Below are 144,179 nucleotides of genomic sequence, written 5' to 3' on the forward strand. Positions count from 1 at the left end.
TAAAGGTCTTTCAAAACGTCAATATACGGCATTTTGAAAAAAAAATTGGGAGAACAAAATGGCCGCCAGCAAGTCATATATGAAAACATAAACATTTCTCCATGTCTTGTCTTTGTACAAAATTATTGGACATGGCCAAAAACAATATACTATTAACTAAAATGATGGCAAAAAATTGCATAATTACTGTAAATGTCAGTATTTCTGAAGTTGTTATTGCCTTAGGAACATTACAGAATATGATAGTCATTCACCAGACACTTTGCTATTGTGATATTTCGGGTGACTTTTCTGGTAGCATTATAGATTTTTTCATATAATAAAAAAAAATTCTCTGACCTAGTTACATTAAATAAAATGAGATTTTTATTGACATTATAAACACAGATAGTACTTCACAATAAAGTAAAGTAAATTATACATTTTGTTAAAACTAGAACTTTGGCAGCTAGAATTTGAATGATGGAAATTACAGATTTATATTTCCATGGCAACTAAAGAAAGTATGACACAGTGCAACTACACATATATTTGGTTTAAAAAATTGCAATTTAGGATTGAATAAATGTATGCAACCCAAATTAACGGTACTGGTAGTTACTCTCCAAAACTTGGCTTGCTTTATTATGTTTCTAATCATTATGCATGTCAGCTAAAAATATTGAAATTTAAAAAATATGACGGCAAACTTTTATGAAAAATTTTAATAAAATACCAAATTTGTAAATACCATTTATCGATATGGTAAAATTAATTGACCCAGTTTAAAATTTCTAGCCATGAAAATAAAAAATGATTTCTGTCCTTTCACCAATAATTTACCAGAAGTAGTGATATTAAATAGAAAACATTAGGAATCAAAATGCTTCAACATATCGTAATGTTGGGAAAAAAAGTTGGTACACAAAATTATTTATAGTCAAGCAACAAAATTAAAACATCATGAAATTACTGCTTTGTCCTTGGTTGAAAATGGTGAGGGATCACTGCACTGTGGTTTATTTAAAGTACTGCACTATAACATCTACAAAACTACAAAATATAACTATACATTATATATAAAATATACATATTTATATATCAATATATCATCCAATCATTTTTTCATTAGGTAGCAAATACAGTACAATTGCTTCAAAACAGAAATCAGAAACATTCAAGGCAATATTTGTATCAGCATATCACTTGATCAAAAGTAAGTTGGAATGGACAAAACAGTTGAATAAAAATCATAGGACTTTTCTGATACCTTGCGCAAAAATTTGCTTGTCAACTCAAAAATCAAAGGGTGTACATGGTCACATAATATTTTGATCAATGATAATTACACATTCAGATATCGAACAATATTCACAGTATCACCAATTCATTTCAGTAAGATTGCTCTGATATAACTATATTGTAGGATAGTATTATTTTGGCAGTGCTGTAAATATTAATATATAAATATTACTATGAGGTTATTATGAGGATACCTCAAAGTACTCGAAGACAAGACAGCGGGAGTATCGGCCGATGTGAAGTGGACTGTCTTGAGGTATCCTCGTAATAACCTTATATCTTTTTCTTCCAAGGATACATCATGGGAATGCCGAAATCCAAAGAGTTTAGAACAGAATCAGCGAACTTCTTTGTGTGAAGTCTGACCAAACCCTGGTGGCAGTCATGTTTGTTTTTATTATTAGAGGACGCTTATGTGCGTATCATTCCATATTTGGAGTTCGCATTTCCTTATATGGTAGGATGAAAATACCCGGTAATATACGCCAAAATTATGATACGCTGTAACTTATGGTAACAGATGTATAATAATAATAAATAGGTATACAACATATTGTAACCATAGAAACACCTCTTGTAATTTACATGAGTATATGCGCTACTGATAAAACAAATATACAGTACTGTGAGGATAATGCAAAGAATGTACTCAGGCAGTATGCCATCGCATCAACCTCTGCTGCGCGTTGGTTGATACTCCCATTGTTCTGTCTTCGTGCACTATTTTCGGTAACCTCCTAATAACCTCATATTATACATCTGTCACCGTAATGCTACGGGTTACAGTATGCTGTAATTTTGCGGTATTGCACTGGGTATTTTCTGCACTCAGACAGTACGCGGTCGCATCAACCTCCGCTGTGCATCGGTCGATCGATACTCCCGCTGTACTGTCTTTAAGCACACTTTTCGGTATCCTCATAATAACCTCATAGTATATAACAAATGTAATTTTTATTCTAAATGCGCTTCTAATATATAGAATAAATACGATACTATATAATTAAAAGGTTAAGTTACATATATGTAAATACTGCTTTCAAAGAATAACACAGACTTTGGAATTTTTTTGATTTTTTGACAGATCTATTCGCAGCTGGGCTTCAACCTCTTTCTGTTTTTCAATTTCTGCTTCAAGTAACTTTTCTCGCTTCTTCAATGTGTCCACCTCTTTACTAAATGTCTGGAATTAAAGAACAGTAACAAATCATTAACAAGTTATGTCATGACATAGTCCCTGTTAGTTCAAAGGTTATCCAAACTGAACGAGTCAGATTATAAAACAAATGACATGATGCATAATGTAGTTTGATTGTGATCAGTCAATGTATATCTAAATAATATAAAAGACATAGAACAGCATTTACATTCAGCAATTTTGAAACTGATCTCATCTGTTATAAATATGTTCAATGTACGTACCAAGTTGGACAATAGCTGTCAATGTATAACAAAGATCTGGGTTCGGAATGACAGAAATGCTTGATTTTGATGCATTTTAATGATAAAATGGCCCAGAATTAAGGTGCATATGTGTGACATGATATATGATGTATTTCTAAAATTTTAACATGATTGGTCAAGGATACCAGAGATATGGCGCCGCCATTTTGTTTTAGATGACACGCCAAAGAGGGATTTGTAACACACAAACTGATTGGACAATGATTAGCCGCAACTGACTACTGGGGTGCTGTTAGAATACGCATATTTGATGGTCGTTCTGCCAAGCTCTGTTTAGAGGCTTGGCCGAATATACTTAGACCCTGGCTAGCAAAGATGGATCTTACCATTCTACACCATTCCTTAATTTCATGAGCTTTAAGTGGTCCCTGTATACTGCCATCTCTTCTTATATACACCTCGCCTTTACCGTTCTCATACAATGTGTTGGATATGCCTTCTTTCACTGTTATCTTGACAACCTTTAGAGATCCTGAAACAGACCGCAAAACAGTGTATTATGATTATGTTATTGTCAGTTATAATGCTTTACTGTACTGGACCATTACAGAAAACCACTCCCACTAAAGGAAGCATTGTAAAAACTAAGTTGTACAATCTGTATACGAAGCTGCAGCTCCTATAAAAATGGTACAATGCAACATAGAGAATATGGCTTCTATTAGAGCATCTATACAAAATGTACATGTGAGAAATGATGAATTTTTGTTCTCAATTGTTCAAGAAAGAAAGGGTGCGGCTACTATCAGGGATTCGGCTTCTAATACAGATTTTACGATATTTTGGACTTGCAACTTAAGAGTTGTTGAATACATTATACTGTATGGTCTTGTACAAAGCATTTTGCTAACTTCTATTACTGCTTCTGCATTTTATTCCTACTACTTCCTCTACACAGGGTAGTGAAGTACAATGTGGTTTCAAAACTGTATATGTATGTACCGTGTTTGCTTTATTAGTAGTGCATGTACAGTGCATGTCTAGATCTCTTGTGTAATTTTAGGTGTTTTTTAAAATATCATAGGAGTGTATAAATGTTAACACACAAAATAAACAAGGGACTTGTGTTCCTTGCAAGGATTCCCTTGTTAGTGATATTAATGAGCATTTCAATGATGTCATTAGTCTACTTTTTATTAGTAGTGCATGTGTGTCTATGGTCAATATAAATCATTTAATGGTTCTACATACATTAAATACAGGTTTTAACTTATCACTTTTAGCAGAACAAATATAGTATGTATTTAGTTCTGGTGTGCCTTGTTGGCTGTGCTCGCAATGGAATTGACGATGTTTTACAGAATTAATCATGAATGGATGAATGAGACAATATAACTGCATAATGATGGTTACTGCAAAATAGGGACGGAAGCCTGGCGCTACGGATGTGAAGTCAGAGTTTGACGCTTTAATTTGTGATCTCCAGTTTCTGGCTACTTAAAATTTTTCTGATAGAATTTGACGCATGTCAGGAAATGTCAGATACTGAACATTCCTACATACACACTAGTTAGTCCTACACTTTGAGGTATTATTGGCGATCTTCACGTATTAACTCTTCTGTGATTTTTTTGGCTGGGCCGATTTCATTCAAACTTGGCAGACAGATCACACCTGCACTCTAGTAAGGTGGTAAAATCCTGGCCCACTGTTGCCATGGTAACAGCCCAAAAAATTATACCTTTGCACTAAATGTATCACCTCCTACAAAGTGTAGGCCCAAGTTACTATTTTTTTTTTATATCTTTTTTCATTGTTGAAAAATTTAACCTCAAATTTGGGAATTTTTTTTGCCAGGAATGGCTTTTTAATTTTTCTGTTATTTTTTTTCGGGGGGGGGGGGGGGGCTGGGCTAATATTGGTCAAACTTGACAGGCAGGTCACCTCTGCACTCTAGGAAAGTGAACAAATTAGAAAAAAAATAGTTTTGTCCTACTTTTGCCATGACAACAGCCAAAACCTTTATTTTGATTTACATACGGCTTTGAGCAAAATGTATCCTTGTACAAATGGATCGATAACTAGGTTGTATTATTTTCTGTTCGAAATGGTTAGCATTGTATTCAATCATATCATACATGTATATTCAGATGTTGCTGCAATAGCAGTGTTCAAATGATCACCAACAAGAGACCAATGGCACAGACATTGTTACAATGTATCAATGCATACATTGGAGCAGCTGCAGGTGCAGATCTTGGTGGTAATAGCAAATATTCAAATGCAACATTGAATGGACTGTAAATGCTGCGTACAATTAAAGACTCTAGAAAGCAGTCACACACGCAATATTTGTAATATGTCAAACTAAAACCCAGGGGTGGAATATTTGGTACAATGAACCAGACAAACTAGTTATCATGAGCTGTGTAGTAGAGAATTTACTCAATATGCATGTAGTACTGTAAAATCTGTATTAGAAGCTGCATCCCTAATAGAAGCCGCATCCATTCTTTTTAAACAACCAGACACCATTTCTCATATGTGTAGATGCTTTAATAGAAGCCACATCCCATCTGTTGCATTGTACCATTTTAATAGAAGCTGCGGCTTCTAATACAGATTTTTCAGTAGTTAATAAATGCATTGTATGCCACAAATTACGTCTATGCATTGGATACAAGTCAAGTTGAAAGTTTCAAAAACACTCTAAACATTTCTCACAACAAGCAAATCGCATTTCATTCTATGCACTACGAGATGAGAACAAATTTAGCTGTGTTACATTGGAGCCGATAGTCTGTAGATAAGTATTTGGAACTTGCTAAATTATGACAGCAGCATGAAAATTTCAGAGAAAAATTATGTGGAACGTAATACAACTGTTGACAGAGTGCCAGAGGTAGGTTGATCAATGTAATATAATAGACGTGGCCTGTGGATAATTATTATAGAAAACCAAACACAACATACCAGGGATGGACATCACTGTAACTAAAATTTAGTAACCATGTCATGGTAGGAAAAAAGAATGAAAATATATTCAATGCAAACAGAATATTGTGGAAAAAAATGTTAGTTATCTTATCAAGATCTAGGTCAAAGGGTCAACTTATGTGAATATAATATAACAGAAAAATTTGTGCTAGTAATAAAGTCAAGTGACTTCTGAAGACTAAATGTTCTTTCCGAACTGCATATATGGGGCGCCAGTTTTAGTTATAAACCAACTTTAGCTTCCTGTTCATGTCCTACCAGAGGAACATCCGAAAAAATATTGTTTTTTTTTAGTGTGGCCAGTAGCAGTGTGATAGTTGAATCAGCTTTATTTTTAGAACTTTTAGCTCCTGATGATATAATAACACATGTTTGTGAGGGCAATATCATGATTTGTTGCCTGGCCAAGGGATGGTGATCATGACCATAACATTGATGATGCCAGAGCTAAAGGCAGGGGTATTTGGTATACTACTAGCAACAACAACTTCTCTATTAATAATTATGGGTTTCAAACTTACCCAATCGTTGATTTCTAACAGGAATAAAATTAATAGAGTACAATTCAGGGAAAATATGGGGTTTGAACATCTTGATAACAAAATCCACATCTCGTCTGACTCGGTCTTCTTTCATCTGATCACAATGCACCCCATGTACAGTACCTGTTGAAATTATTTATGTGACATTTTGTAAACAGTTGATGATTGCCCCAAACTCTCTCAACCAGAAATAAGAAGGGTCCAATCTCGAATATAAATGTCCAGTTCAAGAAATTTACAATTTCTTCCTTGAAATTAGACTTGGTAATGTAAATGTATTTATTATTTCTTGGTTTCACTTGTTGATTGACATTCAGACATTGTAGCACCATGGGGTGAGTTATCAGCAAAACCAAAGGTAAAAGTAGATGATGATGTAAGTGATATTGGGAAATAATCTTACACTATCATTTATAAAGACTGTGAGGTTATTAAGAGTTATGCACATAAAGTATGCACAAAACAGTGATCGACTGACACATAGTGGAAAACGATATGTTCCCAAATGTGGTATTCTAGTAAATTGTTTCATACTTGCATACATGTAGTCACAGTTCAGTGAAAGACACCAGCTTGAAATAAGATAGATGTTTATAACACATCTGTAAAACATTCATACAGATTTTTACGAACAGCTTAATTCGATTGTTTTGGTGTATAATGTATTATATTGAGAATTATTGAAATCTTAACATAAACTCACCATCATCTCCAACTCCAATTAGCAAGGAACCACCTTCACTATTAAGAAACCCACACACGTATTTACTGATATGTTCTTTTAAAATTTTTCGCAAGTACTCGCCACCGCCAGTTTTAAACTCTAAATGTCTATTTTCATTTCCTAATTTCTGGCCCAATGAGTATGATAGACCCTCAGTGGTTTTTGATTTGGATGTTAGCTGTTTTGGTGGTGACTGAGATCGTTTCTGTGGTGACTGTGACCGTTTCTGTGGTAACTGTGCCTGTTTTGGAGGTGACTGCGATGGCTTTGGTGGTGACTGCGATGGCTTTGGTGGTGACTGTATTGGCTTCGAAAGAATATGTGGAGCGGTCTTCGGGATTATGCCCACACTTTGATGTGGCTTTGCACTTGCTTCTGTAGTGGGTCCCAGTTTCTTCAGCCTTCCAAGCTGTTCAGTAGTTTTAAGAGGTCGGTTTTTCAATTGTGGGAGTCGACTAGGTGGTCTTGAGTTGTTTCTTCTATCTGCACTGGTTGTAGCTAACACTGCCTCGTTGTCGTCCAGTGTATATGTATTGTTGAGAGATATTTGTTGATCCTCAACCGTAAAAGTTCCTGTACTAACACGATCATCGTCTGTGTCAGAATCCGATGTCGGTAATTGCCTATTTCTACTTCTGTTTCTTCGTTTTCGTCTCCTCTTTTTAAATGTTCGTGCAGACACGCATGGTTCAACAATACTTGAGTCTGGAGGTGGGGCATTCCTAAAACCGTTTGCACCAGTCCTGTCAGAATTCTCTGAAGTAGCAATATCTCTTGAGACTATTGCTTCAGCTTGCTCTTGATTACCATTTTGACTTTCAGGATGAGGACGAGGGCCATAATCATCTCTGAGTGGTATTGGTGTCACTCTAATCTGGTCATGCTGCATGCTATAATTACCAAGTTCATCATTTCTGACCGACTCTGCGACCAATGAGTGTCTGGTAACAGACCTTCTTTCTTGAAACTGGTAACTATGGCCGTGCACTTCAAGTTGATCTTCCTCTTGAGCAAAAAGCTGGCCTTGACCCTGACTAAGGGTAGTTGCTGTAGAAGATGAGGGAGCGGTGCTGGGACGAACGATACTTACATGTTCCTCTATAACAGCACTGGAGGGCAATGTCTCATTAAGCTTTCTATAGTAATCAACTTTGAGATTACGCCCATCTTGCACCAAAGTATCGACAACAAGTCTCCCCGAATCTTTTGATAGATTCTCATAAACGTATTTCTGCTCATCACTGCTGCTAAGGTTTACAAATGCAATGTAAGCTGCACTGTTCTTTGAATACTTAACTTGAAGACTATCATTGCTAAGACTAACACCAAAGAACAGCAGTAGCTGAAGAACTTGGTCTTGCACATCAAGGGGTTCCAACTCTCTATTGATGTTTCCAAGAAAAATAGCATTGTCCCAGTCAGGGGCGGGAGTTACCGCCGCCATGTTGGAACCTCACCTACATACATCCATATGTGAAGCTACATCTGCAACACAAATGAAGAAATTTTACTAGATATGTCTATTGTATTTACTCCATTAGAAGCATACATGCATCTCAAATAAATGTGCAAGGTATTAAATTTTGTTTGAAGCGAGAGGGTTGCCACCTGCGTCTGCGCGGGAATTTAATCCCAATCGACGATAACAACACACGCTAAAAATGCAAAGGCTCATGAGTGGACGCTAGTTTGTAAACAATGCAACGCTATGGCCATCTGACACATGTGCAGGTGACGACTCCCCACTTTAAGTACATTTGTAGAGCACAGAACTTTCTACTTATGCAACTGTTCTAATTCTTTGAATGTCATGATTTTTCTGTCAAAATGTTTTGCATCTTTTTATGAATTAATCTATAATTTGTTTGTCAATTTTGGACCAAACAAACATAGTTTTTCTTTGCCGACAGGTTAAGATTTTAAATGTAAACAACAAATGTTGTGTGTATGTGACTCTGAGAACTTAATGAAAACTAATGTAGGCAATATTGATGACACATACTTAAAGCAAGGGAGTCGTCATCTGCATATGTGTCAGATGGCCATTTACGTTTTTAGCATGTATTGTTATTGCCGCACATGCGCAGGTGACGACCCTCCTGCTTTAAAATTCAGAGATATAATGTTTCTTTTTAAAAATATAATAAGAAATATTTCTTTTATGTCGTTTTTAGCAAAGTGTTGATTGTACAGTGAACCGAGACCTACATTATCGAAATAAATTTATTTACTAATACTATACTGACATTGATATCGCGAGCCTGTAATGCACACTGGGTAAATGCATGACAAGGGTTGCCTACTTATTCATTCACCACTACAATCACACACAAACTGTGACATACAGACATGGTTAGGATAACGAGACAATTGCTTCTAGGCGACATCAAGAAAACATAGATTCTGCAATTGAACAAAATACGTACAGTTGCCTTGGACACGTGAAATCCACAATACAAATTTCAATGAGACGGTGATGAAAATCTGATTCTACACCGGGATTCTACTACTGCCCATATTTCATAAATCAAATAATATCATACCTTCTTGAGCTACTGTCACAGAAAATGGCAATGTCCTTCAGAAGTTCATTATCGTGACAGAAATATCCAAATATTACAATAACAAAAAATGACTCTCTCGTCTTGATCAAATGTTACTCGACAAAACAGCAACCAAATGTTTACGACGGCGCCACCAGCCGTCGCCAATTGATTCGAGAATTTGCGAGTCTCGCTAGCCACGTGATTTGATGTGATCTTCGAGATATCCAACATGGCGGATCTCCGAAGTTAGTATCTATTGGGAAGGCTTTTCATCTTGTTTTTCAGCGAAAATGGGAGTAAATACGCTGATTCAACGTCAGGTAATATACTTAACATTGCCCTAAACCAATATATTGTAAAATTCCTACTTACGTTGAAATAGTGTACATTTTAGAAAAATAAAACGAAGCGTTACTTTGAAAAAAACGTCGCAGTGGCTTGTACGCTATACGTGTACCTTTGCAGTTGCTATTTGCCGTGATACCGATGCAGTTGCTATTTGCCGTGATACCGATGCAGTTGCTATTTGCCGTGATACCGATGCAACCATTTCGTAGTTTAATAGGAAGCTCGAACAAAAAAACCACGCCGTTAGTAAAGCAGAGCAAAGTGGTCGACAAGTTCACAATAATTTAATAGTGCGTTGCGTTGTTACTCAGTTTCCGCGGAGTGGCTACACTTCAGTTCTACAAATATGACTGCCACTAAAATTTAAATAATTACCTGATATTTATTTCTTCACTCATGTTTTTCCAATTAAAATATTGATTCCATACTCCTATGACGTACATAAACTGTTAAGGAGTGTCAGTGATATGTCACGTAAGGCAGGGACATCGCTATACAGTCATAATAACCATACTTGGTATATACGACTATTAATCACTGGCATGAGTATTATGACATACATAATGCATTTAATGTAAATAAACATTGCTGGTGGTGGTGGTGGATCCTATTAGATCTGTCCCCTTACTTGATCTATTGGGGTTCCAACTTATAGTTTTGTGAAATATAATATTTTGTGATGAGTTTTCATTTTACTTCTGTCTGTCCATGAATGCACTTAAGGAAGTTAACCCAATCAGGGATTGAAATAGAATTTTTTCCCTGCACTAACTTATTGTTTTAAAGTTTTAATAAAATTTACGGGTTCTCGATTGATGTGATCACGCAAGAATTTGCTTTTTTTTAGTTGTCTTACAATATTGGTTGAATTAATTTAGGCTGAGTGAATATAATGAGAAAATGTGTTAATTTCTACATGCACAGTGTGCATGATCACAATATGGAAAATCGGAATCAAATACTAAAAAAAGTAAAACTCAGACTATCTGAGATTTATATTCAAAGATGGAGAGAAGAACTAAATTTCAGTGAAACCAATGAAAATAGGGGAACAAAACTGAGAACATACAAACTATTCAAAGTAAGCTATAATATGGAAAATTATTTGCAAAACATTTCAAATTTCAGCCTCAGGAAAATGCTTTCAAAATTCCGTCTGAGTGACCACAACTTAAAAATAGAATTAGGTAGAAGAACAAAGCCCAAAATAGAATTAGAAAATAGACACTGTAATAAATGTAACACTAAAGCATTAGGAGATGAAAAACATTTCCTGATATTTTGTACTGGCTCTATAGAACAAAGAAAAAAACTGTTTGATGAGTGTGCAATAAATATTTACACAATGGATGTGAATTCCATATTTAAAAAGATTATGGAGAATAACATAGCTTTAGCAAAATACTTAAAGAGCACAATTTTTAAAACCACAGAAAGTAATTAATTTATTTTTTTCTTTTATTTTACTAACATTTTATTTTTATCTCTTATGTATTGTATGTATTTATGTTCCTTACCATACAAAAACCCTCTGAAGGTTTTTAGTAGTGTAATAAAGTTATTATTATTATTATTATTATATTTTGAGTTTACTTGCACTAGGTAATAATCTATGTGCCTAGTGCAGTATGCACAAGGGTATTTCGACCCCTGCCAATGCAACTTTCACAAAATATTGTTCTCATGAACAACATTAATTTCAGAAAAAGAGAAAATTTCTGTCAGTTAAAACTCAAACTTTTGTGCTTGATCAATTATAAACTAAATAGCATTAGGTCATCACCTCTTAGATGATGAAATCATTGATGTGAACAAACTAATAAGTAAACAAATCACATTTCTATAAATTTCTGCATTTTTTACAAATATTTGATTTTTCATTTCGATTAATATTGTTTTAACAAAGACACAACAAATAATAAAGTCATACTCTTTTGAATACAATACAATACAATTGCATGGCCATCTGAATAAATTCTTATGAATAACATTCTATGAATGGGATTTATGTTATTTTTGAGTAGATATAATAGGGATAATGACAATGCCTTAATTAAAATTAGGAGTTATCGCTTGTATTACTTTTTTTTGGCACTCTACACTTGATAACCAAAAGATACAGATGTTTCAACAATTTTGAATGAAGTAAAAATAATAAAGTTTACTGCATAATGGAGAATAGAAAAATTATATTTATTGTTCTATTAAAGCGCTACTGTTGTCTCACAGGTCATGTTTGAATTACGGGTAAACAAAAAATGTATCTGACATACCGGTACATTGTATACATTGCTACATGTATGAGTCCCATATCAAACACAACGTGGGGTAATGACTTTAGAACTTTAATTAAGTGCTAAAGAGATATGGTTTTAATCCTTAGAGCTTGCGTAATTACATTGGAACAGCAATGGTCGCCTGGCCTGACAGACTTTTGAATTTTCATTGCACAGTGTACGCCCCAGGGCATTTCTAGTATAGTGGCACTTTTCTTGGATATTTTGGAAACTGGAGAATATATTAATAAGTTGTATGAATAACTTAACATCTCTTTCATATGGGAATTGGCCACAAAATTTAAGGTTTATACTGGGGAGCACGATGTTTATATATTTTGTAGTGTGTTTTAATTGTTCGTAATGTCATCAAAAATGACCTTGTCGTCTGTCAGCTCTGTGTCAACTTTTTACTTTTTCAACTTCTTCTTGAAAACTACAAATTCACTACGTTCAATTACCCACCATAGACTCCGGTCAGTCAAAATGACTATTTTGAACTGTAGGCATTAATCAGCGATTCTGCCGGTGACGGAGAGATAGAATCCAGGTCAGGGGAAGCCCCATGACCTCAAGATTCTTTTACCCCTTACGTCACGAACCCACGTGACCGAGGCCACCTGGCAGCGCCACAGGTAGCCGTCCTTCACTCTTAATTTCTCTCCGCCTCGAGTGGAGATGAAATCTAGCAAGCTCTGCTGGATCGCCTGCTTTTTTTCCTGTCCGGATTTATAGCTTGGGTTGTTGCCGCTGCTCGGCATCCGACATGGTAGCTGGTAGGATAAGTTTTCCTTGTCTTTTTTTACCCTCGTGTCGTTTTCCCCTTTGTGTGTAGTATTTTTCACAGCAAAGAAATCAAAATCCGGCGCCACTACGTAGTCGCATGTTGATTTCATGGCGGCACCTTTTACAACTGTAATTCGTCTCCCTCATGCATGTCGTCTTTTATTTTTAATGTATTTAGCAATATATCGATGTAATGACAGATCCAAGGCTCGCTGCCTTTTTCTTCCGGTCTCCTCGTCTTTCGAGCCGACCGTACAGTGGTTTATTCAGAATCTACCAGCATAGAACCCGCATCTGAGATGCTTTGTCGTGGCTACGTGTGGGTTTCGTGGTTTTTTGCGTGAAAGCGTGTTTTTTTCACTGGAGTTCTGAGGCCTGAGATTTTCTTTCAGAGCCATCAAAATCGCTGACACTGACCGCGTCACAGCAAGGTCGCGCGTCCAGTAAACAAATCGGTTAAAGTGAGTTGCGTGTTTTGCATGAGTGGAAAGTCCTCACGCTCGGCTACCGGTACTTCATGTACCGGGACGTCGAGTAAGAGGCCCGACGGCGGAGGTACCGATATTTTCTCGGTCTCCCCCGCTGATCGGAGGGCATCCTCACAGTCTGTTTTTTCAGGCGGTGTTTTTTACCCGATTTTACCGGCTGCAGCGAGGCTGTGCCCCTGGAGGCTTTCCTCCTATGGGGCCCGTTGCGGGTCTCTTCGTGGACCCTTCCTCGCACGGCGCCGAGTTTGCCTCCGAGTTGAGGGCTTTGGTCGAAGGACTGTCGGGGCAATTGCGTCCCTGGCAGGCCGGGTAGATCAGACGCAGTCGGAGCGAGCTGTCTCCACTGTGTCCCCTCGGTGGGCAAGCAGGAAAAGACACGAAAGCATGTTTGCATTCAAACACGTCTCTTCCGGGGAACCTCCGTTCCCAGTCACGGCTCTCCCACTATTTTGGGGGATGGCCGAGGCTCAGGCTAATTGCACCGGTCCTTCTCTGGATCCGCGGGCACTGAATGCCAACGGGGTGCTGGCAGCCAAGTCTCCGATCTCGGGGCAGGGCTTTCAGGGCAGGGCACGCGTTGAACCCCCCCCCCCACTTTCAGTCAGCTAGGGTTCGTCACGCGGTAACTGTACAACGGTAACGAATTTATCCTTGTGTCCGGTCCCCGCTGTGGGTTTTGACTCCTTTCTTACCGTCCCACGGGCGTCCCCAGAGGGAACCGACCCTGTCATGAGACGCACAGTCGAACACGCTCCCTCTCACATATTTTAAGTTAAAGGAGACGCGTTCGCTCGCGTTGGATACAGCCGGTACTCCGGGCAGTCCCTCAGAGTCTTCCATCTGTATGACTCGGTGAGCCACGCTTTTGGGGTGAGGCGGAGTATCATCGATCCCAGTGATACGATGTATATACCCCCACCCTTGATCCTAAAGCGACCACCTAAGGTTGCTTCAACGCTTATGGGATCACGGGCATCGGGATCCAAAGCAACCCCGTCGGCACATCTCTCCCCTGTCCGTCTGAGTGCGGAGTGGGGCGCAGAGCACGCAAACTGTGTTGATGGGCGGCGTTGGTCAGCCGCGGAGGATGTAATGCTTAAGGCCCCCGGGTGGGGATAATGTTAGGCAACACTTCCCACTGGACCAAATGCTACCCGGTTGGTGTGTTTCGGGATCAGACCCCATAGCATGGGATGAGACCAAAACGCCCCCAACCGGATTCCAAGGCTCCTTCCCCAGACCCCGGTACCACGAATTTGGCAAACCGGGCAAAGGGGGATAGCCGCGTTCCATGGGTGTCTTTGCCAATTGAGGACGACCCATCTAGCCCTGAGGGCAGAGTTGCTTGAGCGCATTATTATGCGTGCCCAGCACTCTGGTGACCTTGGAGGCAGAACGCACCAGCCTCCTCGACCAGGCGACATTTTTACTGGTGGGCCACCGCACATCTACGTGCGACACCCCCTAGTGTTGCCTGGCTCGCTTGGCCAGGGCCACTACTGTGCTACGAGACGCGGCCTTAGACACAGTGTTCTCCCCAGGCCTTTCAAGCACTGCGGGCCCGCGTCGCTTAGACAAACAGCCGCGTCGCTTTTGTTTCGCCCGCGATCCTTGAAATCCTGCCCGCGATGCTTATTCACGTTGTATTGTTTACAAGTGTCAGCCTCGTCTAGCACATCTTTAAAACAATAACATGTATTGATCGAAAGGTAATCTCGCCTTTGTACATAGTTAGCCTTACAAAAACAGTGATTAATTAAAGCTGCAAGCAGCGTCACAGGGGCCCAAGTATACATGCCATAAATAATGAGGTCAAATGATACACAATTAGTTTGAATGATTAGTACCATGAGGTCGAAATGCAGTTGGTTCCATACATGTATATTTATTTGAGATATAAATGTTATGAATATTAATGAGTTCACATGACCATATATGGTCATCTGTTATTTTAATCAAATCTCTTGTTCACTGTTGTCATAATGACACAGGATTCATCTTCCTAAATGCAACAGTGTTTGAGATATAACGATTACGCATATTAATGAGCTCATGTGACTATATATGGTCATCTGTTATTTTAATCAAATCTTTTGTTCAATGTTGTCATAATAACACAGGATTCCACTTCCTAACTGCAACAGTGTTTGAGATATGACAGTTATGCATATTAATGAGCTCACATGACCATATATGGTCATTTGTTATTTTAATCGAATCTCTTGTTCAAGGTTGTCATAATAACACAGGATTCATCATCCTAACTACAACAGTGCTTGAGTTATAACAGTTATGCATATTAATGAGGTTAGAAGCCCCCACCCCATGGGTGCCCAGCCACGTGGCCTAACAGTGTGCTATTGGGGCAAAATGATGCATCTGATGACACAAATGCACATACAAAATTTGAAAGAAATCAGACTAATACAAAACATGTAGTTGCATATTTTCTATTTTCACAAAATCCAAGATGGCGGCCAAACGACGTGACTGATCAAAATAATATTATTTTTCTCATATGGAGCTAAGGCCAGGCATGGTAAATATAAAAACATCTAGTAGATTGGTTGACTCACCTCTGAGAAACAAATGCCCAAACTTTTGATCAATTTTGCTTAAAATCCAAGATGGCGGCAAAACCATGTGACTGATCTGAAATTTTTTTTAGGTTTCTGAAAGGGTTAGATAGGGACATGCCATGACGCAATATTTGAGATTAACACTCAAGTGTGGCATGAGTAAAAAACTACTTCCTGTTGAGAACAAACCCAAAATGGCGGCCAAACCACGTGACCAATCATAATGAATTTCTCAAATCTAAATCTGCTCCATATGTAGAAGCTAAGTACTGAATATGAGAACATTTTACTTGGCGGTTCTGAAGAAGAAGATTTTAAAGTGTTTTTTGCCGTTTTTAGGAAAAACAAAATGGCGGGAAAAGTCACATGACCGCTAAAGTTTTTATTTCTGATATTTATTACACATGAGTTGTACTATATACCATAAAATTATTATTTTTCTCATATGCAGCTAAGGCCACGCATAGTAAATATAAAAACATCTAGTAGATTGGTTGAATCACCTCTGAGAAACAAATGCCCAAACTTTTGGTCAATTTTGCTTAAAATCCAAGATGGCGGCCAAACCATGTGACTGATCTGAAATCTTTCTTAGGTTTCTGAAAGCGTTTGATACACAGATGCCATGAAGCAAAATTGAAAATAATCCCTCAAGTGTTGCCAGAGTAAAAAACTACTTCCTGTTTAGAAGAAATCCAAAATGGTGGCCAAACCACGTGACCAATCGTAAACATTTTTTCAAACCTAAATGGGATTCATATATAGAAGCTAAATACTACATATGAGAGCATTCTGCTTGGTGGTTCTGAAGAAGAAGATTTTCAAGTGTTTTTTGCCGTTTTTAGGAAAAACAAAATGGCGGGAAAAGTCACATGACCGCTAAAGTTTTTATTGCTGATATTTATTACACATGAGTTGTACTATATACCATAAAAAAATCTAGACGCCTAGACCCTCAGAAAGTGGTCAAACAGCCACTTCCGGTTTTATTTCAATCCAATATGGCTGCCAAACTAATTGGCCAATCAAAATTCTGAAAGCATGTTGCACCAGTTCACATTAGGGACTATCAGTATAGAGCATTATCAGACCATTCCATTCAGCGGTTTTCTCAAACGGCTTGACGAAAAAAGTTACGGAAGAAAGAAGAAAGAAGAAGAAATTAAAGCCGCAAGCGGCGTCACCGGGGCCCAAGCTGACAAGATTCTGTTTCATAATTAATGTGGTCACATGTTAGACAATCAGGTAGCTTAAATTATCGGTAACATGAGGTCAAAATGAAGTTGATACCATGTGTTTACCTGGTTTGGTGGTTTTCATGATATATAATGAGCCATGTTCTTGTGCACAATAATGAGATTACATAATCATATATAGCCATTTCTAATGTCAGTTACATCTTTCATTCAATGTCTTCATAATGACACTAGTTACATGTCCTGCTCTGCGACAGTGTTTCAGATATGACTGCTATGCATATTAATGAGTTCACATGACCATATATGGTCATCTGTTATTTTAATCAAATCTCTTGTTCACTGTTGTCATAATAACACAGGATTCATCTTCCTAACTGCAACAGTGTTTAAGATATAATGGTTATGCATATTAATTAGCTCACATGACCATAAATGGTCATTTGTTATTTTAATCAAATCTCTTGTTCAACATTGTCATAATAACACAGGATTCATCTTCCTAACTGCAACAGTGTTTGAGATATAACGATTACGCATATTAATGAGCTCACATGACTATATATGGTCATCTGTTATTTTAATCAAATCTTTTGTTCAATGTTGTCATAATAACACAGGATTCATCTTCCTAACTGCAACAGTGTTTAAGATATAATGGTTATGCATATTAATGAGTTCACATGACCATATATGGTTATCTGTTATTTTAATCAAATCTCTTGTTCACTGTTGTCATAATGACACAGGATTCATCTTCCTAAATGCAACAGTGTTTGAGATATAACGATTACGCATATTAATGAGCTCATGTGACTATATATGGTCATCTGTTATTTTATCTGTAGTTGCATAATTTCTATTTTCACAAAATCCAAAATGGCGGCCAAACCACGTGACTGATCAAAATAATATTATTTTTCTCGTATGCAGCTAAGGCCAGGCATGGTAAATATACAAACATCTAGTAGATTGGTTGAATCGTCTCTGAGAAACAAATACCCAAACTTTTGGTCAATTTTGCTTAAAATCCAAAATGGCGGCCAAACCATGTGACTGATCTGAAATTTTTTTTAGGTTTCTGAAAGGGCATGATACACAGATGCCATGAAGCAAAATTGAAAATATTCCCTCAAGTGTTGCCAGAGTAAAAAACTACTTCCTGTTTAGAAGAAATCCAAAATGGTGGCCAAACCACGTGACCAATCGTAAACATTTTTTCAAACATAAATGGGATTCATATATAGAAGCTAAATACTACATATGAGAGCATTCTGCTTGGTGGTTCTGAAGAAGAAGATTTTCAAGTGTTTTTTGCCGTTTTTAGGAAAAACAAAATGGCGGGAAAAGTCACATGACCGCTAAAGATTTTATTGCTGATATTTATTACACATGAGTTGTACTATATACCATAAAAAAATCTAGACGCCTAGACCCTCAGAAAGTGGTCAAACAGCCACTTCCGGTTTTATTTCAATCCAATATGGCTGCCAAACTAATTGTCCAATCGAAATTCTGAAAGCATGTTGCACCAGTTCACATTATGGACTATCAGCATAGAGCATTATCAGACCATTCTGGTCAGCGGTTTTCTCAAACGGCTTGACGAAAAAAGTTACGGAAGAAAGAAGATGAAGAAGATTAAAGCCGCAAGCGGCGTCACCGGGGCCCAAGCTGATAAGATTCTGTTACATAATTAATGAGGTCACATGTTAGACAATCAGGTAGCTTGAATTATCAGTAACATGAGGTCGAAATGAAGTTGGTACCATGTATTTACCTGGTTTGGTTATCGAAATATGGTTTTCAGGATATATAATGAGCCATGTTCTTATGCACAATAATGAGATTACATAATCATATAGAGCCATTTCTAATGTCAGTTACATCTTTCATTCAATGTCTTCATAATGACACTAGTTACACGTCCTGCTCTGCGACAGTGTTTCAGATATGACTGCTATGCATATTAATGAGTTCACATGACCATGTATGGTCATCTGTTATATTAATCAAATCTCTTGTTCACTGTTGTCATAATAACACAGGATTCATCTTCCTAACTGCTACAGTGTATAAGATATAATGGTTATGCATATTAATGAGTTCACATGACCATATATGGTCATCTGTTATTTTCATCAAATCTCTTGTTCACTGTTGTCATAATAACACAGGATTCATCTTCCTAACTGCAACAGTGTTTAAGATTTAACGGTTATGCATATTAATGAGCTCACATGACCATATATGGTCATCTGTTATTTTAATCAAATCTCTTGTTCAACGTTGTCATAATAACACTGGATTCATCATCCTAACTACAACAGTGCTTGAGTTATAACAGTTATACATATTAATGAGGTTAGAAGCCCCCACCCCATGGGTGCCCAGCCACGTGGCCTAGCAGTGTGCTATTGGGGAAAAATGATGCATCTGATGACACAAATGCACATACAAAATTTGAAAGAAATCAGACAAATACAAAACATGTAGTTGCATAATTTCTATTTTCACAAAATCCAAGATGGCGGCCAAACCACGTGACTGATCAAAATAATATTATTTTTCTCATATGGAGCTAAGGCCGGGCATGGTAAATATAAAAACATCTAGTAGATTGGTTGAATCATCTCTGAGAATCAAATGCCCAAACTTTTGGTCAATTTTGCCTAAAATCCAAAATGGCGGCCAAACCATGTGACTGATCTGAAATCTGTTTTAGGTTTCTGAAAGGGTTTGATATACAGATGCCATGAAGCAAAATTGAAAATAATCCCTCAAGTGTTGCTAGAGTAAAAAACTACTTCCTGTTTAGAAGAAATCCAAAATGGTGGCCAAACCACGTGACCAATCGTAATAATTTTTTCAAACCTAAATGGGATTCATATATAGAAGCTAAATACTACATATGAGAGCATTCTGCTTGGTGGTTCTAAAGAAGAAGATTTTTAAGTGTTTTTTGCCGTTTTTAGGAAAAACAAAATGGCGGGAAAAGTCACATGACCGCTAAAGTTTTTATTGCTGATATCTATTACACATGAGTTGTACTATATACCATAAAAAAAACCTAGAGGCCTAGACCCTCAGAAAGTGGTCAAACAGCCACTTCCGGTTTTATTTCAATCCAATATGACTGCCAAACTAATTGACCAATCAAAATTCTGAAAGCATGTTGCACCAGTTCACATTAGGGACTATCAGTATAGAGCATTATCAGACCATTCCGTTCAACGGTTTTCTCAAACGGCTTGACGAAAAAAGTTACGGAAGAAAGAAAGAAAGAAAGAAGAAATTAAAGCCGCAAGCGGCGTCACCGGGGCCCAAGCTGACAAGATTCTGTTTCATAATTAATGTGGTCACATGTTAGACAATCAGGTAGCTTGAATTATCAGTAACATGAGGTCAAAATTAACTTGGTACCATGTATTTACCTGGTTTGGTTATCGAAATAGGGTTTTCAGGATATATAATGAGCTATGTTCTTATGCACAATAATGAGATTACATAATCATATATAGCCATTTCTAATGTCAGTTACATCTTTCATTCAATGTCTTCATAATGACACAAGTTACATGTCCTGCTCTCCGACAGTGTTTCAGATATGACTGCTATACATATTAATGAGTTCACATGACCATATATGGTCATCTGTTATTTTAATCAAATCTCTTGTTCACTGTTGTCATAATAACACAGGATTCATCTTCCTAATTGCAACAGTGTTTAAGATATAATGGTTATGCATATTAATGAGTTCACATGACCATATATGGTCATCTGTTATTTTAATCAAATCTCTTGTTCACTGTTGTCATGATAACACAGGATTCATCTTCCTAACTGCGACAGTGTTTTAGATATGACTGCTATGCATATTAATGAGTTCACATGACCATATATGGTTATCTGTTATTTTAATCAAATCTCTTGTTCACTGTTGTCATAATGACACAGGATTTATCTTCCTAACTGCGACAGTGTTTAAGATATAATGGTTATGCATATCAATGAGTTCACATGACCATATATGGTTATCTGTTATTTTAATCAAATCTCTTGTTCACTGTTGTCATAATGACACAGGATTCATCTTCCTAACTGCAACAGTGTTTGAGATATAACGATTACGCATATTAATGAGCTCACGTGACTATATATGGTCATCTGTTATTTTAATCAAATCTTTTGTTCAATGTTGTCATAATAACACAGGATTCCACTTCCTAACTGCAACAGTGTTTGAGATATGACAGTTATGCATATTAATGAGCTCACATGACCATATATGGTCATTTGTTATTTTAATCGAATCTCTTGTTCAAGGTTGTCATAATAACACAGGATTCATCATCCTAACTACAACAGTGCTTGAGTTATAACAGTTATGCATATTAATGAGGTTAGAAGCCCCCACCCCATGGGTGCCCAGCCACGTGGCCTAACAGTGTGCTATTGGGGCAAAATGATGCATCTGATGACACAAATGCACATACAAAATTTGAAAGAAATCAGACTAATACAAAACATGTAGTTGCATAATTTCTATTTTCACAAAATCCAAGATGGCGGCCAAACCACGTGACTGATCAAAATAACATTATTTTTCTCGTATGCAGCTAAGGCCACGCATAGTAAATATAAAAACATCTAGTAGATTGGTTGAATCACCTCTGAGAAACAAATGCCCAAACTTTTGGTCAATTTTGCTTAAAATCCAAGATGGCGGCCAAACCATGTGACTGATCTGAAATCTTTCTTAGGTTTCTGAAAGCGTTTGATACACAGATGCCATGAAGCAAAATTGAAAATAATCCCTCAAGTGTTGCCAGAGTAAAAAACTACTTCCTGTTTAGAAGAAATCCAAAATGGTGGCCAAACCACGTGACCAATCGTAAACATTTTTTCAAACCTAAATGGGATTCATATATAGAAGCTAAATACTACATATGAGAGCATTCTGCTTGGTGGTTCTGAAGAAGAAGATTTTCAAGTGTTTTTTGCCGTTTTTAGGAAAAACAAAATGGCGGGAAAAGTCACATGACCGCTAAAGTTTTTATTGCTGATATTTATTACACATGAGTTGTACTATATACCATAAAAAAATCTAGACGCCTAGACCCTCAGAAAGTGGTCAAACAGCCACTTCCGGTTTTATTTCAATCCAATATGGCTGCCAAACTAATTGACCAATCGAAATTCTGAAAGCATGTTGCACCAGTTCACATTAGGGACTATCAGTATAGAGCATTATCAGACCATTCCGTTCAGCGGTTTTCTCAAACGGCTTGACAAAAAAAGTTACGGAAGAAAGAAAGAAAGAAAGAAAGAAGAAAAAACCGGACAATAAGAATAGGGGCCTCGCCCTTCGGGCTTGGGCCCCTAAAAACCGGACAATAAGAATAGGGGCCTCGCCCTTCGGGCTTGGGCCCCTAAAAAAACCGGACAATAAGAATAGGGGCCTCGCCCTTCAGGCTTGGGCCCCTAAAAACCGAACAATAAGAATAGGGGCCACGCCCTACAGGCTTGGGCCCCTAAAAACGGAAGTCTACAAGAAGTTACCAAGTCTATCAAGGGTGCGGAGCAGGCAAACCCAAAATACTAGGGTAGTAATAATTTGCCCATTGCGTCGGGATGGTCTATCCCGAGTTGCTGCACTGCGATTAATTGCGTTTTTACTACTTCATCGCCAGTGACACTAATTACCAAGAATTAAAAAAAACAAGTGAAATTAAGTCGCATCGGGGAAAAAAAACTGTAAATAAATCGAAGTAAAAATTATTCAACTGCAGACGAGACGGACAAGGAAAAAACGAACCCTGACCTCTAGAAATACCTCATTCATAGTGCGTCATTACCGAGGAACGCCACCCTAAGGCGACGTAACGCATGTAGTGACATCACAACCGATGCATGCTGGGTTACAACGGAGATTTTGACTGAGGTAACAAAGATGGCGGCGCAGAGTGCATGTTTTTCCGCGATGTTTAAAAACAACATTTCGTTGCCGATTTTGATGTAATTTCTTAGTTAATCATCAATGAATCGTTTTAATTAATAATGCAAACATTCTAAATTTGTGTATTTTTAAACAAAAAAGTCAGGGACCGATGATCGCAACAGCAGCGGTGAATACCCGTTCAACGCAATGCCGTCAGCTGACAATGTTACGGTGAACGTAGCGTTACACAAATAATAGATAGATCAATGAAAAATCGCTGACTTTAGTTTTGAAATGCCGTTGTAGAAAAAAATGTCATTATTGATTTATTAATTTCTTCATACAGACTTTACAAATTTAACAAACAAATCCCCCCCCCCCCCCCAGTCTCGAAGCTTCGGAGTGCAATGAATCAGAGGGTTCAGATCGAATCCGCTAGCCAGTTGGTCCTGCCATGGGCAAGCGGAGGGCACCCCAAGCACAGAAAACACAGGCACGCGTTCGGTGAGTGGCCAGGTCACAACTTAGTGACTACTTCAGGCCTTGGGGAACTCGCCTCATGGGGGAAGGGAGCACACCCCCCCCCCCCCCTGCAACTGCCGAACACTTGGCCACACATCCCTGTCGTACACAGATTGCGCCGGTGTAGTCCAGTTTGGAGACGGCGGGTGACTGATACCTGGACCTTTCCAGGTGGTGACATCTGTTTACGGCATACCGCTGAAATCTCCACTTCCCCTCGTCAGTGTCTCCCCTGTTGGGCACTGCCAGCCGGAACTAAGTCCAGGCTTCTACCCAAATGTGTTCGTAGTACCAAATCTACAAGTGGCAGGCGTCCAGTTTTGAACCTAGACAGACTGAATCAGTACGTGCCCCTCGATCGGTTCCACATGGAGACACCATTCAGGGTTCTTCTCTCCATCCACCGTTTTGACTGGCTAGCCCCGCTAGACTTAAGCGGGTCCTACCTGCACGTACCGATGCACCTAGCGAGTTGCCATCTCTTTTGAATCGCCCAGCTGGGCCAAGTATTCGAGCTTCGGTGCCCCCCCCCCCGTTCGGGTTAGGCACAGCGCCCTACGTGTTCACCAGAGGGATGAAACAGGTAGTGTTGCTGCTTCACCAGATGTCGGTACACCTCAATCCGTACCCAGACTACTGGTTACCAACAACCCGGGCAAGGGGTAATAGCCAAACGCATCAGGCTAACACATGATTTACTTCACCAGTTGGGCTCGTTAGTAAATCGACAAGTCCCACCTCAAGCCAACGCGCAGTTGGTGTCCCTGGGCATGGAGTTTTGACACAGAGGTAAGCTTGGCTTAGCTATTTCAAGCATATTGCTTAGCGCTAAGCAGCCTAGCCGAATGCCTAGTCAGCGTTCCCTTGGTGTCCCTCCGTGAACTAATGCGGATCATCGGAATGATAACCTCGGTTCGAAGGGTCGTTCCCCAGGCCGCACTACGCAGCCGCCCGGTATAACGCTTGTTATAACGCCGAGCTCTCCTATGGGAACTAGATAAGCGGGTTCCGATCTCGGACCAAATGAAGGAAGCCCTGCCCTGGTGGTCGTCACTGACCAACCTCGGGCAGAGAGGCCCCCTTGGACCCGCTCGCCGCAGGTATGACTCTGGTAACAAATGCCTCCCCCCAGGGTTGGGGAGCGCATCTATTGGACGAACAAGCCCAAGGATATGGCTCCCGCATAGTTTTGGGACCACCATATTAACCGGCTCGAACTGTGAGCAGTGTACCTAGCACTACCACGCTTTCTACCCGTAGTTCGAGACCACAAGTCCTGCTCCGCACAGACAATGCAGTGGTGGTCTCCTTCAAGAAGGAGGGGGGACGCATTCCCCATCGTTGTCAGTCCTAGCGGAGCAAAATCCTCCTTTGGTGCCTGGAATACAATGTGGAGCTAACCGCACACCACCTTCCAGGGGTGAGGAACAGTCTGGCGACACCCTTTCAGGGCGACTCCGTCTCCAGAACACGGAGTGGCTGATACCCCAGTGGGTAGCCTCCAGGCTGTTTCGGCTGTGGACGGTCCAAGGTTAGACCGTTTGCCGCATCCCGGAACACCAAGCTCCCGACGTACGCAACACTCCTGCTGACTCCAGGAGCCTGGGCCAGGGTCGCTTTGCTACCCCGCGGATCCACTTAGTTGTGTACGCTTTTCCTCCCTTCCCGCTAGTCCACCGGGCACCGGAGAAGACTTCGACAGGTGCACACCTGCATATTATCATTGGTCGCACCCAATTGGCCAAACAGGGCCTAGTTTCCACTTCTGTCGGAAATGATAGTCGAAACACCGGTAGTGCTTCCGGACTTACCGGACATGCCGTCCCAACCAGACGGCGCACTACCACGAGCCCAGCGGGTATCACTTACCCGCATAGAGGCTCTCATTAGACCCGCACATACGAAAGCTTTATCTGAGCGGGCTGCCAACGTCCTGGCCAGGGCGAACTGGGATTCCACCAATGCAGCCTACATTTCTAGGCTGCGAGCATACACTGGTTAGTGTAGAGGGAGGGAGATTGATCGATACCATCCCTCTATTGGCCAGGTAGCAGGCTCCTTCGTCCACCGGTTTGACGCAGTGGGTTTGTCCTACGCAACGATCGTTGGCTACAGGTCGGCCTTGTGCCCCACCATTCAAACGTACGGGAACAAGACTAACCGATTGTCCTACTATTAGGAGACTATTTACTGCTCTTCAGACGCTGAGACCCCATGCAAGGGAACTGCCCAACTGGGACTTGTCGGCTGTGTTGTCCGCTCTAAGCAGACCGCCTTTTGAGCCTCTCCAATCAGCACCACTCAATTTTTTGATGTGGAAAATAGTCTTCCTACTGGCCCTCGCCTCAGGTAGGCGCCGGTCAAAGCTAGGCGCGCACTATCCTTTGCGGACGGTTGTGCCGCTTTTATTGGTGATCAAGTTGTACTAAGACACGAATCGGGTTCTCGCCAAGAACCAAATCCCAGGACACGATCCTCAACCGATCGTCATCCCCTGGCTGGCAAATATTGTCAGTCCGGAAGATCAGGAGGAATTGCTTCTCTGCCCGGTCCGAGCACTGAGTTACTACGAGAACTGTACCAGGTTTTCTAGACGGGGAACCAAACACATGTTTTTGTGTTACGGCCCTGACAAGCGGGATAAGCCGGTTTCCCCGACTTCCATCCCCAGGTGGATTACTGCGACTGTACTGGAGGTCTATAATACACTATCCTCCTCAACACAGACCTTGCAGAGACACCAAGTACAAGAACATGAGGTCCGTGCGATTGCTAACTCACTAGCGCTAGCGTCAGGTGCCCCCCTCAAACACATTCTGAGGACAGGCTTCTGGAGAACGCAGAACGTCTTCATCAACTACTACCTAGGAGACACCCAATCTATTGAGCAGGGTCTCTTCAGGTTAGGCCCCATCGTAGCGGCTCAGGCCTTGTTTGCTGACCCAGCCCGAAAGACTGCAGGGGCCTCTGCGCATAGGCGATAAGTCAGTCTCTGCATTTTTGCAGGCAGATTGTCTGTTCCACTAGCACTTCCTGGAAGCTCCCAGGTTTCGCTTCTGTCGACCTACGCCCTCATGCGAACTGTTTCGGTCCTACTTCAAGCTTATCACCCCCGAGTTCGGCTTGGGTCTAGCTTTCTCGGGCACACCGAACCCTGTCACCACAGCAGCATTGGCTTCTTGCTTCTGGGACAGCACAGGCAAGGTAAGACACCACCCTTCTTGGGTCTTAACTTAGGTTTTTGGGTTTGTTTTTCATCCCGGACTGGGGGAAAGTCTTTCATCATTCTCCTTTTTTTTCTGTTTGCTCGAAAAAACCCGCCACCTATCGGTGTCTGACTCTGCCTACAGTTCAAAATAGTCATTTTGACTGACCGGAGTCTATGGTGGGTAATTGAACGTAGTGAATTTAGGCGAGGGTTCTCCGAACCCGCCTATTCACATAATTCATACCCACCATAGACTCCGGGTCCCCCCAACCTCCCCACTCTTTCCGTCGCGTTGGTCTAAGTCCTCGAGGTGGAGCGAAAGGAACCAGAGTGAAGGACGGCCAGGTGGCCTCGGTCACGTGGGTTCGTGACGTAAGGGGTAAAAGAATCTTGAGGTCATGGGGCTTCCCCTGACCTGGATTCTATCTCTCCGTCACCGGCAGAATCGCTGATTAATGCCTACAGTTCAAAATAGTCATTTTGACTGACCGGAGTCTATTGTGGGTATGAACTATGTGAATAGGCGGGTTCGGAGAACCCTCGCCTACATTTGTAATTCTTATTGATTTGATACTTGGTATATATGTACTTTGGGCAAACCTCTCTTAGATTTGTGATGATATCTTTAATTCTCTAATTTTGGTGAATATTTTCGTCATTTTTGGTAAAAAGTCATATTTTTGATTCTTATTGAAAACTGCAAGTCTGATTACTTTGATATAAGGATAATCGTAGAGTGCTCGACAAGTGTATTACACTCCTTATATATAAGGATATATATACATGTATATATAGGTACTACAGGTTGACCTCTCTCAGATTTGTTCATTTCATGATGATATCTTCAATTATCTAATTTTGATGAATAATTTTTGATAAAAAGGGATATTTTTGACTGATTGCGTTGATACTATACATATTGTTTTTTTTCTATTGATATCTTTAGTTTGTTCTTTGAAATGTGCATTGCTAACAGCGGAGCTATCTCAGCCAATAGGCTGCTTGTTGTTTTATTATGTTTTATATGTTTCAGTTCAGGCCTATTCAAAAATTATTAGGTAACTGTTTGAGTGCCAAAGTCAACTGTTGTCATCGTTAATTATCAAAAAATAATAGAAAAGTACATAAAGCATGCAAAATGTTGGACCTAAATGTTTTCAAATGAGTTAATTATGCTCACTGTGTGACCTGCTGGAACATGCACAAATTTGCAGCAAGCGTAAGTTTTCACTTTTGGTACATCATATCTAATGTTTATGTCCTACCAAGTCATTGTATTGGTAGTTGTTTTTGAAGACTATTTTAGTGATTATAACACTTACACTGTACAAACTAGGAATGAACAAAATGGCTGAGTTGATGAAGTACTCAGTCAGAAATGTGGCACCAAGACTGCATAAAACTCACTTTAGTATGTAGTTAAATTTTTTGTCCTGATTTGGAGACTTTACTAAAAATAGAACTGACGTCACTATAAAACATTGTTCAATGAGTGATCAAATATTGATAACACGTGCAGATTTCAACCACAATTGTATATTCATTGTGGCCTTTAGTGATTTGTTGCAAAATTGCTAAATTTATTTTACTGCCAATACAAGTCAAAGTGGTAACCAAACTATCTTTGCCAGATTTCATTAGCAGCTATGTCAAAAATCAATGTCGTGAAGCAGTTGGGAGTCTGATCAACTCTCTCGACTAAACCCAAATACCGATGTTTTCTTGCGTGTGAAAAATCACAAAAAAACATAAAACACACTGTATCTCAGATTTACTTAAAATTTATTATCCACTAAAACTATTGCTACAATTGTTTTTTTCTAGTTGAATGCATGCTTTATATAAGAGAATGTGGGGAAAAAAGTAAATTTGATATTTTCAAAAAAAAAAAACCTCTACTACATCCTTAAATATGCCTGTCACTATCGTAATTAGTAGTGTACCGGTATGCACTTACATTTATTACAGAGGTGGTAAATATGCCTGTCACTATTGTAATTAGTAGTGTACCGGTATGCACTTACCCAGGTACATTTATTACAGAGGTGGTAAATATGCCTGTCACTATCGTAATTAGTAGTGTACCGGTATGCGCTTACATTTATTACAGAGGTGGTAAATATGTCTGTCACTATCGTAATTAGTAGTGTACCGGTATGCACTTACATTTATTACAGAGGTGGTAAATATGCCTGTCACTATCGTAATTAGTAGTGTACCGGTATGCACTTACCCAGGTACATTTATTACAGAGGTGGTAAATATGCCTGTCACTATCGTAATTAGTAGTGTACCGGTATGTACTTACATTTATTACAGAGGTGGTAAATATGCCTGTCTCTATCGTAATTAGTAGTATACCGGTATGCACTTACATTTATTACAGAGATGGTAAATATGCCTGTCACTATCGTAATTAGTAGTGTACTGGTATGCGCTTACATTTATTACAGAGGTGTTTATATGGCTAGAAGTAATATTTCAATGATTCAATATGCAACAAATACTGTAGTTTTTGTTCACTTGTTTGTTTGTCAGATCGGATGTCTTCACAAACAATTGATCAGTTATTGAGACACACTGTCATATGCATTTCATTTGTTTTTGTCTTGTTAGGTGTGAATGGCAGTGCTCATTTTAAAAGTATAAACTCAAAGGCTTGTAGGTTTTAGCAATTGCTGTGTAACTAGAAGATGAATTAAGAGTTGTTTGGTCTCCACAAATATGATGGCTGCAAATATAATAGAGGTTCCGCATATAATAACAGATGAAGACACCAAAAGGCTGGGAGATATTGTCATGCCAAATGGTGGGAATGATATTACAGTGGTGAACGGAGGTGGCAGACGCTCATCTGCAGTGCAAACGTCAATGCAAAGTTCTGATGATGACGATGACGATGATGATAATTCAATTGTGACAGATAGTCAGACATCATCTGTGTGTAATAACGATGATCTTATAGTCAATTCACATGATGCAGTGCAAATAAAAACATGTCATGAAAAAGTTTTGGTTCCTCAGCAATGTCCTCCGTCTGAAAATAATTCTCCCAGGGTACGACTCAGCCGAGACGAAATTGATCTGTCTTTGTCGCTGAGAAAAATACACGTCAGTGAAAATGGAACAGATGATTCCAAAAATGCTGTGACAAAAAAGCCACCATCAGGCAGAGCAATAGGAAAATTCACAGATGCGACTCCACAAGCAAGGCAGTCATGGCTATTACGATTATTTGAGTCTAAGTTATTTGACATTTCTATGGCTATTATATATCTGTATAAATCTAAAGAGCAAGGAGTTCAAAGCTATATTGGTAAGTTATATTTTAATTTTCAGCATATCATTTTGTCACCTTGACAAAATTCACCTTGTCAGTTTTTGACATTTAATCACAGTATGTACCTACATGTTGCTATTTGTACACCCTTGCTATTACAAGAGGTGATTTAAAGCATAGCAACATAAATGGTCAAACACCAACACACCCGAGTTATCTTGTGGTGTAACCTTAGTGTACCTTCAGTGCATTGCTAAAATAACCTTGACATTTGATTTTCAACTTTGTGCTACACAGAGACACTATCAGTTTCCGGGCTCATTAGCATTTTTTCTTGGAGCCTAAGTCGGGCTGCCAATTGCAAAAATTGGTAGCCAGACAATATGTTAAATTGTTCATCAGTGGTTTGGAGCTTACAATTGTGAATACATGGAAAATAGCTAACTCACTACATGTATGTGTAGAACAACTCATACTTTATTGTAGTATATGTGTATCAATGAAAGCCATTTTTAATTACAAAAATGTATTTGAAAATATTTTGGAAAATGGTAGCATTAGCACAAGAATTGGTAGTCTCTGTGGATTGTGTTACTGCTAACTTTTAGCCTCAATTATGGTGTTTGTGGTGCTCTGTACATCTTGAATTATCTTTAAAAAACAAATTCATAAAAATTGTTTTAGTAACATTTCACATCGTCAGGTATACAGACATTATTTTCCTTTCCATGAAGTTCTGTTGTAGGAGGAACATGAATAAGCTGTTCTTCTGAGTCAAGCATACTGCTTTTTTTCTCTTCCCACAGGAAATAAACTTTTTAGTTTTAGTGATACCGAGTTTGATTTTTACCTGCCTCAAGTTTTAAATATGTACATACACATGACAGATGTAGCAGAAGCAGTTCATCCTTACTTAGTGGCAAGGTAAGGCTATTTATATTATTACTTTATATGTTGTTGTATTTCTATAAATTGTTCTCATAAGATATGGGACATGGTGTATATTGTCTTAATCAAAATAAAAAAGAAACGTGTTATTTTATGAATGTATAATTAATATTCAATAAAATTATTTTCATCTGAAACATTTGGTATTAAGTCATTTTACATGAGACAGTCAAAACAATTCATGTAATTGTTCATTTGATGCTATCTCTCGTCTCACTTTCTAAAGCGAGTGAATGTTCCACTTGCCTAACACTCGCCTCAATTAACATCCAGAAGAGATAATTACCGATACCATTCTTTCAATCCATATCATTTTGAGGAGATTTCAACAGCACCGTTCTGATCACTCGCATTACTTGGTTCAAGAGACATTTTTAGTTCCAGCCAAGGCCTGCATGATGATCTCTACTTTACAGATAACAAAATACTGCCTCAGTTTCACATAGACGAGTAATTTTCTTATTGTCTCTGATGGAACAATTCTGCCTTGTATATTCACCCTTATCTTTAAAGGGTCAACAAACTTTATTGTCATATCATTGTATGATATTAGTGCCATGTGACATGTACAACATGTGTAAGATATATTGTTTGTGTATACTAAATTCTCTGCACAAAGATCACTACCCTTTATAGACTGGATAGTGGTTATTTTATAACAAAATCTAGGACATACCCAGTATATTACATTTTGTAAACTGAATATCTAAATTGAATACAACTCCAGCAAAATAAATTACTGTAGAATTATTTTCGCTGGAGGGATGATTCCGTGAAAATAAAATCCGGCGAATATACTTTTTTTCCTATATTTCACATTAAACTCATCAAAAATCAGTGAAAATAAATTCCATACAAAACGCCCAAAAACGCCTTTTCAGTGAAAATTAATTCCAGCGAAAATAAAGTATTCCACAGTATTATTATACCTGAAAGTGCCATAGTTATTAACCATGTTTTCAATATTACCACAGTATCTCGGTTGTTTTTCTCGGTTATTCACAAATGTGTTCAAACAAAAAATTATTTAATCTTTAGGGAGAGTTCCCTGGGTGCTAATTTGTCTAAATCTTTGCCAACTTTTTCTTGTCAAGCACAAAGTTTGAAACTTTTACAATTATGTAAAATGTTTGTGCCAGTTCATGTGCTCTAATCTTTAATCAATAAAGTACTGTTCAATGTCAGACTCACAAAAACTATCACAATCATGTTATTTTAGTGTTGTGGTTCGTCATATGATTGACATTTCAAGTTGTATTTCATTGTCAATGTGCTATGAAATGTGTACTTTTAAAGGTTTGATAGCAAAGAAAGAAAGAAAGAAAGAAAGAAAGAAAGAAAGAAAGAAAGAAAGAAAGAAAGAAAGAAAGAAAGAAAGAAAAATATTTCTGTGACAGAACCTAGTTTTATAATTCGTCAATAGCATTAATCTCAAAATTCAGAAAATTTAAAAAAAAAAACAGAATTTTTTATAATTTCAAAAGAAATTTTACCAAAAAATTATTGACCTTTTTCTGAGAAAAGCTGTAACATACATGTACATTAATAAGTGGAAATTGTTAAGTCCATTGTCTTGTGAGCTGTGACCGTGTTGATGTGAAGTTAGTTCTCTGTACAGTAAATATTCATTCAAACCTTTGGAATAACTCCTGGAAAGAAAACTGCCTGCTTTACTCCATTTTATAACCTGTATTATTTTGTTTAGGTGTATTTTACCAATTGTCGTTACCTATTTTATACAAGTAACCATACCATGCCTCTCAGAGCCATGCATCATTACTAGGAAGTAATATAACCTGTTAGGCAGACTTTAATGAAAGAACTGTATAATGATGAACCACCAATTATTTTTTACTCTGCGCAATACAGACATCAGATTGTCAAAAGATTAAATTGAGAGATAGCAATTGTACCTGAATACACTATAATCGCTATCATTCAACAATGAAAATGCTGTGATGACTCATTGTCATTTGCATTGTTGACTTGTTCTGCTAACTTCCGTAAAAACTTAAAGTTTGTCCACTGGGTATTCTAATAATTCAACCACTCAATTATTTAACAGATTTTCACAATTTTATTTTCTCCAATTAGCAGATATTCCCATGGTGATTAAAAATTGTCATTTGGATAATTGAGGGGAGTACTAAGGGGGGCTTGAGAAAATACCCACCTCCTAAAAAAACAAAAATTGTCATTTGGATAATTGAGGGGAGTACTAAGGGGGGCTTGAGAAAATACCCACCTCCTAAAAAAACAAAAATTGTCATTTGGATAATTGAGAGGAGTACTAAGGGGGGCTTGAGAAAATACCCACCTCCTAAAAAAACACTAATTTTATAGCTGAGTGCATTGAGTGCTTAGTCGGATATTATAAAGTATGGTATATGTCCCTGCAATATTTATTAATTACAAACTAAATTTCAGTTAACACTGCAAGGCAGAGAGACAATAGTTGTTAGTTTGTTGTTTAATAATAATTCATAACACCAGCTTTTTGTGATTGGTTCAAGGCTACAGACATTAAAAACAAAAAACAAATAAATATTGACCAAATCTTACCTTCCATGAACACTGCTTGCCTCTACTATATAGTATAGAATGTAATGTACGGTTTAAGCTTAAATTGACATTTAGTTGGCTTTAATCTTGCCTATACTGTAGCTAGCCTACTTTCTCACTTTTTAATCTTTAATTTTAATCTAAATTAAGCAGTAGTATGCCTAAATATGTCTCATATTAAATACTTCAAAAAATAAGTTAAAATTATTGATGACAATTTCATGAAAAAGCAAAGCTAGCTGATGCCCAGCTTGAAAGTAAAATTATGCCAAGATTGTACTATCGTGCATAATGTTAATATTTATTTATTATTAACCTTTGAAACGTCATAAAAAATAAAAAACATGCAAGTCAACAAGAAAAAAAAACACAAACTATAAATGCACATACATGTAAATAATTATTTCTAGTTTCTGAATTTCCATAGGCAAGTGCGAAAATTTAAAATTGTTGTTAATGTTTTATTTCCCAATTGTCATTGATTGCTAATAAAGCATTATTGAAGAGAAAATTAAATTTGAAATTAATTTCCACTGAAAAAAAATCTACAATAGTTGGTTCTCCACCACTTTCCACTACTGCATTGGTCAGTGCTGAATAAAATTTACTTCTCAAGTGGTTAGTTGATTTGCAAAAAAAGATAAATGTGATAAATATCCTCATTACAAAGCTTACATATCCCGTCACCCTTATAATTTTCCAATCCTGTCATATTAGTCCCCGTTAGGACGCAGTCCGTAAACGGGGACTTATGTTTGGACCTCCGTGCTTCTGTCCATGCGTCCTTGCGGGTGTTCGGACCTGTATCTTAGAAATGCCTGGACCAATCACAATCAATCTCCACACATACATCATACATGATATTATACATATGCACATCAATTTGTTTCACAGTCAGATTCAAAATAGCCAAATGGCTGCCATTTTGTTTTAAAGATCATCAAAATCAAGCATTTCTTGGCTGTTTACGGATGGATTTTGTTCAAACTTGGTATATACGTTAGACATTAATAGGACCTGATGCACATCATTTTGTTTTCAGATAAGATACAAAATGACTAAATGGCGGCCATTTTATTTTAATAAATGTGGTTCTAGTGCCATATCTCTGACTTGCTGTGACTGATTATGTTCAAATTTTAAATATTCATTATACATCATGCATTAGACATCACAGGTTCCTGATGCACCTTATTTTATTTTTTAGATCAGATTCAGAATGGCTGACTAGTGGTCATCTTGTTTTAATGAATGGGCTTCTAGAGCCATATCTCTGACATGCTTTGACTGACTAAGTTCAGATTTTATATATTCACTATACATGTATTCAAAATAGCTGATTTTGTTTTAATTAATGCTGTTTCAGAGCAATATCTCTCAATACTTGTTCCCTTTAAAGTCTATTGCGTTTGACTGGGGTAAACTGTAGTTTTGATGGCATACATGTATGCCAATAGAAATAACATTATCACTTAAAGTTAATAAAATGTTGTCAGCCTGAACAATGTATTGGTAAAGTACAACTATTTCCTTCTTTGCTGTGATGCAACCATGTTTCATGTAGGTATTGTTCTGAATTGTGGGTTGGATATATAAGAAACACTCACCCTGATAAGAAAGCTATGTGGTATCACAAAAGGTTACATGTACTCATTGGGTTCATGATCTGATCAACATGTTTAATATCCATATGTGTTCATGTGACTTCATTAAAAATGTATAGTTATCATATCTTGAGTACTACTGTAAAGTTGGACATTTAACCAGTGCTTTATTGAAGACATTAGGCTCAGGATCTGCTGAACTTGTTTGATAAATGATAACAATGCATGGTCATGTGACTCTAAAAAAATGCATAACCATCATACATGTATCTGTAACACCGTCCCTTTTACCATCGCTAACAAATTTTAGCCCATTGCAATGCATAAAATTGTTTGTCATTTTGTCATTTCTTTTGTTCTGAGCAAAGTATTTGTCTCTCTACTCCAATGCACCATGGGAATACCCCACTGCACCATGGGAATACCCCCACTGCACCATGGGAATACCCCCACTGCACCATGGGAATACCCCCACTGCACCATGGAATACCCCCACTGCACCATAGGAATACCCCCACTGCACCATGGGAATACCCCCACTGCACCATGGGAATACCCCCACTGCATCATGGGAATACCTCCACTGCACCATGGGAATACCCCCACTGCACCATGGGAATACCTCCACTGCACCATGGGAATACCCCCACTGCACCATGGGAATACCCCCACTGCACCATAGGAATACCCCCACTGCACCATGGGAATACCCCCACTGCACCATAGGAATACCCCCACTGCACCATGGGAATGCCTCCACTGCACCATGGGAATACCCCCACTGCACCATGGGAATACCCTCACTGCACCATGGGAATACCCCCACTGCACCATGGGAATACCCCCACTGCACCAAGGGAATACACCCACTGCACCATGGGAATATCCTCACTGCACCATGGGAATGCCTCCACTGCACCATGGGAATACCCCCACTGCACCATGGGAATACCCTCACTGCACCATGGGAATATCCCCACTGCACCATGGGAATACCCCCACTGCACCAAGGGAATACCCCACTGCACCAAGGGAATACCTCCACTGCACCATGGGAATGCCTCCACTGCACCATGGGAATGCCTCCACTGCACCATGGGAATGCCTCCACTGCACCATGGGAATGCCTCCACTGCACCATGGGAATGCCTCCACTGCACCATGGGAATGCCCCCACTGCACCATGGGAATGCCCCCACTGCACCATGGGAATGCCTCCACTGCACCATGGGAATGCCTCCACTGCACCATGGGAATGCCCCCACTGCACCATGGGAATGCCCCCACTGCACCATGGGAATGCCCCCACTGCACCATGGGAATGCCCCCACTGCACCATGGGAATGCCCCCACTGCACCAAGGGAATACCCCCACTGCACCAAGGGAATACACCCACTGCACCATGGGAATACCTCCACTGCACCATGGGAATGCCCCCACTGCACCATGGGAATGCCCCCACTGCACCAAGGGAATACCCCCACTGCACCATGGGAATACCCCCACTGCACCATGGGAATACCTCCACTGCACCATGGGAATGCCCCCACTGCACCATGGGAATGCCTCCACTGCACCATGGGAATGCCTCCACTGCACCATGGGAATGCCTCCACTGCACCATGGGAATGCCTCCACTGCACCATGGGAATGCCTCCACTGCACCATGGGAATGCCTCCACTGCAGCATGGGAATACTCCCACTGCACCATGGGAATCCCTCCACTGCACCATGGGAATCCCTCCACTGCACCATGGGAATCCCTCCACTGCACCATGGGAATATCCCCACTGCACCAAGGGAATACAATCGACAGCCTGATTAATTTTGGGTTAAAATCTGTTCATATTAATTCTCTAATTACCATAATAATTAATATTTTTTGTTTCTAATCACATTTCAATGAAATTGGTACATTGTGCAGACCTTATTAGTTTTACACTTAAATCTATTCATATTAGTTACCTTATTTGCATAATTAGTTTTCTGCGTTTCCATCAATATCTCAAATTCAAGTAATTTTGAATTAATTTTTAATGTGTCTCCAATACTCTCAGCACACGGGAGTTCTATCTAAGCTTTCTTTGATTAAGCCATGTTCTTCCTCTTCTTCTCAGTGAATTCTCATATCAGGATACAATGTACGTACTGTAGGCGGTTTTCATTGCCCTGTAGTGATGTTACGGGTTGTAAGTTTGTTTGTTTCGATGAGTAAAGGTGTAAAAGCTATCAATACATGTTGTGTAATCTAATCAGAGATGTAATACTGTAATCGTTTTCAAGGTCATCCTAATAAATGCTTTTTTAATCCGGAAAAAGGATGTAATCCTAGAAATTATTTTGCAAGACATGCTTATGGGTACTGTTTCAAGTTGTATCCTGTTTTAGCTTTCTTGACACACTACATGTTTCAATGGGTGAGACTAATTGTTGAATACTTGATGTAGATCAGTCTAGACAACCTAGATGGAAATAAAAGATGCATATATCAGTACTGTAATACATTTTAAAGCAGTACCATAACGTTTTTGCAAATATCTCTCTTAAAAAATGCAAGCAATCATTGAAATGTTATCATGCACCTTGAAATAGTGAAATTACAGAGATACATGTAGTTAAATTAAATTTGTAACTGAAATAAAATGCTAGGTACAGTAAATTTCATGAAGACATGAATGTTTTTTTATGGAAGTTTATAAATTATTTGGAAGAGACCCTCTTTCTTCATTGAAATTCCAAAGATGTTTCTTTCATTGCCTGTAGAATTTGTTTGGTAACTCCCATTACCTATGAGTTCCCTTCAAACATTGGTAGATTGCATCTATATATTTGTCAAATACAGCTTTTGTTTAGTTATTTTTGTTACTGGGTTTCAACAATTTTAAATGTCTGAGTTTTTTTGTTTGTATTAACTTAGAATTTCAGTAATTAGAATTCTAATTAAGTTTCTCAATAACTAAGTACATTTTATCTTTGTAGTTTTGATAATATCTTGTGTTAAATGTACTACATGTACATCTCTCAGGATTTTCTAAAAATGCTTTGGAATTATTGAAATTCGCAGCAAATATTTGATTGTTTTGAAATGAATTATAATTTTAAGCACTAAGCCGTTCTCATTACTTTTCTTCAGGAATATGAAGCATCATGTTGGATGACATTTAACCTGAGTAGTGACTCTGTTCTGATAATTATCTTGTCTTGTTTTTCACATGACATTTTAAACATACAGTGTACGTCACTTGAATTGTGACTTTATGATTGTCATGTCTATCTCTTATCACCTATCGCTTCGTTGCCATCTATTGTCAAAACCTTTAACCAACTAGCAAAATCTAGATTTGGTTTTCAATGGTACCCGGTACATGGATGAGAATTCTTTTACAGCACTACAGTTGTTGCGTTGTATGCATTCAAATTGTGGGTCAACAAACTTTTATATGTGTTGTATATGTAGCGTGCAGGGTGTTAGCCAGCCACAAGTCTACCCATGAAACAGACTGGTAACTTTGATTTTGGACTTGCATCTTTTTCCCATCTTTCTGTTTTTGACTCCCATGTGTGAAGCACAAAATGGGAGTCTTTGCAGTTAGTGTGTGTGTGTGTGTATGTGTGTATGTGTGTCCGACTGTTCCACTGCTATCTCAAGAACCATACATCGGTTTTTGGTGAAACTTGGTATATAGATGCTCTGGGCCAATGCGCAGATTTGATTAGGTTTTGGTAAAAATCCATGCTCGTTAATTACCTAATTTGCATGATAATTAGCTAATTTTTAGCTGTTCTATGACTGTTCCACTGATATCTAAAGAACCACTCATTGGATTTTGATGAAACTTGGTACATAGATGCTCTGAACATATGCGCAGATTTGATTAGTTTTTGGTAAAACTCTGTGCATATTAATTACCTAATTTGCATGATAATTAGCTATTTGTTAGTGGTTCCACTGATATCTAAACAATCACTCATTGGATTTTGATGAAACTTGGTACATAGATGCTCTGAACTAATGCTAGGTTTTGATTAGTTTTTGGTAATAATCCGTGGATACTAATTACCTAATTTGCATAATGATTAGTCAATTTTCGGTTTTTCCACTGATATCTCAAGTACTAATCATCACATTTCAATGAAACTTGGTACCTAGATGTCATACGACACTGCCAAGACCTGATAGTTTTTATGGTAATATCAGTACATATAATTACCTAATTTGATAATTAATTAATTTTCAGCTTTTGATACAAGTAGTGAGCATTACATTTCAATGAAACTTGGTACATACATACTCAAGGACTATGCAGAGATCGATTGTTTCGAATAAATATTTGAGCATATTAATCACCTAATTTGCATAATTAGTTAATTTTCAGCTTTTCCACGGGTATCGCAAGTAATAATCATCGCATTTCAATGATACTTGATACATAGATCCTTTAGGACTATGCAGAGACCTGATTAGTTTCAGGGTAAATATTTGTGCATATTAATTACCTAATTTGCATAATTAATTTTCAGCTTTTCTACTTATATCTAAAGTACTAATCATCACATTTCAATGAATCTAGAATTATGCAGAGACCCAATTAGTTTTTGGTAAATATTTGTGCATATTAATCACCTAATTTGCATAATTAACCAATTTCCAACTTTCACACTGATATCTCAGGTACTAATCATCACATATCAATGAATGTTTATACATGGATGCTGTAGGACAATAGACAGACCTGGATAATTGTGGGTTAAAATCTGTACATACTAATTACCCAATTTGCATAATTAACCAATTTTAAGCTTTCACACTGATATCTAAAGTACTAATTTCCATTTTAATGAAACTTAGTACAAAGATGGTCTAGGACAATGTACAAACCTAATTAGTTTGGGGTAAAACTCTGTTCATATTATTTCCTTAATTAGCATAATAATTCATAATTTTTTTGGTTCTAATCACATTTCAATTAAACTTGGTACATAGAGTTTTTGTTACATTGCGCAGACCTCATTAGTTTTATAATCAAATCTGTTCATGTTAATTTTCTGATTTGCATAATTAGTTTTCAGCTAAGTAATTTCAAATTATATTTAATGTGTCTCCAATACTCTCAGCACATGGGAGTTCTTTCTAAGCTTTTTTTGATTTCCTATTGTTCTTTGATAATTTTACCAAAATATATAAAAAAAAAACCATCTACATTCTTCTTGAAGTTGAATTGTTTTGGACTGGCAGTTCCTGGCTAATAGCCTGTAAGCGAGAGACCCATATCAAGCACTGCATGGTACAACAAAATGGTTTTGTCACTGGAGTACATCTTGAAATGTTAATCATGTGATGATAATGATAGCAAGATTACAATAGAAGTTGAACAGTGAACAGTATCTCTATTTAAAATAGATTTTAGATAATGACAGAAATCATGCAGTGTACTGCAAGTCCCAGTGTGGTGTTGCACACAAAGTCTATGCTTACTGCTAGACTAGTATAAATCTGGTTATGTAACTACCGGGGTAGTTATGCTTATGTGTCATTGACACAGCAGAAAATCATTCATTGATATACAGTGTAGTGATCTCAGATTCAATTGTTTTAAAATTAGCATAGGACAATTAACCAAAATTGCAACTAGCGTCATTGGACATTTCCAATTATTTGCCATATTTTGGTGTAAAATAGTAAATTAAACTGAAACTACTTAGGCCTTAAGACCTCCCGAACAAGTCAAGAAGCTATCCCAGCTATTGGTATTCCATTTTAACTTTTGTGTACAAAACCAGTCATGTTAAAGGGAACACTTGCTGGTTTTTGTTGATACATGTACCGATAATCATTCACCTCTTTGGACATTGGTGGCATTATTATGATAATTGGCTTATGTACATAACTGTGATTCTGGTTTCAATGCTTGAATGCTGCTTATATGCAAATGTCTCCAGTATCGTTCTGTGGCTGACAATAATATGTTGTGTTTAAATTCACAGATGCCGTGCCAGCGTTGACTTCTCATTAAACTCAGCATGGTTGATTGATTCGTACATGGGGAATGGACCACTGACTAAATCGCGTAAGCAAAGTAGGGCAGCCAAGCTTCGGAAGATGATCATTTCAGAAGAACTCAGGCCGAAAATTCCAAAGAAAGACACCAATTTACCCAGTCCAACTAGTCCCCTATCTCCGACAAAGAAAACTCATCGGAGGTCATGCTCTGATGCCTCAGCAGGTATGATATACATGGTCAAAACCGACTTTCTAATCAACATTCACTTTTGTTCTATTTTGGTTATTTCCATTCACTGTCAGTGGGCTCAGAAATTACCTTTTAAGGGGAGCAATTCACTCATGCAAAATGGAACACATGCACTGTGTAGCAAAATTATGAAATCACTCCTATAACTCGTCTCATTGCTTTTAAGAGAGCTATTTGTCACTCTCTCAGCCAAAATGCAAGGCCTATGAACTTGAACTTTTGGAATTTAGAGTGCACTCATTTTCTAGGTAAAAATGTATAAAATGACGTTAGCATATATATGAATACATGAAACAGAGAATATCAAAGGGAACCAAGGTGGGCATCATGGCAATGACCTTTGATACATGTACCTCCATGAGATTCAAATTCTTTTGATACAGGTTAGAGACACAAAATCTACACATGATTACATTTCAATCAGTACACCCATGTTTTTGAGCTTGTGTATTGTTTTCAGCATTTCCCTCACTGAACTCTAGGTGGTGCTATATAATGTAGATTCTGTTTGCATAAATCCATTCCATTACCATCAATGTTTAGCTAGACTTTATTTGTAATGGTAAATGTTGATCTGGGAAGAGGAATGGGGTGGGGGGGGGGGGTGTGTTGGCTTGCTTATTGGTTGTCTATTGGCAAAAATGTATTTAGGGAAGAGTAGGAAATCAAACGGGCGGTGCACCGCGGTCATTACCGCGGTGTACCGCAGAACGCCGGGGAGAGCCGCGGACTGCTTATAATTAGGGGTCTCTACCGCGGTCCTCGGTAATGTGTGAAATACGTACTTAACAGTTTCTTTGTGATTCCACGAGTCATTGTTTTAAAATCCGATGCTGTAAATGAATACGATATGTGCGCTTGTTTAGTATTTAGTACATGTATTTAGCGTAAATTTCCAAAGTGATGCGATACAATTTTTCATGGTACATGTAGGTATACCTTTATTACACTGGAATAAAGTCTACAATTGAAAAGAGGACGATTTACAAAGTTTCAGCGTATCCAAGCCGTATCCTGGTTCTTGATTGATTTGGCAGTATCATGTTCACCATTTGTGTCACACTACAGAAAAAATGGCCAGCAAACGAGAAACGGGCGAACTAATCAAAACAGGTCAGGCTGTCTGCATTGCACTGACAATGACATGATTATTTTCTGTTTCCAGGGTTCGTACGCAGCCTTGAATTCCTGGAATATACTGGAATTTCGAAAATCACTTTTCCAGGCCTTAAAAAGCCTTGAAATTTTGCTTTTTTATTTAAAATCCTGGAAAAACCTTGAATTTCACTATTTTTCATTTATTATTGGCCACTCTCCAATTTTTCCTCTCCGTCTTTTGATTATAAATTGACGATTGTCGATCTGTGGTGAAGTCTGCCGGTTTAGGGGTCATGTTGGTTGTCACAGCAACGTAAGGTCATGAGCTGCGTGAATTCGGCTTGTTGATTGGCTGTTGTAGAAACGCGTTCAGTGCCTACTTAGGCAAGCCCAGGAAATGTTGTATGGTTTTTTTTTCATGGACCGTGACTGACTTCATTGTTTCAACCAGCTGGTCCAAAACGGCATTGTTTCTAATCCTATTCATTTGTTTCGACGACGTGCCTGAAAATATTCACACCTATTTATTGTTCGGCGGTGATAAGATGTCAGACACGCAATGAAACTACTTTTGTTCTGGCGGCAACCTCTGTCAATACTCTTTCTGATGAATGCGTCAGTGTTTCGCAAGTTTTCGACAATGAGCTGTTATCACCGTAAAAGTGTTAAATTCTTCTTCAATGCTCAGTTTATCTTTCGAAAACAAATAATTTCTTGATTTAAAAAAAAATCATGCCGTTTTCCCATGGAAATCAAAGCCAAAAGATCGCACTGCATTATCGGTAAATCTCTTCCGTGTTCACCATGAGGTCGCTGAACTGTCATTAACATATTTAAATGAGCTATGTAATTTAGACACGTGGGCACCATCCAGCATTTTGATTGGTTAATTAGCGACATGACCTATCCGGTCAATAAAACGTCACGTGTGCATTCAAAAACATGGTGGATATTGTATCGTATCGTATCGTATCGTATCGACCGTTTACATGTGACTGAAATCATTCACTTACGGCGAAACTAAGTTTAATTTTACTTGCATTTCATAACAATTCAACGGATTTATTTTTCGTGCGTTATTGTAATCACTACTGAATAATAACCACACTTCGAAAATAAGTAAGTTATTTACTTGTGAACCGCAGCATGGCCGGATTGCGCTACCGTTCCGTGATCATTTGCTACTAGGCAGTGCATTTGTGTTTGTTTTTATTTGAAACTTATGTTAGAATATACTTTTCGTTACCAAGAAAATTTAAAAGATAAATGCATATTATATTAAATATACTGAGTATTTTTTTATCATGTGGACAGTTTTTTTGATTGACTGTAATATTTCAACATTTCGTAACGCCTATTTTAGAACCAAAGTAAGGCCTTTCACTCTTCCCTGACGCCTATTCAAGAGATTGTACGGTGTATTGTTTGTTTTGTGCAAGTGTTGTAGGGAAAAAATGACCACGCCCATTTAGTGATTGCAATATGTACGTAATAGAAACCGCACCCCGAACTTTTGATCCGAATTTTTTAATTGATACATTGTAATATAAACCGCGGTTTATATTAGGACTTTAACGGTATGCTTGATTTTGTGAAAGCTGTGCCTTCAACATCGACTGGAAAATTAGCTGACGTTGCAACAGTTAAAGCGTGGTGTTCGAATTTCATGTAAATAAACAATGTATTTTACACGCATTGTATACGTCGCTATGAGTCCCATATCGAACAGGACGCGGCACGATGACTGTCGCCCTTTAAGGTTAATAGACCCGAAGTAACGAGCAACACACTCACTGCTCACTGTGGTATGGACACAGCAAGTCTTACAGCAGAAGTTTTGTGGGCAATGAAATGCGTTAATTCGCACTACAGTTATAAAAGTTGTGATGATTTGGACAGTTATTTCGAAGGATGTTTCCAGATAGTGATATAGCAAAGAAATTCACCTGATAGAAACTGACTGAGTTTTTGTCAAATTGGCTGATGTAATAGTAACATGGTTGACACACCAAACTGTCCAGTTACATTCACTACTATGATATTAATTGGGAATGTCAAAACTTGCAGTTTGTTTCGCACATTATTCATGTTTCCTGGTCATAAATAAATTTCATAAAGTTTATATTGTAGTATTTACTCTGTGTGTATATAATAAAGAATGTCGGTATTGACTTTGGGTTAAACTTAAACGAGTATTCCACTGAAATGCTTTATATCGACTATATTTCCCTACAAAATTGGCCTGGAATAGCCTGGATTTTCATCAATATTGGGCCTGGAATAGCATGGAATTTTATCATCTCTGGGGTGTACGAACCCTGGTTTTGTTTCATAAATCTTGCCTTGCGCATGTATTCTTGGTTGACAGAATCTTTTTTAAACAAAAGACGTTATTTTTCTGTTACATGTTCGTGTTCCATGATACTCGTGAGTGTGAAAGGCATTTTGAATGAATAATTATTGAGTTTATGATACCATACGATAACGCTAGCTGGCTCGATTAGAATTTCATTGCGTGTGAACCGCTGAGGTCATTGCCCGTTACTGTGCCAACCGCACGTAGTTCAAAACCACCTGACGTTGTTTTGTTTTTTTTCACTCGAAATGTAAGCGATCGAATACTCTGCGTTCAAAGTACGCTGCCCCGAGTTTGAAATTACAGTAAATTGTAACGCATGGATTTTATTTACATGAAATTTAGTTTATTTAAAAATGATATAGATGTCAAACCATAATTATTATTATTTGAAATGTTGTTTCTTGACTTGACTTTTCTGGCTTTAATGTTTTGTGTGTGCGTGTTTGTTTACAATATCATTATCAACAACAGTTATTCAGTGGCCCCGTCTCTGAGGCAGTAAGTCGAGGTTTCGATGGCTCCGTACGATTGTATTGTGTTTTGCCGTCAGTTTTAAAGTAGAAAAACTAAGTCTGGTATTATCGCGTATTTAATTGCCCGCTCAATCAGTTGGAGGTGAGAACTTAACACCTACAGACCGTCAATTACTGAAATAGAAAGGGTGATAGCAGCCTGACTCGAGGTGTCGACAGGGGTATAAAAAATAAGTTTGCGTAATTATTGCAAAGGCAACACATTATCAAGTCGGCAAAGTTGAAATATTCACAACCAGTACGTAAACAATGGAAAACAAGTTTGCGCAATTATTATGAAGCCAACGCATTATCAAGTCGGCAAAGTTGAAATATTCACAGCCGTACGTAAACAATGAAAAACAAGTTTGCGTAATTATTACGAAGGCAACGCATTATCACGTCGGCAATGTTGAAATATTCACAACCAGAACGGTAAAAAATTTTACGTAGGCAACGCAGAGCCAGTAAAAATTTGCGTAATGGGATGTGCATGATAAAAAGGTCAACGCGCGGAGCGCGTATGGTCACCAAGGTAACAACCCACTTGTTCAGCGCGTGACTTGGGGTTAAACTTGGGCCAAGGTTTAATAGATTAGTCAGTTTCGCCAAGAAGTGCGCTATTTTTTTCGCTGATCACCCAGTTGTTGTAGTATATATTGTAGCACCAAGTGTGTGACACTCCCTCTTCGACTTCGGCTTGCTTTTCCTACTTAGTGCATGGTCTCGAGGTAACGTAAACTGCGGCCTCTCATCGAGTGTTTTACACTTGGAATTTATACTTCGCCCGATTATATTGGTATACGCGAAACATTAATCTTTTAAAATAAATCCTGAGACTATACATGATGTAAATTCAAAATAATGTGATAATATTTTACATTATGTGGGGTCTACATTATTCTGGGTTGCTTTGCGATGTTATACTAAGACTCGTGAAAATAAAATAGTGTTCTTCTGCGAACTAATAGAGACGATTTTTCCAATCTTCTGGTACCACTCGATTTTTATTATTTGAACTTGGCGGCAAGTAACCTTTAGTTTCCCAGTCTATTGTGTCCATTCATAGTCTTAACAATAGGGTGTAAATTGCCATGCGAGCCTACCGCACACGACCGCGGTAAACCGGGGTCATGGAATCTATGCATAAATTTGCATAAAATGCGGTCGACCGGCGAGCACCCACCACCACCGCGGTAATGACCGCGGTAAACCGCGAGTTTGATTTCCTAATCTTCCCTTACACACAATTGACCAATAAATGCTGGTGTACAGTTATGTATTTGTTTGAAATATAACTTTTTTTTGCAGCCATCACAACTAATAACAGTATTACTGCTGCTGTGACGTTAAAACGAGCTGCCAGTACATCTAAGTTAGCCATCGGTGACTTGACATCAGGCAGAGCATTCCATTCGGGCTGTGAATGTTTTGACAGCTCAGCCAGTGTGTTGAAAGATTTAGCTGGAAGACCTCAGCAAGAGTGCATTTGTAATGTAAGTCAAACCCTCATTGATCATTGTTATTTTTTTTTACTTCCCAAATTGTTTCCAACTCAACAGGGTACATGTATATATTTGTTTAAACAAAATGAGCATGTTGTATTAAATGAATGAAGAAGGAAATGAACTACAATACTGGAGGAATGTAACTTTGCTAGGAATGTACTGGGCTATGCTCGTGCATAGTCAGTAGCTTGGAAACATGTCATTATACAGATGACACGCAATAGACCATTTTCTGTTCACTGTGAGATCCCGCGTGATGCGTGAAATTGAACGTAGAAACAGAACAAACAAAGGTCATAGTGGTGTCTAGCTTCACATGGGATTCAACAAATACGAAAGTATTTTGGGGGGATAATTCCACACTTATTAATATGCTGTACACATTTGATGATGGTCAATTTCGATAAAGTAAAGGTATTCAAATGCAATATTCCCCTGTCAAAGATTGGCCTTTCGATGTGAGCTATGAAATAAAGAAATTCGAGTTCAAAATCAAATCGTTTGATTTTTGCATCACCTATTTGTCCCACTCAAGTTGGATACAAAAACATTCTCATGTAGTTTTAATTATCTTTCACCAGTTATTGCATTAACCTTTTATTTTGCTGTGTATTAGCAACATTTTGCATGTCAGGAGAATATGGTGGACTAAATACCTGTACCTGGATAATAATATAAGGTTGTTTTTTAATTGTACGTGTAGGCTCCCAGACTACAATCTGAGTCGGAATTTATCAAGTCTCTAATGGCAATTGGCATGAGACTTCAAGGATTACCAACCAGAGAAGCAAGAAGTAAGTCACCCAATCAAAGAGCAGCTTAAATATCAAATTACCAATCAGAGTGCAGCTTACTATGGTGACTTGCTAGTCAATCAATCAAAAAACCTCATAGATCAGCTTACTACAGTATGATCTGCATCATTTGCAGTGTTTCACATTGAAATTAAAGTTGTTGTGTTCTTTTACTATACAGCCAACAGACTGTTTGCTGAGTTAGCTATGTTAAATTTGAATCTACCTGCCCGTATATGGTTACCATTTGATTGTATCCCAGCAAACCATCACATAGTGCGTTTAACACCAAATGCTGCTGTGGTTCTCAACTCAAAAGATAAGGTGAGCTTGCATTAGATAGTTAATTCTGTGTCTCCTGATATTTTTGTCAGGTTACATCATGGACATATCTGCCTTTCTGTGTGTCTGTGTTTACAATTAGTATAAAATTTTTTTTTTTATTCATTGCCTAAGAAATTTATAGGAAAATTATAACTGACACAAATTCAATTGAAGATCATTTTCTTTTGAAATGCCCAAAATATAACACACACAGGGAAAACTTCATCCTTAAATTTATGATACTACTTTCATCCAAAAATAAACATGTACAATTCACATTATACTCTCAAGCAAAGATTCTAACATAATTAAAGAACTTGCCAATTATATTTACACAACACAAAGATTTATTTAACATTTAAACTAGTTACACTCTTTTGTTTTTGTTTTTTATAATATTTTTACATATATTTTTGTTATTATTTTAAATCTTTTTTGCTGTACATATCTTATATAAATCTTTTTACACGGAGGTAATAAAGTATTATATTAAAGGTGCATGCACTAATGTAAATGACTAGAAGTCGATGGTCAAAATTCAGCATATAAAATATGCAATTATTGATGTCAATGGAAATGTATTTTGAATAGTGAATATTGTATTCATCACATGCGGCTATATTGAACACAATGTGTAGTGATGACTGTGATGCTTCATGACTTGAATCATTTACTAATTAGTGAAATGTCACTGAAGAGATTTGTATGTGTTAAGGGAATGACTTTTTAATCAGCTTTTAAGCTGCACACCTGAAACACGCAAAGTGTCTAATAACTTTTTTTTTTACCAAGCTACACATGAAATGACAATAGTAAGCAAAATTGTTGTTGTACATGTTACAGCGAACATGATTTGCATTATTGAAAAACTGACTTTTTTTATTTTATTTTTCCAGTGTCAGTATCAGAGTGACTACAGTGAAATGTCTCCCGACAATCAACATCAAATTTTCAAATCATGACAGCTTAATGTAACATTTTTCAAATTTATTTTTATCTATTTATTGTTATGTATGCAATTTTTATCTGTCTACGCAGGCGCCGTACTTAATGTATGTTGAAGTATTAGAATGCGAGAACAAGAATACATCACCGCTGCCAACAAAATTATTAGAGAATACCCTACGATTTACCCGATCAGAAGAAAATCTGTCTGACTGTCATCTAAGTGATACACCACCTGGTAGTTTTACTGTCCATCCTAAGTTTGATCCGGAAGAAGACTGTTGGTCTCAGGATGATGACATGATATTACAGGTATGTTGTAGATAACTGTACAGTGTATGTCAACTGAATTTGTTGTTACATTCAATTTTTTTACTTTGTTTACATGATTGCAGCTGCACTTTATCACATGATTTCATCTCAGAATGTAAATGACAGTTTGGAATCACCACGGTTGATATTATCACAGTACTGCTACCGTGCATCCTTTGCGGTATTCTCATGATAACCTCTCAATCAAGCTGTTATCTGTTGTTCTATTCTTCAGCAATATCCTTCCTATCAGAAGTCCATATCTAGTGATAGCGTTTCCATGATTTCACATGATAGCTCTACTAGTGATAAAGAACCTGTGTATATCGCCGCTGGTGATATCAGAAGACGATTGTCTGAACATCTAACAGAGCCAAGTAAATCATTCAAGGTAACTTAGGGCAGCTGTCACGTCACGTCATGGGGTTTTTCTTTAGTTCCTAAGAGATTGGAAAAACATATTGGAAATGTTTTTTTTTTTCAGCTATCTAATTGAAAGACTAAGTTTCATCCAGTGCCATTCTGTGTTGAAATGTTTGTCATGGTAAAAATTGTATGGTATTATTAGAGTGTGGGTTTTACTTCCGAGTTTATTCTCATTGTATTGAATACTTGTTCTTTGTGACTTGAAATTTCTATGGGTAATACAATATAAAAGTTACTTTGTTTTGATATAACATGATTTTATAAATACTAGGAAGACAATTGATTCTGTACTTTGTGTTGTCATGAAGAACTATGGCCCAATTGAATCTTTAAAGTTTGTTATATTCTGTTTTTGTTTCAATGCGAATGTCTTTTCTTAGAACCTTTTCTCATGAGATAATTTACATATTAAGAAACTGTAGAATTGACAGATAAAATGTCAAAATATTATTCCAAATAAGCAGTACCCAGGAATGAATGTGTGACAAAGTTCTAATTTGAGAGTTTTTAAAGCAGGGGAGTCGTCACCTGCGCATGCGTCAGATAGCCATAGCATGTCATTGTTTACAAACAAGTGTCTACCCATGAGCCTTTGCATTTTTAGCATGTGGTGTTAACATTGCTTGGGACTCAATTCCCGAGTGTGCACAGGTGATGACCCTCCTGCTTTAAGTCATTTGTTTTGAATTCAGAGGGACCCTGATGATCCCTCGGCTGCAGCATTAAAAGAGCCATTTGAGGAAAAGAAGCGGCGGATCCAGGAACAGTCACCATATGGACATCTTCCAAACTGGCATTTATTGGCCGTAATCATTAAATGTGGTGATGATCTACGACAAGAATTATTAGCTTTCCAAATTCTCAAGCAATTACAAGTGAGTGTATTTCTAGTTTCTCCTTGACTAATTTGAACTCCATAGCAACAACAACAGGTTACAAAGATCAAAATATTGTTTTAATTCGGTGAAACCGCATGTATGTTATAGAATTCTGGCCAGAAAAAACACATGTTGGCCAGCTCAAACTCCTACAAAATGGATGTAAATAAAACACAGATTTGTCTGGCTTTCTACCTTCTCATAAAAGCAGCCAGTTTGAAAGTGTCTGAAATTTGTCAATAAACAAAGCTACACACACAAGTCTATTGCGTTTCAAGTAAAAGAAAACCCAGTGACTAACAACATGAAGTTGCATGTAAAATATAGGGGGGGGGGGGATATATTCGCTTGATTCTATTTTCACTGAAAAGAGCAAAAATTAATTCCAAGCGAAAATAAAGTATTTTACAGTATGTTATGAACAATGTCTGATTTTGGATCAACCAAGACAAATCCTTATTTGCATCAGATATCAAATTCACAATAACTGACATTTACAGATGCTTGTACATAACACATGTATGTGACAGCATGTACTGATAAAGAAAATAAACAGTTTCCTGCTTTTTTCTGGTTACAGTCAATATGGGCACAGGAACACATCCCGCTGTGGGTACGACCTTTTCATATCGTTGTGACATCAAACGACAGTGGTATGATTGAACCCATTATAAACACAGTATCACTACACCAAGTTAAGAAACACTGCCAAATGTCTCTGTTGCACTATTTTCACAAAGAATTTGGTGGTGAGAATACAGAAGAGTTTTTGACTGCACAGAGGAACTTTGTTCAAAGTTGTGCTGCTTACTGTTTGGTGTGCTATTTTATGCAGGTTAAAGATAGGTGAGTTATGTAACTTACAAACACTTCTGTCTTACCATTCATTCATCTATCATGACTTTCAAGTTATGTCAATGTAAAACCATTTAATTTCACTACTTTGATATACTATAGACCTACCATAGTAGGTCCATGGATATACTGAGAATATTTACCAGTTTTAAGTTCATGAATTAGCTATTAAAGCAATGATCTCTATTGTTACTTTATTTATTCACCTGGATTTAGATTTCTCCTATCAGTGAAAATAGCGAAATTAAAACTTTGTGAATAGTTAATGCATTTTCAGTAATATGTTTTTAGTGTGTCTGTGTCTGTTTAAATTTCATTAAAGTGCCTGTGAAATGGCTATTTTCATGTCTAAAATTATCCATTGATACATAAATATTATTAATTTTTATGTTTCTAAGCATGAATTATTTTTTTAAGTGAAAAAATGTGTTTTAAACTCAATCTACGGCAACTTTATTTTTGTGTATTTTAAAACGAGGCTCCTCATTAGCTTCTTATTTGCATACAGAAATTCCCCTTGTGACGTCAGATGGGGAAGTCGCATGGCAGCTTGCATTGCCGATACGTGTAAATAAGGCAAATTTCTTGTGCAGTTTTCTCCTCTTTGACTAAATTTTCACTTATGTACTTGTTCGTCGAGGAGGAATGGACCATAATGAACATATGGTATCAATTTTTGTTGCATGGGGTTGAGTTAGATGCGAAATATGTCCGTTCTGGTGTAGCTGGTCATCGTGATCGTCACAGGCACACGTTTGTACAAAATAGGTTACTAGGCACGTCACTACACTGTTTTATTTCATCGATCGTCTGAGTAAAACTTTTAAAATTAAAATAAAAGAGAACATATTTTGACATTCTAAACATTAGACTATAGTGATCACTATAAAATAATTAAGAAATGACAAATCAGTTACTAAATAAATGACAGCCGCGTGGAAATAAAGTGAAATTTTGTTGAAATAGGTGAACACGTCGGGTCACGACGAGGGCAAGTGCGTTAAGTGGCGTTTAATTGGATAACAAAAATAAACGAGATCGACACACATACAGATAAATTCAGAGTGGATTCGAGTTAGCGTGATCCATGGAGTGATTGTCATAATTATAACATCATATCAAAACTTTACTTAGTGGAAACACATTGACCAAGCCCGGATTCTTATTTCATGAATTATTACACAGATCAAGCTGCAAGCATGGAGGTAAAAAAAGAACAGAGGTCTGAATTCGACATTCAACACCAATCACCAAACAATTCAGAAACTTTTTAGCCTTCGAAAATGAAAACAATTAGCAGTGTGTAAGGGCTGTGTAATTTCCTGTTTGTCCGACGCTTCGTTTTCATGTCACTGTCAAAATTATTGTTACTCTTTACTTAACAGGGACTAAATCTCTCTTGAAACACTTGCCGTCTCTCTCTTTCTTCTGAAATCCGCCTCGCTGATCATGGTCCGGAATCTTTTTCTTTCAAAAGTGTTGCGCCAGGTTTAAGTTGTCTGCGTTTAAACCTAGTTGTTTTTTCCATGGACGAGGACAGTTTTTCCAAAAAAAAAGAAGCTGAGGTTAAGTGGCTTTCGTCCACTGATGTCGCACTTTCGGATCGATTAGAAACGTGTGAATACTTACACTATGACTATACGTTTCACTGCAACTGCCCGTAACACAACATCTAAAAACTCTCTCTCAAAAAAAAAAAAAAAAAATAGATAAAAAAAAAGGGAAAAAAAAAAACGCCGACCGAAAAATGTATATCGTTTAAAAGTATACTGAATGACCAGTGTTATTACGGCTCAGGGTATGACTTCCTCTCACATTTTGGCATTTGGTCGCGCACTTTCGGCGAGAGTCAGAAATCCGGAAATCGTCGACCGTTTCAGGATAGGTGGGCGTGGCTACAACACGAGAAATATCCCAAATTTACTTGGATACGAGTAATCATTTTCAGCAAAAAAATCAATAACTGCCCATTTCAGTGGGACACAGATCTAAAATGGGAAACGCGAGGGTGGGCATTGCACAGGCACTTTAAGTTGGAAGCCTACTCATAATTTTTGAGAAAGTTTGTAATAAATCCCATAACAGTGTTCATTGGTTCATTGTGTAAAATCGTGAAGCTAGTGTCTCATGAAACCATGAAATAGCATTTTTTCGTGTGTGTCAGCATATCTGCATGTCGCAACCAAATTCCCTTTGTTCATAACATATTTGTTGTTTTGCAGACATAATGGTAATATCCTGTTGGATTCAGAAGGTCATATTATACACATAGACTTTGGTTTTATTTTATCAAATTCACCTCGCAATTTAGGATTTGAGAGCTCTCATTTTAAGCTAACTCATGAATTTGTTGAGGTAGGTTTTAAAACATCTGGAAACTTATGAATTGATCTTCATGCGTGCATCTGTGCTTGCGTCCATTCAGCCGAATCTCACACATGCTTGAATCGATTAATTCACACATACATATGAACATGCATTTCCTTCGTAATCTCAAGGTAGCCAAATGACAGCCATTTTAAGGCCAAAAAAATGACCAAGCTTGGTACATATGTTGAACATGATGGGATCTTGATGCACATCATTATATTTTTGAATCTTGTCAAAGTGGCCATTTTGTGTTGGAGAATGCAGTTCCAGATCTATATATCCAACATGACTGGTCCGATCAAGTTCAAACTTCACACATACATTAGACATTACATCAGTCATATATACAAGCTTTTGTTTTAAAATCCAATTTAAAATAACCAAATGGTAAGTCATTTTAAGGCCAAAAATTGCACATTTTCACTCTTCCAAAATAAATTTCAGTTGTGCAGCGCATGGACAGGTTTTGTTCAAACTTGGTGCACACATTGAACATAAATAGACGTCATTTTTTTTGCGGATCAGGTTCAAAATGGCCAACTGGCCACCATTTTGGTTTAAAGAATGCACTTTTGGGTCCATATATCTGATATGCCTGAACCAGTCATGTTCAAAATTCACACATACAACAGAAATCCTATCAGACAAACGCGTGTGCATTTTTGTCACCATCAATTAAAAAATGGCTGCTGGTTGTCATCCTGTTCAAATGAATGCAGTCCCAGTGAGAGTCGTATCTCATACATGCCTTAACCAATCAAGTTTAAATTCCACAAATACATCACGTATTAGGCCATGTACATATTTTGTGTCTGTAATACAAACAGAAACAATGCCATTTGTGTCTGTAATACAAACAGGAACAATGCCATTTGTGTCTGTAATACAAACAGGTTTAATGATTTGTAATTCATTGCTGTCCACGTTACCAAATGCAGATCATGGGTGAGTGATCATGGCATTCACCCATAGACCCTCTAAAAGGGTCTATGATTCACCTAAGTTGCCAAAATCATTTTGCAAAAGTTATAACTACCACTCTCCCAAGCGATATCTTTTTTAAATATTTCTGATTGCTTGCATTACTGTGTTCAGGAGAGTTTTTAGCTCCAGCAAGGCATGGTTTAAAATGCTGCTTTCTTATCCTGAGAGTTTCTACAGTACGTAGCATACTCAACTCGACATAATTGCCAATAATCATCTGTAAATTAATTACTATTCATACCTCTATAGAAAACTTTATGAACTTGATGCTTGTGTTGTGTGGAAATTAGTTATATGGCCAGCATGATCCAGCATTGTGTAAAGTCTCGTTGACTAACTGTTGAATTTATTTTTTAATAGGTTATGGGTGGGCTTGGTAGTGATATGTTTGAATATTTCAAAATCCTGATGTTACAAGGTTTCATTGCTGCCAGAAAACACATGGATAAAGTGATTACAGTTGTAGAAATCATGCAAACAGGTAATTTTTAAAATAATTGATATAATTTACTGTATTGACAATTAATATTGTTGCTGCCAGCAATGAGAGTAAACTATTGAATAACTAGTAAAAATAAGACTTTCACCACAAAACTTTCTAGCCCAAATTTTTCAGCACTTTCTTCAGTATTTCTGGAAATGAGCCTTAATTTTAGAGCCAACAGACAAAATTTTAGTAAATTGTTTGTTTTTGTCACAATCTTCTGAAGAAAAGTAAACTATAATTGAGCTATTTTGTGAATCTGTGATAAAAAGGGGAACTGGTGGTGAAAGGGGGAACTGGTGGTGAAAGGGGGAACTGGTGGTGAAAGGGGGAACTGGTGGTGAAAGGGGGAACTGGTGGTGAAAGGGGGAACTGGTGGTGAAAGGGGGAACTGGTGGTGAAAGGGGGAACTGGTGGTGAAAGGGGGAACTGGTGGTGAAAGGGGGAACTGGTGGTGAAAGGGGGAACTGGTGGTGAAAGGGGGAACTGGTGGTGAAAGGGGGAACTGGTGGTGAAAGGGGGAACTGGTGGTGAAAGGGGGAACTGGTGATGAAAGGGGGAACTGGTGATGAAAGGGGGAACTGGTGGTGAAAGGGGGAACTGGTGATGAAAGGGGGAACTGGTGGTGAAAGGGGGAACTGGTGGTGAAAGGGGGAACTGGTGGTGAAAGGGGGAACTGGTGGTGAAAGGGGGAACTGGTGGTGAAAGGGGGAACTGGTGGTGAAAAGGGGAACTGGTGGTGAAAGGGGGAACTGGTGATGAAAGGGGGAACTGGTGGTGAAAGGGGGAACTGGTGGTGAAAGGGGGAACTGGTGGTGAAAGGGGGAACTGGTGATGAAAGGGGGAACTGGTGGTGAAAGGGGGAACTGGTGGTGAAAGGGGGAACTGGTGATGAAAGGGGGAACTGGTGGTGAAAGGGGGAACTGGTGGTGAAAGGGGGAACTGGTGGTGAAAGGGGGAACTGGTGGTGAAAGGGGGAACTGGTGGTGAAAGGGGGAACTGGTGGTGAAAGGGGGAACTGGTGGTGAAAGGGGGAACTGGTGGTGAAAGGGGGAACTGGTGGTGAAAGGGGGAACTGGTGGTGAAAGGGGGAACTGGTGGTGAAAGGGGGAACTGGTGATGAAAGGGGGAACTGGTGGTGAAAGGGGGAACTGGTGATGAAAGGGGGAACTGGTGGTGAAAGGGGGAACTGGTGGTGAAAGGGGGAACTGGTGGTGAAAGGGGGAACTGGTGATGAAAGGGGGAACTGGTGGTGAAAGGGGGAACTGGTGATGGAAGGGGGAACTGGTGATGAAAGGGGGAACTGGTGGTGAAAGGTGATGATCAGTACTGTGATAAAAAGGGGGAACTGGTGATGAAAGGTGATGATCAGTACTGTGATAAAAAGGGGGAACTGGTGATGAAAGGTGATGATCAGTACTGTGATAAAAAGGGGGAACTGGTGATGAAAGGTGATGATCAGTACTGTGATAAAAAGGGGGAACTGGTGATGAAAGGTGATGATCAGTACTGTGATAAAAAGGGGGAACTGGTGATGAAAGGTGATGATCAGTACTGTGATAAAAAGGGGGAACTGGTGATGAAAGGTGATGATCAGTACTGTGATAAAAAGGGGGAACTGGTGATGAAAGGTGATGATCAGTACTGTGATAAAAAGGGGGAACTGGTGATGAAAGGTGATGATCAGTACTGTGATAAAAAGGGGGAACTGGTGATGAAAGGTGATGATCAGTACTGTGATAAAAAGGGGGAACTGGTGGTGAAAGGTGATGATCAGTACTGTGATAAAAAGGGGGAACTGGTGGTGAAAGGTGATGATCAGTACTGTGATAAAAAGGGGGAACTGGTGGTGAAAGGTGATGATCAGTACTGTTTCAAAACACACTGCGAATTTTCTATCTTTTGGAATATTAGGAGATAAAACACCAAAAGTCATTGACATTTGTTTTTGAAAAACAACACATGTTTATATTTACTCACTTAATATGCAGGGTCTTTTGGAAAAGATAAAATATTACAATTTAAAAACTTTGTAATTGTAAACATTTTTAAAACTTGGGTTTTAATAAGGGAACAGTATTTTCTACAAATAAAAATAATTGGTCACTATCCTTTAATAAAATGGTATAGTTAGCACCACACTATTGGTGATACATGCGAAATAGAATTAAATCATTTCTACGTTCTCTTTGAAGATCTTGTGACATAGCAACTGTAACAATCATCAGGTATATTTGAATGTGTACTGAAAACAGATTTTCTATCATTTTGTGCAAATTCATAAAAAGAAATCTCAAAAAAATAAAACATTTTTATATTATGCTCACCCTGGTAAAAGCCTAAATTCAAAATACAGGGAATTCTGCGACATATTCATCACACATGACAAAAATGAAACTGTACTGAACGTCCTTAATTACATTGTATTCATGATTTATATCTTGAAAGTATCATGGCATGATTTGTTGTATATTTGTTGCAGCCCAACTGCCTTGTTTCAAACAAGGTGCTAGTACCGTACGTGTATTGAAGGAAAGATTCCACATGAGCATGCCGGAAGAACAGCTCCAGTTACTTGTAGAAAACATGGTAGAATCCAGCATGCATTCTCTAACTACCAAAATATACGACGGGTTTCAGTACCTCACAAACGGGATTCTCTGAAAATACTTCTTCATGAGTGGTGTCATCTGGACTCAATGCAAGGCATTCAAATAGAAGCTTTGGAGATAGATGCAAATAACTGAACAGTGACTTATTGTGCAAAAGATCAAGAAATGGTTTAAACAATAGAAAGATATATGATAATTTAAATATAAGGTTTAAGTAGGCCATTCCCAGGTGCTTACAAGCATTAGCCAAAAAATATCTATTATATAATTTTATTATTAATGTGGCAGGTGAGAGTTTGATATTTGAGCACCTCCTATGGAGTTGATGAATCGCCTCGATTACTGATTTAACCAACATTGGTGGATAATGTCTGTTTAAAATTGTAGTGTCACATTCTGCATAATTGTTAAGGTACTGTTGATTGCTTAATTTTTGCTGATAAAAAGATTTAGCAATATCTGCTAAGTCACGAAATGAGAGTGATTAACAATATGTTAAAGCATCACTTTCATTGTGCAGCGAACCAGTACTTCCAAATTTTGAGTAATCAATATATTTTACACGTGTTGTGGGATCCATTTCGAACTTTAACTCATTGGCTGCTAAAAGACTCCATCGATAGCGAAACTGAAGTGGTGTCAGCAAGCAATGTTAAAGTGCCAAGTTACAATGCTGCCTAATGCTTGATTTGGGTCACGTGCAACATACACAATGCATGTAAAAATACTCACAATTCTAACAGGTATTAGAATTTAAAGAAACATCATGAGTACCTTGTAATTTGATAATTTTGGGGGCATTTTTTGTAACTTCATCTTGATTAAAATTTATTTTGAAGGCAGATGTTGCTGGATTCATACAAACACTAAAATGTGACATTACATTTTTAAACATAAGCATATAATTCTGAATAAGTCTACCCGTTTTACACCTTTTTTTCTGATATTCCACAATTTGTTATTTCCGTCCTAATCACTCACAAAATAACCTGTTGCATCGTTATTACCGACATCCTTATTACATCCAGTATAAATCAAATGCATTCTGGGATGACAGAAAAAACTTTCTTTCAAATTTAGACAAATGCAACAATGTTTTTAGACAGAGGCATTAAACATTATCAGTGATAGTTTTTTCAGACATGTTTCATGGGTGTGACCATTTCTTGCATTTCTTTACCTAGAAAAAGAAGTAATACCATTAACGCTAATTATTACACATACAACTGAAGTGGATTTGTACAGCATATTGTAGAATAGACTTGCCTCTTCAATCTAACCCCAGATATGGAAACAAGTTATTTTTATCCTGACTGGGTGATATGCCAGAATTTTACTTTTATTATCATTTACATAATAATATATTAGTAATTGTTAGATTAGTGTGCGGGAAAGGCTGTCGTGCTTGGAATGCATTGTCTGAATCCTGGCACATTACATGGATATGTTTGATGGCACAGACATTTTGTTTTCAGATGTACAGTTACTTTTTAATTTCAGTGCCCAAAACATGCAAGTTTTTTATGATGTCAGTTAGATGTGTATTCAGGATTGGTGGAGACAATAAATTGTGAGCATTACATGCATCTCCCATATTTCAACTGCTCAGGTCATGTCCACTAATGGGTTATCGAATAAAAACTGGTAGTGTGTTCTACATTTAGTTGAAACAAATGACTGATGTGACCAGTAAAACTATGACTGATGTGACCAGTAGAACTATGACTGATGTGACCAGTAGAACTATGACTGATGTGACCAGTAGAACTATGACTGATGTGACCAGTAGAACTATGACTGATGTGACCAGTAGAACTATGACTGATGTGACCAGTAGAACTATGACTGATGTGACCAGTAGAACTATGACTGATGTGACCAGTAGAACTATGACTGATGTGACCAGTAGAACTATGACTGATGTGACCAGTAAAACTATGACTGATGTGACCAGTAGAACTATGACTGATGTGACCAGTAGAACTATGACTGATGTGACCAGTAGAACTATGACTGATGTGACCAGTAGAACTATGACTGATGTGACCAGTAGAACTATGACTGATGTGACCAGTAGAACTATGACTGATGTGACCAGTAGAACTATGACTGATGTGACCAGTAGAACTATGACTGATGTGACCAGTAGAACTATGACTGATGTGACCAGTAGAACTATGACTGATGTGACCAGTAGAACTATGACTGATGTGACCAGTAGAACTATGACTGATGTGACCAGTAGAACTATGACTGATGTGACCAGCATAAATGCTTGGTATATTTACATCTTGAGGTGCAGATTACTTCTGTTGTCAAGAGATCACTGAAATACATCAGTGTAATTTATTGAGAGATTTGATCATTAAGACAGTTTGTCAATTGTATTGAATCTCTTTAGTACTCGTCAATCAATTTTGCTGGGTTTGAAATATTCTCAGCTTGTTATTTTCACTCTTTAGCTACAAAAAACTAAGTAAATTTAAAATCTACTAAAACTGAGTAAATGAAAAATTGATGAACAACTTTTTTAGGAGGGAGGGAGAGTATTTTTATGGCAATGCACGCAATGCAGAACAAATTGTATTTTGAATTTACTCGCTTATATTATTCATATGCTCTTGTTATTGGATGAATTTTATTGGAAAATTTACAAAAACATTGAATGATTCCAATTTTAGTCTTGAAAAGCAGAAAACAAGCAGGTATACTTTTTATTCACATAATAGGTTGAAATTAGCTTTGCCTGGTTGGCCTATTTGACAATGCTGCATGATTTTTTTTTTAGAATATTCTATTCTATAGGTTTGTCAGTCAATGAATGAACCAAATTGGTTTCAAATACTTTGAATGCCAAGTGAGTTTTGTCACATTTCACAAAATAAACCTGCAGAATTATTTATGTATTTTTTCTAAAAATGTTGAACAAGACCTGTAGTCGATGGGGGAGTGACTACTTGGCCTAAAGTTAAGAAAGGAATTAATAATGCAATATGGATGGCAACATGTAATTTTTGATATTGTATATTGATAAATACAACTATGATTTCTCATAAACTGAAAATGTTGTTGCTGCAGCATTCATCAGAGTATTTGTTTGAATCTATAATAGACATGTATACTGGTGGTTTTGATTTTTCATCTAATGAATACAATATTTATAGATTATGACAATATCATACTCTGATTTGGTCTACAGTATCAAACAACAACATTAATGATTTAATATGGATGAAAACATTTTTAAAGAAAAATACTTAAAATGTGTGAAATTTTCCACCTAAATTATGGCAGGATTGAGCCAATCTGTTAAAATTTTAATCTTTGCCACAGCGATGTACCTTCAACACTGGAACTGTGTTGTGGTAAGTAAGACTACTAGACAGGAGGTGACATTTTTTATTCTCGGTATCTCTAATACAAATGTGCGACTTCGGAATGATTTTACGCTGTTTCACGCATTGTATTATTGGAAAAAAACAAATACAGACTGCAGATGGGAACAAAGTTAAAAATGTTGGTGTACAAAAAGTCCTGTGAATACAAATTGCTGTTTTACATGCACAGCTATTTGATTAGTGCTTCTACTGACAATAAATCAAATACAGTAATCCCATATGTTTGCTTTTCTCCTTCAGTCAGTGACATAATTCTAGATCAAGTGTCCTTCCTACCTTATTAGAATGCATGATGGGGGATTGCTGCAGAATGTAAGTTGTAATTTCTTGAATTGTGTAGATTTAAATGTATACATGACATTTTGCTTTCATTTCTATAAATTCCACTGGATTTTTATGACTGAATGAAACTCTGCTGCTATTCATCTACATGGTTCTTAAGAAAATCTCAAATTGTTACATATTTATAAAATTTAAGAAATATTTTTGTTAAACTTCCATTAACATCCCCATGTTACAGAAAATGAGCCATATATTATTTACTTTATTTTACAAAGAATTTACTAGAATAGATTTTAGTTCTGTAGTATAAACCACTATCCAACATTCCTATTAGACTTGTGTAGGTAGCACTTAGTGCTGAATTATACTATTGGTAAATTTTAGAAAGTTAAGTTAGAATGTTGTATTTACACAGTATGTAACATAGGTATTTGATAGACCTTTGTAATGTGAGTTTTAATGTCAAAATCAGTTTGTAGAAAGTCAAATAAAATTGTAAATAGACAAATGCTGTTGTGTTTACTACCATAGACAAAGCATGACCTAATAAAGTTGTATATAGACTAGGTCTTTGTCTAACAATGATTACCATTTAAGTAATCATTGTCTGACCCTCTGTTTTTTCTGTTCAGTCTGATCACAATTCGCATTAAAAATACATTTATATAACCTCCCCCTTTTTGCCACGTGTGTATGCTGGTTCGTAAATACCCACAGTTTATACAAAAGAATCTTGTTATTTTCAATCCACTCTTAATCATTGGAGGCAATATCCTGGCCCTGTGTTGTGTCAACAATTGGTCTTTTCTCTTCGCCACATTTATTTTCATATGCATAATACAGCCACAGTTTTGGAGCTGTTAGCCAAGCCAAAAAAAATCTCAGAGGAATTAAAAACCATTACGTTGCTGGTGAAAAGTTACCTTAACGTTGGGGTAAATTTTCTCAGTAGTGAAAATAGACGTAAATCAAAGAAAGCTTAGAAAGAACTCCCCATGTGCAGAGAGTATTGAAGACACATTAAAAATTATGTAAATCAGGTAACTAATATGAACGGAACAAAAAAATTATGAATTATTATGCTAATTAGAGAATTAATATTAATTAGGCCTGTCTATTGTCCTAGAGCATTTATGTACCAAATTTTATTCAAATGTGATGATCAGTAATTGAGATATCAGTGTTAATTAATTATGTTAAGTGATTAATAAGCATAAATATTTACCAAAAACTAATTGGGTTTCTGCATAGTTCTCTTTAAAAGTTTCATTAAAATCCAATTTGTGGTTCTTTATACATCAGTGGAACATTATGCAAATTAGGTAATTAATATCCAATTAAAACTAATCAGGTGTCTGCATAATCCTAGATCTATGTAGCAAGTCTCATTGAAATATGATGATTACTACTTGATATATCAAAAGCTGAAAATTAATTATGCTAATTAGGTAATTAATATGTACTCGTATTACCCTAAAAACTATCAGGTCTGTGCAGTGTCCTATGACATCTATGTACCAAATTTCATTGAAATGGGATTACTACTTGAAATATCAAAAGCTGAAAATTAATATGTACTCATATTACCCTAAAAACTATCAGGTCTGTGCAATGTCCTATGACATCTATGTTCCAAGTGTCATTGAAATGTGATGATTACTACTTGAAATATCAAAAGCTGAAAATTAATTAATTATGCAAATTAGGTAATTAATATGTACTCGTATTACCCTAGAAACTATCAGGTCTGTGCAGTGTCCTATGACATCTATGTACCAAGTGTCATTGAAATGTGATGATTACTACTTGAAATATCAAAAGCTGAAAATTAATTAATTATGCAAATTAGCTAATTAATATATACTGATATTACCCTAAAAACTATCAGGTTTGTGCAGTGTCCTATGACATCTATGTAACAAGTTTTATTGAAATGTGATGATTAGTACTTGAGATATCAGCGGAAAAGCCGAAAATTGATTAATCATTATGCAAATTAGGTAATTAATATTGCACAGATTTTTACCCAAAACTAATCAAATCTGCGCATTAGTTTGGAGCATCTGTGTGCCAAGTTTCATCAAAATCCAAAGAGTGGTTCTTTAGATATCAGTAGAACAGTCATGGAACAGCTAAAAATCAGCTAATTATCATGCAAATTAGGTAATTAATATGCATAGATTTTTACCAAAACCTAATCAAATCTGCGCATTGGCCCAGAGCATCTATGCACCAAGTTTCATCAAAAACTGATGTATGGTTCTTGAGATATCAGCAGAACAGACGGACACACACACACACACACACACGCCAAGCCAAAAAAAAACAACAGAAGAATTTATACGTGAAAACACTGGAAATCACACACAGACACACAAAAGTGATTTTAAGGGCAATCGTAATGAAGCGGATCGCCAATACCATGTTCATTTGCATATTGACCTTGAAAATACAAAAAACACTATTGCATTGGTGATATGCAAATTAGATTTAGTCAAAATAAGTGACTGCTTAGAACTTTCTATTTCATTTCACTCGGCAAGTATATTCATGTACGATAGAGTTGACTTTTCAGAACTCAGAACCCAGAACCTCAGAACTTAGAATCTGGAGTGCGCCCTCAAACAAAGAAATTAAGGTTTATGAATTAGCTCTTGTTTTTTATGGGAACAGAAAACATTCTCAACTTAAATGTAATATTTTTTAGACCAAACTACGGCACTTAATTAGCTAATTTGTATATGAAATAGCTACAAAATCATTTACATCTTGTAGTTCAATGTTAGATTTCAATGATATTTGATTGAGATGTGCGAGTTTATTCAGAGACCTGATATTTTTTTGGATCAATTATTTTTAAAATAATTTGCTTATTAATTCCACTGATTGTTATCATGTTCATGGCTGTTTTTCTGTATACCTGAAGTTATTTCAATAAAATATTATTGACATACTTTTGCTTCGATCAATCTGCTTCAATAGAATAGTGTTAGAATGGTGACAGAATTAGCAGTCTTGGCTAATCTGCAGCGCCCTCTATCATCGTTATGGTGCCCTCATGCCGATTTTTTTACATTTATAAGATTTGTTGCAGTCTTGGCTAATTTGCAGCACCCTCTATCATCATTATGATTCCCTCATACCGATTTTTTGCAGTCTCGGCTAATTTGCAGAGCCCTCTATCATCGTTATGGTTCCCTCATACTGATTCAGTGTTCTCCCCAGACTTCATGTCAAGCATCACGGTCAATTTGCATAACAATACATCTAATTTGCATAATTATATTTGCATAATACTAGTAATCAGTTTTTCCCAACCAATTTGGTCAATCTACTAATACAATTAATTAATACAATTAAGACAAGATATTTTTATATTTGATAAATTTTATATCATTTTACTGCATTGTATTTTATGTTTTTGTATCAAGTCAAATAAAGTTTGAAATAGAACAGCATAAAAAGGAAAACAAATTGAAAAACTTGTGTTATAGCTAGTCAGTGAATATAATGTTATCCATGGATGTAACTGGTTCATCATTGTGTACAAGTTTTAGTGCCCATGTCACTGTCAGTTCATATAACGTCGGGGGGAAACATCTTTTGGTTAAATTTATAAAGTCGGCGAGATATCGAAATATGTTGAAATAAATCAATAATTAGAAAAAAATTCTACAATGGCAGTTCGGCACTAATAGTCGGCGATTTTTCATTGCTATATACCTTGTGAGTAACGCTACGATCACCGTAACATTGTCAGCTGTCGGCATTGCGTTGGACAGGTATTCACTGCTGCTATTCCGATCATCGGTATCTGACTTTTTGGTGTAAAATACACAAATTGTTTATTAAAACGGTTCATTGACTGTTATCATAGGCAATACATCAACATCGCCAACGAGATGTTGTTTTTAAACATCGCGGAAAAACATGCACTCTGCGCCGCCATCTTTGTTACCTCGATCAGAGCCCCCCTGTAACCCAGCATGCATCGGTCACAAGGTTGCAACGTGCATTATGTCGCCTTAGGGCGGCGTTCTTCGCTACTAAGGCATCCTATGAATGGGGTATTTCCAGAGGTCAGGGTTCGTTTTTTCTTAACCCGTCTCGTCTGCTGTTGAATTATTCACACTTTTCTTTCCAATGCGACTTAATTTCACTTGTTTTTTTTTTAATTTTGGGGTAATTAATGTCACCGGCGATTGAGTGATAAAAAATCAGAGTGCAGCAAATCGGGGTTGATCTTCCCGACGTACGCCGTGACTTGTTTTGTCACATTGTTGCCGTTGCGTGCAATGGGCAAATTATTGCTACTCTAGTATTTTTGTTTGGATTTGGAGGCTCTGCACCCCGGCTCTGCATCCTTGAAAGACTTCGCAACTTATTGCAGACTTCCGTTTTTATCACTGTCTTTGTATGGCTAACAAAAGCGGGATTACCTTTCGATCAATACATGTTATTGTTTTAAATTCGTGCAAGACGAGACTGACACTTGTAAACAAAGCAATAAGCATCACGGGCCAGTGACCAAGCGTCACGGACAAAGGGCAAGCATCACGGCCGAGTGTCCAAGCGTCACGGTACCGTGTCGCTTCAGAGGCCTGGGGAGAACACTGCTGATTTTTTTCACATTTCTAAGATTTTTTTCAGTCTTGGCTAATCTGCAGCACCCTCTATCATCGTTATGGTTCCCTCATACCGATTTTTTTCACAATTCTAAGATTTTTTTTAGTCTTGGCTAATTTGCAGCACCCTCTATCATCGTTATGGTTCCCTCATACCGATTTTTTTCACAATTCTAAGATTTTTTTCAGTCTTGGCTAATCTGCAGCACCCTCTATCATCGTTATGGTTCCCTCATACCGATTTTTTTCACAATTTTAAGATTTTTTTCAGTCTTGGCTAATCTGCAGCACCCTCTATCATCGTTATGGTTCCCTCATACCGATTTTTTTCACATTTCTAAGATTTTTTGCAGTCTTGGCTAATCTGCAGCGCCCTCTATCATCGTTATGGTTCATTCATACCGATTTTTTTCACAATTCTAAGATTTTTTTCAGTCTTGGCTAATCTGCAGCACCCTCTATCATCGTTATGGTTCCCTCATACCGATTTTTTTCACAATTCTAAGATTTTTTTCAGTCTTGACTAATCTGCAGCACCCTCTATCATCGTTATGGTTCATTCATACCGATTTTTTTCACAATTCTAAAATTTTTTTCAGTCTTGGCTAATCTGCAGCGCCCTCTATCATCGTTATGGTTCCCTCATACCGATTTTTTTCACAATTCTAAGATTTTTTTCAGTCTTGGCTAATTTGCAGCACCCTCTATCATCATTATGATTCCCTCATACCGATTTTTTGCAGTCTCGGCTAATTTGCAGCGCCCTCTATCATCGTTATGGTTCCCTCATACCGATTTTTTTCACAATTTTAAGATTTTTTTCAGTCTTGGCTAATCTGCAGCACCCTCTATCATCGTTATGGTTCCCTCATACCGATTTTTTTCACATTTCTAAGATTTTTTGCAGTCTTGGCTAATCTGCAGCACCCTCTATCATCGTTATGGTTCCCTCATACCGATTTTTTTCACAATTCTAAGATTTTTTTCAGTCTTGACTAATCTGCAGCGTCCTCTATCATCGTTATGGTTCCCTCATACCGATTTTTTTCACAATTCTAAGATTTTTTTCAGTCTTGGCTAATCTGCAGCACCCTCTATCATCGTTATGGTTCCCTCATACCGATTTTTTTCACAATTCTAAGATTTTTTTCAGTCTTGACTAATCTGCAGCACCCTCTATCATCGTTATGGTTCATTCATACCGATTTTTTTCACAATTCTAAAATTTTTTTCAGTCTTGGCTAATCTGCAGCACCCTCTATCATCGTTATGGTTCCCTCATACCGATTTTTTTCACAATTCTAAGATTTTTTTCAGTCTTGGCTAATCTGCAGCACCCTCTATCATCGTTATGGTTCCCTCATACCGATTTTTTTCACATTTCTAAGATTTTTTTCAGTCTTGACTAATCTGCAGCACCCTCTATCATCGTTATGGTTCCCTCATACTGATTTTTTTCACATTTCTAAGATTTTTTGCAGTCTTGGCTAATCTGCAGCGCCCTCTATCATCGTTATGGTTCATTCATACCAATTTTTTTCACAATTCGAAGATTTTTTTCAGTCTTGGCTAATCTGCAGCACCCTCTATCATCGTTATGGTTCCCTCATACCAATTTTTTTCACATTTCTAAGATTTTTTTCAGTCTTGGCTAATTTGCAGCACCCTCTATCATCGTTATGGTTCCCTCATACTGATTTTTTTCACATTTCTAAGATTTTTTTCAGTCTTGGCTAATCTGCAGCGCCCTCTATCATCGTTATGGTTCCCTCATACCAATTTTTTTCACATTTCTAAGATTTTTTTCAGTCTTGGCTAATTTGCAGCACCCTCTATCATCGTTATGGTTCCCTCATACTGATTTTTTTCACATTTCTAAGATTTTTTTCAGTCTTGGCTAATCTGCAGCGCCCTCTATCATCGTTATGGTTCCCTCATACTGATTTTTTTCACATTTCTAAGATTTTTTTCAGTCTTGGCTAATCTGCAGCACCCTCTATCATTGTTATGGTTCCCTCATACCGATTTTTTTCACATTTCTAAGATTTTTTTCAGTCTTGGCTAATCTGCAGCACCCTCTATCATCGTTATGGTTCCCTCATACCGATTTTTTTCACAATTCTAAGATTTTTTTTAGTCTTGGCTAATTTGCAGCACCCTCTATCATCGTTATGGTTCCCTCATACCGATTTTTTTCACAATTCTAAGATTTTTTTCAGTCTTGACTAATCTGCAGCACCCTCTATCATCGTTATGGTTCATTCATACCGATTTTTTTCACAATTCTAAAATTTTTTTCAGTCTTGGCTAATCTGCAGCACCCTCTATCATCGTTATGGTTCCCTCATACCGATTTTTTTCACAATTCTAAGATTTTTTTCAGTCTTGGCTAATTTGCAGCACCCTCTATCATCATTATGATTCCCTCATACCGATTTTTTGCAGTCTCGGCTAATTTGCAGGGCCCTCTATCATCGTTATGGTTCCCTCATACCGATTTTATTCACATTTCTAAGATTTTTTGCAGTCTTGGCTAATCTGCAGCGCCCTCTATCATCGTTATGGTTCCCTCATACCGATTTTTTTCACAATTCTAAGATTTTTTTTAGTCTTGGCTAATTTGCAGCACCCTCTATCATCGTTATGGTTCCCTCATACCGATTTTTTTCACATTTCTAAGATTTTTTTCAGTCTTGGCTAATCTGCAGCACCCTCTATCATCGTTATGGTTCCCTCATACCGATTTTTTTCACAATTCTAAGATTTTTTTCAGTCTTGACTAATCTGCAGCGTCCTCTATCATCGTTATGGTTCCCTCATACCGATTTTTTTCACAATTCTAAGATTTTTTTCAGTCTTGGCTAATCTGCAGCACCCTCATCTATCATCGTTATGGTTCCCTCATACCAATTTTTTTCACATTTCTAAGATTTTTTTCAGTCTTGGCTAATCTGCAGCACCCTCTATCATCGTTATGGTTCCCTCATACCGATTTTTTTCACAATTCTAAGATTTTTTTCAGTCTTGGCTAATCTGCAGCACCCTCTATCATCGTTATGGTTCCCTCATACCGATTTTTTTCACAATTCTAAGATTTTTTTCAGTCTTGGCTAATCTGCAGCACCCTCTATCATCATTATGGTTCCCTCATACCGATTTTTTTCACAATTCTAAGATTTTTTTCAGTCTTGACTAATCTGCAGCACCCTCTATCATCGTTATGATTCATTCATACCGATTTTTTTCACAATTCTAAAATTTTTTTCAGTCTTGGCTAATCTGCAGCACCCTCTATCATCGTTATGGTTCCCTCATACCGATTTTTTTCACAATTCTAAGATTTTTTTCAGTCTTGGCTAATCTGCAGCACCCTCTATCATCGTTATGGTTCCCTCATACCGATTTTTTTCACATTTCTAAGATTTTTTTCAGTCTTGACTAATCTGCAGCACCCTCTATCATCGTTATGGTTCCCTCATACTGATTTTTTTCACATTTCTAAGATTTTTTGCAGTCTTGGCTAATCTGCAGCGCCCTCTATCATCGTTATGGTTCATTCATACCGATTTTTTTCACAATTCTAAGATTTTTTTCAGTCTTGGCTAATCTGCAGCGCCCTCTATCATCGTTATGGTTCCCTCATACCGATTTTTTTCACAATTCTAAGATTTTTTTCAGTCTTGACTAATCTGCAGCACCCTCTATCATCGTTATGATTCATTCATACCGATTTTTTTCACAATTCTAAAATTTTTTTCAGTCTTGGCTAATCTGCAGCACCCTCTATCATCGTTATGGTTCCCTCATACCGATTTTTTTCACAATTCTAAGATTTTTTTCAGTCTTGGCTAATCTGCAGCACCCTCTATCATCGTTATGGTTCCCTCATACCGATTTTTTTCACATTTCTAAGATTTTTTTCAGTCTTGACTAATCTGCAGCACCCTCTATCATCGTTATGGTTCCCTCATACTGATTTTTTTCACATTTCTAAGATTTTTTGCAGTCTTGGCTAATCTGCAGCGCCCTCTATCATCGTTATGGTTCATTCATACCAATTTTTTTCACAATTCGAAGATTTTTTTCAGTCTTGGCTAATCTGCAGCGCCCTTTATCATCGTTATGGTTCCCTCATACCAATTTTTTTCACATTTCTAAGATTTTTTTCAGTCTTGGCTAATTTGCAGCACCCTCTATCATCGTTATGGTTCCCTCATACTGATTTTTTTCACATTTCTAAGATTTTTTTCAGTCTTGGCTAATCTGCAGCGCCCTCTATCATCGTTATGGTTCCCTCATACCAATTTTTTTCACATTTCTAAGATTTTTTTCAGTCTTGGCTAATTTGCAGCACCCTCTATCATCGTTATGGTTCCCTCATACTGATTTTTTTCACATTTCTAAGATTTTTTTCAGTCTTGGCTAATCTGCAGCGCCCTCTATCATCGTTATGGTTCCCTCATACTGATTTTTTTCACATTTCTAAGATTTTTTGCAGTCTTGGCTAATCTGCAGCGCCCTCTATCATCGTTATGGTTCATTCATACCAATTTTTTTCACAATTCGAAGATTTTTTTCAGTCTTGGCTAATCTGCAGCACCCTTTATCATCGTTATGGTTCCCTCATACCAATTTTTTTCACATTTCTAAGATTTTTTTCAGTCTTGGCTAATTTGCAGCACCCTCTATCATCGTTATGGTTCCCTCATACTGATTTTTTTCACATTTCTAAGATTTTTTTCAGTCTTGGCTAATCTGCAGCGCCCTCTATCATCGTTATGGTTCCCTCATACCAATTTTTTTCACATTTCTAAGATTTTTTTCAGTCTTGGCTAATTTGCAGCACCCTCTATCATCGTTATGGTTCCCTCATACTGATTTTTTTCACATTTCTAAGATTTTTTTCAGTCTTGGCTAATCTGCAGCGCCCTCTATCATCGTTATGGTTCCCTCATACTGATTTTTTTCACATTTCTAAGATTTTTTTCAGTCTTGGCTAATCTGCAGCACCCTCTATCATTGTTATGGTTCCCTCATACCGATTTTTTTCACATTTCTAAGATTTTTTTCAGTCTTGGCTAATCTGCAGCACCCTCTATCATTGTTATGGTTCCCTCATAACGATTATTTTCACACTTCTAAAATTTTTTTCAGTCTTGGCTAATTTGCAGCGCCCTCTATCATCGTTATGGTTCCCTCATACCAATTTTTTTCACAATTCTAAGATTTTTTTCAGTCTTGGCTAATCTGCAGCACCCTCATCTATCATCGTTATAGTTCCCTCATACCAATTATTTTCACACTTCTAAAATTTTTTTCAGTCTTGGCTAATTTGCAGCGCCCTCTATCATCGTTATGGTTCCCTCATACCAATTTTTTTCACATTTCTAAGATTTTTTTCAGTCTTGGCTAATTTGCAGCGCCCTCTATCATCGTTATGGTTCCCTCATACCAATTTTTTTCACAATTCTAAGATTTTTTTCAGTCTTGGCTAATCTGCAGCACCCTCATCTATCATCGTTATAGTTCCCTCATACCAATTATTTTCACACTTCTAAAATTTTTTTCAGTCTTGGCTAATTTGCAGCGCCCTCTATCATCGTTATGGTTCCCTCATACCAATTTTTTTCACATTTCTAAGATTTTTTTCAGTCTTGGCTAATTTGCAGCGCCCTCTATCATCGTTATGGTTCCCTCATGCCGATTTTTTTCACATTTCTAAGATTTTTTGCAGTCTTGGCTAATCTGCAGCGCCCTCTATCATCGTTATGGTTCATTCATACCGATTTTTTTCACAATTCTAAGATTTTTTTCAGTCTTGGCTAATCTGCAGCACCCTCTATCATCGTTATGGTTCCCTCATACTGATTTTTTTCACAATTCTAAGATTTTTTTCAGTCTTGACTAATCTACAGCACCCTCATCTATCATCGTTATGGTTCCCTCATACCAATTTTTTTCACATTTCTAAGATTTTTTTCAGTCTTGGCTAATCTGCAGCACCCTCTATCATCGTTATGGTTCCCTCATACCGATTTTTTTCACAATTCTAAGATTTTTTTCAGTCTTGGCTAATCTGCAGCGCCCTCTATCATCGTTATGGTTCCCTCATACCGATTTTTTTCACATTTCTAAGATTTTTTGCAGTCTTGGCTAATCTGCAGCACCCTCTATCATCGTTATGGTTCCCTCATACCGATTTTTTTCACAATTCTAAGATTTTTTTCAGTCTTACTAATCTGCAGCACCCTCTATCATCGTTATGGTTCCCTCATACCGATTTTTTTCACAATTCTAAGATTTTTTTCAGTCTTGGCTAATCTGCAGCGCGCTCTATCATCGTTATGGTTCCCTCATACCGATTTTTTTCACATTTCTAAGATTTTTTGCAGTCTTGGCTAATCTGCAGCGCCCTCTATCATCGTTATGGTTCATTCATACCGATTTTTTTCACAATTCTAAGATTTTTTTCAGTCTTGGCTAATCTGCAGCACCCTCTATCATCGTTATGGTTCCCTCATACCGATTTTTTTCAGTCTTGACTAATCTGCAGCGCCCTCTATCATCGTTATGGTTCCCTCATACCGATTTTTTTCACATTTCTAAGATTTTTTTCAGTCTTGACTAATCTGCAGCGCCCTCTATCATCGTTATGGTTCCCTCATACCGATTTTTTTCACAATTCTAAGATTTTTTTCAGTCTTGACTAATCTGCAGCGACCTCTATCATCGTTATGGTTCATTCATACCGATTTTTTTCACAATTCTAAAATTTTTTTCAGTCTTGGCTAATCTGCAGCGCCCTCTATCATCGTTATGGTTTCCTCATACCGATTTTTTTCACATTTCTAAGATTTTTTGCAGTCTTGGCTAATCTGCAGCGCTCTCTATCATCGTTATGGTTCATTCATACCGATTTTTTTCACAATTCGAAGATTTTTTTCAGTCTTGGCTAATCTGCAGCACCCTCTATCATCGTTATGGTTCCCTCATACCGATTTTTTTCACATTTCTAAGATTTTTTTCAGTCTTGGCTAATCTGCAGCACCCTCTATCATCGTTATGGTTCCCTCATACTGATTTTTTTCACATTTCTAAGATTTTTTTCAGTCTTGGCTAATCTGCAGCGACCTCTATCATCGTTATGGTTCACTCATACCAATTTTTTTCACATTTCTAAGATTTTTTTCAGTCTTGGCTAATCTGCAGCGCCCTCTATCATCGTTATGGTTCCCTCATACTGATTTTTTTCACATTTCTAAGATTTTTTTCAGTCTTGGCTAATCTGCAGCACCCTCTATCATCGTTATGGTTCCCTCATACCGATTTTTTTCACATTTCTAAGATTTTTTTCAGTCTTGGCTAATCTGCAGCGCCCTCTATCATCGTTATGGTTCCCTCATACTGATTTTTTTCACATTTCTAAGATTTTTTTCAGTCTTGGCTAATCTGCAGCGCCCTCTATCATTGTTATGGTTCCCTCATACCGATTATTTTCACACTTCTAAAATTGTTTTCAGTCTTGGCTAATTTGCAGCGCCCTCTATCATCGTTATGGTTCCCTCATACCAATTTTTTTCACATTTCTAAGATTTTTTTCAGTCTTGGCTAATCTGCAGCGCCCTCTATCATCGTTATGGTGCCGTCATACCGATTTTTTTCACATTTCTAAGATTTTTTTTCAGTCTTGGCTAATTTGCAGCGCCCTCTATCATCGTTATGGTTCCCTCATACCGATTTGTTTACAATTCTAAAACTTTTTGCAGTCTTGGCTAATTTGCAGCGCCCTCTATCATCGTTATGGTTCCCTCATACCGATTCTTTTTACATTTCTGACATGATATCGTCATCTTAAACGTTTGAGGAATCTATTTTTTTTTGTAAAGAAATCCAACATTATAGCATCCTCATACTTAATTTTTAGAAACTTCTACATATTACCAGTCTACATATTACATGTTACCAGTCTACACATGTTACCAGTCCACATGTTACCAAGTCTACATGTAACCAATTCTACACATGTTACCAAGTCCACATGTAACCAAGTCTACATATTACCAGTCTACATGTTACCAAGTCTACATGTAACCAAGTCTACATGTTACACCAAGTCTACATGTTACCAGTCTACATGTTACCAAGTCTACATGTTACCAAGTCTACATGTTACCAAGTCTACATGTTACACAAAGTCTACATTTTACCAGTCTACATGTTACCAGTCTACATGTTACCAGTCTACATGTTACCAAGTCTACATGTTACCAAGTCTACATGTTACCAAGTCTACATGGTACCTAGCCTACATGTTACCAAGTCTACATTTTAGCAGTCTACATGTTACCAAGTCTACATGTTACCAAGTCTACATGGTACCAAGCCTACATGTTACCAAGTCTACATGGTACCAAGTCTACATGTAACCAAGTCTACATGGTACCAAGTCTACATGTTACCAGGGTCTACATGTTACCAAGTCTACATGTTACAAAGTCTACATGTTACCAAGTCTACATGGTACCAAGCCTACATGTTACCAAGTCTACATGGTATCTAGTCTACATGGTACCTAGCCTACATGTTACCAAGTCTACATGTTACCAAGCCTACATGTTACCAAGTCTACATGCTATCTAGTCTACATGTAACCAGTCTACATGTAACCAAGTCTACATGTTACACCAAGTCTACATGTTACCAGTCTACATGTTACCAAGTCTACATGTTACCAAGTCTACATGTTACCAAGTCTACATGTTACCAAGTCTACATTTTACCAGTCTACATGTTACCAGTCTACATGTTACCAGTCTACATGTTACCAAGTCTACATGTTACCAAGTCTACATGTTACCAAGTCTACATGGTACCTAGCCTACATGTTACCAAGTCTACATTTTAGCAGTCTACATGTTACCAAGTCTACATGTTACCAAGTCTACATGGTACCAAGCCTACATGTTACCAAGTCTACATGGTACCAAGTCTACATGTAACCAAGTCTACATGGTACCAAGTCTACATGTTACCAGGGTCTACATGTTACCAAGTCTACATGTTACAAAGTCTACATGTTACCAAGTCTACATGGTACCAAGCCTACATGTTACCAAGTCTACATGGTATCTAGTCTACATGTTACCAAGTCTACATGGTACCTAGCCTACATGTTACCAAGCCTACATGTTACCAAGTCTACATGCTATCTAGTCTACATGTAACCAGTCTACATGTAACCAAGTCTACATGTTACCAAGTCTACATGTAACCAAGTCTACATGTTACCAAGTCTACATGTAACCAAGTCTACATGTTAACCAAGTCTACATGTTACCAAGTCTATATGTAACCAAGTCTACATGTTAACCAAGTCTACATGTAACCAAGTCTACATGTTACCAAGTCTACATGTAACCAAGTCTACATGTTAACCAAGTCTACATGTAACCAAGTCTACATGGTATCTAGTCCACATGTTACCAAGTCTACATGGTATCTAGTCTACATGTAACCAGTCTACATGTTACCAAGTCTACATGTTACCAAGTCTACATGGTATCTAGTCTACATGTAACCAAGTCTACATGTAACCAAGTCTACATGTTACCAAGTCTACATGGTACCAAGTCTACATGTAACCAGTCTACATGTTACCAAGTCTACATGTTACCAAGTCTACATGTAACCAGTCTACATGTTACCAAGTCTACATGGTATCTAGTCTACATGTAACCAGTCTACATGTTACCAAGTCTACATGTTACCAAGTCTACATGGTATCTAGTCTACATGTTACCAAGTCTACATGTAACCAAGTCTATATGTAACCAAGTCTACATGTTAACCAAGTCTACATGTTACCAAGTTTACATATAACCAAGTCTACATGTTACCAAGTCTACATGTAACCAAGTCTACATGTTAACCAAGTCTACATGTTACCAGTCTACATGTTACCAAGTCTACATGTTACCAAGTCTACATGTTAACCAAGTCTACATGTTACCAAGTCCACATGGAACCAGTCTGTTACAAATCTTTTATGTGATGGCACTTGCATGTATATGGTTCTTATCTCAATAATGCAAATGATTCGTCATAATAAAATGAAACCTCAGTTGAGCTCTTCAGATTTTTGTATGTGATGGCATTTTTGGAGTAAAATTCAATTTGATATTTGCCATCTGTCGAAATTCATTGAGATTTTGTTTGTACTTGATAGGATTTGACAAATTAAAAAAAACTGTGCCTCAACTGCTTTTTCTGATTGGCTTATACTAACATTGTATGGACATGTGTGTCAGTTCAAAAGGAATATCAATTGTGAGAATGTCATTAGCAATAATTGACCACAGTATATGGGATAACATATACATTAGTGGTATAAAGTACCCCCAAATCTTTACAAAGTTTAAAAAGGGTGGGTCATGCATGCATGCATAATTAATTGGATACGGCAGATGATGTTTGTAAAATATTGCACAACCCTGTTATCAGAATACTGCTTTTTTTAGGAGTGGGATAACTTGTGATTTTGTAATCTGGTTTTTATTTCATTACAAATTGTGGTTAAGCTGTAATATATTAACTGTATTTAAGACAGACTAGTGTGCTTTGTTGGATGTTTCCCCAGATACCTTTAATTTTTTGCTGTGATCAAAATACTTAATTAAATATCAAAACAAGAGCAACATATATAATAAAAAAAACTAATTTCTTCGTCTGAGGGCGCACTCCAGGTTCTGAGTTCTGAAAAGTTAACCATTCATATACCTGTAACACGTGATTACGTCAACGTAATGAAATCGCGCGGATTTTAGTAACCAAATAAATTCTGGAAATTTCACCAGAACAGTTTTAGAATTCAGAACCCTTGATACAACACATTAACCACGAAACTGAGTTCGGTTGACAACGTGACAGAGTAATATTTACGAGGGGCTCGGCTGATGGCCTTAAAGTAATGACAATCATACAAGTAAATTAAGTAAATCGATATCTAATAAAAAATAAAATTCGAATAAATCCCTGACTATCGATCGATCGATTCACTGTAAATTCAACATCAACACCAACAACATGAGTATATTAAACAATAACAATTACAAATGCCTATTACGTTGCATAAATTGCGTGATCGCACATGAGAATAGTTCAATGTCAATGGTTCAATGTTACATAAAAGTACTTATCAGTAAATCAGAATGTTATCGTCTTATATAAGCAACCGATAGTCCGTAGAACGTATTCGTTGTTCTCAGTTGATCGCTGTGAAGTCTGTCACCACAAGTCAGCTCGCTGCGTAGATTTCACGGTAGACGCTGTGCTCGATCGCTGTTAAACATCTGATGCGTTGTGCATGTTGAGTTCGACGGAATATTGTCCGGATTTGCACAAATTCAGGATGGCAATCGATACTCACAGACCGTGAAGGAATCCGTTGAGCGTTGCTGCAGTTTATGCAGCTCTCTTAGTCGTGGTATACGCAACATAATATCAAAATAACTTAAGCGGCCATTAAGAGCTGCTAAACTGCAGCAACGTTGAGCGTAGATCGGCGAACTTCTAACTCAGTAGTCACACGATAAAGTAAGAACAGCACGGACGTGGACAATTCGCCGTTAAAATAATAGTTCGCAGATTCGCACAAGTTCGTGATGATTTCACGTCATGAACCAGCCACAAAGTAATCAGTGTTCACTGACCAAACGTCACGTAGACTTCGGCAAAGTTCAGGGTAGTTCAAACTGCGGCGCGTCGGAAAATAGTTGCTGTCAGTCCGACATCTTGAAAAAGGCGCTCTCCCAGACCTCATGGTCCCATCATGCATTTCAACTTTTGGTTGTTTTGTCACGCAATTGCGCTAATGCAAAATCTCCTAAAACTATCAAAATACATTTCAATCGTAATGCAACTCGGAAACAAGAACAAGTAAATAAATATCAAGCAAAAAAAGTACATATCGATACACTAAAAAAATAATAAAAAGTAGTAAAATTGAATACTGTTTCATACCCAAGGGTAAAATATCGTACTTCTAAATATTGTTTATTTCTGCCATGTTTCGTAAAACGCTACTCTTGAAAGGACTACTTTGTTTGCTTCCAGACCTCATTTGCATATGAGGTGTGGTAATACCGATTTTGATTTCAGGGTCGAATCGAAATAAACTGCAGCACATAGGTAATAATGTGGAATACATTTTCAATGTAAACATTTTTCTGCTAAAATAAATTCCACTGAAAATTTCACTCATACTCTATTGAGACTTGACACAGCACAGTGAAAATTGGATTCACAAGTAATACTTTTCATCGATATAAATTAAGTGAAATTCTATGTGACTTCATGAGAATTGGAAATAAACAAATTATATGAAACCCAACCCTACCACTCCATACACACTCCATACAGTGTATACTACACCCCAAAAACATGTATTCTATTTGACTTTAGGAGAAATTGAAATAAACAAATTATATGACAACGTACTTAATTTTAATTTCAGCCTCTAGTTCAGCACTGATTAAATAAACTACCTCGTCTTTATGCCAACTTGAAGTTATTCAATGCTATTAATTGCATGGGAGTGCCAGTCTTTTATGTTCTATTGTCATGTCAATTTCTTGCAATTACTAGGAACATGAAGCTAGGTAAAACCTGGTGTGAGCACCGGTTAGGCAGTCTTGAACTATGCATGTGAAGCCAGTTGAGAAATATATCCAATCTTATTGATTTCTCATTGTTTGGTAACTATTTGCTGCAAATGCAACAAAAATCATGTATAAATATTACCCACACAGCATTCTACAGGTTACTTGTTTTAAATAAGATTGTTGGTATACACACAGGTTATAAAACTGTGCATGCTATATATGGGAATATACACACAGGTTATAAAACAGTGCATGCTATATATGGGGTATACACACAGGTTATACAAAATATGCATGCTATATATGGGGTATACACACAGGTTATACAAACAGTGCATGCTATATATGGGGTATACACACAGGTTATACAAACTACATGCTATATGTGGGGGTATACACACAGGTTATAAAACAGTGCATGCTATATATGGGGTATACACACAGGTTATACAAAATATGCATGCTATATATGGGGTATACACACAGGTTATACAAACTACATGCTATATGTGGGGTATACACACAGGTTATACAAACTGTACATGCTATATATGGGGATATACACACAGGTTATAAAACTGTGCATGCTATATATGGGGTATACACACAGGTTATACAAACTGTGCATGCTATATATGGGGATATACACACAGGTTATACAAACTGTGCATGCTATATATGGGGTATACACACAGGTTATACAAACTGTGCATGCTATATATGGGGATATACACACAGGTTATAAAACTGTGCATGCTATATATGGGGATATACACACAGGTTATAAAACTGTGCATGCTATATATGGGATATACACACAGGTTATACAAACTGTGCATGCTATATATGGGGGTATACACACAGGTTATACAAACTGTGCATGCTATATATGGGGATATACACACAGGTTATACAAAATATGCATGCTATATATGGGGTATACACACAGGTTATACAAACTGTGCATGCTATATATGGGGATATACACACAGGTTATACAAAATATGCATGCTATATATGGGGTATACACACAGGTTATACAAACTGTGCATACTATATATGGGGATATACACACAGGTTATACAAAATATGCATGCTATATATGGGGTATACACACAGGTTATACAAACTGTGCATGCTATATATGGGGGTATACACACAGGTTATACAAACTGTGCATGCTATATATGGGGATATACACACAGGTTATAAAACTGTGCATGCTATATATGGGATATACACACAGGTTATACAAAATATGCATGCTATATATGGGGTATACACACAGGTTATACAAACTGTGCATGCTATATATGGGGTATACACACAGGTTATACAAACTGTGCATGCTATATATGGGGATATACACACAGGTTATAAAACAGTGCATGCTATATATGGGGTATACACACAGGTTATACAAAATATGCATGCTATATATGGGGTATACACACAGGTTATACAAACTGTGCATGCTATATATGGGGTATACACACAGGTTATACAAACTGTGCATGCTATATATGGGGATATACACACAGGTTATAAAACAGTGCATGCTATATATGGGGTATACACACAGGTTATACAAAATATGCATGCTATATATGGGGTATACACACAGGTTATACAAACTACATGCTATATATGGGGGTATACACACAGGTTATACAAACTGTACATGCTATATATGGGGTATACACACAGGTTATAAAACAGTGCATGCTATATATGGGATATACACACATGTTATAAAACAGTGCATGCTATATATGGGGTATACACACAGGTTATACAAACTGTACATGCTATATATGGGGTATACACACAGGTTATAAAACAGTGCATGCTATATATGGGGTATACACACAGGTTATAAAACAGTGCATGCTATATATGGGGTATACACACAGGTTATACAAACAGTGCATGCTATATATGGGGTATACACACAGGTTATACAAACAGTGCATGCTATATATGGGGTATACACACAGGTTATACAAAATATGCATGCTATATATGGGAATATACACACAGGTTATAAAACAGTGCATGCTATATATGGGGTATACACACAGGTTATACAAACTGTGCATGCTATATATGGGGTATACACACAGGTTATACAAACTACATGCTATATATGGGGGTATACACACAGGTTATACAAAATATGCATGCTATATATGGGGTATACACACAGGTTATACAAACTACATGCTATATATGGGGATATACACACAGGTTATACAAAATATGCATGCTATATATGGGGTATACACACAGGTTATACAAACTACATGCTATATATGGGGGTATACACACAGGTTATACAAACTACATGCTATATATGGGGTATACACACAGGTTATACAAACTACATGCTATATATGGGGTATACACACAGGTTATACAAACTGTGTATGCTATATATGGGGTATACACACAGGTTATACAAACTGTGCATGCTATATATGGGGTATACACACAGGTTATACAAACTGTGCATGCTATATATGGGATATACACACAGGTTATAAAACAGTGCATGCTATATATGGGGTATACACACAGGTTATACAAACTGTGCATGCTATATATGGGGTATACACACAGGTTATACAAACTGTGCATGCTATATATGGGGATATACACACAGGTTATACAAAATATGCATGCTATATATGGGGATATACACACAGGTTATACAAACTGTGCATGCTATATATGGGGATATACACACAGGTTATACAAACTGTACATGCTATATATGGGGATATACACACAGGTTATACAAACTGTGCATGCTATATATGGGGTATACACACAGGTTATACAAAATATGCATGCTATATATGGGGTATACACACAGGTTATACAAACTGTGCATGCTATATATGGGGTATACACACAGGTTATAACACTGTGCATGCTATATATGGGGTATACACACAGGTTATACAAACTGTGCATGCTATATATGGGGATATACACACAGGTTATACAAACTGTGCATGCTATATATGGGGTATACACACAGGTTATACAAACTGTGCATGCTATATATGGGGTATACACACAGGTTATACAAACTACATGCTATATATGGGGGTATACACACAGGTTATACAAACTGTGCATGCTATATATGGGGTATACACACAGGTTATACAAACAGTGCATGCTATATATGGGGTATACACACAGGTTATACAAAATATGCATGCTATATATGGGGTATACACACAGGTTATACAATCTGTGCATGCTATATATGGGGTATACACACAGGTTATACAAACTACATGCTATATATGGGGGTATACACACAGGTTATACAAACTGTGCATGCTATATATGGGGTATACACACAGGTTATACAAACTGGGCATGCTATATATGGGGTATACACACAGGTTATAAAACAGTGCATGCTATATATGGGGTATACACACAGGTTATACAAACTGTGCATGCTATATATGGGGTATACACACAGGTTATACAAACTGTGCATGCTATATATGGGGATATACACACAGATTATAAAACAGTGCATGCTATATATGGGGTATACACACAGGTTATACAAAATATGCATGCTATATATGGGGTATACACACAGGTTATACAAACTACATGCTATATATGGGGGTATACACACAGGTTATACAAACTGTGCATGCTATATATGGGGTATACACACAGGTTATACAAACTGTGCATGCTATATATGGGGTATACACACAGGTTATAAAACAGTGCATGCTATATATGGGGTATACACACAGGTTATACAAACTGTGCATGCTATATATGGGGTATACACACAGGTTATACAAACTGTGCATGCTATATATGGGGATATACACACAGATTATAAAACAGTGCATGCTATATATGGGGTATACACACAGGTTATACAAAATATGCATGCTATATATGGGGTATACACACAGGTTATACAAACTGTGCATGCTATATATGGGGATATACACACAGGTTATACAAACAGTGCATGCTATATATGGGGTATACACACAGGTTATACAAACTGTGCATGCTATATATGGGGATATACACACAGGTTATACAAACAGTGCATGCTATATATGGGGTATACACACAGGTTATACAAACTGTGCATGCTATATATGGGGATATACACACAGGTTATACAAACAGTGCATGCTATATATGGGGTATACACACAGGTTATACAAACTGTGCATGCTATATATGGGGATATACACACAGGTTATACAAACAGTGCATGCTATATATGGGGTATACACACAGGTTATACAAACTGTGCATGCTATATATGGGGATATACACACAGGTTATACAAACAGTGCATGCTATATATGGGGTATACACACAGGTTATACAAAATATGCATGCTATATATGGGGTATACACACAGGTTATACAAACTGTGCATGCTATATATGGGGTATACACACAGGTTATAAAACTGTGCATGCTATATATGGGGTATACACACAGGTTATACAAACTGTGCATGCTATATATGGGGATATACACACAGGTTATACAAACTGTGCATGCTATATATGGGGTATACACACAGGTTATACAAACTGTGCATGCTATATATGGGGTATACACACAGGTTATACATAATATGCATGCTATATATGGGGTATACACACAGGTTATAAAACTGTGCATGCTATATATGGGGATATACACACAGGTTATAAAACTGTGCATGCTATATATGGGGTATACACACAGGTTATACAAAATATGCATGCTATATATGGGGTATACACACAGGTTATACAAACTGTGCATGCTATATATGGGGTATACACACAGGTTATACATAATATGCATGCTATATATGGGCTATACACACAGGTTATACAAACTGTGCATGCTATATGTGGGGTATACACACAGGTTATACATAATATGCATGCTATATATGGGGTATACACACAGGTTATACAAACTGTACATGCTATATATGGGGTATACACACAGGTTATACATAATATGCATGCTATATATGGGCTATACACACAGGTTATACAAACTGTGCATGCTATATGTGGGGTATACACACAGGTTATACATAATATGCATGCTATATATGGGGTATACACACAGGTTATACAAACTGTGCATGCTATATATGGGAATATACACAGGTTATACAAACTGTGCATGCTATATATGGGAATATACACACAGGTTATACAAACTGTGCATGCTATATATGGGAATATACACAGGTTATACAAACTGTGCATGCTATATATGGGAATATACACACAGGTTATACAAACTGGGTATGCTATATATGGGGGTATACATACAGGTTATAAAACAGTGCATGCTATATATGGAAATATACACACAGGTTATACAACTGTGCATGCTATATATGGGGTATATACACACAGGTTATACAAACTGTGCATGCTATATATGGGTATACACACACGTTATAAAACTGTGCATGCTATATATGGGGTATACACAGGTTATACAAACTGTGCATGCTATATATGGGTATACACACAGGTTATACAAACTGTGCATGCTATATATGGGTATACACACAGGCTATACAAACTGTGCATGCTATATATGGGGATATACACACAGGTTATACAAACTGTGCATGCTATATATGGGTATACACACACGTTATAAAACTGTGCATGCTATATATGGGGTATACACAGGTTATACAATCTGTGCATGCTATATGTGGGGTATACACACAGGTTATACAAACTGTACATGCTATATATGGGAATATACACACAGGTTATACAAACTGTACATGCTATATGTGGGGTATACACACAGGTTATACAATCTGTGCATACTATGCTATATATGGGTATCCACACAGGTTATACAATCTGTGCATGCTATATGTGGGGTATACACACAGGTTATGCAAACTGTGCATGCTATATATGGGGTATACACACAGGTTATACAAACTGTACATGCTATATGTGGGAATATAAACACAGGTTATACAAACTGTGCATGCTATATATGGGGATATACACACAGGTTATACAAACTGGGCATGCTATATATGGGGATATACACACAAGTTATACAATCTGTGCATGCTATATGTGGGGGTATACACACAGGTTATACAAACTGTGTATGCTATATATGGGGATATGCACACAGGTTATACAATCTGTGCATGCTATATGTGGGGTATACACACAGGTTATACAAACTGTGCATGCTATATATGGGGTATACACACAGGTTATACAAACTGTACATGCTATATGTGGGAATATAAACACAGGTTATACAAACTGTGCATGCTATATATGGGGATATACACACAGGTTATACAATCTGTGCATGCTAAATATGGGGATATACACACAGGTTATACAATCTGTGCATGCTATATATGGGGATATACACACAGGTTATACAATCTGTGCATGCTATATGTGGGGGTATACACACAGGTTATACAAACTGTGCATGCTATATATGGGGATATACACACAGGTTATACAATCTGTGCATGCTATATGTGGGGTATACACACAGGTTATACAAACTGTGCATGCTATATATGGGGATATACACACAGGTTATACAATCTGTGCATGCTAAATATGGGTATATACGCACAGGTTATACAATCTGTGCATGCTATATATGGGGATATACACACAGGTTATACAATCTGTGCATGCTATATATGGGGATATACACACAGGTTATACAAACTGTGCATGCTATATATGGGGATATACACACAGGTTATAGAATTTGTGCATCCTATATGTGGGGTATACACACAGGTTATACAATCTGTGCATGCTATGCTATATATGGGTATACACACAGGTTATACAATCTGTGCATGCTATATGTGGGGTATACACACAGGTTATACAAACTGTGCATGCTATATATGGGTATACACACATGTTATACAAACTGTGCATGCTATATATGGGTATACACACAGGTTATACAAACTGTGCATGCTATATATGGGTATACACACATGTTATACAAACTGTGTATGCTATATATGGGTATACACACATGTTATACAAACTGCATGTTATATATGGGTATATACACACAGGTTATACAAACTGTTCATGCTATATATGGGGGTATACACACAGGTTATACAAACTGTGCATGCTATATATGGGGATATACACACAGGTTATACAAACTGTGCATGCTATATATGGGTATACACACATGTTATACAAACTGTGCATGCTATATATGGGTATACACACATGTTATACAAACTGCATGTTATATATGGGTATATACACACAGGTTATACAAACTGTTCATGCTATATATGGGGGTATACACACAGGTTTTAAAACTGTGCATGATATATATGGGGATATACACACCGGTTATACAAACTGTGTATGCTATATATGGGGGTATACACACAGGTTATACAAACTGTGCATGCTATATATGGGGTATACACACAGGTTATACAAACTGTGCATGCTATATATGGGGATATACACACAGGTTATAAAACAGTGCATGCTATATATGGTAATATACACACAGGTTATACAAACTGTGCATGCTATATATGGGGTATACACACAGGTTATACAGGTTATAGGCGCAGATAAAATTACCAATGAAATGATCAAGGCCAGCAGGAACCCACTAATAAAACCACTACAAAAACTATTCAATTTAATCCTGCAGAGTGGATACATCCCTAATCGCTGGAATTTAGGTATGATCACTCCTATTTTCAAAAAAGGGGACAAAACAAATCCAAACAATTACAGAGGCATCACACTTCTTAATAGTGTCAGTAAACGTTTCACCTCCATTCTTAAGCAACGGTTTTTGAATCATCTAAAGGAAAACAACACAATTATCAGAGAACAAATAGGATTCATGCCAAACTGTAACACCAAAGACCATTTATTTGTCCTCAAACAACTAACCACAAAATACCTGAGCAACAAAAAGACTTTGTTTGCTTGTTTCATTGACTTCCAGAAAGCCTTTGATTCCATCTGGCATCTAGGTCTCTTCTGGAAACTTATCCAAAGTGGTATTACAGGTAAATTCTACAACATCATAAAATCCATTTATCTGAACTCAACAGGATGTGTTAAACTTAAACAGTGTGTAACAGACAGCTTCACAATTAATAGAGGAATTAGACAAGGGGATGTACTCAGCCCACTCCTTTTCAATATCTATGTAAATGACATTAAAACATATATGCAGACGACCTTGTAGTATTATCCCAATCACATACTGGCTTACAAAATGCCATAAATTCTCTTGAAACTTACTGTCAGAAATGGAAACTCAATATTAATATCTCTAAGTCAAAAATCATCATGTTTAGTAGGTCAAAAAAATCACAGGACAAATTAAAATTCTATGTTGATGGAAAGGAACTTGAAAATACAAAAACCTACACATACCTCGGCATTAAACTACACAAATCAGGTAAATTCATCGGAGCACAAGAAGACCTCAGAGCTAGAGCAATGAAGGCATGTTTCAAAATGAAACAAATGCTATTCTCAGAAAAACTAACTCCAATCAAAACATACTTAAAAATGTTCGATGCAATTGTAAAACCAATTATGCTTTACTGCAGTGAAATTTGGACGAGCAAGAACATCAATAAATCGCATCTAATGGCAAATCTGTCAACACCAATGGAAAAAGTACAAATACATTTCTGCAAATACCTTCTAAAAGTAAATAACAAAGCAAGTAATTTGGCAAGCCTACTAGAGTTGGGAAGATATCCTCTCCTAGCAACAAGCTTAAAATATATGATCAAATATTGGATCAAAATTAATAATTCTAACCCAAATTCGCTAGTACATGAAGCTTACAATCTTGGGATACATCTTGATAAAAAAGGAAAAGACAACTGGGTAACAGACATAAAACAAATTTTAGAAAATTTAAATATGGGAAATATTTGGGAAAACCATAAATCTCTTGATGAAAAACAAATCACTGAAACAGTAACGCGCAAACTAGAACAATCCTTTGAAATACATAGTACAGAAACATTACACGATGACAATAAAGGTAAAAACCATAAAAACAAGTTACGAACCTATAGGAAAATTAAAACAGAATTTGCATATGAAAAATATCTCACCACAATCAAAAATCCAAATCATAGAGCAGCTATGACAAAACTCAGAATAAGTGCTCATACCCTTCAAATCGAAAGGGGCAGATATAATAACATTTTAGCGGAGGACCGAATTTGCCCAGTTTGTGACAAACAGGAAATTGAAAACGAAAAACATTTTCTTCTCAATTGTGATTTATACAAGAAGGAACGAGAAATCATGATCAAGAATATTAAATACAATATAAGCAACTTGGGGACGGATGACGAAAAACTTACAAATATACTAAAAATTAAAAATGACAAAACAATCATTGAACTAGGAAAATTCATCCACACTTGTTTCAAATTACGACAAGAAAAAATCTTAAAATGCCAGTTGCCTCAACCAACCGCCAAATAATTTAATTTTTTTTTATTTTCTATTGTCTTTGAATGTCTTGTGTTTTTTTTTTGTTTGCTATCTTTTTTGTATAACTTTATTGTATTTTCAACTAAGATCCCACTCCGGGATACGGTTTCAATAAAGATTATTATTATTATTATTATTATTACAATCTGTGCATGCTATATATGGGGTATACACACAGGTTATACAACTGCATGCTATATATGGGGTATACACACAGGTTATACAATCTGTGCATGCTATATGTGGGGTATGCACACAGGTTATACAATCTGTGCATGCTATATGTGGGGTATGCACACAGGTTATACAATCTGTGCATGCTATATGTGGGGTATACACACAGGTTATACAATCTGTGCATGCTATATGTGGGGTATACACACAGGTTATACAAACTGTACATGCTATATATGGGAATATACACACAGGTTATACAAACTGTACATGCTATATGTGGGGTATACACACAGGTTATACAATCTGTGCATACTATGCTATATATGGGTATCCACACAGGTTATACAATCTGTGCATGCTATATGTGGGGTATACACACAGGTTATGCAAACTGTGCATGCTATATATGGGGTATACACACAGGTTATACAAACTGTGCATGCTATATATGGGGATATACACACAGGTTATACAAACTGGGCATGCTATATATGGGGATATACACACAAGTTATACAATATGTGCATGCTATATGTGGGGGTATACACACAGGTTATACAAACTGTGTATGCTATATATGGGGATATGCACACAGGTTATACAATCTGTGCATGCTATATGTGGGGTATACACACAGGTTATACAAACTGTGCATGCTATATATGGGGTATACACACAGGTTATACAAACTGTACATGCTATATGTGGGAATATAAACACAGGTTATACAAACTGTGCATGCTATATATGGGGATATACACACAGGTTATACAATCTGTGCATGCTAAATATGGGGATATACACACAGGTTATACAATCTGTGCATGCTATATATGGGGATATACACACAGGTTATACAATCTGTGCATGCTATATGTGGGGGTATACACACAGGTTATACAAACTGTGCATGCTATATATGGGGATATACACACAGGTTATACTATCTATGCATGCTATATGTGGGGTATACACACAGGTTATACAAACTGTGCATGCTATATATGGGGATATACACACAGGTTATACAATCTGTGCATGCTAAATATGGGTATATACGCACAGGTTATACAATCTGTGCATGGTATATATGGGGATATACACACAGGTTATACAATCTGTGCATGCTATATATGGGGATATACACACAGGTTATACAAACTGTGCATGCTATATATGGGGATATACACACAGGTTATAGAATCTGTGCATCCTATATGTGGGGTATACACACAGGTTATACAATCTGTGCATGCTATGCTATATATGGGTATACACACAGGTTATACAATCTGTGCATGCTATATATGGGGATATACACACAGGTTATACAATCTGTGCATGCTATATGTGGGGTATACACACAGGTTATACAAACTGTGCATGCTATATGTGGGGTATACACACAGGTTATACAAACTGTACATGTTATATATGGGGATATACACACAGGTTATACAAACTATGCATGCTATATATGGGGATATACACACAGGTTATACAAACTGTACATGCTATATGTGGGGTATACACACAGGTTATACAAACTGTACATGCTATATATGGGGATATACACACAGGTTATACAAACTATGCATGCTATATATGGGGGATATACACACATATACAAACTGTGCATGCTATATATGGGGGTATACACACAGGTTATACAAACTGTACATGCTATATATGGGGATATACACACAGGTTATACAAACTATGCATGCTATATATGGGGGATATACACACATATTATACAAACTGTGCATGCTATATATGGGGATATACACACAGGTTATACAATCTGTGCATGCTAAATATGGGTATATACGCACAGGTTATACAATCTGTGCATGGTATATATGGGGATATACACACAGGTTATACAATCTGTGCATGCTATATATGGGGATATACACACAGGTTATACAAACTGTGCATGCTATATATGGGGATATACACACAGGTTATAGAATCTGTGCATCCTATATGTGGGGTATACACACAGGTTATACAAACTGTGCATGCTATATATGGGGTATACACACAGGTTATACAAACTGTGCATGCTATATATGGGATATACACACAGGTTATTCAAACTGTGCATGCTATATATGGGGATATACACACTGGTTATACAAACTGTGCATGCTATATATGGGGGATATACACACATATTATACAAACTGTGCATGCTATATATGGGGGTATACACACAGGTTATACAAACTGTGCATTCTATATATGGGGATATACACACAGGTTATACAAACTGTACATGCTATATGTGGGGTATACACACAGGTTATACAAACTGTACATGCTATATATGGGGATATACACACAGGTTATACAAACTATGTATGCTATATATATGGGGATATACACACAGGTTATAAACTGTGCATGCTATATATGGGTATACACACAGGTTATACAATATGTGCATGCTATATATGGGTATACACACATGTTATACAAACTGTGCATGCTATATATGGGTATACACACATGTTATACAAACTGCATGTTATATATGGGTATATACACACAGGTTATACAAACTGTTCATGCTATATATGGGGGTATACACACAGGTTTTAAAACTGTGCATGATATATATGGGGATATACACACCGGTTATACAAACTGTGTATGCTATATATGGGGGTATACACACAGGTTATACAAACTGTGCATGCTATATATGGGGTATACACACAGGTTATACAAACTGTGCATGCTATATATGGGGTTATACACAGGTTATACAAACTGTGCATGTTATATATGGGGGTATACACACAGGTTATAAAACTATGCATGCTATATATGGGGTATACACACAGGTTATACAAACTGTGTATGCTATATATGGGGGTATACACACAGGTTATACAAACTGTGCATGCTATGTATGGGGTATACACACAGGTTATAAAACTATGCATGCTATATATGGGGTATACACACAGGTTATACAAACTGTGCATGCTATATATGGGGATATACACACAGGTTATACAAACTGTGCATGCTATATATGGGGATATACACACAGGTTATACAAACTGTGCATGCTGTATATGGGGATATACACACAGGTTATACAAACTGTACATGCTATATATGGGGGTATACACACAGGTTATACAATCTGTGCATGCTATGCTATGCTATATATGGAGATATACACACAGGTTATACAAACTGTGCATGCTATATATGGGGGTATACACACAGGTTATACAAACTGTGCATGCTATATATGGGGGTATACACAGGTTATACAAACTGTGCATGCTATATATGGGGGATATACACACATATTATACAAACTGTGCATGCTATATATGGGGGTATACACACAGGTTATACAAACTGTGCATTCTATATATGGGGATATACACACAGGTTATACAAACTGTGCATGCTATATATGGGGTATACACACAGGTTATACAAACTGTGCATGCTATATATGGGATATACACACAGGTTATTCAAACTGTGCATGCTATATATGGGGATATACACACTGGTTATACAAACAGTGCATGCTATATATGGGGGTATACACACAGGTTATACAAACTGTGCATGCTATATATGGGGGTATACACACAGGTTATACAAACTGTGCATGCTATGTATAAGAATAAATACTGGATAAATACAATCCTTTTAATACAGACTAGATTCCATTTTTTTCTTCACAAGTTGTTTTTCACTATTTTCTTCACGAGCTGTTTCCCTTCATTCTTATGCTTGAATAACGTTTTTTTTTATTTTTAATTGTCAGCTGCAGATGCTGAATATAGACACACTTCCAGACTGGACACTAAACAAGCATGCCAATTTTGCGGCCAAGAAGACACACTTTATTGTTTGGCCCACTCCTACATGGCCTAACAAAGCATTCGGATATTTAAACGATCTACAGATGCCGCACCCAGCAACCGTGATCAAACACCTGTTGCTGAGCTGAGAATTTGGCCCTCCGAAATCAACAACACTCGTTCTGCAAGTTTCAAAAAAATCAAATTACAACTGTACCGAAAAAGCAAAACTATTAAAAAACTACATTTGATGTAAAAAGCACACACACATACACAAACTTAAACGGTGTTTGATTCATATTATCATCAATCAACTTTCTATTTTAAATGTATACACTTTTCTCCTTCTTGAGGGCACCATTTTTCATGTTTAATGGGTGTTGAATTGGAGAAGGCTAGTGCCACACAATAAAGACCTTCTAGTCGCCAACACTAAAGCAAATTGTGAATTTACATATAACAAATGTGAACTTCTGGTGGCGCTGTTCATGCCTTTTGTCGATTCATTTCAGCTAGAACTAAACTATTTTACACCGTATACGTGCTTTTATTTCGTGATAAAACATTCCCTAAGTCGGAGTGGACTGAGAGATAAGGTGGTAATAAGGGTCCATCTCGGTGCGAATCTCCAGGAAGTAATGAATTTATTACAGCTATTTATACACCCGTCGCATCTCCTCTTATTCTGCACCCCGGTTCTGCACATGCGCACTGCGCACATTGATTGTCAGAATCATCTTGCCTTCTAAGTTTTCCGGTGTAAGTCAAAAAGTCTTTTTGTACGCCTAGAAATTACGTCTTGAACCATTCATACGTTTTAATATCGAGCTGGAACTGTGCCAACAATTGTGCAGTTGCTCGATCTGCAGCAGTGTTAATTTATAAAGTGTCGTTCACTTTACTGAAAACGGCATTCTGCATCTGACGCCAACTGTCTTGAAACGAGGTACGGGAGGTATGTACAATACTCGTTGTAAAACATCGATGGCACGTACGTTTTTTTCAAAGTTCCTTGCTCATAATGTACGGTAGAATAGCGTACTTGTTGAGCTGGAATTTTTTATGACACACAGTTGTACGATCGAAAAGTGGGCGTGATAACCTTTATATTTCAACTTCTAATGACTAACCTGTGATTGGCCCCTATGCTGTGTTTTGAGGTGACCCATTTGAAATCCGGGGAGGAGGTGGGGTAAATTTGTCAATTGTATACTTTTTTTCACACTACTGTGGCATGGATTCAGCCTGTGTATTTTTCATTCTTTGATTTCATCTCAACCCCCCCCCCCCACCTTCCAGCTCCCCCAGATTTCTAATCTGTTAATGTCAATAATAAATGCTTAATAAATCATATTTATAATCAAATAATAATTATATATGTGAAGCCCATCAACTACCTAGCTGGTACACAGGTCATATACACAGACAAGTGCCTCAGTTTTTGCTCACCCCTCGCAAATATATGGAACATAATGTGTGCTTGAGTATTATGTACATGTACATCGGTATCGTTACACCATCTCATGAGTGTTTTCAAACCATCAAAGCAGATGTTATTGGCAACATATGGCATTGTATTCCTGCCAAAATTAGAATATGCCATTTAATGGTATGCTATGCCATTTGATGCCACAACATGCCATTCTACGATGCGAGATTTGAGTATTTGTATTGCAATTCCACAATGCGTCATGCCATTCCACAATGTGAGATTCGAGTATTTGTATTGCAATTCCACAATGGGATATTCAAGTATTTGTATTGCAAAATTTCACAACGTGAGATTCGAGTATTTGTATTTTAATTCCACAATGCGACATTCGAGTATTTGTATTGTAATTCCACGATGCGTCATGTCATTCCACAATGCTTTGTGCCATTTGACGTCAAAACATGCCATTTGATGCCTCGAAGTGCCATTCCAGTATGCAAAATGTCATTTGAAGGGACCTCATTCGATGCCTTCGCATTCTGCGTCCTGCTATTTGAAGCAAGCTCATTTCATTTCTTCGCATTATGCATCACACCATTTGAAGGAACCCCATTTGAAGGCTTCGCATTCAACGTCACCTCATTTGAAGGAAGCTCATTCATCGAATGCACCCTCTGTCGGCAAATTGACAAAAATATTATCGAGGAAAATTGCGCAAATTGTTATTTGTGGGATGGTCGTCTCTGGATCGGGAGATATATTAAATGTAAATTTTACATTAAATTTACTACATATATTTTCCTTTTGAAGGTTGTCATTTAGTGCATGATTATAACCTCAGTCGGGGTCAAATGTAAAACAAAATGGCAGATGGTGTGTGTCCCTGTTGTGTTGTCACAGGAAGCGTTTTCCTAGCGCAGACCTGTGTCATATGCCTTACTAGCCGATTTTGGCTAAAATAGTGCTCCACCGCCTCTTTACACTAGTGTTTATACACAGAACTTGGTACTTCTTTTTACAATTTACCGGTAAGTTGCTTTTTAATCACGTATTTTAGTGAAATATTGTTTAGTGAGTGCAATATTAATGTCATACATAATTCAATCTTTGAAACAACAGAAACATGATAACGATAATCAAATTTGTGTATGAAGTTCAAAAGTACTTGCGCAATTCCCGGTTTCAACTAGTTTGAAAATAGAACGTCCTTGAAGGCGATAAAATCACGCGTAGAACTCCTTCCGAACCAGACACTAGCAGCGTAAACTTATTGCAAATTTGGGCAGTTTGGACCCAGTTTGTTCTTACAAGTTTACTAAGTTTCATTTATCATTATGTAGTATACAGGTCCCTGAAACGATGTAATATCGCCGTAAAATACGTGACTTCGAAGCGTTCGAAATTTCGAACAAACTCCCGACACACCTTGCGTGATATGCGTTAGATCAGTGTAGAAGACGCCGACATGCACATCAATGCCTAACACCCTGCACCTAACAAACTTTCCTAGTTCTGGAAGTTTTGCACCATTTTACTTAACATTTGTCGATAGAGAGCGCATTCAACGAATGAGCTTCCTTCAAATGGAGTGATGTAGAATGCGAAGCCTTCAAATGGGGTTCCTCCAAATGGTGTGATGCATAATGCGAAGGCGTGAAATGAGCTTGCTTCAAATAGCAGGACGCAGAATGCGAAGGCATCGAATGAGGTCCCTTCAAATGACATTTTGCATAGTGGATTGGCACTTCGAGGCATCAATGACATGTTTTGGCGTCAAATGGCACGAAGCATTGTGGAATGACATGATGCATTGTGGAATTACAATACAAATACTCGAATGTTGCATTGTGAAATATTGCAATACAAATACTCAAATCTCGTGTTGTGAAATATTGCAATACAAATACTCAAATCTCGTGTTGTGAAATTTTGCAATACAAGTACTCAAATCTCGTGTTGTGAAATATTGCAATACAAATACTCAAATCTCGTGTTGCGAAATATTGCAATACAAATACTTAAATCTCGTGTTGTGAAATTTTGCAATACAAGTACTCAAATCTCGTGTTGTGAAATATTGCAATACAAATACTCAAATCTCGTGTTGCGAAATATTGCAATACAAATACTCAAATCTCGTGTTGTGAAATTTTGCAATACAAGTACTCAAATCTCGTGTTGTGAAATATTGCAATACAAATACTCAAATCTCGTGTTGTGAAATTTTGCAATACAAGTACTCAAATCTCGTGTTGTGAAATATTGCAATACAAATACTCAAATCTCGTGTTGCGAAATATTGCAATACAAATACTTAAATCTCGCATTCTGGAATTGCAATACAAATACTCGAATCTCACATTCTGGAATTGCAATACAAATACTCAAATCTCGCGTCGTAGAATGGCATGTTGTGGCGTCAAACGGCATAGCATAGCATTAAATAGCATATTCTAATTTTGGCAGGAATACAACGCCATAGGCAACTATCCTATTTATGTAATAGTTATTTTCAAATGCTACGAGAGGCTGGTGATTTGGTGAGTACTTTGAAGTCATCAAGAAATTAAATTTCTGGAGATCATTCTGTATTTCTTGTGGAAATGTAATGTATTACTTTATATTGAGAGCATATCATAACAAAGTGCAGTTCATCTTCTATTTTTGACTCCCATGTGCGAAGCACAAAATGGGAGTCTTTGCAGTTAGTGTGTCTGTATGTGTGTGTGTATGTGTGTCCGACTGTTCCACTGCTATCTCAAGAACCATACATCGGTTTTTGATGAAACTTGGTTCATAGATGCTCTGGGCCAATGCGCAGATTTGATTAGGTTTTGGTAAAAATCCATGCTCGTTAATTACCTAATTTGCATGATAATTAGCTAATTTTTAGCTGTTCTATGACTGTTCCACTGATATCTAAAGAACCACTCATTGGATTTTGATGAAACTTGGTAAATAGATGCTCTGAACATATGCGCAGATTTGATTAGTTTTTGTAAAAAATCTTGCATATTAATTACCTAATTTGCATGATAATTAGCTATTTTTTAGTGGTTCCATGACTTTTCCACTGATATCTAAACAACCACTCATTGGATTTTGATGAAACTTAGTACATAGATGCTCTGAACTAATGCTAGGTTTTGATTAGTTTTTGGTAATAATCCGTGGATACTAATTACCTAATTTGCATAATGAATAGTCAATTTTCGGTTTTTCCACTGATATCTCAAGTACTAATCATCACATTTCAATGAAACTTGGTACATAGATGTCATATGACACTGCACAGACCTGATAGTTTTTATGGTAATATATAATTACCTAATTTGCATAATTAATTAATTTTCAGCTTTTGATATAAGTAGTGAGCATTACATTTCAATGAAACTTGGTACTTGCATACTCAAGGACTATGCAGAGATTGATTGTTTCGGATAAATATTTGTGCATATTAATCACCTAATTTGCATAATTAATTAATTTTCAGCTTTTCCACGGGTATGTCAAGTACTAATCATCGCATTTCAATGAAACTTGGTACATAGATCCTTTAGGACTATGCAGAGACCTAATTAGTTTCAGGGTAAATAATTGTGCATATTAATTACCTAATTTGCATAATTAATTGTCAGCTTTTCTACTGATATCTAAAGTACTAATCATCACATTTCAATGAATCTAGAATTATGCAGAGACCCAATTAGTTTTTGGTAAATATTTGTGCATATTAATCACCTAATTTGCATAATTAACCAATTTCCAACTTTCACACTGATATCTCAGGTACTAATCATCTCATATCAATGAATGTTTATACATGGATGCTGTAGGACAATAGACAGACCTGGATAATTGTGGGTTAAAATCTGTACATATTAATTACCCAATTTGCATAATTAACCAATTTTAAGCTTTCACACTGATATCTAAAGTACTAATTTCCATTTTAATGAAACTTAGTACAAAGATGCTCTAGGACAATGTACAAACCTAATTAGTTTGGGGTAAAACTCTGTTCATATTATTTCCCCAATTAGCATAATAATTCATAATTTTTTGGTTCTAATCACATTTCAATTAAACTTGGTACATAGAGTTTTTGTTACATTCCACAGACCTCATTAGTTTTACAATCAAATCTGTTTATGTTAATTTTATGATTTGTATAATTAGTTTTCAGCTAAGTAATTTCAAATTATATTTAATGTGTCTCCAACACTCTCAGCACATGGGAGTTCTTTCTAAGCTTTCTTTGATATTTTGTGTACATTGTTTGCAAATTCTATTTCCAGTAGGTATTTTTGGTTGCGTATGTGTCCCTTTTTCTATTGCTAAATTATATGATAATGTTTAGGTGTAAATTTAATTTATCACATGTATTATGCAGTACGTAGAAGTGACATAAGCCATGTAACATTTAAATAATTACACATGGTCATTTGGATAATATCATGATTTGTTGACAGCCCAAGAAATGGTGGTGATGACCATAATATTGATATTATTGTCTTGACCAACAGCCCGAGTGTACCAGTGCAGCGAACAACAGTTTTGTTATGTACAGTATCGTCGCGCAGGAGTTTGAGTGACGTCATCCATGTGATATACCCATGTAATATCCACTTGGCGGGCAATGTACCATGTAATATCCATTTTTATTCAATGTCTTGTGACCGAATCTCAACCAATCACAGCATGCGTGACAGCAGTGAGATGTGATAATACTATATTACACCCTCTAAGCAGCAAATCTGATTGCAATTTAAAATTATGACACCACCAACTTGCTAAAATGCCAAAACATATATCTATTAATGACTAGACAAATGACAACTGTTAACATGATTACCGTAGTCTGAATGTTATAGATTGATACTTTCATACACCAATGGATTTTTGTTTTAAATCACATTTGAAAATTTTACTGTTTTAATTCTACCTGTGGCAACACACAGGATTTGTTTTATCCACTGAACTGCCATTACTACTTTACTGTTAAGATGTGTGAAGACTACTGATATAACTTAACCACAATTTAGTTAAAGCAGGGGAGTCGTCACCTGTGCATGCGTCAGATGGCCATAGCGTGTCATTCTTTTAATACAAACAATTAAGTGTCTACCCATGAGCCTTTGCATTTTTAGCGTGTGTTATCGTCTCTTGGGACTCAATTCCCGTGCATGCGCAGGTGAAACTGGCCGTACATTCAAGGAATGGCTTTGCTGTATGCAAATAAATAGAACACACAAAGATGCTCAGGATGCGTTGAGTGGAAACCCCGAAAAACACTAAACCAGTTGAAAAACACTAAACCTATTGAAAAAGACTAAACCTGTTGAAAAAGACTAAACCTGTTGAAAAAACACTAAACCCGTCGTGGGTTCTGTTTCATGTTTTCGCTTTCTTTTAATCAAATATTCACTGGACGATTATGGTACACCCATAATACACCCTTTACCTCGGGTTTAGTGTTTTTATTGTCAGGTTTAGTGTTTTTTGACAGGTTTAGTGTTTTTTGACAGGTTTAGTGTTTTCCGGGGTTTCCACTCAACGCTCAGGATGCACATATAACAGAAAATAACTAAACTTAGTTTTTACTAGATAGATTAAGCTTGAACAAACACACAAATGCAGGCAATAATGACATGGTATGTTCATTCCACACTGCACAATACAAGGTATACTCACCTTATCCATACTTTTTATCTATTTTAGGCACCCAGGATTTGATTTTTTCTAGAAAATAGGAAATATTGTAATGTTTAACAAAATGGCGTCAAATGAACAGGTCTATAGACAGGTAGCCAAAAAGAGATGTCCACGTACCTGTAGTGTAGAGCTAGAAAAGATAAATATCAGTCCACCTAGGAAAAAACAAAAGAAATATACTAGATTCATGTTTTATGGCTGCAGTAGCCCTTCTGTAGTTTCTTCAAGTTCTACCACATTACCAGGTAAATCAGTTCATGTTTTTGTTCATTCATGTATCGTGCCTGTTCCATGTGTTACATGGGATATTGTTTATATCCAATCGCCTGATATCCAATGGATTATCAATGATTTGATTGGTCACTGAATGCAATATGAAATTATAATATCAGGGGTTGAAATACTCTGGTGCACTATGCACAAAGATTATTAGCTAGTGCAAGTAAACTCAAAATATATTGTGCACACTGTGCATGTAGAAATGAACACAACATTTTCTCATTATATTCACTAAGCCTAAATTAAGTTCAACCAACATTGTAAGACAACTCAAAAAAAAAGCAAATTTTTTCGTGATCGCATCAATCAAGAACCCGTAAATTTGATTTAAACTTTAAAAGTGGTGCATTTCACAACAAGTTAGTGCAGGGAAATTTCTAATTCAACATGCACACTGTGCATGCAGGGAAAAAATTCTATTTCAATCCCTGGATATCATCTTCAAAGATGTCAAAACATACTAAATTAACATTTCATGTTGACCATAATAATGCAATATAACATCTTTAAACATGGACATTACATCATAGTTGGACCAAGAAAAAATAACATAATTTATTCTGGATTACATTTGAATAATATCTGTATAGCCATCGAATTTTTGTTTTTAATATGTAGAAGTTATAATTTAATAATTTTCAAATGTTTCAAACTATTTCTCCCAGCATAAAATTTTTGAAAATAACATTTCAGAAATATTTTTTTTTACTGTCACCTACTAAGGTAGTCTGAAAACAGGAACTTACATTTGACATCTGTCTGTTCGTTCATCTTAACCTGTATATCACACATACATGCTCTGATTAAGTTACATCTTCACATTCACATCATACATACATTTGTTTCATGATCTGATTCAAGATGGCCGAATGGCAGCCATTTTAAGGCTAAAAGTGCATCAAAATCACACATTTTCACTATTTGAATCTCAGTCATGTGCTAACACTTTAAATTCGTACTTACTTTGAACACAATGGATACTTGATTCCCGTCATTTTATTTTTCGCATAAGGTACAGAATGGACATTATCTGCTATTTTGTATTGTAGTTCCAAATCCATATTTCTGATTTGCCTGAATCGATCAGGGTCAAATTTTATGCATACATTAGACGTAATATGCCATGCATATACTTCAGGATTTGTATTGTGGTTCTATTCAATGTTAGCTGAATGGCAGCCATTAAGGCTAAAAATGCATCAAAAATTGCACTATTTCATCAGACATCATGTACATGAGCGTTTATGTCATGATTTTTCATATTTCTAAATAGCAGCAACTTACTCCAGTTTGTAACCTGTTTGTAATGTGAGTGTTGCATACTGACTAATAAATTAATGAATTACAAAACTGACTGCAGTGTGTATCATTAGGTGTCAATCAAGATTTCAAGTTTTTGTGTAACCATATTTCAGGTATTCATGATGGATTTAGTTGCATATAAAAAATTTGCCTGAGCTATTGAAATGTATTTCTAGAGATGACATGCACTTATCATTCAACGTACTGATATGTACAAAAATAACAGGGACTATCTCATCTCATTACTTATTTATTCTATTTTTAGACTATTATCCTCAGAAGAAACATAGTTCAGATTTCCTGTCTGGATATAAAATTCCAAAGTAAGTAAATAGCAGCCTGACAAGGTGGCGTGAGGTGCGCCCTCCGCAGTGCTCCAAACACAACACGCACCTGACAGAGCGATTTTTATTAGTACTAATCAAATTGCACGAACGTCAGATAGTGACTGCCATCAAAGAGTAACCATTCAAAGTTTATTTGTTGACATATAATGTGCTGGCAAATCCTGCCCAATGTTAATTTCATGATGACGTTGTTACCATGTCCACTGAAATGAATATTCATTGAAACTCATTGCAAAAAAGGCATGAACTTTGTGAATTCGCAGTATTGATCTTGCCGAAGAGACATACACTATTCTGTCAGGCATTAGTGAGATCTGATGCCGTTCAGACAGCGAGGGTGCTACTCAAGCCTGTATGTCAGGCTACTAGTACAATGTAAGTAAATAGCTACTATAAAAATTGCTTGATGCTTTGAAAAGATCTTACCAAACATACATTGTACATGCCTTCTGTCAAGTTCACCACAAGACTTTCTAGCCAAAAGTTTTCTGCATTTTTTTCTTATATTCCATTTTTTCCTTGCATATTTCTGGAGCTAAAAATTTGCGTCAATTTTCAATTTGTACTAAAAAAATTGGGGTATTTTTGTCCCAATCTTCTGAAAGAAAGTGCACACTAAAAGAGACTATTTTGTGAATTTGTCATTTGCTCAGTGAACAAGTGTTATCTGTCTAATACAATGTCCAGAATAATTTTGGAAAATCTATTCATGTTCAGAAAAAAGTCATTATTGTAATGGTAATGAGATAGTAAGGGGGATTTGTAATATCAAATATGTTAATATAATAGTTAAAGTGTGGCTCCACAATCCCAGGAATTACACCAGTGTATCATGGGAAATGTAATTTGCATGGTCCACCTAGTTGTTTACTTGGTACACAGCTGTTATCATTTCAACTGAAGGTGGTAATTCCGGAAGCTAACATCATGCATTTCATTTCATTAGAGTCAGGCATTTCATTTCATTAGAGTCAGGCATTTCATTTCATTAGAGTCAGGCATTTATTTCATTAGAGTCAGGCATTTCATTTCATTAGTCAGGCATTCATTTCATTAGAGTCAGGCATTTATTTCATTAGAGTCAGGCATTTCATTTCATTAGAGTCAGGCATTCATTTCATTAGAGTCAGGCATTTATTTCATTAGAGTCAGGCATTTATTGCATTAGAGTCAGGCATTTATTTAATTAGAGTCAGGTATTTATTTCACTAGAGTCAAGCATTTATTTCATTAGAGTCAAGTATTTATTGCATAAGAGTCAGGTATTTATTTCATAAGAGTCATGTATTTATTGCATTAGAGTCAGGCATTCATTTCATTAGCGTCAGGCATTTATTTCACTAGAGTCAAGCATTTATTTCATAAGAGTCAGGTATTTTCTGCATTAGAGTCAGGCATTTGTTGCATTAGAGTCAAGTATTTATTGCATAAGAGTCAGGCATTTATTTCATAAGAGTCAGGTATTTATTGCATTAGAGTCAGGCATTCATTTCATTAGCGTCAGGCATTTATTTCACTAGAGTCAAGCATTTATTTCATTAGAGTCAAGTATTTATTGCATAAGAGTCAGGTATTTATTTCATAAGAGTCAGGTATTTATTGCATTAGAGTCAGGCATTCATTTCATTAGCGTCAGGCATTTATTTCACTAGAGTCAAGCATTTATTTCATAAGAGTCGGGCATTTATTGCATTAGAGTCAGGTATTTATTGCATAAGAGTCAGGCATTTATTGCATTAGAGTCAGGCATTTATTGCATAAGAGTCAGGTATTTATTTCACTAGAGTCAAGCATTTATTTCATTAGAGTCAAGTATTTATTGCATAAGAGTCAGGCATTTATTGCATAAGAGTCAGGCATTTATTCCATAAGAGTCAGGCATTTATTTCATTAGAGTCAGGTATTTATTTCATTAGAGTCAGGTATTTATTGCATAAGAGTCAGGCATTTATTGCATAAGAGTCAGGTATTTATTGCATAAGAGTCAGGCATTTATTGCATTAGAGTCAAGCATTTATTCCATAAGAGTCAGGCATTTATTGCATTAGAGTCATGCATTTATTGCATTACAGTCAGGTATTTATTGCATTTGAGTCAGGCATTTATTGCATTAGAGTCAGGCATTTATTGCATTAGAGTCAGGTATTTATTTCATTGGAGTCAGGCATTTATTTCATTAGAGTCAGGCATTTATTCTATAAGAGTCAGGCATTTATTTCATTAGAGTCAGGTATTTATTTCATAAGAGTCAGGCATTTATTTCATTAGAGTCAGGTATTTATTTCATTGGAGTTAGGCATTCATTTCATTAGAGTCAGGCATTTATTGCATAAGAGTCAGGCATTTATTTCATTAGAGTCAGGCATTTATTCCATAAGAGTCAGGCATTTATTTCATTAGAGTCAGGTATTTATTGCATAAGAGTCAGGCATTTATTGCATAAGAGTCAGGTATTTATTGCATAAGAGTCAGGCATTTATTGCATTAGAGTCAAGCATTTATTCCATAAGAGTCAGGCATTTATTGCATTAGAGTCATGCATTTATTGCATTACAGTCAGGTATTTATTGCATTAGTGTCAGGCATTTATTGCATTAGAGTCAGGCATTTATTGCATTAGAGTCAGGTATTTATTTCATTGGAGTCAGGCATTTATTTCATTAGAGTCAGGCATTTATTCCATAAGAGTCAGGCATTTATTCCATAAGAGTCAGGCATTTATTGCATTAGAGTCAGGCATTTATTGCATTAGAGTCAGGCATTTATTGCATTAGAGTCAGGCATTTATTCCATAAGAGTCAGGCATTTATTCCATAAGAGTCAGGCATTTATTGCATTAGAGTCAGGCATTTATTGCATTAGAGTCAGGCATTTATTGCATTAGAGTCAGGCATTTATTCCATAAGAGTCAGGTATTTATTTCATTAAAGTCAGGCATTTATTGCATTAGAGTCAGGCATTTATTGCATTAGAGTCAGGCATTTATTCCACAAGAGTCAGGCATTTATTGCATTAGAGTCAGGTATTTATTTCATTAGCGTCAGGCATTTATTGCATAAGAGTCAGGCATTTATTCCATAAGAGTCAGGTAATTATTGCATTAGAGTCAGGCATTTATTCCATAAGAGTCAGGCATTTATTGCATTAGAGTCAGGTATTTATTAGTCCCCGTTCGGACGTAGTCCGAAAACGGGGACTTATGGTTTGCCCTGTGTGCGTCCGTCCGTGCGTCCGTGATCACCTGTATCTCGAACATGCATGGACCGATTAAGTTCAAACTTCACTCATACAACACACATTATATGGGACATATGCACATGCATTTTTTTCATGATCCGATTAACGATAGCCGAATAGCGGCCATTTTAAGGCCAAAAATGCATCAAAATCGCACATTTTCACCATTTCAGATATTTATTTCATAAGAGTCAGGCATTTATTGCATAAGAGTCAGGTATTTATTGCTTAAGAGTCAGGCATTTATTGCATTAGAGTCAGGCATTTATTTCATTACAGTCAGGTATTTATTTCATTAGAGTCAGGCTTGCATAAGAGTCAGGCATTTATTGCATTAGAGTCAGGCATTTATTGCATTAGAGTCAGGCATTTATTCCATAAGAGTCAGGCATTTATTCCATAAGAGTCAGGCATTTATTGCATTAGAGTCAGGCATTTATTGCATTAGAGTCAGGCATTTATTGCATTAGAGTCAGGCATTTATTCCATAAGAGTCAGGTATTTATTTCATTAAAGTCAGGCATTTATTGCATTAGAGTCAGGCATTTATTGCATTAGAGTCAGGCATTTATTCCACAAGAGTCAGGCATTTATTGCATTAGAGTCAGGTATTTATTTCATTAGCGTCAGGCATTTATTGCATAAGAGTCAGGCATTTATTCCATAAGAGTCAGGTAATTATTGCATTAGAGTCAGGCATTTATTCCATAAGAGTCAGGCATTTATTGCATTAGAGTCAGGTATTTATTAGTCCCCGTTCGGACGTAGTCCGAAAACGGGGACTTATGGTTTGCCCTGTGTGCGTCCGTCCGTGCGTCCGTGCGTCCGTGATCACCTGTATCTCGAACATGCATGGACCGATTAAGTTCAAACTTCACTCATACAACACACATTATATGGGACATATGCACATGCATTTTTTTCATGATCCGATTAACGATAGCCGAATAGCGGCCATTTTAAGGCCAAAAATGCATCAAAATCGCACATTTTCACCATTCCGGACCCGGATCTCAGTTATGCATGGACGGATTTTGTTCAAATTTGGTACATACATTAAACATAATATGACCTTGATGCACGTCATTTTTTTTTTTGGATCGGGTTCGAAATGGCCGACTGGCGGCCATTTTGTTTTAAAGAATTCAGTTCTGGATCCGTATCTGAGACATGCTTGGATTGATCAAGTTCAAACTTCACACACACAAGGTACATCATGTCACAAATATGTATGTGCATTTGTTTCATGATCTCATTAACGATAGCCAAATGGGGGCCGCTTTAAGGCCGAAAATGCATTGAAATCGCACATTTTCACCATTCCGGACCCGTATCTCAGTTATGCATGGATGGATTTTGTTCAAATTTGGTACATACATTAAACATAATAGGACCTTGATGCACGTCTTTTTTTTTTCGGATCAAGTTTGAAATGGCCGACTGGCGGCCATTTTGTTAAAGAATTCAGTTCTGGATTCGTATCCAAGACATGTCTGGATTGATCAAGTTCAAACTTCACACACACATGGTACATCATGTCACAAATAGATATGTGCCTTTGTTTCATGATCTGCTTAACAATAGCGAAATGATGGCCATTTTAAGGCCGAAAATGCATCAAAATCACGTATTTTCACAATTCCAGAACCGGATCTCAGTCATGCATGGATGGATTTTGTTCAGATTTAGCACAATGTGTTGTACATATGCAGGTGCATTTCGGTCATGATCTGCTTTGAATGTATATGTCACTCAAATATGAACGGAACGGGGACGTGTCATTGACAATGACTTGTTTCATTAGAGTCAGGCATTTATTGCATTAGAGTCAGGTATTTATTTCATTAGAGTCAGGCATTTATTGCATTAGAGTCAGGTATTTATTTCATAAGAGTCAGGCATTTATTCCATAAGAGTCAGGCATTTATTGCATTAGAGTCAGGTATTTATTTCATTAGAGTCAGGCATTTATTGCATTAGAGTCAGGCATTTATTTCATGAGAGTCAGGCATTTATTGCATTAGAGTCAGGTATTTATTTCATTAGAGTCAGGCATTTATTGCATAAGAGTCAGGCATTTATTCCATAAGAGTCAGGCATTTATTGTATTAGAGTCATGCATTCATTGCATTACAGTCAGGTATTTATTGCATTAGAGACAGGCATTTATTGCATTAGAGTCAGGCATTTATTGCATTAGAGTCAGGTATTTATTTCATTGGAGTCAGGCATTTATTGCATTAGAGTCAGGTATTTATTGCATTACAGTCAGGTATTTATTGCATTAGAGTCAGGTATTTATTGCATTACAGTCAGGTATTTATTTCATTAGAGTCAGGCTTGCATAAGAGTCAGGCATTTATTCCATAAGAGTCAGGTATTTATTGCATTAGAGTCGGGCATTTATTGCATTACAGTCAGGTATTTATTTCATTAGAGTCAGGCTTGCATAAGAGTCAGGCATTTATTGCATTAGGGTCAGGCATTTATTGCATTAGAGTCAGGTATTTATTTCATCAGAGTCAGGCATTTATTGCATTAGAGTCAGGCATTTATTTCATCAGAGTCAGGCATTTATTTCATAAGAGTAAGGCATTTATTGCATTAGAGTCAGGTATTTATTTCATTATAGTCAGGCATTTATTGCATTAGAGTCAGGCATTTATTTCATCAGAGTCAGGCATTTATTTCATAAGAGTAAGGCATTTATTGCATTAGAGTCAGGCATTTATTTCATCAGAGTCAGGCATTTATTTCATAAGAGTAAGGCATTTATTTCATTAGAGTCAGGCATTTATTTCATTAGAGTCAGGCATTTATTTCATCAGAGTCAGGCATTTATTTCATAAGAGTAAGGCATTTATTGCATTAGAGTCAGGTATTTATTTCATTATAGTCAGGCATTTATTGCATTAGAGTCAGGCATTTATTGCATAAGAGTCAGGCATTTATTGCATTAGAGTCAGGTATTTATTTCATAAAAGTCAGGCATTTATTGCATTAGAGTCAGATATTTATTTCATAAGAGTCAGGCATTTATTGCATAAGAGTCAGGTATTTATTGCTTAAGAGTCAGGCATTTATTGCATTAGAGTCAGGCATTTATTTCATTACAGTCAGGTATTTATTTCATTAGAGTCAGGCTTGCATAAGAGTCAGGCATTTATTGCATTAGAGTCAGGCATTTATTGCATAAGAGTCAGGCATTTATTGCTTAAGAGTCAGGCATTTATTTCTTTAGAGTTAGGCATTTATTGCATAAGAGTCAGGCATTTATTGCATTAGAGTCAGGTATTTATTTCATAAGAGTCAGGCATTTATTTCATTAGAGTCAGGAATTTATTGCATTAGAGTCAGGTATTTATTTCATAAGAGTCATGCATTTATTTCATTAGAGTCAGGTATTTATTTCATTAGAGTCAGGCATTTATTTCATTAGAGTCAGGCATTTATTGCATTAGAGTCAGGCATTTATTGCATAAGAGTCAGGCATTTATTGCATTAGAGTCAGGTATTTATTTCATAAAAGTCAGGCATTTATTGCATTAGAGTCAGATATTTATTTCATAAGAGTCAGGCATTTATTGCATAAGAGTCAGGTATTTATTGCTTAAGAGTCAGGCATTTATTGCATTAGAGTCAGGCATTTATTTCATTACAGTCAGGTATTTATTTCATTAGAGTCAGGCTTGCATAAGAGTCAGGCATTTATTGCATTAGAGTCAGGCATTTATTGCATAAGAGTCAGGCATTTATTGCTTAAGAGTCAGGCATTTATTGCTTAAGAGTCAGGCATTTATTGCATTAGAGTCAGGTATTTATTTCATAAGAGTCAGGCATTTATTCCATAAGAGTCAGGCATTTATTGCATTAGAGTCAGGTATTTATTTCATTAGAGTCAGGCATTTATTGCATTAGAGTCAGGCATTTATTTCATGAGAGTCAGGCATTTATTGCATTAGAGTCAGGTATTTATTTCATTAGAGTCAGGCATTTATTGCATAAGAGTCAGGCATTTATTCCATAAGAGTCAGGCATTTATTGTATTAGAGTCATGCATTCATTGCATTACAGTCAGGTATTTATTGCATTAGAGACAGGCATTTATTGCATTAGAGTCAGGCATTTATTGCATTAGAGTCAGGTATTTATTTCATTGGAGTCAGGCATTTATTGCATTAGAGTCAGGTATTTATTGCATTACAGTCAGGTATTTATTGCATTAGAGTCAGGTATTTATTGCATTACAGTCAGGTATTTATTTCATTAGAGTCAGGCTTGCATAAGAGTCAGGCATTTATTCCATAAGAGTCAGGTATTTATTGCATTAGAGTCGGGCATTTATTGCATTACAGTCAGGTATTTATTTCATTAGAGTCAGGCTTGCATAAGAGTCAGGCATTTATTGCATTAGGGTCAGGCATTTATTGCATTAGAGTCAGGTATTTATTTCATCAGAGTCAGGCATTTATTGCATTAGAGTCAGGCATTTATTTCATCAGAGTCAGGCATTTATTTCATAAGAGTAAGGCATTTATTGCATTAGAGTCAGGTATTTATTTCATTATAGTCAGGCATTTATTGCATTAGAGTCAGGCATTTATTTCATCAGAGTCAGGCATTTATTTCATAAGAGTAAGGCATTTATTGCATTAGAGTCAGGCATTTATTTCATCAGAGTCAGGCATTTATTTCATAAGAGTAAGGCATTTATTTCATTAGAGTCAGGCATTTATTTCATTAGAGTCAGGCATTTATTTCATCAGAGTCAGGCATTTATTTCATAAGAGTAAGGCATTTATTGCATTAGAGTCAGGTATTTATTTCATTATAGTCAGGCATTTATTGCATTAGAGTCAGGCATTTATTGCATAAGAGTCAGGCATTTATTGCATTAGAGTCAGGTATTTATTTCATAAAAGTCAGGCATTTATTGCATTAGAGTCAGATATTTATTTCATAAGAGTCAGGCATTTATTGCATAAGAGTCAGGTATTTATTGCTTAAGAGTCAGGGATTTATTGCATTAGAGTCAGGCATTTATTTCATTACAGTCAGGTATTTATTTCATTAGAGTCAGGCTTGCATAAGAGTCAGGCATTTATTGCATTAGAGTCAGGCATTTATTGCATAAGAGTCAGGCATTTATTGCTTAAGAGTCAGGCATTTATTTCTTTAGAGTTAGGCATTTATTGCATAAGAGTCAGGCATTTATTGCATTAGAGTCAGGTATTTATTTCATAAGAGTCATGCATTTATTTCATTAGAGTCAGGTATTTATTTCATTAGAGTCAGGCATTTATTTCATTAGAGTCAGGCATTTATTTCATAAGAGTCAGGCATTTATTGCATTAGAGTCAGGTATTTATTTCATAAGAGTCAGGCATTTATTTCATAAGAGTCAGGCATTTATTGCATTAGAGTCAGGTATTTATTTCATAAGAGTCAGGCATTTATTGCATTAGAGTCAGGTATTTATTTCATAAGAGTCAGGCATTTATTGCATAAGAGTCAGGTATTTATTGCTTAAGAGTCAGGCATTTATTGCATTAGAGTCAGGTATTTATTTCATTAGAGTCAGGCATTTATTTCATAAGAGTCGGGCATTTATTTCATAGAGTCAGGTATTTATTGCATAGGAGTCAGGCATTTATTGCATTAGAGTCAGGCATTCATTTCATTGGAGTCAGGTATTTATTTCATTAGAGTCAGGCATTTATTGGTTAAGAGTCAGGCATTTATTGCATTAGAGTCAGGTATTTATTTCATTAGAGTCAGGCATTCATTACTTAGAGTCAGGTATTTATTTCATTGCCAAGGGAGGACAAATTCCTCTGTTTCTGTGGTTGAACCACGGTTACTAAAAAAGTAACCATGGTTGAACTATTGCCAAAATAATTACACAAATGTACGGGATAATATATTTTCATTTCATTTATAGTACATGTACATGTACTTGTAAATAAATCAATAATATGGCCATTGACATATAAATGAATTTACACCACTCAAATATATAAATAAAGTTACATTACAAAGATATGCTCTAAGTACAGAAAATAATATGGTCTACTTATCAAATCAATGTCAAGTATATTCCAGCTGGTTCGAATGGCGTACGAGACTTCACCACGTGGCCGGTCTTTGTTGTATCACGAAACTTGCTGAGCGACGTTCCTTCATTTTGATATGGCATACATGTATGTATAGAGACTTCAGTCGGCACTGACAAATTTCAAGGACGACTTGAAACCGAAGACACTTAAGAAAAGCTTTAAATTCACAAAGAAAACAAGAAGGAACAGAAAATAAACTACAACCGTTGACGTCAAAAAAAGAAAGTGAGGAAAAGCCATAGCTTTGTGGATTTAAAGGCACAGTGATCGAAACCATATTTAACCAGACACAAGGGAGGGCGCTATTACATTTAATTTCTACACCAAAATACTTTTAAGTCTTTTTGTAATACTATATATTTAATTTAAGCCACACATAACAATAGTCAGGCATTTATTTCATTAGAGTCAGGCAATAAAAATAAACATGTGAATGCTATCATGTTTGGATACAGAATCAAGCTATTGCCCCTGAGTTTCTAATGGTAGTTTCTTTATTTCATGTAATTAAGCAGACCAGGTGACAATTCAGTCACTTGAATTAAACCAATGTGTTCTTAAATTCTGGTTAAACTTTTTCTTCCCTTAATGTCCATAAATTCTGGTTCAACTTCTTTCTTCACATTTAATCCTTTCCTCATCAACAATTTAACAACACACTTATTAATTGTCATTGTTTGCACAAAATAATTCAGTAGACTTTGTAAAAAAAAATTGGAAACAAAAACTTGTATGCAGGCATATTCATGTCCCCACAAATAGCAATGTGGGGTAAAATGATGTCATCTTGATATGCTAATTTCATCATGATGCAACTCGGATATACTTCCAAAAAGATGACATCAGGTACATTGTGATGAGAAAATATAAATATTGAAACAAGATATCTAGACAATAAAATAAAATTGTTTCCTTACCAGGGTATATTCAGGGATTGTTCTATTATATACACACTAGAGAAACTGGGACAGTACTTGCTGTACTGGGGTAACGCATTCCTGAGAACAATAGAGGGATGTAACTCCCTTCAAAAAAGACAAATGAATATGATGTAACAATCCAACTGCTTGATCTCATTATTTTGTTTCCCAAAATAGAAAGTAGTGTACAAACAAAATGATGGAGTACCTCCACAATGGGAATGCCACCATGCAGGTACAACTTTATCAATCCACTTGGACTTTCACAAAATAATGTTATTATAATTATTATAATACCATATTTGCTCACACACATCTCAATATAAAGCAAAAAATTACATTTGTGGAACATGAAAATTTTCATAATTTACCTAAGCCGATGTGCTGCTAGTAGAGTAATTATGGTAAGTATAAAATTGTTTCTATATTTTTTTTTCAAAATCAAGAAAATTATATTACAAAATATTAGACCAAAAGTTATATATGTTATTCAAATGGTTATGATTCAAGTACTGGTCAATAGACTCCACATTGTTTGGCCAAATTGAACTTTTACTGACTTCAAATTACACCTTCATTGACTTGATTCACACATGATTTGTTTACATCTCACCCATGTGATCCCTGGATCAATAATTGTTTATGCTTACACTGAAGTTCACATCCTATGTATATTGATCTCTGCAACTCATTTAAATTGAATTTGGCACAAAAATGAACAAAGAATATTTGATTCAATTAAAATGGTATGATACAAAAAAAGAGGATGTGGCTTCTATTATTTTGAGTATGGGAGTTTTACCATTTCTTCTGTGTTCCAAGATAATGAACTGTTGCATTGTGGGCATATATAATCTACGCTGGGGAAAAGTGATTCAGTATGGTATTTGATATTTTGTGTATAATATACACAGATCATGCCTGGTCACTAAAGTACATTTCCTATTGTACACTATTGAATATAAAGTATTGTGGGTAATATTCACTCACATCCGATCAGGTTCAAACTGCATTGGATCGTAGAGTATAATAAAGGAAGCGTAATGTACATTTAAACAATACACTGTTTATTATGCCGATTTTACAACAAAGAAATTACAATGTAACAAGAAAGCAACTGACAATAGAATGCCCTTTTTATAGGGTTGAACAGGATTCACACCTATGGATTAAAATTGTAGAGAAACACAGAGATTGGTTTTCAATATTAATACATCAGCTTAAAATCGACCTTGCAACTGATTTCTATTGCGTTCGTGCTGCCTATTGATTATTATTAATTGGCTTGTATAAATCGAATCTGTTTCTTTATAATAGAGATATATGTATTAAAGTGCGAACTCTTGACATGTAATAACTTCTACTGGCTATATCTCAGCTAATACTGCTTGTAATTGAACAAAATAAAGACGAATAGATAAAGCAAAACATGATCTAATAATACAACTAAATTTCGAGCAAGAAAGAATAAATCTGAATAAACAACAAATATGAATCAATGAGGAAAAACACAAGTGGATAAGCATCCACGATAAGTCTGAAGAGCAAAAAAAACTTCAAAAAATATATCCGATAATACAGCTTCAAGTTACACTGTTAGAACTGAGGTAGCAAAATCTTTTTGCTAGAAAAATGTTGACGGTTGTAACCAGAACAATAATGGCCAAAACCTGTACATTTGTAGGAAGCATTTGGTCTGAAATTATAATATATAATGTGAAATGGGCGATAAATAAGTAAAATGAAACAAAAAACGCTAATAGCATATCCACTGTTATTCTTGTTGTCCAAAGATTACGCCATTATAAAAAATAAATATATTTAAAAGTGCTTTTTTTGTCATTATTGTTACCATCAATTAGAAAATGAAGACCAGAAAAACTAAACAGTGACATCATTTGAAATGATTCAGAATCGAAAATAGTACTTTTGAAAATCTGTACCTCTGTACCTTCTGCAAGATTATCTCTTGTCTTAGCTTGGAAATAACCTTTATTTATATTTTTTTAAAGGTGTTTGGAATTGACAAACATAGAAGCAAATCCTCATTCCACCTACTTGAGCTTGTTGTAGTTATGTTTGACAATCATGAATAATAATGAAGCAGTACTTACATAGTGTACCATGAGTAAATCTCTATTACTGAAACACACCTACGCTAGCTGATGTTGAGGTCACGATATCTAGTCTGGCTCCTGCCTCTAAAGGTTGCAGGTTTTCGGCTTTCTTGGTAGCTGTAGTAAATTACCTCCGTGAGGGTGACGTTATGACTAATCATAGCAGTGGGTTCATAGTTCATCTTGTGTCGGTCTGTAGTCTTTGTGAATTTAGTAATTTCTGATACATTGTCCTTAAATTTGTTATTTTTAGATATAGAAGAGCTATGGTTCCTCTTTACTTGCATAAACACGTGCCTAATTTCATATCGCATTAGCAAATTTATATTGTCTGAAATAAGTTGAAACAGTCGGTGAGAAACTTGTCGGCGTATCCTGTCTCATCCTCATTTTCATTCAAACAATTCTGGCGTTCATACGCTAACGCAGTGTCAACATGGTGCTGAAGTTACATGTGCAGTGCAAATTCGTGTTGCGCAAGTGTAATGAAAACAAATCCTTGTTTTTAATTCTATGCGTAGTGCTTGGATAAGTACGGATCGTATTTATGCAATATTTAGTACATTTTACATCACTAATCAAGTATCGTAATTTAACAATGTATAGGTAGTATAAATCAATTATTATTTCCAGGTGTCACTTTGACTGAATACAACTTAAAACTTTTTAACATATTGAATACTCCTTCCAATATTTAATTATAATCTTGTTAGAAGACATTCTATGGGTAACGTTACATAAGTTTAAATAAATTCAGAAAATTTTAGTAATTTACTGTGAATGTCTTGTAGATAAAAAATAGATCTTTAGACAAGTAGTAGATCAACACATTGTGATCATTATCTGCGAGAGCATTTTGTAAAATAATCTCGTGTGATATATGGGTGATAATTAGATGATGTGAGAAATGGATAAATGGCAATGCGATAAATGGGTGATGCAACCACCTACGTTTAATTAAACTTGAAATTGTTGGTTGCGAACTGAAATATTTATATTAACCAAGTACGAAATTGCTGGGCTCCAGAATATATTGTTTTGCAAATATTTTGGCCACCGCTGCTAGATCGAAATCTTCAATGGACGGTCCATCAGATAAATCTTCAATGGACGGCCCATCAGATAAATCTTCAATGGACGGCCCATCAGATAAATCTTCAATGGACGGCCCATCAGATAAATCTTCAATGGACGGCCCATCAGATAAATCTTCAATGGACGGTCCATCAGATAAATCTTCAATGGACGGCCCATCAGATGATATCCTAATTAGATGCTCCAGTGTTTTTGTTTATTTTATTCTTTTCAGAGCACTGTTTTCATTGTTTACATCGGCAGTTGTGACATTAATTATTAGCATCCTTTTTACTAAGCATTAGAGATCCCACGAAACAAATTATACTAAATGTCCAGTCTTTATGCAGAGAATATAATTTGAAAGAAGGCTCAATTTAGTCGAATATTCACTCCTTTAGGCCAAAAAAAAAATATCGGGTGGCGTTTTTTCCCCATATACCTCGGCTTTTTACGATACCCTTATTTTTCACGAGTTTTAAAAAAAATCCGACCGACCGACCCAATTTTTTTTTTAATTTTCTGACTTGAGGGCAACATAAGTTTTTTTTGCCCTTACGTAAAAGTAATGAGTTACAGACATATGCTTATAAAAAGGCCTAAGGCCAGGGTCACGATGTCGGTGATTTAGGATACCACAACGTACATACACCTCAAAATCATCTTTGTATGGAGTCTTTGTGAGCATTATTTCCCACAAACCATTAACTCCACTGTCATCACGAACATCATTTTCTAGAACACATTTGTTTTTGTAATTTAAGAATTTAAAAGGAATATGCTTATGTATTTTTGAATAAGAAATAACTGTATATACTACTAGATTCACTCTTTTGTACTGTGTTCTACAAATAACTGCAGCTGTTCATAAGAGACAGGGCATCTAAGGACAGTAGACGACAAAAGTACATTCTATCTTTTGTATATTTGTAGATATACCTTGATATCAGCTTTAGTCTTTGATGTGGCTAGCTGCTCAGTATGAATTAAGACAGTATGATATTGCATGCTTATTGGAATAAATTTGCTTATGTTAATTAGATAATTTGCATAATAATTAACTAGCTCCAATATGTTTTTTCTCATGTCCTAACAGTTGATTCAAATTTGGCACATATATGGTGTTTGTGTAATTAAATGTCAAGCTCTACTTCGGAATTAATCTGCATATGTTAATTAGCTAGAGTGCATACTAATTAACACATTACACCATGTTTGCTCTAATTAGTTCATACTTTTCGTCAATGTCTAACAATAATTTGAAAAAAATCTTATGTTAATTAGCTTAATTTGCATACTAATTAACTCATTCGTAATTTTTTTGATATTCTAAGTATGCTCAAATGAGTTATAAGATGACGTTTACATTCTATTTTGTAATTGAATGTCTAACACTGATTTAAACGTGGAATCAATCTATGTTCAGTGAACTACGAATGTTGAATTCACTTCACACAAGAAAACTAGTATGAAAGAGACGATGGGATGATTTGTCCTGAATTAATTGATGAGACTTGTATATTTTTTCTACACAGAAAGAAAGCGTTAACTTCAAATTCTAGTTCAATGAAGAAAACTACGAAAAATAACACATGCTCTGAATGTAGCAGTGAAGATTCAGATGCTCCCAGTACCTTATGTGTTCCTTCTACCTCCAAAGGTACAGTCAATATATTAGAAACCATCTATGACATGTCAAGTCTAAAGTGGTGCTTATTTTTCTGAGCTATGAGCTATATTTGACATACAGATAGACTCGTTAAAAAACCTTTGTAAATTATGAAATGCAAACTTTCCCTAGTCTTGATCTTTGATTTAAAACATGACAGTTGGATTAATTCATGACGATTGAACATTTACAAGACCGGTTGTCAAATCAAATGCTTTTGTTCTAATTTGTTCAAATTCTTCTCATTGTAAACGTAGTATAATATAAATTGGTACTCAACTTTGGAACCATAGCAATAAAACAACTAACTAAAAAATCCCTACAATTTCTTGGTTTATTGGTGCGATACAATGTTTCATTAGCTCAAATAGAGCAATGAATTTGTACTTGTGATTGTATTATGTTGAATTCAGTTGTTCATTTCGGAAATAAGCATGTATGTTGTTGCTAGTTAAAATGCTACCGATTTGGAATGTACATACAGTTGCTGTGTGTCAATGCATCAATGCCAGCATTACAGGTTGTTTGGATAATCATTTCCTTCTTTCATAATTTACTTTCAGAGCTATCACCATGTAAACAGTCGTCAGATACTAAGAGTAAAAGTGTGATCATTAGTCGGTAAATATATCAAAGTCTTAACCGAATTTATTTTTCATCAGAACCAAGAATGTTATGGCATTCTATGAATGTATGTAATTCGTACTTCAAAATTTCACTTGATACCATATAGGATGATTATTAAAGTTTAATACTTTTATTGTTATGAATTCATATCTTGTTAATGATATATTGTTTTCATATTATTTCTTTCGTCCATCCTTCCTCCCATCACTGCTGAACATACAATCGATTTGAGGCATTCGTGTGGCTCTTTATTGACTCCATCCAGGATCTCATACATATTCAAATCACCAGGCATCTTCACTGTGACTGACTCCACCCTCACCCACTGTAGTAGTCATCCATGTGATACTGGCTCAACTAACTTGATGATTTTGCTGAGTAAACAATGGCTCTACTGACTGTAGTCATCCATATGAGTCTTGTATCGACTCCATGCACCCACTAAAATCACCCACATGGCAACCACATTGACTCCACTAGAGTTGTCTATGTGGCTCTCATGCAGACCCCACCCAATAGTCATCTATGTAGCTCATAGTACTCCTAGTGGTTCTCATACTACTACATATGGCATTCAGGTTATTGAATCCACTCACTAGAATAATATAAACAACCTACTAGTGTATTCACGTGGGTCTCTTCATTTAAGTGACTCAAGCTTACTCCATCCACTGAGTTTCAACACAAGCTATACATGTATTTATTATTTTTAGAGATATAACAAATGAAAGAGAGATTCTTCCTATTCCTGTCATAAACGAAGTTGACAATACAAAACCCCCAGATGACTTTTTCTATGTAACACATTCTCGTGCTAATGAAGTGTATTACCTGGACTCGAACACTGTTGTATATTGTGAATGCAAAGATAACTGCTTTTCTAACACATGTCCCTGTGGTAAGGATAGTGTGAAGTGCTGGTATGATAAGGTATGATCACATTCAGATTTAGTTCACAGAACGCACCTGGTTCAATTGTGAAAACATAAATGAGTGACATGTATTGACAGATTTAAAAAGGCTAAAACACACAACATATAATACACATTCAAGGGCATGCTCTAAGAGTTATGCTAACTAGTTGTTTTTATCGACTTACACACTTGCATTTGTTCTTGTACAAATACATTTCTAGTTATTCTACTTGTTGCATATCTAATAAATTCTGGAGTTTTCAAAGTTTTCCATCAAGAATGCTTGTTTTGCTTTAATACCATTTCAAACCAGACTACTTTAATTGTGACAACATTGCTATATATATATATATATCAGATGTGGGGCAAAATGATATTTGCTAATTTTAAAAACAAATGTCAAACAATATATTTAGTAAATGTACTTTTAACATTGAACATATAGCTTGTTGATGTATTTGAAAATAGAAATACGAAAAGAACGAGCAGATAAGTTTACTTTATTTTAGCCTTATTTAAAGCCTCTTAATTTATAGGCAAGAAACGGTCATTGACACCTGAAGAAAAAATAATCGGGTTGTTATTAAATGTACTGGAAATGTATGTGCCCTGATAATAAAACAACTTATGAGCCACGTTGTCATGGCAGATCATGAGCTGATATTGATCTGTTAGTGAGAAAATTTGCATGCTCATTGGTAAAAATGGTGTTGCGACAGCATGTACTACATTTTTGCCAATTTTTAATTCACCAAATGAGTAACACATGATAGTATGTCGTGCAATCATTTGTGATAATATAATGTATATATCTTTGTTGCTTCTGTATCTATATATGTACATACTTTTTATTTGTTTGATACAACAAACCTTGGCCTAGTATTACAAATATACAAAACATACAGCTCGTGACCATTTATCCTTTTTTCGGAATTTTTTTTCAGGATGGAAAGTTGATCAACAAATTTTTTCAGTTGAAAATTATGCCATTGATCTTCGAATGCAACAGATATTGTCATTGCGGGTTGAAAAGCTGTAAAAATCGTGTTGTACAGAAAGGCATACAGTATCAGCTGCAGTTATTCAAGACACCTCATATGGGATGGGGTGTCAGAACAGTACATATGATAGAAAAGGGTTCATTTGTTTGCGAGTAAGTATTTCTATTTGTCTTGCATATATGTTAAAATAATTTTCTGATCAGATGAATCCCAATAAAACGAGGACTATTATTATAGCCATTTATCTGACATACATTGGCGATTGCTTTTTTCAAGCTTCATACGAAGACACAATGTCGTGCACATGTTCATCAGCAGACTAGACTAGCAGCTAGTTTTTTACATAAATTTTAATAGTTGGACATGTCAGCAACAACGGGTTCTAGGAGGTGACATTAAAGTCAAAACGTATGCACAGGCAATGGTTCGGTGAATTGATCCAAGATGACAAACTGACAGTCATTTTTAAAAATCTTGGACATGCTTTGTCGGTTTTCATTCAAATTTGGTACATACATTACACATGTTAAGATGATGTCCATGACATGATTATCATTCCGTGGTCGGATCAAAATGGCCGACTGGCATTTGATATAAATGATACTCACTTTAAAGCTTTGTAGAAATGTAAGGCAAAGCCTTGGGAGTTAAGTTAGGCTCAAACTGTACTGTACCTACCAGGTCATCATCCTCTTAACGTTATGACATTGTTAACCCCTTTTTCATGTTCAACCCTTGGTTGTATCTCAAAAATCCGTGGCCCGATTTTACACATACATCAGACTTTATATCGGACATGGCGATCATATTGTTTAAACGAATGCAGTTCCACAGAACCGTATCTCATACATGCCTGGACCAATGAAGTTTAAAACTTTTAAAACAAATACATCACACATCAGGTCACATGTTCTGGAAATGGATTTTAGTTACTCATTAACTGATCCATACAATATGCATCATGCATATAATGATATGATTTTGTTTCGTGGTTGGATTCATAAGCCCTTCACTGGCAGCCATTGTTTTATAGCCATAATCCGACCTCCAGCATCGGCCAGTAGTCATGCAATATATCGCACCCATAACACAAACAGGGAACAGTCATTGACAAAGACTCGTAAGCTGTATATAATTCATAGTTTATTCAACAAATAGACCTGCTGGACGTTAATCTGCAATTGATTTCATTTCTTGAATGTATATTTGCTTTTTTCATTTTATCAAGTTTCCAATTTTTGATCTGCCGACAATCAAAATACATGATAAATTGCTGTGCAATGTTTTGTTTCTCAAGACCTTGTATATTAAAAATGTATCCTGTGTAATGTAAGTAATTATTCACAAATGTCTTATTTGATAAAAAGGTATGTTGGAGAGTTGGTGACAGATAAGGAAGCTAACCACTGTAATGACAACTACTTATTCGATCTCGAAAAAAATAAGGTATGTACAGTAGAATATATTAAGTTTACGAATATATTAATTTATTATTGATAAAAAACATTCATTATCTTCACCATGTACAATCCATGTCTCGACATTGGCATTGGGATTAAGGCTAGGCAGGCTTTATCAACAAAAACCATAAACCTAACGCCAAGACGTGTATTGTTTCGGTCCACTGGAAACAAATTTAAGCTTAAATCATAAATCTTAAAATCCCAATTTCTTTTTTCAGGAGTTGCCCATTTGTTTAACCACCATCAAATTAGAATAGTGTTTAGTCATTGAACATACACCGTTCTCCCTACATTTTTATGTGTTTTCCTATAACCAAATGAACGCAACATGCCATTAGATATATCTTGGTCATAATGTGTTTACATTTAAGCTGTATTAGTTTTTACTATTTAGTACCACCAAAATACAATGAACGGGACTGGAATATATATACATGTAACTACAAGTGGTATTTTGTTTGATAAATAAAATGTTGGCAACAGAAAACAGCATTCGTTTTATTGCTTAAGCCTCAAAATATGTAGGCAATTCCTGGGTACACTCTTATTAGCATTATTTCGCTGAATACAGAATAAATACTTATGTTCATTGCCCATATGTTTATGATAACATACTGTATATTTATCAAGATTTAATAACACATTTACAGTGCAGAATCCATGTAAATAATAAATTTGTTTCCTTTTATTATTTAGGACCGTGATGCTTTCTGCTTAGATGGTACTACATATGGTAATATAAGCCGCTTCGTTAATCATTTTTGCAATCCGAACTTGATTCCCATTCGAGTGTTTGTAGAACATCAGGATCTGAAATGCCCACGCATTGCCCTATTTGCCATTAAAAACATTAAACCCTTTGAGCAACTAGGGTAAGTTATGTATGAAGACATCACAGCATACACAGTGACGCATTTATCGTTGCTTATTGTCATCAGCATGATAATGTTCGTTTGCCATAACCTGAAAATATCTTCAACATCTGCATTGACTTAATATAAACTGTCTTTGGTATCTCAAATGTCACTCAGTAGACTACATCTTAAAACTTATAATATAGCAATCTTTCGCTCGAGTGTCTTGAGTTAGTTTCTTGCAATTAATCTTATTATTTTTTCGCCACTAAAACATGACAAGTACATGATTGTACTCTAATCGCCATATTTCAGTCAGAATGTTGGGTACCCCAGCCAATCAGAATTAAATGTTGGGTACCCTAGCCAATCAGAATTAAATGTTGGGTACTCTAGCCAATCAGAATTAAATGTTGGGTACCCCAGCCAATCAGTTTTATATTCAATCACATTAAAAAGGGTTTAAATTCACAGATTTTTTGTTAATCAATGAATCAATGAGTTTTTCAGCGGATTTGATTTATCATAGATATAAAAGCACAATTACATGTACCTAATTTGAATAATGGTCAATTTTTTTAGATTTTCCAGTAGTAATCTTATTTATTGGTACATGAATACTTCGAATACATTCATAATCATCACATAATTTGCATGATAATTAAATTTACTGTTTAGCTTTCTATCATTTTTTTATTTTTATTATTTTTATTTTATCGAACAATTTTGTATTGTTTGTCAAAAATGCTGTGTGCGTTTCTTGATATTTTACTTGGTTTATGCCATTAAAATTACAAAACGTTTTCCTTATTGCAACTTAAATTCGGATGTCTTTTCAGGCTATGCCGACAGGAAGCCTTCAGCCAAATAATGGTTCCATCCTGACCAAAAAGTATTAAAGTAGCGAATGTCCTCATCAACATATCAATGTTACCTTTCTTTTATTTCTACAATAGATTATCGATCCACGAACGAACGTTTTAGGAAACTAAAACAAAATAGTGATAATGACAGATACATATATGAAACACCCATCGGAACAATCGAAATCAAATCATTTCGTAACTGATGGGGAAGTGTGCTGTAGTGTACATCAAATCCATATGTTCATTTTTCTCAGTTAGAACAACATTTATTTGAATACAAATATAGGTTTTAACGACATAAAATCACTTGGCATTGTGGGTAACCTTATGTTTACAGTAAAACACATTTTACTAGGATTATTTATTAGTTTGGATCATACATTTAAACACAGTTCATTTAAAGGGCGGTGGTAGCCATTGCAACATTTCTTGATAAACATTGATTTTCCCGCAATCCAATGCGTTCTTCTTATGAAATTACGAGTTTGGATTGGACTTCTTGTACTAATTGCACTTGTGACTTTCGATTCACCTAAAATACCCAATGAAAGCTCGGTATGCACTTGCACTTGCAAAACAGTCATAGTCGTTAACTTTGTTTATATGAGACCCATATCTCGCGCATGCGTAGCGCGACGACCTCCGCCCTTTTATTAATAATTATGTGTTGTAAAAACATTTCACTGTCTTTTATTTCAGGTTTGACTATGGTGAAAAATTTTGGTCAATTAAAAACAGATATTTTTCATGTAAATGTGGTTCTTCAAAATGTAAATATCCAACCATATCATCCAGCAGTTCTTCATCGGATGTAGATTAAAACTATGGTACCAGAAATGTGTGAAATGGAGAAGTGCAAGGATCCAAAACATTAGTATTATCCATCTGTTCGTACTGGAATTTTGATATATTTTAAGCAATATTTTTTTAACAATTGTTTTTGACTTGTTCTTCACTATCAGTGAATGATGGTTAATCAACTCATGCAAGTGCATATACACTTGTGTCTATCATTTTATCAAGTGTAAGGTGATTATAGCTTTTGCAGACATATCACAGTGTTTGTTATCAACGATTACTATGGTTTAACGGATCTAGCCATGATCTACACGAAAACATTATTATTTATTATATTTTACATTTATTTATTTGAATTGTTCTTTACATTTCACAAATTTTGATTCAAAAGCATTTCCTTTTTGTGAATGCATTTTTCTGCTTTTTCCTGTTCTTGATATTTTGTTAATGTTTAATTAATAAGCGTATTGATATTTCAGCTCAAAACAAGTGTACGTTTTTTTTTTCAATAAATGCTTTACGGATATTTCGGACAGTGATAGCTCACTTTGTTAAGAGGAGCCACCAAAACGCACTTTCACCCTCTTGTGTGGGCTTTCTTTACCGCATGGCCAAGCACACAACATAACTTCAAAATATTCAGGATTGACTCACAATGTACAAATGAGTGTTACAATTCACACAGGACACACGTTAAAAATATATTCAAATTATAACCGGTCACTTATAGCATAGTGGTTGTCTCACCAGACTCATAGTCGCTAGACCCAAGTTCAATTCCTGTCTTAGGATGGGCACCATAGAAAGACAAACCCAACCCTGAGTGAGTGTGCCTCACTGGGAAGGCCAATTCATCTGGCCGAGATTCATTCACAAACGAATGCGTCTTTGAGGAACCTTTGTTAAAGTCTGTAGGGTATTGTGTTTGGTCGAGCCTGTTTTACACTAGAATAGCACATAAACTGCCATTTCATAGAGAGATGGCAGCACAGTCCTGTCATGTAGTTCAAAACATGAATATAGCTTCTGCGGCAAAATGCACAAGTCGCATGGCACAAAAACACAATTCTAATATTAAAAGTTAGTCACTAAACCATGTACTTTCACACTCAAGCAAGAGAATTGACGTGTTGGTTAACTAGCCTTGCACTGTGAGTGTTCTATTGTTTGCAGTCTGTAAAATACCAGTTTTGTCAAAAATAAAAAAATAAAAATATTTGTAAGTGGGCCAGCCAAGTTTCCACATACAAAAATACACAATCTATAGGATCTACAACAGTAAATACATGAACAGAAATCATTTTGATGCCATGTTTTTAGAATACACTGCATTTTGATTCGGACCATTTCAAGCTGTAAGGTGTCTAACAATGACAAACAATAAACACATCTTCCACCCACCACACAAATTTTAGCCGTAATTGAACAACCAAGACCAACTCTACAGCATTAATGGTTCCTATACTCATTTGCATCTATGATGCACCTGACTCATCAAACGTTCAAATTATTGTTGAGTGAGGGCGTGAGGAATCTCTTAAAAGAATTAAACAGATGTCACTTTACTGAGTGTGATTGTTTCAGGGAAAATGTGAAAAAACATCTGTGAGATTATATTATGAAAGATTACATAATTTGACTTTAGTGTGCATAATGTTTACTACAGTTAACTTAAAACGGTAGGTATCCCATATCCAATAATGCTACACGCAAATCATGGTTAAAATTCCTCAAAATTTTATCATGGTAGTATTTGACATGTCTGTTGCACTAAAGTGACTTGTTCAGGACAGACATGATACAAGGTAAGAATGCATTTTCTACAATTTTGGGGTTGAAATCTATGCATAATAATTACTCAATTACTATCCATATCCATGTTAGAATGGAACGGAAAAAAAGACATAAAATTTACTATTTTTTATGGGAGGAGGTCCAAACTTTAAAATCACCAGACTAAGTTAATGACTTTTTTATATTATACAAAAACAAATTGAATAATCTTTTCAACGGGGAGGTCCGGACCCCAAGACACCCCCCCCCCCCTAGACGCAAAGTTCCCGGAACCATCGTAGATGGCGCAGCGCACGACTATAGGGCTTTCACGGAACACTATCAATCTCTTTCGTAGTAAAATACCAGGTAATGACCTAAAATACCCCACATATGTATGTTGTAGCCAACATTTCCACATTGTATCGGATGGAACGCCTTAGAATAGTTTCAAGAGGCTTGGAAACGGTGGAAAGCATACAAAACAGTATATATCTGAGCCAGAAAGTGAATTTTATGATTTCATTTAATATCCCTGTGACGTCACAAAATAACGTCATCTTCGGCAGGTCTTCGGAAGCAACGTCCCCGGAACCATTCCGATGCTCGGAAATGTTATCCAAATAAAGTCATTGTGTCAACACATGTGGCGCTATTCAGCACAGACGGTTGGATTGCGGCGATCTGCGTGTCAATGAAATAAAGATGATAGATAGGTAAGTGAGAGTGTGATACTTCAAATTGATAGGTTGCAGTAGCCTAACTGTTTAGATTTTACTCTCGAATCATTATTCGCTACGCAAAAATGTAAATTTGGAAAAATCGTGGACTTGATCATGCGAAAGATTCTTCTACTGAAAAGGAATGGGTTTTGAAACTCGTGTCGTGACATTGTCAATGTTCCGATAGGTGTACATCTCGTGCTAATTTCAGCATTGTCTGCACATGAGGAAATGTTGATTTGTAACTCAAGTATACTCAAATATCGGGAAATTTTGGGTGATTAATTTACACCGTTAGTTTCCACCGTTCAGTAAGTACGCATGCATCTGGTGCAGAATAGCGTCAATCTCAATAACAGCGTCCCCACCTGAAGCGTTTTCGATTATTCGCCTTGGGGCCCCGGGGGTCCGACTTATGGAAATACCTGGAACCCATGTATGTGAAAAGGGTTTTCAAAATGACCCTAAACACGTTTTAAAAGGTTAAAATTTCGTACCCTTTTCACTGCTAGAAAGCTGAAAGATCACGCACCTTGAACTCGCGCTTGATCTCGCGATATTTGAGCTTTCTAACCCTTTAGTGTAAGCACGGGTTTGTCATATGCCATGATCGCCCGTGATCGAGGGTCGTTAACCAGGGGGGCGGACGTTTTCCTCGCTTTTGCGATCATTGAATTCCTTAAAGCAATAAAAAAAAAGATAATCACATATAAAAAATAACCACCCTTATCACGTTGGCAGTACCGGAAAAGATACCTTTTTTGTCTATTTTGACTGAGATGGTAACGCGCGTTAACGCACTTTTCTTTAAACAAACACCCTTTTAACGCGTTTTCTTTCACAGACATGCGTACCAGATCATTTTTTAAGTCGGACCCCGGGCTCGGGCGCCCTGAGTGACGTAGAAACCTTTCCTTGAGTCAGCTCGAGGTGCCTCGATGCAAGGAAATAAAAGAACACAATAAACTGCCTCGAGGAACTAAGGTCAGTTAAACAAAATGGCAGATCGTGAACATATTCGTCGTATTTTAGGAGTGTTGGTGCCAAAATTTGTGCAGCAAACTGAGATGCTAATGTTGGTTCTCATCATGAATAATGACGATGCATTTGGGCTGCTATTTGCGAGACGAGCAGCTGTTCCGCGCATCCAGGGCCGGGATCCAGGGATACGCAGAAACCGTTGTTCCGGGATATGAGCCAGATGATTTTAAAAGTCACAGCTTCTTAAGAATTACAACGAATTGCCTAAACCCGACTTGCCGGGGATGCGGGGAAAAATGGCAGTTACCATAAAAAAACAGTTATTGATTTTTCTGTGGTAATTAGGTAAGTTTATTTTATTTTAGTAACTGTCCTAAATTGTGCTTCGGTTTTTGAACGAGCATTATAAATCGAGGAAACACATTGACGTAACAGATACGGGGCATGTCAATTCTCCTAGTTTTGATGTGTACATGTTTTATAACTATTCCTCATGTAGTTCGATAGGGTCTCTCCCAACATTTTATTCGAAATACCCTAGTTTGTAATTCATAGGAACTGTAGTCACAATATACTTTTTCAGTTGTTTAGTCCAAGTATTATATAATTTATTGAAATTTGCTCAATAGTATGTTTTCATGGAAGTTCCATGATTAAATTAATATCAATATGTAAAATAATAAAACTCATTGTTTTCATTACAGTGGTGTGAACTTGAAATATATGTGAACATAATCACAATATATTAAAATACTAAAATTAAAATAAATGCCAGTAAAAATAGCTGTTTCTGACTGTAATCACAAACCGTTTAGAAGAGTACAGATTTTTCCTAGAAATTACATATCCTACTGCAACATTATCCTTCCACCTGCAATATCCTATTTAATTACAACCCCTCTACTAATTTTGATAAAAATATTTATAGTTAACCACATTTTTTTAGGTAATAATGAAACATTCCGATCCATAGTGGATAGATTTTGAGTGTCACTGTCAAGGTAGTTGTTGAAAAGTTGATGCCACGCTACATCAAATGGCCACGTGAAGCAGACATCAGAAATCAGACCATACAGTGGCATGGCCACATTTCAAGGCTCCATGCAATCCTGGGTGCTTTTGATGGAGCACATATTATAATCAAAGCCCCCCATTTGAATTCAGATTCATATACAAATAGAAAGAAGTTTAACTCTATCATTCTACAGGCAGTATGTAGTTCCAGATTATTGTTTATTGATGTTTACGCAAGATGGTCTGGAAGTACACATGACGCCAGAGAAATTCTCCACTATTTGAGTCTCTTAATGTTATCATGCCACCTAATACACATCTTGTTGGTGATAGTGCATACCCTCTTTCAGTTAAATTACTTACACCTTTCCGTCATTATGGTACCTTGAGTAAAGCACAAACAAACCGACAAACAATTGAGCGAGCTTTTGGCGAACTTAAGGGCAGGTTTCGAAAATTGAGAGATTTTAATGCTAATGACATGCAATTGATTGTGAATGGTACATTGAGTGCCCGTGTTATTCATAACATCTGCATTTTCAATGATGATGAACTTATTGAAGAATACCACGAAGATATGGGTGAAAATCATCTAAATGACCCACACAACTACCAGAGAGCATTACAACACAGAATTGAGTTAATGCAGGAGTTAAACCAGTTAAACACAGCTCATAATGTTATCATTTATTTAATTGCATGCCATTCAAATTATTTGTTTGTAGTTTGTCAATCAATTTTTCAAGTAGACTCTTGTTGTTAGCATGCATTTTAACTAGAAAATTCATAATTTCTGCATTGTTTTCTGCTTGGCATTGTTTATACTCGTCAAACAAACGCTTCTTTTTTAGTGGGTTAGAAGCAGGAATGAAAAGTTACAAGAACTTAAAGGGAACTGTTATGTCTACACATGGTGGGCACAATAACTTAGGGAACTTCTATGACTGGACTGGGGGGCTGAAAATGCTATTTTCAAACCTTGAAATAAGTTCAACACCAGCCACCAGGCGCAATTTTCGCCATGGGAAAGCAAACTTCCTCCTGGTTCAGACACAAAAGTGTGCTGCAACTTATAAACAAGTGACAAAAAACTATGAAATTTATTGTTAAAAAAATGCCCCTGGTTGTGATTTTTTTATTTCAAGCCCTGCCTATTTTAATAGTAACTCAAACAAGATTTAGGGTATGTTGTAAATGTCTGCTAAGTGGGTCATAAAACAGATTTTAGGGTCCCGAGCGACACTGAGTTTCCAGCATACATTTTTTTTTAAACAGAACAAATCAGGCATATTGACCAAAAATTGGATGAGAAGTTGCGAGCACAGAGAGTGAGGGCGAAGCTGAGAACAAATAGTTTCCATTATTTTTTAGGCACAAAATTTCATGTCCAAAACACAATAAAAAACACCCACTGACCATTTTTGGGTCACCTAATAGGTATTTGGTAAAAAATGGATGTGTGTTAACAAATATGAGGGCGTGTGAAATCGCTTTCTACGTTGTGGCTATGCTAAAACTATTTACTTTACCATAAATTTACATCTCCACCTCTGACTATGGCCTTACCATGACAATTGTTCGGTCATAATTTCATGGCTTCAAGTTATGACAAAACACTTTAAGACTTCATTTTTGAACACGAATGAATTCAAGACATTATTAATTTGCCATGGGACACAACAGGATTTCTTTTTCACAATCTTTATCGTAAGAACATTTTAACAAACTGAACTGTCACCTATAATCATTTCAGTATAACGAAACTGGTGCTACCGATATATATTTTCCAATTCACAGCCAACTTTTCCATCACTCTTCTACGGGTCAAACAAAAGGGTCTTTATCCTTTTTAAATGAAGTATTCATTCCTATGCATATACTTTAAGTAACATGTATGCAGTACATTTCCATAAATCACTACTGAACACAGAAGACTCATGCATATACTTGATTTACTGATACCCATGTTTTACCATATTTATGTGTACACGTATTTAGACACAGTGTCAAATTGTGTTTATATTTGGGTGTGCATATTTTTTAAACTGGAAAAAACAGACGAACAGAATGAAAAATAAAATCTATAAAAAATACAATGTTGAAGATTATCAGTTGCTCTTTCAAATTTCGCCAAAGCCTTACCTATATTTTATCTATATCTGCAGAGTAAATCACTACATAAAGAAAACTACACAAATTGACTCCATTTGCGAATAATTAACGGTTTGCCTGAACGCACAGTTTGGAGGCGTGGCCTGTTCAGCATTTGTCAACAACCAATCGTAAGACTGATTACGAACCACATCGAGGTTAGCCTTGCTCAACTGGTTCGTAACCAGTCTTGTGATTGGTTCTTCGCCTCCAATTGTGCCGTTGTGTGTTTGGTGTCTCCTTATTGAAGGAATGTATTTCCATTGGTCTGATAGTCATATCTTGCATCCTAATTTCAGTTTTAATATTACCATTGTCCGCTATTGTTGTGGTATTAATAAGTCTCTTAGTATATCATCTTTTTGTTTTGTAGGAAGATACCTTTTCTCTAAGTGCCCAGTTTTAGTGACAATTTGACTTCCGTTGTGGTACACAATGTTTTTATTTTAGTAGATTTTCCCCAATTGTGTCTGTTTAGTCCAGTTTGAGCACTAGTCAAAAAATCCAAGCACTGCCCTGGATGTTGTATAGGAATATTACTATTATATATATATATATATAACACGCTCATTAGTCTTACGGTTATTTTGTGCGATGTTTGGTGAAATTAAATCACTTTTAACTGGTGTTGGGCACTTAAAATGTTTGTGTTGGATGGTACAAGAATTATTCCCTGTTACACAGTGAAATTTTGTTTTAAATAATTTATTGTATTTACAATATTTTGTATGCATTTCGAGGAGTTCTAGTTTATTTTGGCTTGGCCAACCAATAATCAATTTGAAACGTGTTTTTTTTTCAGTGTACTTTGTTCTCATAATGGATTAGGATTTGTCCTGATCGGTGTTTTGTGGAGCAGCGTTTTATTGCCTTAAAGCTTTGTACAATATACTTTTAAACAAAGCACAAAGCCTAAATACAATCTGACAATTACCCCTTATATGGTGCATAGCGATAGGGTGGCAGGTTTTAGGTTGTTTAATCTCATAATAAAAATATATATAATGATATAATTGACGTAAGCTCTTACATCTTAAAGACGATGTGATTTGTAACATGATATATTGAAGATAATATTTGGTAATCGTAGTCCTAAATAACTATTAAAAATAGTTAGACGTTTCGAGCAATGGCTCTTTATCGATAGCATAGAAGCAAGTGTGATTTGTAACATACCTTATATACTGTATGTATAACAGTGTATTTAATTTACATACATTGATAACTTTGGCACATCAAATAGTGATATTATCGGAAGATATTGAATAACAATAGTTATATAGGAGAGCGTTTCTTTTTAAATAGAACACTGATTTTAAAAATAAACAAATGTCTTCTTCGTTAATATCTGGATCTGGTCAACCTTACTAAACACATAAACAAAGCATATTTTGGGGAGAATCTTTGATTCTGGATTTAACTTCGCGTATACTAAAAAGGATTATGTCTGTGCGATTATTGTGTCACACTTCAGTGATAAAATTGTTGGCAATATTTGTAGGACGTACTGTAAAGAACCACTCAATCAGGTGACAAAATACGGATACAAATTAATATTTAAAACAAGGATTCACCAGGTTAACTGCATATTTGTATTCGACAAAATGACCACAGATCCAATTCATCAAGCCCATGCTAAATACACTTATTGGTCCCAATGTTATTCGCAATATAGCCCTTGAGCACAGCACTAGGTACAAAACTGTATGAATATAAATGTATACGAATGAATGCAATACATTCGCGTAATGGCTGAAACCCTGACACACACAGTATTTGTAGTGGGTAAATCGATAAAAACATATCCAGTTTCAAAATAAATGTTACAGCCATTATCTCCGGGCCATGTAGTAAGTACAGTGACAATATACTAGATGTTCAAAAAGCTTGTGACTGCCGATGGTGATGTGATTAAACCTAATCACTGACCATTTATTTAAATGTGTTAAACACATCAGTTACCTTAGTACCAGACAAAAAGTAAACAATAATATGTATGCACATGTAAATGGATATAACTCCAGTAGATACGGTGTGCAAGTTATTGCTGAAACATGGAGAATAAAGTTTTTCCAACAGATGTGGTAAGTTTCATCAATACATTTAAACTTATTTAATGTGTTTAATTTATGCTATTTATACAATTATTATCAAATTGAATGATACAAATCAAGTTTGCATTATGTTTTATTCATTATTTCACATACAAATTTACATACAACTCATTAGCCCAATTAGTAAAGTTAATTTCTAGGTATTTAATTAACAATTGTGAATAATTTATGAACCATGAATGTGTCATACAGAGTAGTGGCGGTGGTGGTTGTGCTCTCACCCCGAAATTAATGGCGAGCCTGGGATCAGCGCTGTTCACAATTGTGTTTATGGTCGCTGTACCAAGTGGTATATTTCTGTCCGATAATAGTGATGTGACAGGTGAGTATTAAGACTAAAATATTGATTTCCATCTGGATATCTAGCAGTTTATGTCGAACAGTGTTTAAATTGATTTAAATTATTATAATCATAATTAATTATATTATGTTTGTTATAGGTCACCTCAATGACACGCATTCAGCAGGTAAACGCTTGATTTACACATAAATCTCAAATCAACAAATTTAAGGAATCTATACATTAGTTTTTCTTGTGCATTTTTCTGACTTTCACAGCTAATCGATTTCCCACTGGTCCTCCAAGCACAACATGTAGGAATATCATTTGTTGGCAACAACGCTGTGGTTATGAAACGTATTTACAGCTAACCCTAAATTATGAAACGTTTTGGGGTCTATGACTGTACTTATAACATACACAGATCGTTACTACTTTGTAAAATTGTACAAGTAGTACTTAGTCTAGTAGTATCACATTCTATAGCCAATTATAATCTCATTATTGATGTACAGGCTTGCATAACGCTTAAAATGCATTCTGTTTTTCGCGGCAATGTAAGCAAAGATCCTTGATGTCAACAGAGTAAACTATTGATGAATGGAAAAAAAATACTCCTGAACACAACTTTATTTTTTGTAGCTAGGATCCTCTAGCATTAACAAGTTAAACACTCGCAGGACAAGTTTACATTATGAGTCTACTGAACAATTAATGTGTCCACACAGATAGGAATTCCTGTTCAACAGATCCGTGCCAACATGGTGTATGTACTGCTATCGCACATGGATACACATGTGACTGTTTCCTGGGATTTACGGGAACGAACTGTGACACCGGCAAGTAGATGATTTTACTAAACTAAACCCGTAGAATAAGTATTCTTGATTAATACAATTGATGGCCAATGACAAATCACGAACATATAAAGGCGCACACGCAGATTCAAACTCATGGTCACGGCAGAGCGCCTTGTCACTGAAAACAAATTTTATCTCAGTACTTCACATTCCCAAAAATGTCAGCTCTGAAAAGCGTCCAATGAACGCCCCAATGGCAAATAGTATGTGAGTAAGTAGAATCTACAGTGCGAACAACAGCGACATGTATTCATGATCAATATGACCTACTCAGTTAAGTTTACCCTCGGGGATAAAGTACATGTCCAGCAACAGTGAGAAAGTGGAATTAACTACAGGTAAACTGCCAACATATAAGCACGTATACACTAAAATTGAACTCACGACCACGGCAGATCGCTTTGAAACTATAAGTGTAAGACGAATCTATTACGTCACAGACAATTACGTTGTTGTTAATTTATGTTAGCATTGTATTACTGGAACTCTATTTACATATCCTAGATAATGACTGACATTTCATTTGTAACATGATATTAATCAAGTCGAATACTAAAATATTTGAATGGTTTATTTGATTTACATGTGTTATTCAGACGTGAATGAATGTGACTCGAATCCGTGTCAGAACAGCGGTAGGTGTGATGATGGAATAAATATGTACATATGTGAATGTATTCGTGGTTTCACAGGGTTCCATTGTGAGAGGAGTAAGTACGTTCTCTATTTACTAGTACTGGCACATCTTATGGTTTGCCTTCATTTGATTATACTCGCATGTATTATATGGTTTAATGAAGACATTCTCTCATACATTTTCCTTTTATTGCCATGGTAATCGCCGGTGAGACTCATAGTTAAATATCCCGAAGTTTGTCTTTATTAGCCCCCACCCAGACAAGGTCTTGTAGTTTCGCCTTTGTCAGTCCGTCAGTCCGTCTGAGTGATTTCTCAGAGATAGCAGGACCGATTTTTTTAGAAACTTGGTACAAAGACATAGTGGTCAATCATACATATGTACGTAAATTTATTTTCCGATATGGCGGACTGGCGGCCATTTTTAATTCCAAAATTCAGTCAAATGCGTTCCTTGTGTGCCCATCGTCATTTCTCGGAGATGCCTTGGCCGATTTTATTGGGACATGTTACAAAGACAAAGGGACCACCTATACAGATGTACGTTGTTTAACTTTTATGAAATGATCAAATATGGCCGACTGGCAGCCATTTTGATTATTAATCGTGGCGTTTGTCTGTCCATTGATATTTCTCAGAGACGCCTTGACTGATTTAAATGATACTAGGTACAATTTAGTGCCATTTTGAATGTCAAATGTAAAATCCAGTTTTTGGGGTGTGTCCATCATCATTTCTCGGAGATGCAAGAACCGATTTTGCTGAGACTTGGTACAAAGACAGAGTGACCACTGGTACGGATGCACATTGATTTATTTTTTCAAGGAATCAATTATTTGCATATTTCAGGAAACCGAATACGCCCATCCATGAATTTCTGAATGCTATGGATGAGATTCTTAATTATTTTGCTGCAAACAATAAAAAATGTGTTATTTTGGGGATCTTAATATTGATGTTAACTTAAATACCAACTCAGTAGCTACATATTTGTCTCTACTAAATAGTTATAATTTTACCCAAACCATTGATACCATGTGCTGATCAAATTGCCACTCTGTGCATAATCCCGGAGCAGTCACTGGAATGGAACTCTTCCCTTTCCTCTTTATGTTAATTTCATTGATTATGAAAAGGTGTTTGATAGCGTTAACCGACCAACACTGTGGAAACTTATGAAACATTATGGGCTACCACACAAAATTACCAATTTTGTAAGGAATTCATACAAGGGATTGTCATGCAGGGTAATTCATGGAGGGCAGCTAACAGATGCATTCAATGTGAAGACAGGAGTAAGACAAGGGTGTCTCCTCTCACCCTTTCTCTTCTTATTGGCCATTGACTGGATTATGAAGTTCTCCACCACTAACAAGAGGAATGAAATCTAGTGGACTCTATGGCAGCAACTGGATGATCTTGATTTTGCAGATGACATCGCCTTGCTCTCACACACTCACAAGCAGATGCAAGAAAAACTGACATCATTAGAGATAAGTCAGGTCGCCTTGGACTAAATGTTAACCAAACAAAGAGCAAGATTTTAGGAATCAATTCCTCAAATCAATCTGCCATCAGGTTGGAAGATAAATCACTGGAAGAGGTTGAAAGCTTTACATATCTGGGAAGTAACGTGGATAAACAAGGTGGGACAGATGCAGATGTAAGAATAAGGATAGGGAAAGCAAGGAGAGCGTTCCATCAGCTAAATAACATATGGCGATCTACAAAACTACCAAGGAACATTAAAATATGCATCTTCAACACTCCTATATGGTGCAGAAACATGGAGAACTACTGTTGCCATTATTAGGAAAATACAGTCCTTCATCAATACTTGTCTTAGGCGTATCCTCAGAATGTTCTGGCCTGAGGTAATTAGTAACCAAGACTTGTGGGAGATTGCTCATCAGCAACCCATTGAGGCAGAGCTCTTGCAGAGACGATGGCGGTGGATTGGCCACACCCTACGGAAACCAATGCCTAATATTACTAGACAAGCATTGACTTGGAATCCTCAAGGAAAAAGGAAGAGGGGAAGGCCTCGTAACTCATGGCGCAGAGACATGGAGGCAGATGTTAAGAAGATGGGCCGCACATGGAAAGAACTGGAGACGCTGGCTCAGGACCGCTCTGCCTGGAGGAACCTGGTTGACGGCCTATGTCCCAGGAGGGGCGATAGGCGTAAATATTAAAAAAAAAATTGATACCGACACAAGAGTAACTGACACCACTTCCACGACCATCTATCACGTGATCACTAATATCACAGATTATTTCCTTTGAGTGTGGCTGTATCCACACGAATATCAGCGACCATTATCCAACTTTTGCTTTTTTTAACCTTCACCATGATCGAAAGCATAAGACATCCTACTACAAATGCGACTTTTCATTTTATAATAAAACAAACTTTTTTCCGATTTGGGGGAATTTATTGCACCCAGTTTACAATAATACTGACACTGATGCCACGTATAATACGTTTATCAATTTATTTCTCATTGTTGATACTGAGCATGTGCCTTTAATCAAAGTCAGTATCAAAGACAACAAAATCCAAAAACCGTGGCTATCAAAGGGTCTTTTAATATTAGCCAAAACTAAACAGAAATTATATTATAGCATGGAAAAGTCGCCAAACAATATTGATATTAGACACAACTATAACAAATATGGGAATCTTTACAGCAAGTTACTTAAGGCTGCTGAAAGGGGTTATCATTATCACAAGTTCTTATCTGCACAGGGTAATAATAGCAAAACATGGAAGGTGATAAACGAAGTGTTAAGCAATAGGTCTAATGCATCATCCCCCGACAAACTCAATGACGATTCCTTTTTTGGAAATATTTTATCAGATAATCATGATATTGCTGAAAAATTTAACAATTTCTTCGTTAATGTTGGCTCTAATTTAGCAACCAAAATTAACACATCTAACAATTACAATATGTATCTTCATGACAAATACCCAGACTCTATTTATTTCGTCACATCACTCATCATGACATATATAAAGAAATCATTCTTTCAGACCCCAGCAAATCTATTGGTTATGATAAAATACATCCCAGGTAATTTATTATTTCTCATTCACTTGAATATATCTTTAACTGTTCCCTATCCCAAGGCAAGTTTCCCGCAGCTCTAAAATTTGCTAAAGTCACCCCTATTTATAAAAAAGGCTCACCCATTGATGTGAATTACAGACCAATTTCCATTCTATCCATCTTTAGTTATAGAAAGTATTGTCAAAAAATAAATATCTGTTTATTTTAATAAATGTAATATTCTTGCTGACACTCAATATGGTTTAGGAGGAAATATAACACAAAACTTGCCCTGGCTAATGTTATTGCTGACATCGTTGATAACATGGACAAAGGGTTTATAACATTTGGTATCTTTATTGACCTGAAAAAAGCTTTTGAAACCATGGGCCATGACATACTGTTTCACAACCCATCATACTGTGGGATAAGAGGCACTCCAATTCATTGGTTTCGCAGCTACCTTCAAGACCGACATCAGACCGTAGATATAAATAGATGTTTTTCAAGTTCTAAATCAGTCAAATATCGGGTACCCCAGGGCTCCTTCTTGGGGCCTATACTTTTTATTATCTATATTATTGATATTCGCAAATCTACTAATGCTTTTAACTTTCACCTATTTGCTGATGATACTAACACTTGAACTCAGAATTGTTAATCTTGACACTTTAACTGCTGATTCCAAAACGTTTCACGGTGGTCTAAGGCTAACAAACTCACAATAAGCACTGGAAAAACTAATTACATGTTTCTTAAAACAGCACACACAAAAATAGCACTAGATGGCACTTTCAAAATAGACAATGCCCAGATAGAGGGCGTTGCTACAGCAACATATCTTGGTGTGACAATTGACTGCACTCTGACTTAGAAAAACTACATTAAAAAGACCATTAAAACAATAAGCCCCACGATTGGTGTTATAGCCCGTATTCGACATTATGTTCCACGCTTTGTCCTTATTCTTTTATACAACACTCTTATACTACCTCATCTATCCTACTGTATTGAGCTCTGGGACAACACATATTCTACCCATCTTGACCTTTTACTATGACTGCAAACGAAATTCATACGATTAATCACCTTTTCTGATTACTACGCACCCTCTGCACATCTTTTTCGTAAACTTGGTATTCTTGATGTTAACAAACTCGCTAAATTTCAGACATGTCTTTTTTTTGAGCTCAAAACAAATCGATTTGTCATTGTGATGATTGATTATATTATTTACTAGTTGATCTCATATAATTAATTCATTATTTTTGTTTGTTTGTTTACTGTAACTTTTATGACGACTTAATTTATTATTTAATATAAAGGGCCATGGACTAGACTAGTCCAAATGAACTAGTTCCATGGTCCTCACCAGTATTTTGTCCTGTACATAAACATGTAAAAATTTTGTTTGTATACTGGTGAAATAAATAAATAAATAAATAAATAAATAAATAAATAAATAAATAATTAAATAAATAAATAAATAAATAAATAAATAAATAAATAAATAAATATTAATTTGAATTCTTGTTAATATCTTGTGAACTAATAGTCCAAATCAGACCAAACTTGGTAGAGACTTGATTTGTCAATATAAGATATGTGCTATGCAATATTTAACTTCAACTAAATTAATGGGCTCATTTGCATATTTGCTGAATATTTGCTTAATATCTTGTGAAGTAATAGTGCAAATGAGACCAAATTTGATATTGACTTACTTGATCAGACAATATACGATATGTGCTATGCAATATTGAGTTTCAACTTAATTTTTGAGCTAATTTGAATAGTTCATAATTTTGAATTTTTGTTAAAATCTTGTGGATTAATAGTCCAATTAAAACCAAACTTTTTATAGACTTACTTTATCTGTCAATGTAAGATATGTGCTGTGCAATATTGAGTTTCAACTAAATTAATGGGCTAATTTGCATATTTAATTAATTTTTAATTTTTGTTAATATCTTGTAACCTAAAATCTGGAAAATTGGAATTTTATTTGATTCCAAGCAAATTAACCTTGGAAGCATGTTGTGGCAACATTTTATTTTTTTATGGCAGTTCTTGTATTTGCTATTTAATATTGACTCAATTAAATTTCCATATTCAATTGATTGTGAATTTTTGTTAAACTTTATGCAAATTTTACCAAATGTAATAGAGATGTCCTAAATGTTAACTTTGACTCACGTACTTTTGATTTTCAACTTAATCTTCCTACCCGATTCCATACATATACATTCAAACTTTATGATTCATCGCCAACTATAATCACATCTGAAAAGTGGGGGCGCTGTCACCTTCAGATAACTTGTTTGTATTTATATCGAGTAATACAAAAACCATCATGTGTTATTTGTTATTTGCATTACATTTCAGAAATACCTCAAATTTACCATGAAGCAATACTATTATTGTATTTTTTCTTCTCTGATACATAATAGCCCACGACAATACCATTTTATCACATAACTCCGCTCCTAACTCCTTTGTGTTCGATATTTCTAGACATTTCTTTTTTTCGATTATATCATCTCATGATTAATGCGGAATTATATGACAGATTTGAATACTTAAAGTCTGCTTTACAAACCTTGAAGAAATGTCTCCATTATTATAACGGATATGATTACTCTGATAGTCATATCCGTTATAATAATGGAGACATTTCTTCAAGGTTTGTAAAGCAGACTTTAAGTATTCAAATCTGTCATATAATAATATTTTGAATATGTCACTTACGACGAGATTTCAATTTCAACGTGACCTATGATTATAAAGCAAGCAATATCATTATTTTATTTCTCTTCATATGTAAGTTAGATGTGTGAGTGGCTATTAACAGAAAATAAAAATAACGTTTGCGCGAGTACATAGCATAACTCACAATAGTATATTTCATTAATAGGACCTCCTACATCTCCCACATGTCTTCCTGGTGAGTTTGTGTGTGATAATGGCCTGTGTCTGCCTCATACCTTGGTGTGTAATAACTATGACGACTGCGGGGACAATTCCGATGAAGATCCGGCGATATGCAATTGTAAGTTTCATGCGTTTATAATATGTTGTGCGTTGGCGGGTAGTTGAATAATACTTGCGCTGCATAGCTCAGTGTTTTAAATATATATGCCTGGGGGGAATGTATGTTTTCTTACGCGGTAATTTGAGCACCAGTCCTAGAGCTAGCTTCTTGATGGAAACAGAGTAGAGTATTGACAAAATAAAAAAAAAACATTTACACCTAAACACAACTTTAATTTATTAGTTGCGGTCCTGTCTTGCAAACTGTATTATTTAAACACACGCATAACACATTTGCCTTATACGTTTACTGAACCCTTTACTGTTCTCACTTCAGATAGGGATTCCTGTTTAACAGATCCGTGCCAACATGGTGTATGTACTGCTATCGTACATGGATACACATGTGACTGTTTCCTGGGATTTACGGGAACGAACTGTGACACCGGTAAGTAGCTGAATTGACTAAACTAAACCCGGTGATTAAGTATTCTTGATTAATACCAATGATGGCTACAATGTTCCAGTTGTTATATACTCAATTTAGTCATGTGACCCATTGTTCAAGTAATTCGCATAATATAATCTTGAATTATATGCTTCAGCTTTGTACAATTATAAATGTTACAACATGTGACCACAGTTTATACAACAGAGTGAGAAAGTGTGCAAAATCAAATCCAATGATATATATAAGCAATGATGCAACATAATAACAAAAAGAATGGAAAGTGGTAAGGAAAGATTATTTAATTGCATCGCCAATGACAAATCACGAACATATAAAGGCGCACACGCAGACTCAAACTCATGGCCACGGCAGAGCGCCTTGTCACTGAAAACAAATTTTATCTCAGTACTTCACATCCCCAAAAATGTCAGCTCTGAAAAGCGTCCAATGAACGTGCCAACAGCAACTAGTTTGTGCATAAGTAGAATCTACAGTGCGAACAACAGCGACATGTGTTCATGATCAATATGACCTACTCAGTTAAGTTTACCCTCGGGGATAAAGTACATGTCCAGCAAAAGTGAGAAAGTGGTATTGACTACAGATAAACTGCCAACATAAAAGCACGTATACATTTAATTTGAACTCACGACCACGGCAGATCGCTTTGAAACTATAAGTGAAAGACGAATCTATTACGTCACAGACAATTACGTTGTTAATTTATGTTAGCAGTGTATTACTGGAACTCTATTTACATATCCTAGATAATGACTGACATTTCATTTGTAACATGATATTAATCAAGTCGAATACTAAAATATTTGAATGGGTTATTTGATTTACATGTGTTATTCAGACGTGAATGAATGCGACTCGAATCCGTGTCAGAACAGCGGTAGGTGTGATGATGGAATAAATATGTACATATGTGAATGTATTCGTGGTTTCACAGGGTTCCATTGTGAGAGGAGTAAGTACGTTTCCTATTTACTAGTACTGGCACATCTTATGGTTTGCTTTCATTTGATTATACTCGCATGTATTATATGGTTTAATGAAGATATTCTCTCATACATTTTCCTTTTATTGCCATGGTAACCGCCGGTAAGACTCATAGTTAAATATTCCGAAGTTTGTCTTTATTTGCACTTATATCGAGTAATACAAAATCTATCATGTGTTGTTATTTGCATTACATTTCAGAAATACCTCAAAGTTACCATATAGCAATACTATTATTTTATTTTTCTTCTCAGATACATATTAGCCCACGACAATACCATTTTATTACATAACTCCGCTCCTAACTCCTTTGTGTTCGACATTCATAGACCTTTCTTTTTTTCGATTATATCATCTCATGATTAATGCGGAATTATATGACAGATTTGAATACTTAAAGTCTGCTTTACAAACCTTGAAGTAATATTTCTATTATTATAACGGATATGACTATCATGGTAATCATATCTAATCATATTCAATTTCAACGTGACCTATGACTATAAAGCAAACAATATCATTATTTTATTTCTCTTCATATGTGTGATGTGTGAGTAGCTATTAACAGAAAATAAAAACCAGTTGCGCGAGTACATAACTCACGATAGTATATTTTTTATTAGGACCTCCTACATCTCCCACATGTCTTCCTGGTGAGTTTGTGTGTGATAATGGCTTGTGTTTGTCTCATACCTTGATGTGTAATAACTATGACGACTGTGGGGACAATTCCGATGAAGATCCGACGTTATGCAATTGTAAGTAGTTCGTTTATATTATTTGCGCGTTGAATAATACTTGCGCTGCATACCTTAGTTTTCTAAATATATGTGTCTGGAGCAAAGTTGATGTTTACCAGCCATGCCTGCATACTACAACCGCGCAACCAATAGCATTCAATTTCAGTTAGACGTCATTGTAGCCTATCACATATACGAGTGAGATCAGTGACCATTACAGATCAGTTGTGAGGGTACATAATACCACGCCCATTGATATACTATGTTTCATTCACAGCACCTTCCACATGTCTTCCCTATGACTTCGTGTGTTCTAATAGTTTATGTCTGCCTCTCAACTGGGTATGTGATGATTATGACGACTGTGGGGATAATTCCGATGAAGATGCTGCGATATGCAATTGTAAGATTATTTAAATCCGTATATTTTCTGTTGCCGTTGGCGGGGATCTAATAATTACCCTTGGACAGTATGTGTTATATTGTGAATATGAATTTAGCTATCCCTGGTTTCAAATCAAATGAATCCCTGGTTTCCAGCTACATATTTTTCTTCTTATTGCCATGGTAATTGCCGGTAGGACACATAGTGGATTGCATCCATTTGTGTTCTATATTTCTAAACCTGTCCTTTTTGCCATTATATCACATCATACGCAATGTGTATATTTAAGTAAGAGTTGAATACTAAAAGTCTGCTTTACAAACCTTGAAGAAATTTCTCCATTATTATAACGGATATGACTATCAAGATATTAATATCTGTTATAATAAGAAAATGAGTAAATATTTTGATTATTACAAAGTACGAAGAGATACCAATTTCAATGTGACCTACGACTATGACGCAAACAATATCATTATTTTATTTCTCTTCATATGTAAGTGACTGGCTATTAACAGAAAATAAAGACCAGGTACCAGAGTACATGACATAACTCACGATAGTATATTTCATTAATAGCACCTCTCACATCTCCCACATGTCTTCCTGGTGAGTTAGTGTGTGATAATGGCCTGTGTTTGTCTCATACCTTGGTGTGTGATAACTATGACGACTGTGGGGACAATTCCGATGAAGATCCGACGTTATGCAATTGTACGTTTCATGCGTTGATATTATGTTACGCGTTGAATAATACTTGCGCTGCATACCTTAGTTTTCTAAATATATGTGTCTGGAGCAAAGGTGATGTTTACCAGCCATGCCTGCATACTACAACCGCGCAACCAATATCATTCAATTTCAGTTAGACGTCAATGTAACCTATCACATATCCGAGTGAGATCAGTGGCGATTACAGATCAGTTGCGAGGGTACAAAAGCATAATACCACGCCCATTGATATACTATGTTTCGTTCACAGCACCTTACACATGTCTTCCCGATGACTTCGTGTGTGCTAATAACTTATGTATGCCTCTCAACTGGGCATGTGATGATTATGACGACTGTGGGGACAATTCCGATGAAGATGCTGCGATATGCAATTGTACGTCCATTTAAATGCGTATATATTCCTTCACTGCTTCCGGCTATATTATAATTGTCCATGAGTAAAATTAATCAATAATTAACTTTGACTGATAAATATTATCTATCACATTAACACTCCTCTTGCATTTGATTCTAATAATTCTAATCTGTCCTAATACTCCCAAAGTAGAAAAACTAACATTAGCAGGCTGAGGTTGCTCCGCCGCTAAGTTGCATTTTTAATTGCAAGTAATACATGACAGAGATGATTAATTCACATCAAAACCACACAACAAAATATGTTTCTAGGATTGGTTCTATAAAGCAATAGAGATTTTGTTTCTTTTTGAGACAAGTACAACAAGTATATTCGTCTATACACAGAATTCAGTTTTCGAAAACCTTCAACGTAACCCGTGGAACATTCAATATCCCTAGTTTTTTCATTATAAATGTGAGTTGGGTCAGTGGGTTTTAAGATCATATGAAGATATATCACCAGACATGTTATGGTATGTTTCATTCACATGACCTCCTGGTATTGGAGTGGTTCGTGTTCGTGATATTTCCTTGCGTTGAGCGGTATATGTTTCGCCATTTTAGGATGTGCGTAGCTGGTGGAGTCACACTTTCTAATTTCGTACACGGACCTGTGTGATTTAC

General features: G+C 36.4%; 3 protein-coding genes and 1 long non-coding RNA gene across 4 annotated transcripts in view; 2 read left to right on the plus strand and 2 right to left on the minus strand.

The window, feature by feature from the left end:
• Window positions 1-343: 343 nt before the first annotated feature.
• Window positions 344-9,615, minus strand: LOC102804229 (uncharacterized). Its single transcript, XM_006812750.2, has 5 exons — window positions 9,492-9,615; window positions 6,928-8,433; window positions 6,204-6,347; window positions 3,072-3,217; window positions 344-2,464 (listed from the first exon to the last, which is right to left on the minus strand). The coding sequence occupies exons 2-5, from the start codon at window positions 8,390-8,392 to the stop codon at window positions 2,321-2,323; spliced, it is 1,899 nt and encodes a 632-aa protein (XP_006812813.1). The 5' UTR covers window positions 8,393-8,433; window positions 9,492-9,615; the 3' UTR covers window positions 344-2,320.
• Window positions 9,616-9,692: 77 nt separating this feature from the next.
• Window positions 9,693-62,137, plus strand: LOC100367502 (phosphatidylinositol 4-kinase beta-like). The gene is made up of 14 exons (XM_085507777.1): window positions 9,693-9,814; window positions 29,458-30,157; window positions 30,928-31,045; window positions 41,223-41,461; window positions 46,769-46,953; window positions 47,669-47,759; window positions 47,941-48,083; window positions 49,122-49,340; window positions 49,576-49,731; window positions 50,459-50,641; window positions 51,225-51,490; window positions 53,722-53,854; window positions 55,214-55,334; window positions 57,820-62,137. The coding sequence occupies exons 2-14, from the start codon at window positions 29,566-29,568 to the stop codon at window positions 57,999-58,001; spliced, it is 2,628 nt and encodes an 875-aa protein (XP_085363903.1). The 5' UTR covers window positions 9,693-9,814; window positions 29,458-29,565; the 3' UTR covers window positions 58,002-62,137.
• Window positions 62,138-125,510: 63,373 nt separating this feature from the next.
• LOC144353870 (uncharacterized) overlaps window positions 125,511-144,179 on the minus strand; it is a 31,790-nt gene continuing 13,121 nt past the window's right edge. Inside the window, exon 2 of the long non-coding RNA XR_013420895.2 lies at window positions 125,511-125,686. This is a non-coding gene — a long non-coding RNA (uncharacterized LOC144353870). The remainder of the gene's footprint in view (window positions 125,687-144,179) is intronic.
• LOC146734363 (uncharacterized) overlaps window positions 135,620-144,179 on the plus strand; it is an 18,076-nt gene continuing 9,516 nt past the window's right edge. The window contains exons 1-7 of the mRNA XM_085508194.1: window positions 135,620-135,944; window positions 139,728-139,862; window positions 140,181-140,291; window positions 141,154-141,267; window positions 141,923-142,057; window positions 142,317-142,442; window positions 143,407-143,532. Of these exons, the coding sequence (XP_085364320.1) occupies window positions 135,620-135,944; window positions 139,728-139,862; window positions 140,181-140,291; window positions 141,154-141,267; window positions 141,923-142,057; window positions 142,317-142,442; window positions 143,407-143,532 (1,072 nt within the window). The remainder of the gene's footprint in view (window positions 135,945-139,727; window positions 139,863-140,180; window positions 140,292-141,153; window positions 141,268-141,922; window positions 142,058-142,316; window positions 142,443-143,406; window positions 143,533-144,179) is intronic.

The sequence above is a fragment of the Saccoglossus kowalevskii genome, chromosome 14 (genome assembly GCF_978046115.1).
Source record: "Saccoglossus kowalevskii chromosome 14, keSacKowa6.1, whole genome shotgun sequence".
NCBI lineage: Eukaryota > Metazoa > Hemichordata > Enteropneusta > Harrimaniidae > Saccoglossus > Saccoglossus kowalevskii.

Coding starts and splice junctions, on each gene's coding strand:
- LOC100367502 (XM_085507777.1), top strand. CDS start 29,566: ATGATGGCTGCAAATATAATAGAGGTTCCGCATATAATAACAGATGAA. Junction 46,954..47,668: donor AGCAAGAGTGCATTTGTAAT/GTAAGTCAAACC, acceptor TTGTACGTGTAG/GCTCCCAGACTACAATCTGA. Junction 49,341..49,575: donor ATGATGACATGATATTACAG/GTATGTTGTAGA, acceptor TCTATTCTTCAG/CAATATCCTTCCTATCAGAA.
- LOC102804229 (XM_006812750.2), bottom strand. CDS start 8,392: ATGGCGGCGGTAACTCCCGCCCCTGACTGGGACAATGCTATTTTTCTT. Junction 6,348..6,927: donor AATTGGAGTTGGAGATGATG/GTGAGTTTATGT, acceptor TAATTTCAACAG/GTACTGTACATGGGGTGCAT. Junction 3,218..6,203: donor TGTTAGAAATCAACGATTGG/GTAAGTTTGAAA, acceptor GGTCTGTTTCAG/GATCTCTAAAGGTTGTCAAG.